The 144,179-nt window shown below is 36.7% G+C and overlaps 1 protein-coding gene and 1 pseudogene across 1 annotated transcript; both read left to right on the top strand.

Moving 5' to 3' along the window:
- The first annotated feature begins 14,323 nt into the window (after positions 1 to 14,323).
- LOC113925919 lies at positions 14,324 to 15,197 on the top strand (annotated as a pseudogene).
- A 13,414-nt stretch (positions 15,198 to 28,611) lies between these two features.
- On the top strand, positions 28,612 to 105,288 carry SLC7A11 (solute carrier family 7 member 11). The gene is made up of 12 exons (XM_027599476.2): positions 28,612 to 29,291; positions 32,838 to 32,964; positions 36,554 to 36,669; positions 44,917 to 45,042; positions 49,135 to 49,234; positions 57,282 to 57,326; positions 83,194 to 83,317; positions 85,235 to 85,338; positions 86,168 to 86,264; positions 87,804 to 87,953; positions 89,221 to 89,398; positions 100,644 to 105,288. Exons 1-12 carry the CDS (start codon positions 29,015 to 29,017, stop codon positions 100,709 to 100,711), a joined length of 1,512 nt encoding a protein of 503 aa, XP_027455277.1. The 5' UTR covers positions 28,612 to 29,014; the 3' UTR covers positions 100,712 to 105,288.
- The last annotated feature ends 38,891 nt before the right edge of the window (positions 105,289 to 144,179 follow it).

Here is a 144,179-nt window from a genome sequence, read left to right as displayed (position 1 = left end):
CCCACCCATTTTGTAGATGAGAAAATTGAGATGGAGACAAGATAAATCATTTGCCTAATATCCCATCAGGACTTGGTGTAGAATGGGCAGCAGGACTGTTGTTCATGGATCACACTTACTCTCTGCCGCCGGAATCCTTCTACGATGTAGACTGACATAGTAACATGTATCAGATGTAAATCCAGCGCCAGGAAATTTTTACCTAACTTCATATTGAAAATGCGTGTAATATTTCACAGTCACTCTGATGTAACATAAGTAAAATATTTTATGATTCTAATGAGTATTTTGATTCATAGCACAATACTTTCTAAATACTGAGGTGATTTGTTATTTGAACATGGTACACTCCTCGTGTCATTGCATGTTCTACTTCAGTTATCAGATGCACAGCATAAATGTATCTGCAGATAGAAGTTATGCTTTTGCTTTTGAACTTCACACCTGTTCATTGGAGAGAAAAAAAGTAATTACACAATTATACACTATTTAGTATATTTAGGAATTTGAATATTATAATCAAATTTTTAAAATCGTTTCATTTGATGAGAGTATCATTTTGGGAACATGTTGGCCAAATTGTAGCTTCCTGATGCAGGTGTCCTCAGAAGCTTACAGTCTATGATAAACTGAGGCTTTGTAGAGAACAACAACTGAGACTTCAGATACTGTTGCTACTTCCTAAAAATCCAATAGAGAGAATAACAGATGTGTTTCCAAGCATACTTCTCAATGCAAAAGGAAAAAAATGAAGAATATTGAGAGGTCAGGGATTATACACGTAGGTTAGAGATTGAAAAGAGGTGAAGTAAGCGTCAGAAAGCTTCGGAAAATAGGTGGATGTTGAAACACACGGTTAGACATAATTTGTGCACGGGCCCAAAGCTTCCTCGAAGCAAGGAAACATACTGTCAGAGAGGGTATGAAATGGAGGTTCGTGAGGAAAAAATATCACGGGAATCGAATTGTATGGGAAGGGAATTGGATGTTAAAGAGATAGGCGTCCTCTCTTATGCTCATGATTTCTAATTTCATACAATTCACACTAAACACAGAATTATGGACAAGAACATGGATTCTGGAAGCTTTATAACTTAAGTGTTCTAACTTTAAAATGTGGATAATAATTCCACTTACCAAATAGCACTTTTTGAAATCTTATTATGAGCCAAGATATAAACTCTTTACGTGTCAACTCATTAGACCTGAGGATAACTCCCTGAGGCAAGTTCGAATGCTCTTGTTATGAAGATTAAAGGGACAATTAAATGCCATGCACTTCAGTGAATATAGCAAAATCACCAAAAAGTTAGCAGTTAGGATCATCTTAATGAGATGGTCTTCAAATTAAAATGGACATACATTTAATCCAAATCTAGTAAGTTATTGTTGGTAGTGATATCGCCAATGTCAAGAGAATAAATGAACAGTTGCAGCTAGAATTATTTGTGAATTTGAGCTTCATTATTGTACCTGAAGATCAAAATAAATCATCCCATCAAATGTGGTGATGCTTCATATTTGTAGGTCAACTATTTTATTTGTTCGTTGTCTTTCAGGAAGTGCCTATTTTTACTGTACACAGATATGCCTTGAGGATGGGTTTTCTAATGAATACATTTTTGCTCTTGGCTAGTTGGTTCTGTTTAAAACAAGTGTAATTTGGGGCGCCTGGGTGGTTCAGTTGTTAAGCGTCTGCCCTCGGCTCGGGTCATGATCCCAGAGTCCTGGGATCCAGCCCCGCATCAGGCTCCCTGCTCAGCGGGAAGCCTGCTTCTCCCTCTCCCACTCCCCCTGCTTGGCTTCCCTCTCTCGCTGTGTCTCGTCAAATAAATAAATAAAGTCTTTTAAAAAAATAATAAAATCAATGTAATTTCTAATAAAATCTGTTAACCTTATGGTGGAATTTAGTTGATTCCTTAAGGATTTCCGCTCCTTGTCCACACCAGTTTATCTTTTCTCACTGTGGCAAGGCCTATCAGAAAATCTCAGTTTTCATAACAGAACTTTGCAGAAATAATTTGGGCCAAGGTTCTCCAACATGTTGGAACAGGTGCTGACTCTAAGCAACCGGAAGTTAATGACTTTAGCTGAAGCTGAGACTTGTTTCCACATCTCCCTGGTCTGTGACATAGAGCAATTAGGGTTAAGTAAGATAGGTATACTGATCTACTATAATATACATGAACTGGTGCCTATATCAATTGCAAATGAAGAAAAGGACAAAGGTCAATACCTCCTGAATAGTCACCCTAGATAAGAAATAGATTTGTCTTTCATACTAGATTTTGTGGTTTTTGATTGAGGTGTAATTGTTACCTTAAAATCTTTAGCTTTTTCTAGTTTTCAGATATTTGTATATTATAATTTAGTCAACTAACAGTCATTAATCAATAAATGCAGTATGAAGTACAAGATAAAGTGACTTGCCAATTAGGCACATGATTACTATCCTTGAGAAAACTATAATCAGGCAAATATTAGGGATATATTTTATTTTAGAAGAATGTACCTTTTTAAAAAAGATTTTATTTATTTATTAGAGAGAGAGAGCACTAGAGAGAGAGAAGAAGCATGAGTGGGGGGCAGAGGGAGAGGGAGAAGCAGACTCTCTGCTGAGCAAGGGGCATGATCTCAGGACCCTGAGATTATGACCCAAGCCGTAGGCAGATGCTGAGCCACCCAGGCACCGCAGGGATATATTTTTGGTTTCTTTTTTAATTAGGGGAATGATATGAATCCCTGGCTACAGAATATCCTTGGAGATTGGTGGAAGTTAATTTATGCAATATATTCAACTCAACATGATGGTCTATTTCTGTTATGATTATGTTGCAACTTTTTAGACATAACTCTAAAAGATAATATGCTAACCTGAAGAGCATATTATAAAAGTAGAGAAATTGAGCTCTGATACTTTTCAGAAAGCCAAAAAAGGAAGAAGTGGGAATAAATTTTGAAAAGTGTTTGTGAGGCTAAAATAATGATCTCAATAAAAATGCAGGAATAAAATATAGGCTGTGCTCCTATAAACGAGTAACCTCCTTGGCTGGGCTTCAAGTAATGCTCTTTCTGACTGAGCATTTTTTTCTTTAACAAGATGCAGTATACACGTTGACTTGTCGGACTAATGAACCCCTCTAGAATCCACTGATGGCGATTCAACTCTTAACTCTGAGAGCGTTATATGAGATCTGATATACTCATCCTGAAGCTTCTTTTTCACACATAGGATGTTATCTCTATTTTTATTTTAATTTCTTTCTTAGTACGGAGAATCTATGTTGACCCACGTGGGTTTTTTTTTTTTCTACCCTTCTTTTGTTTTCAGTGTTGTCTATATTCTTTTGAGAGTGGCTTTCTTCCAGTTGTTGACTCAATAACTTAGTCAACTTTATAAATCAGTTTCTACTTGGATCCAGCTTAAATTTTAAATGGATATACTGATGATTTATATGCAATCCCTTTAACAGCAGAAGTGATGACTGCCTTCTACAGTGATACAGAGAATGTTTTGCTGCAAAGCTATATTTGGAGTCTGTACATATTATCAGAGACAGAAAAACAAAACATTTGTCTTTATGGGAAATTGTACAGAGTAGCAATACTTTCACACATATTTCAAATACTAATTTTTCTCTGAGGATTTAAGAAATAATGCAGTTTTAGACTTCAAGATCCTTTGAAAATAATGTCCAGTCTTCTACAGTTGAAGAGGCAATATAGCAGAGTACCAAGAATAGATTTTGGAGAGAGACATCTCCAAGTTCAAATCACTCCTCATGGGACTTTGTAACCATCTGTCAGGTTCCTTAAACTCTCTGTGACTCTAATTCCTCATCTGTAAAATAAGGATTGTAGTATATCCCCCATAAAGTCATTGTGAACATCACATGGGATATGTGTGATTAAGCAAAGTAAAACATTATAACAGTGGGAGATGACAGTTCCAAAAGAGAAGAAAAATTTATCAAATTACAATGAGAAGTTTGCGGTTTATTTCAGTATAGAAGCTACTCCAATCATATTTGGTCTTGCTTTGTCAGAATTGAGAAGTAAAGTCTATAATCTAGGTATGCATAAACATTTTTGGTAGCCCCACAAACTACCTGTCTCCGCCCACGGAGTGTAATGGAGGGGAGCATGCTGTTCATATGGTGGTAGAAGTTTGTAATGAATGACTGGACCCTGGTCTGGCTCTCAACAGAACCAAAGTGAAAACATCAATTTAAATAGGAATATCTTTGACATTTTGCTAGGCAAAGAGATGGAGCAATGAATAAAAGAGACAAAATTTCCCGATTTCTTAGAGTTTATATATAGGGGAAGAGGACAGACAATAGATATGATAAATAGGTAATTTTGAACATATAATAGAAACAGAGTAAGTGTTTTGGAGAAAAAACAATAAACTGATTGGGAATGCTCATTGGGTAAAGAGGGAAGGCCTCTTGCTCAAGACTTAAAAGAGGGAAGGAGCCGGTAAGTCTCTGGGGCTAAGTGTTCCAGACAGAAGAGCCCTGGTAGACGCCCTGAGGCATGAAGGAGCTGGCATTCGCAGTACCAGCGGGAAAGGCAACAGAAGAAGGTACTGAGGAGATGAAGAGTAAAAGCCCTCAGAAAGGCTGCAGAAACTTCTAGGCCATTGTAAGGACTTCTGTTTTCACTTAGCATGAGGCAGAAACCAGAGGACAGACCTGATAGGACTTCACATTTTAACTTAACTACAATCACTCTGGCTTCTGTGTTTCAAACTCTATGATCTGTGAAGGTGATAGGGAAGATGATTTATTTAAAATCTTAAAATTTGTGGGGCACCTGGGTGGCTCAGTCCATTAAACACCTGACTCGTGATTTGGGCTCAGGTCATGATCTCAGAGTCGTGAGATGGAGCATGGAATTGGGCTGCAGGTTCAGCAGAGTCTGCTTGAGATCCTCTCTCACCCTCTCCCTCTGCCCCTCCCCTTGTTCACGTTCTCTCTCTCTCTCTTAAATAGATAAATAAAATAAATCTTAAAATCTTAAAATTTGAAACTGAAGAATAAATGATAAAAGCAGTAGCATATACCTCTTGAAAGATTTACCTTCTGGTTAAATCCTGCATAGGTTTCATGTTACATAATCTCATTTAATCCTCACTAATGTAAGAGGTGGTACATATATTATCCCCATTTTACAGGTGGGAAAATGAGTTTATAGTTCAAGCAACTAAGGTCACAGGACTAAAAATGAGTCACATGGAGAAGATCTGATTCTAGAGTCAGGACTTGAATATGTCTGTCTTCATAGGACATTAGGTGAGATTTTGAAACCTTATGTGTGTGTGTGTGGATTTATTTGTGTATGTATTTAAATTTTTTTCTTTAAATTCTATCTTCTTTCTACTATGAGGCCTACTTATTAGTTTTTAATAAAACACATCGTCTTTCATATTAATGACCATGAGTACATGAAAATATCTTCACATTTCCACCTACTGTATTTTGTAGCAAGGACTTAAGGTTAGCAAACAGTTTTCTGTAAATCATATGAAATACTACTTAAATTAACATATGAATGCTCTGCAAGGGGAAGATATGTAAAACATTGATTCATAAATGTACGCTCTTTATGTCTTGACAGTCGTTAGCTAGTACAGGAGAAACAGACATGCTGGTTTTTGATGTAAAGTGTATTTCTTTTTTTCATTTTGACACACAGTTTGGCATCCTAATTAAGCCTTTCCAGGAAAACAGAAGATTTTGAAATGGATTGAAACGAATAGATATTTGCCTTTAATCTTAAACTCTTTTTGTCTTTCAAATGTCTTCTGCTCAGATTCTAGTGTTATAGTTAAAAGTCCAAAGTGCAGTGACTGTTTTCAAAACACTAAATGTTTTTTTGAAAGCCTGAGGAATTAGTTTAGTTTATGTCCTGGTGAAAACATGAACATAATAACTGATCATAGCTTTGAGCAAGTGGAAGGCATATCTTACTTTGGCTTTCATACAGAAAGGTTAGTCTTCATGTGCTCCCTGTGGTAGGCTGAATAATATCCCCTACCCCCCAAAGATGTACAAATCCTAGTCTGAACTTTGTAAATATGTTACCTTACACTGCCAAAGGAACTTCGAAGGTGTGGCTAAGGATTTTAAGATGGGAAGATTATCTGGGAGTATGTAGGTGGGACCGATGCAATCACAAGGGTCCTTAGGGGAGGGAGACAGGAGATGAGAGAGGAGCAGTGGATGTGATGACCAAAGCAACAGTTAGAGTGAGACAGAGAGTAGCCATGAGCCAAGAGAAGAAGGTGGCCTCTGGAAGCTGAACAAGACAAGGGAAATGGATTGTCCCTTGCAGCCTACAGAAAGAACCAGGTCTGTGGACAGCTTGAGTTAGCCCAGTGAGGCTGTTGAATTCACTTCTGACCTCCAGAAATGTGAGAGAATAAATTTGTGTTGCTTTAAGCCAGTAAGTCTGTGGTAATTTGCTACATCAGTCTTGGGAAACTAACACACTCCTGTATTTCCCTCTAGTCTCTGTGCCAGTATTCTCTTACAGCTGAACCTTTCCTTGAACTCTCTGCATAGAACAGCCATGCTCTTCTTACCAGCCCACCACCTCTGGAGCACCTTTCCTCTTCATTTGGTACTCTGCCGTTGAGGCTCTCCTTAGTGCAGAGTTTCATCTTGGGAGGCAGCGTCATTTGGTTAGTTTCAGGAATCCATGGGGTGTAGGTAACTCAGCACAGTCACACCTTACTATGACCCCTTTGCTCTCATCCATAGATTGGAGCTTGCAGAGCCCACTTGAAGTTTTTGGTGGCTGTTTATAGCTGGCCCCACAAAGCTTTCCAATGAGTATTTCTTGGCAATCGTTGATTTCTCCAGTTCTCAGGGCCCTCAGAAATCCCCTGTGCCTTACCTCTATTTTTTCCTTAACAGTTTCTGATGCCATGTGGTTCTTTCTACTTTTGGTGGCCTTGTGGCCACTAACTCATATTTTGGGATTTATAAGGATACTCTGTCACTTGAGTTTGTTGTAGATATTGTCTGTGAGTTTTGAGTCTTTGCTTGTTGTTTATGGGGGATTCAGGGAGATTCCAAGACTATGCCTCCACTAGTATCTCTTCCCAGAATCTTCTAATATCATTTTAAATATTCACAAATCTGGGAATGGGGCTTTGTGTTTTGTTTGGCTTTTATTTTTTTAAAACAGGTTTTTGAGAAACACAGAAAAAACAATTATATATTACTTAGGGATTTTGCATCTAAAATTTTTAATTGACACTTACTAAATAGACTATTGGCCCAGTATGAACTACTACTTAACATTTTCTTACGACAGACCTCTCTTATTTAGAAGGGAAATCAAAGCTATTTCATTTACTATATGTTAGGCACTGTGAGGAGTAATGGGTGTACATTCGGTCAAGTATTCTATATAGCCTTATGAGGATATGTTAGCCACATGAGACAGTTAAAGACACTTGGGCTGAGTATGTTTGGTTTGCTTAAGGTGGTAGGTGGGATGCTTACAGAACGCTGGCTCCTGAGTGTGATGCAAAGACAAGGGTTCCCAAGAGAGATGTAGTCAGGGTAGAGCTCTAATTACAGCAGAAAAGAAGATGTGGAGAAACAGGAAGAAAATTATTCACATGGGTTGGGTTAGCATGTTATGGGTTTGGAACTTTAGTAATGGGATGGGCATGTGGATGAGCAGGAGCTACTCCTGCTGGCTTATGGGGGAAATGGGACAAGGCTTTCTCATCCTAACTCCCGAGTGAGTGAGGCTGAAAATTCATGACCTGTCTTAAGTAGCACCTGGGGTGATTAAGAGAGGGAGTGCTGTGGAGACAAGATAAGGCCAGTACGCTACAAACAGAGTGATAGATCGTTGGTTTTTAGCAAGAGTTAACAACCTATTAGAAAATCTATTGAATTAAAAAAAAATCTATTGAATTATTGTGTAATTACTCTTAAAATACATGGAATAAGATTACTCTGTCAGAGTAAGCAGGAGGTGCTTTGAAAGTTTCCAGGCCAAACAAACAAGCAAAAACAAAAGCAAAAACCAAACAAAATGAGACAAATAGACTAAAAGACCTGCCTACACATACCATACCATCAATTGATTTTAGTTAGAAAATATGTCTTTGATGTTTGGACTTGTATCTGCCCCATCTGTACTTAGTATGAATGTCTTTCAGTGAGGCTGCTTTTTTTGTTGTTATATATAAAAGAATGGGAGTTTTCATTGAAGAAAACATTATTTTCTGTTATGGGGCACTTTAGTGAAAAGTGAATTTAGTTGGGGGATTTCAACAGACCAAAAGCATAACAAAATATTCAGCTAAAAGGAGGGAGAGGGACGACCAAAGGATGCCAGCAATAATTTTTTTCCTCGTTTACCATTTTCCCTAGTATACCACTGGAAACGTTCTCTTGGGAAGACTCCACATGCCACAGATTGCCTGTACTTCCTCTTTGAAACCAGCAAAAATATTTTGATTCTGTCAAAATTATAAAAAATTGTTGATTGCAGTTTCTTTCTCTCTTATATTTAAAATATGTTGGAGAAAATTGAGTTATTATAATTAGACACTTTCCTCATATGACATTCTCAATGAAAATGACCACAAAACATGCAGTCATGTGTATACTTTTAAAGAATGAGCTTCTTCATTCTTTCTTTCCTCTTTCCCTCCCTCCCTCCCTCCGTCCCTCCCTCCCTCCCTTCCTTCCTTCCTTCCTTCCTTCCTTCCTTCCTTCCTTCCTTCTTTCCTTCCTTCTTCCCTCCTTCCCTGACTCCCTCCTTTTCTTCCTTTCTTCTTTCTTAGAATGCAAACTAGCGTTGCCCCAGTTTGTTAGAAAATGATATGTGACCCTAACAGGTACAGTTTGAATCCTTATTTCTTTGGCATGTTGAACACCAAATCTTTAAGGCTATCAGTGGTCAAATTTCCTACCATTCTTATCAAGAAATCCAAGCCACCAAAATGTGATCAAATAGTTAGCTATGACAAATGCACTGCATGTTGCTGCTGGGTACATCACTGAAATGGCTGCATTCTGACCTGACGTTAGTGGAAGGAAAAGGCGTCTTCACCAAACTGAAAACTTGCTTCCAATTTAGAGCTTTGCAAATTTAAGTTATTGTCAATCATGCTGCATTTGAGTATACAGTCCCTAAGCATAGCATAACTAGCTGCATTAATTCAAAATTTTACACATGCCCTGAGTTAGCTTTACTTCTCATCTTCCCCTCCTTTTCAACCTTCTCATGAACACCTGTCAGGTCTTGACACTTTTTTCCTTTAACATTTTTCAAAAAGTGTTGGTTCCAGATTCATTGTTACTTTCCCAGGACATGATATATGTTTTTGGTTAGCTCCAACCTGGCTCTCTTTCTTGGTTCTTTCCCAAGACATTGTGCATTTGATCACTGTAGGGTTGGATGGGACAGACTGCTAGGTTGCAGTTTGCTCATTAACTTGGTCGATTAATCAATTCAGAGTTTTCATGGAAGGCAGAACAAATGTACCACATTGATGTTTGGTATGGTTGTCATTTCAGTGGCTACTTTAACCATCCTCACCTTTTTGACCAACACCTCTCCCCACCCACACCTCCCCCACACCTACACGCCCCTCCCCCAGCCTTGCACAGTGTGCTTAACTTCCAGGAACCATAACTATGCCTGCATTTCTGAGCTTTCTGCCGCTGCGTGTCTGTTAGCCAATGTCTTAACATTTTTTTCACTTTGTCTTCATGTTGTATTTTGCCATATATTAGACTTTTTAGAAACTGTTGGGTACACACAACACACACATAGTGTTAAATATAAACTTGTATTTGTTGGAGGGAATTCCATTATAATTATTTTAATAAAGCACTGTTACTACGAGGCACTGGCCAGAACTTTTAGACATATCTATTACAGCACATTTTACCTTTCATTATTATTCCTTTGATATTGATTTGTTTGCTTTTGCTTTATTTTTATTTACAATTATGCTTTCAAAATTGTAATAAAGGGGAAAAAGGAACCTGTTAGCTTAAACGGGAGGAAAGAATTTCTCTACAGTGAAACAAAGGAATTTCTTAAGTGTTGCGAGGGACCATTTGGTTTGTGGAATGATATCTTTCAGCATAAAAATAGTCTGAGCTAGGGGCATCTGGGTGTCTCAGCCAGTTAAGTGTCCGACACTTGACTTCAGTTCAGGTCGTGATCTTGTGGTTGTGGGATCAAGACCCCTGTCAGACTCTGTGCTCAGTGCCAAGTCTGCCTCACACTCCCTCTCTGCCCCTCCCTGCTTGCACTGTCTCTCTCTCTCAAGTGAATAGATGAAATCTTAAAAAAAAAAAAAAAAAAAAAAAGAGTAGTCTGGGCTAGGAGTGAGGCAAAGGCAAACCAGTTGCTCTGAATGGCAAAGTAAGAAGTTTGAATTTCTCTAGGCAGCCTGAGAATGAGACAGATGATGAAACTGGGAGAGGGAAGACAGGACAGTTAGCAACTTCCTATATGGAAGGAGGGTGGCCAGGCAAAAGTCTTCAGCGTCAGGAGTGTTTTGAGACCACATCTCAAAAAAGAGATTTGAGAAACAGGTCTGCCTAATGTTTAATTTCAAGTTGTTCTCTATATTGCTCTGGTAGGTAATCCCCACCTCCCACTCTGATTGCACCAGAATTTCACTCCAGTCTGCTAGACACATGTAAATAGGTAACTTTGAGTGGTTGCTATTTGGGTGTGTGTGAAAGGGTTAGGGCACTGTCCAAACAGGATGGGGTGAAGAGGGGAGGAAAATCAAAATAATAAGCAAAGGCAGAACAGTGATATAAAATTCAGTAAAGTAACCCGTGCCAGAGGCAGTTGGCAGAAATATAAGCGCTGCCCTCTTCTCATTCCAAATCTGTAACGTACCTGAGATGAGAGGTTTGGTTGGCTTTACTTAAGGGACAAGGTGGCCTTACAACTGTGAGAGGCTTTTCTTGCATCCAGGGGCTGACTTTTGCATTGCTATGTGATCTGTATGGAGGAAGGATCTCTGCTTCTGGGAATGCCACGATTATGCATGTATGTGTAGTGATAGCTACAGGAGATCAAAAAGGAACACAAGGAGAAAGGTAGAAGAAAGAAGGGAAAGAACAACAGAGGGAGGAAAAGACATGTCAAAGTTCTCCTGTGCTTTTAAAATTGATCATGAACCTGCCGGTGATGCTCTTCTCTCCTCCTTTTCTTCCCTTTTTACTTTCTCTTCTTTTTTCTCTTCCTTCATTCCCTCCTTCTCCATGCCCTTCTGCTCTCATTTTCTTCTTTGCAATAAAAGAGAACAGATTGAGAGGTAAAGGTGGCATGTAAGAATTTGGGAAGAAGGTAGCTCTCCATTGGCAGTTGCTGCTTCTCTTGGGTTTTACTTAGATGGCACAAGGAAATAACTGTGTGAGTGCCCATAGGAGTCTCTGCATACGAAATGGATGAAGGATATTTGCCAAAATTTGGAGATGGAGGCCAAACATGGGCTCAGCACCAAAGAGTAGATCAGGATGTGGGGAAGAAAGGGGTAAGAGGGAGGAAAGGGCTGAGTAAAGTCCATAGGGATCTGGCATTGGCTTTCAGAGACAAGCTGTATTGGGCAACCAGAGCACGAAAAGGAAATTGCTGGAAACTGGGAGTATTCTTGTGCCTTCTCGGGGACCTCATCCCTGACTCTCAGACCATCTCCCTGTCATTTTGACTCGCAAAAGATTCCTTTTTAGTATGCATTATAATTATAATCAATTTATTAGTTGTTCCTTCCCTACTAGTTTGTAATCTTCATGAAAGTAGGGATTATAAAGTGTCTGGACATAACATCATCATCGTCATCCACTAAACATTCCCACCTAGTATAATGTGTGGCACATGATAAAAATGTATTGAATATTTGCTGGAGGAAGAAATGAATGGACAGAGGCTCAGGAGGAAAGCATAGATTGAAGAGGTCAATGAATTGGATTGGGTCTTCCAAAGCAGATGTTCTCATCTAAGGGCTTTATACAGTCAAGTACTTGACTTTGTATAGTATTTATATGCCTTCAAAGGATGTTCAAAGTGGAAAAAGGATTTGTTTAGCAAAATTAATTCAAATATTTACTAACATAAACAGATTTGAAAAGTAATCCAATTTTAGCAAAAGAATTTTATATTTTTTTGATTTTACAATTTATTTATAATTCTTTGTGACACCTGCTGTGGTGAGTCAGCCATTTTATAGAAATTGTTTTGGTGAATTCTGGCCCTGAATTTTAGATTGCGATTTTCATACAACTCATGATTGAATTAGCTAGGTTTGATTTCACAATTCATTAGTTGTTTTGTTTAATAGATAAAGTATGTAAATTTATTTATGTTAGAGACAGGATTCCACCCTTCCCTCCTTTTGGGAATGCTTTTATTTTATTTGCAATCATTCTCTGGCAAATTTCTTTAATAAGCTCTTTTTTTTTTTTTTCCCCAGTACAGAATATAAAGTTTAGCGCCTCTAACAAATTATTCCAGTGAATGCTGACATAAACCATATTGTAGAGATGCCGTCAGTAGTAATGAAAGGTGTATTCTTTTCAGCGATTATAAGATTTCCGGCTTCTTAAAAGAGGAAGGAGTGGTAATCCAAGTTGAGACTTGCACATAGCTATATTGTGATGACTCAATATCATGATTGAAATCAAAGCATACGATTTTTTTTATAGCATCAATTCTTGAAATGGAAATACCATGAGAATCATGGTTGTTCAGTTGTACATAAGACCCATATTTAAATGTATAAGTTACATTTATAATTTTCCTTCATTGCTTCTGAAATTTTCTCTGGAGCTCACATTTTCAAAAAAATTGCAGTACAAAAATTAAAGATTTTAATTACTCTAAGTGTTTTGAAATTGCTTACATATGAATGATTTTAGTTTGTTTAGGTTTAATATAACCTCAGCCATCTGTTACAAAAGAGTACTTTCTGCCATTCCCTGCTGATTGATACAAATTTGTAGTATAGGAGGCTAAGGACTCTTCCCAAAATCTCTTTCACGTCACAGTTTAGGCTAAGTTGAGTCAAATAATTATAAGCAAAACTGGACATATCTCACTATTCCAAGGATTCCAGTGATTCCTTTATGTGTGTGCTACAAATTCTCACTGGAGCTAATGGTGATCACTGGGACTTTAGGTAAAATTTGAGATGGCAAATTATTTTCTTATAGAATTCAATTAAATTTTATTGTTGAAATAATTCAAACCTACAGAAAAATTTAAAAAATAATGTAACAAACACAGAGTACACAATTTGGATTTAACAGATGTTATTTTCCTTAAGTTCATGTTTCCATAAGTTCACACCTTATTTTTATTTGAAAGCAATGATACATTAAAGATCCCCACAAAACCTCATCCTTGTAATCCTTTCCTCTTTTGCCTCCTCAAAGGTAGCCAGGTAACCTCTCTTCTGCAGTTAGTTATATCCCCACATGGGTTTTTGGCTTTTTACTACACATGGAATAGATTCATAAACAATATGCAAAATTGTATTGTGTACTTTAAAAAAATATTTGAGAGACTGCATGAGTGGGGGGAGGGGCAGAAGGAGAGGGTGCGGTGAGCACTAGCCCAATGTGGGGTTCAGTTTCACCACCCTGAGCTTATGACCTGAGGTGAAACCAAGAATTGAACACTCAACCAACTGAGCCCCCCAGGTGCCCCTGTATTGTGTACTTTTAAAACTCTACATAAATGAGATCATACTGTGTGCATCCTACTGCAACTTCATTTTTCTCATGTAAGCTTATGTTTTGGAGATATTAATGCATGCAGATTTAGTTCACACTTCTTACCAGTTGTATCACATTTTATAGGAATAAACTGCAATTTATCCATTTCCTTATGATGAATATTTGGGCATTTCCACATTTTTTCAGTTGTAAACAATATTTCAGGGAATGGTCATTGTATTTGTCTCCTTTGAGCAGTTGTATGGGAATTTCCTTAAGACAGATTTCTGGAAATGAAATTCATGACTCATAGGGCAAGTGCAACTTTAACTTTTTTGGATATTTCTACATAATTCTCTAAAGTTGTTGTATAAATTTTATGCTTTCAGATCAACATTAAGGTTTATTTTCCCCCATATCCTCACCAACATGTGGATGTTATCCATCTTAAATATTTATCAGCCTGGAAAGGGTGAAACATTAACCCCTCTTTATTTCATTTCCCTGTATAAAATATCTGGTTAAGATTTGTTACTAGGAGAGGGCGGTGTAGCTCATAACCTCGGAGGTAGCAGCTCTAACAGCAACAGCGATTTTTAGGGATGGCGGCAGCTGCAGCAGGACCTGCAACAGTCCAAAAGTTTTTCCAGAGCTTCTCAGATGCTCTGATCGAGGAGGACCCCCAGGCGGCGTTAGAGGGGCTGACTAAGGCTTTGGAACAGAAACCAGATGATGCTCAATATTATTGTCAAAGAGCTTATTGTCACATTCTTCTTGGGAATTACTGTGATGCTGTTGCTGATGCAAAGAAATCTCTTGAATGCAATCCCAATAATTCCACTGCTATGCTGAGAAAAGGGATATGTGAATACCATGAAAATAACTCTGCCGCTGCTTTAGAAACTTTTATAGGAGGACAGAAATTAGGTAGTACAGATCCTGATTTCACTGTCTGGATTAAAAGGTGTCAAGAGGCCCAGAATGGATCACAGTCTGAGGTGTGTGCATCCCAGAGGACTCATCAGTCAAAAATCAAGTATGACTGGTATCAAACAGAATTTCAAGTAATCATTACATTTACGATCAAGAATGTTCAGAAGAATAATGTAAATGTGGAATTTTCAGAAAAAGAGTTGTCTGCTTTGGTGAAACTTCCTTCTGGAGAGGATTATAATTTGCAGCTGAGACTTCTTCATCCTATAATCCCAGAACAGAGAACATTTAAAGTACTTTCAACAAAGATTGAAATTAAAATGGAGAAGACAGAGCTGTGAGATGGGAAAAGCTAGAGGGGCAAGGAGATGTGCCTAAACCCCAGATGTAAAGAACTTATATCCATCATCATCTCATTATACAAGAAATTGGGATACATTGATGGAGTCTGGTGGTACAGTTTTGAGTACCAACTGGTCTGATGTAAGTAAAAGGAAAGTTGAAATCAATCCTCCTGATGATATGGAATGGAAAAAGTACTAAATAAATTAATTTGCTATCACTGTATTGCATATAAAAAATTTGTTACTAGGAGAGCAGAAGATAAGGTTACTCCCCTTTATTTCCTTTAGGATCTCAGGTGGAAGGAATTTCATTTATTATATTCCTAGGTTCATGATACAAAATCATAATTAGTCCATGCATGATCATATTTTTATTTGCCTGTTTATTTGTAAATAATGTTATGGACATCCCTGAACTTTTAAACATCTCTCTTTGCCTCCTATGGCCCTGAATTTTAAGGTGTTATCATTTCCTTGCTTTTTAGGAATTGTGCATTCGTGTGTGTGTTTGCTTTAGCTTTTTGAACTTCTTGAAGAAAGTATCATGTTGAATGATTTTGGAGACTTTATATTACTTGACATTATGTAAGATCATCCATGATGTTGCATGCAGTTATAGTTTCTTCCTTCTCACACTCCGTTGTGTGAATAAAACATAATTTAAAAAATATTCTCCAGCAGAGGGAATTTGCATTGTTTGTAATGTTTTGCTTTCTGATTTTTCTTGTGGACATCTCATAGCGCACATATGTGAGCAATGCTCTTAGCAAAACTGCTATGAGTAGAATTGATGGGTTGTAGGGTATGCAAGTTGCCAACTGTACTAATCTTTGAAAGTTTTTGTAAGACTCACCTGTAAAACCATCCTGATCTGTGTTACTCTCTTAAGCTTTTGCAACTCTCCAATTTCCTTCATAGTTACAGTGCCATTCAGACATTTCATGTCTTCATGAAAGGTTAGTTTCATTAGGCTAATTTTCCCTAATAATTTGTCACCTAGGTTTTCATTACATTTGAATAAAGTTGTTGATAATATTCACTTACTACCTTTCTAATTTCAGTTGCATTATTGGTATCCTGTCTCCTTTATCATTCATATTATTTATGTATTCCCTGTCTCCTCTTATCCCTCAGTATTACCAGAGGTTCTCTTTTATGTTGTCACCTTTCAAAGATCTGACTTACAGTTTATGGAACGTCTCTATTTCATCTTTCTAATGATTTCCTTTACTTTCTTTGGGCTTACTGTTTGCTTCTAATTTTTTGTTAGACTTTTACTCTTCAATTTTTTGGTCTTCTTTTCTAACCTGAGCAGTTAAGGCTGTATATTCTCCTCAGTGAGGCCTTAATCAATGGCCCTAAATTTAAATATAGCATTTTGATTTTTATTAATCTCCACAAAATTTTAAATTTCTTGCCATTTATTTTGTGACCAATGAGTTCCTTAATGGGCATTTTATTTTTCCTATGCACAACTCCTTACTTAACTGTGTTGTGGTCAGAGAACATGACCTGTATGATAGATACCTTTCATCTGAAAAATTGTGAGATTTGTTTTATGGCCTGGTGTGTGGTCAACTGTGGTAATCATTGCATGTGTATTCAAGAAGAATGTGTTTTTTCTTCTGATTCTATTTTGGATGAAACTATGTTAGCCTAGGGTGGGTGAGGAAGCTGGATGAAGTTAATTCATGTCTAGGCGTTAACGTAGGGTAACTTGCAATCAAATTGTAGATTGTATACTTCTGAGATTGATGAGATAACCCTGGCCCAGATGAGGTGGTTTGGGCCCTTTCCCAGATTAGTTTACATGTAGAAGTAGTCCAGGATTATTTATGTCAGGCGAGGTCTGGAGAGTGGATGTCATGCACACAGAAAGCCAGGGGCACCTCACTCGTTCATATGTTCTGTTCTGCCACTGGTAAACTGGAACCTCCATCGCTGTTGAAGAATGTAGCTGAGATCTCTGAGGTATATCTTGAGTGCACTTGCTTCTCTGGCTTCTCTGCACTTTAGGTAGGTAAGCCTCATTTGATTTTTCCAAGTGGTGCTGGAAGTGGCAAATTTATTATTGCCGTTTGTCAGTAAAGTGGTTGTGTACCTAACATGGTACACATTTTCATGTTTCTTGCCAGGTAGATTTTCTTTTCTGTGAATAGTCTGATTAAATCCTATATTTAATTGTTTTCCTTTTCTTATAGATTTGCACATATCTTTATATATTCTAGACTTTAAATCCCTCTCTTAGGGGGAATGTAAATATCTTTCAGATATGGCCTATTTCTACGTTTATGAAGATTTCTACAGAAAAATTTCAGCTCACTGTGGTAAATTTGTTAATACTTTTTAAAGTTTTTTTGTATTTTTATAATTATACAAATGTTTTTGAGAGACTACTATGTGCTAGGTACTAGATCTTGGGGACAGAGGAGTGAACACAATAGATAAAGTCGCTACTCCCATCTCAACAGTGGTAATAATTTCTATGATGACACATAAAACAGGGTAATAATATAGAGAATATCAAGCATCAAGTATGGGGGCTACTCTCCTATATCTGGTGGTCAAATAAGATCTTTATGACAAGGTGACATTAGAGCAGAGAACTTATTAAATGAGGAAGCAAGCCATATAGATATATTTCCTGTGTAAGAAATCTTTCACTATCTGGTGATATAAAATTTACTCCTATACATTCTTGTAAAATCTTTTTTTAATTTGCTTTTCATTATTTAAGGCTTTATCTGTCTAAAATGTTTGTGCACATGCATGCGCATGTGTGCGCACACACGTGTGTGTGTGTGTGTGTGTGTGTGTTTGTGTGTGTTGTGTGAAGTAGGGGTATAATTTCAACTTTTTCTGCACAGGTGTCTTTTTTTACACTGTGCATTAAACAGACCACTCTGTCTCCACTATTCTGTATTGCTACGTGTCAAATACCAATACTTTCTATATAATTAAGTCTTTTTAATAAGCTCTCTGTTCTCTTCCAGTAGTCTGTTTTTGTACCAATATCCCATGAATTTAATTACCGTGTTTTTGTAATAAGTCATGATTTCCAGTTGGTTGAATCCTCTTATTACTAGTTTTTTTTTTTTTAATGTGTCCTGGATATTCCTGGCTTTTCATCATAACATAAATTTGAGGATCAGCTATCTAGTTTCATAAAATGTTAAGTTTTGATTTTAGTTTGATATCAGTTCACTTAGTGAGAACTGACATCTTTAAAATAAAGAGTTTTGTCATCCAAGAAGAGGGTATATATCTGTTTAACAAATCTTCTTGTAAGTCTTTCAGTAAAGACTATAATTTTTTTTCTAAAATTTGAACTTATCTTTAGGTAATCTGCATCTTTTTAAAAATCATTAATGATACTTTTTTTTAGAAGGGGTAACTTGGCATTTCACTTTTGATTGTTTGCTAGATGGAAATAATGCATATTTGCTTATTTAATTCTCTGCCACAGACCCATCACTTAGCAAATTTCAATTAATGATACTTTTTAAAGGATTATATTTTATAATTGTTTATTTTATGTTTAGAAATGTAATCTTTTTATATAATGATCTTATACCCAGCAACCTTACTGAAAATTCTTATTACTTTTAATATATTTATTGGTAGGTTCTCTTGGGCTTTCTATTTAGGCAGTAATATTGTCTGTGAATAACAAGGATTTTTAAAAAATAATTCTTATACTTTTAATTTCTTTTTCTGGCCTTTTTGTATTGGTTAGGAATTCCAAAAAAATATTGAATAGCATATGTATGTGCATATTTTACTATATTTCCATATATAAAAATAATATATATAAAAATATGAAATAATTTTTAGCATCCACTAATTACATAATTTAAAATTTGCACTGACTTTTCTATTGTTAAACTAACTTTATATTATTGAGATCACATGATTTGATTATTATGAATTGTTTAATACATTATTGATTATAGTTAATTAATATTTAATGATTTATGTTAGTACTTTAGCATGCATTTATCTGTGTTTCAAGTAAAACTGGACCCTCATTTTCCTTGTTTTTACTGTCTTTCTAATTTTTGATATCAAGATTACACTAACTTAATAAAGACAGTTGAGATTTCTTTTTCTCTTGCTGCTTTGGGTAACAGTTTGCTTAAGACAGAAAGTATGTGTTATTTGAATGTAGATTTTCCTATAAAATTACCTCTGTTTTTGGTTCATTTGTTATATATGATTTTTTAAATTCCTGATTAGTTTCTAACTATTAAAGAATGCAAAATTTCTATTCTTGAGTCATTTTGGTGATAAAGATTTTTCTAGAAAGTTGTCTGTTTAATGTGATTTTTTTCAAATGAATTGGCTTGAATTTGTACCACTTTCTTATAGTTTTTAAGCCTGTATTTTGTCGATAGTTATGACCCCTATATTTTACAAAGATTTGCTTTTACCTTGCTTGTTTATACCTTAATCCATCCTGCCGAAAGTATGCTTAACTTGTCAGTTTTTCATAGAATCATATGTTGTTTCTTTTGTTTGTTATTATCATCATTTATGCCAATTTCTATTATTGCCTTATTATGCTCTTTTTTCTACATTTTTTGAGCTTCCTCCATTGTTCTTTGTTAAAAGTATTGTTGTTAAAATAAGTATTCATTCACAGTGATTAAATATCAAATAGTACTAAAAAAAGGTATATAGTGAAAAATTCTTTCCTACTTTGATCCCATCTGCTCAATTTCCATGTGGAGATTTTATGCAGTCATATTTATACAGACACCCACACAATGAATGCTCTTCCTTTGTTACTTAATAGCATATATATTTTAGAAATCTATGTATATTGACATTAAGAAATTTGAAGGTTTGGGTTTTTTTAAAATAGCTGGCTAGTATTCTATTGTATATTTGGATAATTATTTAACCATTCCAGTTTGGATGGGCATTGATGTTTTGAAACATTTGCTACCACAAACTATGATGCAATGTTAATATTTTACTGCATTTAACTTATCTCTCTTTAAACATAGTTTTGCTGAACCACTTGGAAATAAATTGCATACATTGTGATACCTTACCCATATTTATTTTATATACATCTGTGAAGGAAAATGATATTCTCCCATGTAATCACAATTTCATTGTCATACTTAAGAAAATTAACAAAAATTCCTTATATTATCCAAAACACAATTCTTATTCAAATTTCCTCAATTGTCCCAAATATATTTTTTATATCCTTTTTTAAAAATCTAAGGTCCAATCAAGTTTCACAGACTGCCTTAGGTTTTAATATCTCTTTAATTTCTTCTAATATAGAACAGTCCCCTTTCTCCCTTGTCTTGTATCACCCTGAATTTTTTTTACAAAATCATAGGCTACTTGTTAAATAAATGTTCTCTGATTATGGATGTTTCTAATTTTTTGCCCATCACTGAATTCAAATTAAATATTTTGGGCAAGAATTCTACATAAGTAATATTGGATTATCAGTATTGGTTACATCAATAGGCACTATTGGTGGTATTTACTTTGATCACTTAATTAAGGTAGTGACAGTGATATCTCTGTGTTGTAAAAGGTCTGTTTTCTTTGAAAATTATAAATATTTTTTGGAGAGATAATTCAGACTTGTATAAATATTCTCTTTTTCAACAAGGTTTCAACCAGTGGTTTTGACACTCATAATGATTGTTATCTGAATCAATTATTGCATTGGATTACAAAATAATTGATTTTCTAATTCTTCACTCCTTTTACATATAATAGCTGTGATTCTTTAAAGAACAATTTTCCTTTTTTTCTTCTCTCCTTTCTCTCTTTCTCTCCTAGGGAAACTATACTTATTTTTTAAAATGTTTTAAAAAATATTTTTCTTTGCAATCATTATCTTTTATGATGCTCAAATTATTCCAAGTTTGGACAATAAGAGCTGCTTCAAGAAAGCTTCTCTTCTTGACCAGCTCTACTTATTATTAAGCACATCCTTGATTTATGGAATTGCATTTCTCTCAATATGAGTAAGCTTGATCATCTTTTCACATGTATGAAAGGCATTTGTATTTCGTTTTCTGTAAAGAATTGATTCATACCCTTTGCTAATTTTCTATTTGGTTGATATCTTTTTTTCTATTGATTTGTATAAAATTGTTAAATTTAAAGAGACTAGATCTTTGCCTATAATATTAAATATATCATCCCCATTTTCATTTTTGACTATGATTTTTTTGCCACATGGATTTTAAAATTTGTATTCTCTTAATATTATGATTTTTTTTAATAGCTTCTGGATTTTGTGTCACTTAGGTAAACTTTCTGCACTCTTAGATTCTACAGGAATTCTACTATATTTGTCATAGGACTTCTGTAATTTCATTTTTACATTGACACCCTGGATCTATTAGGATTTTGTTTCTCTTGTATGGTGTGTGGGACTGATTCAACTTTATGTTTTTCTAAATGGTTATCTAGCTTTCCTTACTTCATTATTGAATAGTTCATATTTTCCTCTCTAGTTTGAGATGATGCTTTTATCATTTGATAAAGTTCTGAATGTATTTAGGTCAATTCCTGGGTTTTGTATTCTATACTATTACTCTGTTTTTAAAATACTGATGCCTCAAAGTTTGAACTACTGAAGAATTATAATACATCTTGATAGTTTAGTATTCCCTCAATGCTTTTATTTTTCAGGATTAAGAAACAGCATTCTCAATGCAGAATCACTTTTTCTAGTTAAACAAATTTTTGGCATTTTCATTTGGATTGTGTTCTATTTACAAATTAATTTTAAAAATTGACAGCTTTATATTAGTCTTCGTATCCAAGAACATAACATACCTTTTCATTTGCTCAAGCTGATTTTTTAAGTATAGGCTTTGCCAATTTCTTATTAATTTAATTTTAATTTTAAATTTATTATTGTTATTATAAATAAGTACTTTCATTATTTCATTTAATTGTTTTTGTATGTAAACATACATATATCCAGTATATGAAAGCTACTGCTTTTCTATTCACTTACTTTTATTCGTTACCTTACAATACTTTGATTATGGTAAGAAATTTTCATTGTTCTTGTTAAATGTTTTGTTTTTTCCAGGTAATTATAAAATAGTGAGAATTTTTGCCTTCACTTCTTCATTTTTTTTAATGCTTAAGTTCTTTTTCTTATCTAATTGCAGTGGCTAGTACCAAATAGATAATATTAAATGATAATGGTGACAGTGAATTCCTTTTTCTTATTCCTGACATTAAGAGGAATGTTTCTAGTGTTCCCAAATACCAAAGAGCTTGTGCAAGGCAGTGCATCCCTTTTCAAGGGATGTGTTTTATCCCAGTTCACCTCGGGAAAGTCTTAGTAATTGCAATACAATAGCCTGACAGTGGCTATTAGTATTCTTCTTGCCACTAGTGTTGGGGTCTTTACTGCTGTTTGACAGGTGAGTGAGTAAACTACAAATCTCTTTCTTAGAGTTTGCATTCTAGACTACTTTCAATATCAACCATCTTCCGTCAGATTCTCCAGACAAATACTGTGAGATGAAGAATCACATCCAAGTGATCTACCAAAGAATGCTCTAATGAATACTGGTAAGAGTATACAGAAAGCAGGTTAGGGAGGATAAAGAAAATAAAGATACAATTTCAGGTAAAGTCCCAGCCTGTTCCTACAGGAAGAATTCTTAAGTCTCTTAAATAACTTCTCTAAGAAAGGAATTATTTAGTTCATGAAAATTCAGTAGGTCTCACATGTAAAACAAAGGGGGCCTCTTTTTTATTTATTTGTTGTCATTGTTTTGTTTTTTTGAGTCAAGCATATCCTTGATTACCACTTTAAATTGTTATTCAATTTTTCAATTTTTCTATTTATTCAATTTTTCTATTTCCTCTAGTGCCACTTCAAATTCTAATATTTGTTTTTCAGAAATATGTCCATTTACACTAGGTTTTCATATTATTTGCCATATAGTTATTATATTCCTTCATTATTTAAAAAAAACTGTCTAGCTCTCTAAGGTATTTTCTCTTTTTCATTCGGGATATAATTAATTTCCTAATTTTTCCTTGTTCACTTTTGTCAGACTTTTATCTATATTAGTTTTTACCAATAATTAAAATTTGCTTGTGGGGATATTTTCTATTGTCTTTTTGTTTTTACTTTCCTGACTCCTGGAATTATCTTTTGTCTTCTTTGAATATAATCTTTTTCTCCCAAATCTTGTGTTGGATATTTGACTTATTTGCCCTAAATTTTTCTCATTTTTAATTTTTAAATAAAAAAAATAATTCTAGTATAGTTACCATACAGTGTTGTGTTAGTTGCAGGTATACACTATAGTGATCCAACAATTCTATACATTACCCAGTGCTCATCCTGAGAAGTGTACTCTTGATCTCCTCACCTATTTCACCCATCCACCCTTTCACCTCCCCTCTGGTAATCATCAGTTTGTTCTCTATAGTTAGGAGTCTGTTTTTTGGTTTATCTCTTTTTTATTTTGTTCCTTTGTTTTGTTTCTTAAATTCTGCATATGAGTGAAATCATGTGGTATTTGTCTTTCTTGACTGACTTATTTCACTTAGCATTATACTCTCTAGATCCATCCATGTTGTGCAAATGGCATAATTTCATTCTTTTTTATGGCTAATATTCCATTATATATATATATTATATGTATAATATATATATAGACCACCATATATATGTATATATATTAATATATATATTAATATGCCCCCTCTTATTTATCCATAGACATTTGGGCTGCTTCCATAATTTGGCTATTGTAAATAATGCTGCAGTAAACATAGAGGTGCATATATCTTTTTGAATTAGTGTTTTCATATTCTTTGATTAAATACCCAGTAGGGGAATTACTGGATCATATGATAAGTGTAATTTTAATTTTTTGAGGCACCTCCATACTGTTTCCCACAGTGGCTGCACAAATTTGCATTCCCACCAACAGTTTTGCATGAGGGTTTCTTATTTTTTGATTAATGGACTTATAACTTTGAATTTTTTCTTTATTAATTTTTTACTAAGTCTCACAAATTTGAACATATACTTTATTTAATTTTTAGTAATTTGTGTATTTTTCCCATGTTTCTTTTTAATGTAAAGATACATTGATAATATGGTTTTAAATTTCCAGACATGCAAGGTTTATTTTTTAGTTTTACAATTGCTATTTTTAATTTTGATGCATTGTGATAAGAGTGTATAGTGTTGGTGTTAATTCTTCTCAACGTATTGGGGTTTCCTTTTATCATAGATATGGCTTCTTTTGTGAGAGCTTTATATATACTTTAAAATAATCTGTATTTTCTATTTGGTGGATAGGAAGTTCTCTATAGAGCTACTATCCTAAGTTTGTTAATCGTATTCTTCAGATTTTCTCATGTTTTGCTTATTTGTTTGCTTGATCTGTTTTTGAGAGGCTATCATAAATTTTCAACTGAAATGTTTATTTTTAAAAAATTGAATTTTAACATAAATACAGTAAAGTACAAAAATACAAGTGTACAGTCTAGTGAATTATCACAAATTTGAAAGACTAATGTAATTACTACCCAGGTTGTTAAATAGCACATTAGGACCCTAGAACTACCTTTGTGGCCCCCCTCAATCACTAGAATCCAGTTACCTCCAAAGACAACCATCAGAGTTCTTACCCCATAGAGTCATTTGCTTGTTTTTAAATATGTTAATTAAATCATATAGTATTTTATTTTACATATATCTTATAATATTATGTGAGAGTTATCCATAATGTATATAGCTATTGTTCCTTTTTTACTGTCTTGTTGTATTTCACTGAATAAGTACAAAAATACATCTGTCCATTCTACTGTTAATGGACATTTGTGTTGTTTTTATTATTGGCCATTGTGAATAAAGCTACTCTGAATATTTTTGTCTGTATCATTTGGCACGTGGTTGTCCTGCATTTTTTGGTTTATATTCCTAGGAATATATTCCTATGGAATTTATTGGTCAAAGTGTACGTGTATATTTAACTTTAGCAGATTTTACTAGTTGTGTCACACTCTTACCACTCCAGGTGTTATCTTTCTCATGTGGGTCACTATGATGGTGGGAATTAATATCACATTGTGGTTTTAGTTTTAATTCCCCTAATGATAATATGGTTTTGCATTTTTTTAAAAAAATGCATTGGCCATTTTATCAAGTGTCTATTCAGATTTCTTGTGGTTTTTCTATTAGGTTGCCTCTCTTATCCCTATTGATTTGTAGGAATTTATTATTTATTCTGGATATGAGATCTTTGCCAGTTGCAAATACTTCCTCTTATTTTATGGTTCACTTTTCCAATCTCTTAAGCATGTCTTTTGATGAGCGGAAATTCTTAATTTTAATATATTTCAATATATCTTTCTTTTGTGATTAGTACTTTGTATGTCCCTTTTAAGAAATCCCTTCTTACACCTGTTGAAGAATATATTTTATGTTTTCTTCTAGATCAGCACTGACTATTAGAGATATAATGTGAGCAAGAAATTTGTGTCACATATATAATTTTATTTGTTTGTTTGTTTATTTATTTATTTATATATTAGGGAGAGAGGGAAAGAGAGAGAAAGAGTACGGGGGTGCGAGGGGCAGACGGAGAGACAATCTTAAGCAGACTCCATGCCTAGCGCAGAGCCCAACACAGGGCTCAATTTCACAACCCTGAGATTGTGACCTGAGGTGAAATCAAGAGTTGGGACACTTAATGGACTGAGCCACCCAGGTGCCCCATGTACCACATATATAATTTTAATTTTAAGTAGCCACTTTAAAAAAATGGAGTGAAACAGGTGAAATTAATATGAATAATATAATTATTAACAAGAGTTTTTTGTTCTTTTTCTAAAAACAAGATTTCAAATTCTAGTGGCTGTTTTACATGTATAGCACATCCCAGTTGGCCTAGTGACGCTTCAGAAGCTAATAATTACATGTCTCTAATGACTATCATATATCATATATCAACCCATTTGAGAAGCTTTAATGATATGCCATTTGCATTTAGCTCTACCACCCATGTCCCTGTTTTGTGTGTGTGGCATGAGGTAGCATATCTAACAAGGAAACTATGTAACTTCTAGAATTGAAGGACGATCTTCAGGATCTAGAGCCAATCTGGGTCCCTTGGGAATGAAATCAGGCCTTGATGATTCTGGGAATTTGAAAGTGTCTCTCATCTCTGCATATTCTCTTTTATTTCATGAGGATTTACTCAACATGGCAGAGCACATGGCCACCAGTCGTTCTGGGTCACATCTTTACAACTTCCAGTCGTTGAGAAAAGATAAATCTCTTTCTATTTAGTAATGGCCTGGCTCAGGTCATGTTCCTATACCTGGCAGCCAGGAAGAGGATTATTTTTGGCCAGATCATTACATGCCCATATATTTATAATCATGGGACAGAAATTATTACCAGAAAAGGGAAGCTACCACAGTATACCACATCTGGTTTCTTCTGTCAGACACTTTTAGAGAGCTGGGGTTATCCATTGTGCACAGAGAGCACTAGATAGATATTTGTAAATAGCACTAATTTGATAGGAATGCTTAAAATGAAGCCTGAGGCAGGAGGAATATAAATGCACTGGCTTAGAACTCATTTTTATGATAGATACACACATATTTGAAGACTATAAATTCTTAGTTTACAAGTTTAGGACTGTTGATTATAAGCGTTTGTTAACATTGAAGGTAACTCAACATTTTCTTTGTAACCTGAATTTTCTGCAAATTTGTGGGTGGTTGGAAGAGGTATGCTGTGCCTTGGTGACTATGTACAGCTTTGCAGAATTTTTGAATATGACTCTTATATGATAGTACAGTCCTTTTGGTCATTAGTCGAACTTCAAGTTTTCTTCAGAATACTGCAAAGGAGGGAAAATGTTGTTTGATATTAAAAGAACATTTTTTCTTCTTTTAGAATTTATCTGACTTCCTGTCTGAGTGGGGTCACAGTCTCAATTTATCACTTCAGTCATTTAGCCCAAAGTTTAAAGTCAAAATGTGGTTCCATATGAGGTAAAGATGAAAAGTTATTCCCTGGGATTCCTAGTGTTCTACTTTTAACTCCCTATTTCTTCAGCACTCGTCAGTTCTCCTTTTGGGGAAACAGAGAACTCTCCCCTCACTTGTGTGATGGGAAGGAGAGGTAGGGAGAAGAGAAGTGAAGAAGACTCTTCCTTTAGCTTCCTTTTTTTTTAGGAGTGTCAACAAGATTGAATGAGGGAAACTACCCATTTTTACTTTATGAAAGGCATTAACAACTGGGAAAACGTATTTATTTTGGCTGTCTAAAAACCCTGACTTCGGATACCCAAAGCACATTAGATAGGATTTAGGTGGATAATATAAAAAGGAAATGATTAAAGGCTCAATTATTTGGCTGGAAGAGCATTGAGGCGGTAGAATTTTCTCAGGTGCCAAAATAACAGAAATGGTTCTAACCTTCTCCGTGCTACGTTCCTAGTGGCTGTTCCTTTCTTGCGCCCTCCTGAGCTTCCCGCTCCCCTCATCCCCACCTCTCACACACAAGTTTTTTGTTTGTTATTCTTGTTCAGACATTTAGAAGTGTCGTTAAGGGTGTTTGTAAGTGTAGCTTCAGGTAGCTTCAGATAATGTTAAATTCTCACTGACTCTGAAACCATCTATAAATACAGCCAAAAGTGATATCTAAGATTCCTTTTCTTTTGGTATTTGTGTTATGGACACTAGATTAAGAAAGTTAGTAGGGTTTGAAAATGTTTTGCCTTTCTTATTGTTTAAAGTAAACATTTTAACATTAGCTTATATTTCCAGTTCATTTTATATTCATAATCATGATATAACAATAGATCATACCCTTTAGAAAAAAAGTCATACATAATATCACACCTTCCAAAGCTGCTATTCTATGTATTCCTTTTCAAGTGTTTGCTGTATGCATAGTTTTATATCATTGTGATCATTGCTTAATTTTGAAATTAATTTTTTTGGTAATGCAATGAAACAACATGCAAATGAAGAATATGTATCTTTTACTTAGTTTAGGAGATCACCCAGAGCTGATGAGAATCAGAAAATAGTTATTTTCTGTTTATTCCAGGTAGCAAGAAATCATTTTTATCTTTTAATGTTGAGTAAGTCTCACAATTGTTATGTGCATGACAGTGGCTACACAGACTCATCCTAGCTTTGTAAATACTAGATTTGCCTATATTACTCAGAGACCCCGCCCCCCCAAAAAAACTAAGCAGGAAACATGAAATCTAAAAACTTTTTTGTCATAAACAATGCAGCTTTGGGTTGTGTTCTGTTATCAAAGCAGTTGCATGTGAAATGTTTTACGCGTAAGTTAAAAAAGAAACTCCCTAAAAAGCAGTGATCATTTCCTGTTTCATTTTTCATTCTCTTTTCGCGTGAAGAGCTTTTGTCCCTCACTAGGAGTTGCTTTTGTAAAATCTCTGGGAAGGTCTGTTCCGAATTTACTGCTTCTGGATTGGTTAAGATCCCTTTTAAGTGTGTGCTTTGTTCTCTGAAAAGCTTAGGTCAGTTGAGCAACATGCTGCTAATTTTTTTTTTTTTTTTTTTTAAAGAGCTGAGTAATGCTGGAGCCTTCTCATGTGGCTGATGCAAACCTGGAGAATTTGCATCATCATTAAGCTGGAATAAGTTGGTGTGACAGGCAGGAGCTTAAATACCAGCCCCTGAGGAAGCTGAGCTGGTCTGTAATCATAGGGCAGTAACAGCGGCCGCAGCGGCAGAGGTAGTCCGAGGAGGTGGAGGAATGAGAGCACCATGAACACACAGGTGTTTCTGAGGGGTAATTAGATAGCTGTGGAGGAGAAAATACACCTTTGAGTTCTTACCTGTGAACACAAAAGCACTGAGCGAGACAGTCTGAAAGCCAAGAGGAAGAGGTTTGGTCAGTCACACCAAGAGACACCAAAGTTGAAAGTTTGTTTTGTTTTTTTTTTTTTTTTTTCTTCTTCCTCTGTTTCATTTTTCCCGTGTGCCACTACAATGGTCAGAAAGCCTGTGGTGTCCACCATCTCCAGTGGAGGTTACCTGCAGGGGAATGTTAATGGGAAGCTGCCTTCCTTGGGTGGCAAGGAGCCACCTGGGCAGGAGAAAGTGGTGCTGAAGAAGAAAATCACTTTGCTGAGGGGCATCTCCATCATCATTGGCACCATCATTGGAGCAGGAATCTTCATCTCTCCCAAGGGCGTGCTCCAGAACACGGGCAGCGTGGGCATGTCTCTGATTATCTGGACAGTCTGTGGGGTCCTGTCACTATTTGGTGAGTGCAGCTTCTTCTCTGGGGGTATGTCTGCGGCGCTGGGCAGTTTGCTGTCTGGGAAAGCAGAGGGTAATTTTTCAGGAGTGAATGAATGGCACAGGCTACATCAGATTTTCTGATTTTTGTTTAAGTGTGCAAACTACCCAAACACAGTGTTCACTCTTGGCAGGAACCTGAATTCCACCAAGTTGCTTCCTGCAGCCCGTACTCCCTTTTCCTGACTAAGACAGACTGTTTTCTGACTTTCCCTGTGGCCATGAGAGCAAAAGCTAACTGATGACCCAGTAAAATACATGTGAACTTTCTGTACCAGGCAGTTTGCTTAGTTACGTATGTTTGAGGCATCTTGGCAGCCAGCATGCTGAATGAAACACCTGTGAAGTGAAACCCGGCGTGGCCTATTTAGGCACAGAACTGAGCATTCAGCAGAAGTGTTACGGTGTTTTTATTGCCAAAACAAACCAGGCGGGATGGGGTGCAGTCTTTTTCTTTTTAACTTTTGAACTTCGCGTGCTTGTCAGTTCCTAATGTTTTCTCAAAAGGCCTTGCCATGATACCATGTATGGTGGCACATAACTCGATTCCTGTGATAAGTGGGAATATTGCAAGGGTCTGAGCATATTTCAATTTTTTTTTCAATCTTTCATCTCTCCGTAACACCTATAAACTCTTGCAATATAAATAGGAAAACTGGAATTGGGTGTTAGCTTGCCATGCTTGCCCAGATCTGTTTCCTTCATTTATAGTTCACTTGGTCTTCAGGGACATGGATAACGCGTCCACCTGTCCACTGAGTCAGTCTGAACAGAACTACTAGTAGAAGCATGATGATACAATTTTGCTTCAAAATCTGCATCGCTTTTATTGATTTGATGTTAATAGCAAAGAGGTAATAAATGCCTTTCATGGGGTGGGCAAATTACTAGAAAGCTGCCTGAGTTAGTTATAAAGGTGACAAAAACTGGTGGAGGGTCAAAAAAATTAAATTTTGCTTACACTATGTGGTAAATGTCCAAGATATATTTGCTCTTTTGTAACAACTAGTGTGTTTTAATTCTAAAAGTCTCTACTAACACAAAGCTTTGTCCTAACTCTAGGACTAAGTCTTAACTCTTGGTCCTACGCGTACCAATCCATTCATTCTTAAGGCCTTGTGATGTTTTAATGCATTCCTTTGGGTATTCATCTAGAGAACCCAAATTTCCATTATTAGGAAGAAGGTATTTCATGGAAAACTTGTTAAAACAAAGCCTTAGTATAGAAAGATATATAGAAGAATTATTTTTGGGTTTTTAAAGAGTTTGTGGTATTCTGTATGGTTCTGGCATGTACATTTATAGACAAAAAGAAACCTAATTGTTGCTCTTAAATGACTTTGTGCACCCTCAGTCTTTAATCTCCTACAAATACTTGGTAAATTGAGAATACATCAATGTCTAGTAGGAAAAACCATAACCAATTTCCTGGACTTTTCATACTTGTATACATGCAGCTCCCACTGTGTGCTTTGATGTGTGTATGCAATAAAAGGTTATTCAGATATAGTAAAATGGATTGGGCTGAGGACTGAACTAGTTAAAATGCTATAGTGCTATGAAAATATGGTTCTGTGTAAGTATATCGACTCAAGCAGACGCAGAGGGAAAAAAAATTAAAAGGACTAGCTAAGGTTACACTTGAGTTTATATTCTTTGATTACTAATCACAGGGAGCATGCTCCTGTATTAATCTACTTATCTGTATTTACATTTTATTTGTCATTTAAGTTCCTAGGAGCTTTTTGACAGGAGTGCCTTCCTAACAGGAAGCAAAGCAAAATGTAAGGAAAACAAATCCTTTTTCTTAAAACTCTAGAACTCTGGGACTAAGGGTAAAGAATCTGTATATTTGGTTTATAATTTTTTTTTTTTTTTTTTAAAGCCAGGGTCAATACATGTTTTTTTACATCCTGTTTTGAACTTTTTTCATCTGGGTAAAATGGTTATGACGCTTGAGACTTTTAAATGAAAATCTCATTCCTCTAGAATCCAATTTAAACCTAGGGCAACCATCCTGGAGTTTCAGCAAAGCATACACAGGTCTGGATATTGATTCTCTGGCAATAAATTCTGAGGTACTTAAGACTTTCCAATAACATTTTATATTGGAAGCTTTTTTGTACAGGCTACCAGCATGGCAACTGGTTTCCAACAGAGTGAATTGCAGCTAGTTACAATTATTTACAAATAGGCAAGCTATATTAGTGATCCTCAAATATCAATCTGCAGACCAGTTACTTTAAAATCATCTGTACAAATTTTAAAATAATAGATTTCTTTGGATCCCTCTATTGGAGATCTGGACTCACTTGGTAGAGAACAGGTGTGGGGTATGGCCTTAGAGTCTGTTCTTTGTGTGTATTTAAGTAAGAAATTTACTTCCATATGATTCTGATACAGAGCTAGGTTCAGGAACAGGATAAATGATATTAAGATTTCACTGAATATCCAAATTTTACTCCTCTTGGACAGTTCTGCCTGAAGCTTTTCTGATCAGTAATAATTTCCCACACTTTTAGTCTCTGAAGTAGCTCTGCCAAAAATTGTGTTACATTTGAGTACTTTGCAGTATGAACAGCATTTTTCACATAGTATCAAGATGTATTTTTCATTTTCCTGATAGTTAATTGCTCAAATTAATAAGTATATTTCATGAGGTGTCCTCTGTGTATCAGGCCCGGTACTGTCCTTGGTGCCCATTATCACATGTGTACACACAGCTCCCTTATGAGGTAAGAACCGAGATCTCCATTTTACAAAGGAAGAAACGTAGGTTTGGGGAGGTTACATGACTTGCTCAGGTCCATGTGAATCGTATTGCTAAATGTTGAAATTGCTAACTGTTTAAAATTAATTTTACCTAATATACATAAGTTATAGCATCTCTTTTTAAACAGTATTTCAACTACCCAGAAGTGTGCATTTCAAAAGAATCCAAGAAAACCTTTTCTAGAAATAGAATATTGGAGTCAAAATTCATTTTGTTGACAGACCATGTCCTACAAATTAAATGAGGTCTTGCAAGGCCTAGAGTCTATACTTTTCTGAAGAACAAATAAATCTTGTTAATTTTGATGTGTGACAGAAATACCATTTATTAAAAGGATTCTTAATTTTATGAGGTCAGTTTGAGATAATTCCTTGTCTTGGTGTGTAGTTCCTTTAAAAATAGGTTAGCATTATTGGCATCTACTCTTTTCCTCAGGTTTGAGATTAAAAATTCTTAATAATATGATACTACTTTAGAAGTTTGTCTTTACCATTTCAAGTAAGATTACATTGTTTGAATACAATGAACTAGTTCTCAAATATGAGGAAGTTATAAGGAGAATTTGGTGGCTTCTAACAATCAGATGACTGTTTCTTCTCCTGAAATGAGGACCTCATTCAGACCAAATGATGTAGTAACGTTAATCTCATGTAACATAAACATTATTGTATCAATTCTTCTCTTGGATGACTTGGTAATATTTTAACTCTGTACCTTTTTATTATGTACTTTTCACAGGAGCCTTGTCCTATGCTGAATTGGGAACAAGTATAAAGAAATCTGGTGGTCATTATACATACATTCTGGAAGTCTTTGGCCCATTACCAGCTTTTGTACGAGTCTGGGTAGAACTGCTCATAGTACGGTAAGAGCATAGATAAGAAAAATATTAAGGAAAAATAAATCCATTCATTACACTCTCTTTGAATCATCTTAATTATTTTTAATGGATTAGAACTATGCATGTCACGTGACTATGTTGTAAACAGGCCTATTTCAGGGTTTGAAGCCTGTATGAAATACCTCTGTCAATTAATGTTTTTAACGCAGTTCTGTCACTTGTAGTACTTCTCTGTCCATGCCAGACTTTTAAAGTTACTGATTTTCTTTACTGTTCAATTATTCTCTGACATTTTTGGAAGATATGTTGACCTGAAAGGATACAAATCATGAAAATCTACCTTGATAAATCATACCTTTTGACTGGCCAGACAAAATAAGTGCTATGCTAGTAGTTGGGGTTTTTCTTCTTGTAGATTACATTGTCATTTAACTCTACTGAGTTGTCGTGACCAGGAAACTTCTGTGCCTAACAACTTAATGTGTCACTGAGTTTACTACTTTACAGAAAACAAAACAAAACAAAGCTCGAGTGACTCACTTCCTCTTGTCAGGCAAATCAGTGAACTATAGTTGTGAAAAAAAATTTTTATTGCTGTAAGATATGTGCTCCTTTCTAATTGGCTTGGCTTAAAATCAAACCAAATAGTGCTAAGTCACTCTGAATAGCAAATTTCCTTTACCTTTGTGGGAAATCTGTGATGTCATATGAGAAGGGTAGAGTATCACAGTTCCTTAAGGCTGACTGCTACCATAATGTGACTTGCACATTCTGATTGCAGACTTTAACAGAAATAACTGGAGAAACTTGCACTTACCATAAACTTATCAGACATATGCAGCGGAGAGCTCCTGTGAGCTTTTATCCTAACATTTTTCTAACAAAGAGCTTAGAGTAGTATTTACTTCTATAAGTCTGTTCTCATTTTAGACAATTCTGCATTATTTTAAACTTGTTATAATGAAATAATAAGAAAGGAGTATTTTGGTCATTTTCTAAAATCTGGGATTTGCCTGGGGTGTACCTTCTGATCTTTTTTGATTTATTTGAATATTACTCTTCAAAGGTTAACCTAAATCCTGTCTTTTCCACAGTTCATTTCCTGTTCGCCCTAGTTTATATTTCTTTTCTCTCTTAATTCTTCGGAAAAAATGCAGTCTCTTCTTATTTGACATTCAACACGATATCTTGTAGTCTTACTTAGTACTTCCAGGTATCTATGTTCTGTTTCCCCTATCAGAAATGCAGGCATTTTAAGTACATAAGACCAACTCTCACACTTTTTGAAACCATTATACTTCTTAATCAGTGTCCTGAGTATCACAGATAGTAAATTCTTTTTGAGCAGCAATATTAAATTCTTTTGAATAATTTAATTCTTTTTGACTGAAAGTTTAAAGTTATAATATTTTGAATACAACATTCCCAGCACTCAAATGAGGATACTACTTATTTAGAGTGCTGACCTATTAGGATGGTGAGAGCCTGATATAGCTGCACTTGAATCCCTCTTCAGCTGTGTATTTGTTGCATGGCTTTGGCTGATTGCTTGGCTTTATAATGAACATGATCGCTCTTTTCACAGTAGCACAGATACAGTGCTCATTCACTTATTTATTCATTCCTTAAACAGCTACTGAGTGGTGAATGGTAAGTTAAAGAGATCTAAAGTGGAAGGAGCCACAATTCCTGTCCCCAAGTAGCACAAAATTAAACATTAGTTAACTGCAAGACAGCTGCTTCGTGGTGTGTGTGTGCGTGCGTGTGTGCGTGTGCGTGTGTGTGTGTGTGTGTGTGTGTGTGTACTGACAGAGGAAATTACCCAGATATATTCTAGAAGCTTTTTTTTGAAGGGTTCATATATTCCTTTGTAATAAGGGACTCACATTGCTTGGCTGGTCTTCCAAATAAGCAGAGTAATGAATGACTTGAGGATTGATAAGATACCTAGGTACTTTAGTATTTCTCATCTGTTAACAACACCCATGGTGTCTAAATACTTAAAATGATGCTTCATACTTATCAGGAATAATCTGTAGGACACAGATTTCAAGAAAATAAATATCATACATCAGTACATAGCAGGGGTCTTTAGACTGAATTCACCTATTAACCATATATTCAAATGTTTATTGGATTTCTACTTATGATAGATACTATACTAAACACTGGGGATAAAATAGTGATTAAGATGGACAGAGTCTGGAATTCATGGAGCTCAGGGTCACACGAGGGAAATAGTTATCAATCAAGAAATCACATAGTGAAGATAAAGTTGCTACTGTGATAAGCACCGTGAAAGGGAAGCCATGAGACTGAGTGAGCAAGTGTACTTACTCATAGAGCTCTCACCCAATCAGAAGGTTAAAGGAACTTCCTTGAGCAAAAAAAAAGATTGAACAAAGATATGGGTATAAAAAATGTCAGTGAGTTGCTGGGGTTCCTGGCAAAGGGTATTCATCTCCTAGTGGGAAGAAGCAAACCAAGAGGAACGCTTAGACCAGATGGAGCATGGAAGGATTTTGCATATCCTGAGCATGTTTTGAAAGCACTAAAATGACGTGATCAGATTTTAATTTATACATTAAAAATTTGCAAATGATGTAGAATAGGAAAAATCATCTCTTGGGAGTGGAAGAGGGGAGGGTCTTTAGGAAAAGAAGAAAATCAAAAAAATATATGGTGCTGTCTATTACAAGCAGGCTAACGTTGGAACATAATGGTGGTTGGTTTTCTGACAATCTAGGGATTTAGCATGGGTGCTGAGTAACTCTGAGAAGAGAAGCTGAAAGCGAAGATTGGCATGAGAAGTTAGATAATTCCATGAACTTGCCTGTGTATTTAAAGAAGATGCATTCATATAGGAAATATATTTAAAGGCACATGCAATTTTCTCATAGAAATATTTGAAGAATTAAAGTAGAATGGTTTGTTACCTATTTTACTATAGACGTGAACTTATTTAATTTTCTTATCTCATGCACGTTTTCTCAATTGTATAAAATCACAACAACATTTTTATTTTTCAACTTATGCTTCGCATCTAAATGTTTCTATGAAGCTAAAAATAATCACTGGGCTCTTCAAGTTTTTGTCTGTACTGGAAAAATAAGAATATAATGTCAAGGACAAAAGCATATATTTGCAATGAGCAATTATTAATAATAGTTTTTGAAGTTGGGTTTTGTATTCATTTTCCTGACCATGCCCTGACTCAATAGTTCTGTACCCTTAACCTGTTTGTGCTGTGACTGGCGTTTAGTTGTTGACTTATTGAGAAGATGCTTCTTGTAAAGCTCAGCTCTGTTAGGATCTCAAATAGTAAACTAGATTTTTAAGAAAAAAAAAGTCAAATCTAGGAGAGCAGGGACAAAACTGATGTCACCCAGTCTTACTTCCATGGATAGGGGAAGTTTAAACTGGCCACCAAAGCTATAGGCCATATTTTACTTGGATTGTCTGTGACAACCTAAGCAAATAGGAAGTTTGGAAAATTATAGGCTTTTATATTTAACATGTTCTTGATGTTGAATAACATTACCTCAAGGTAGAATAAGTTTAGTGAAGATGCTATTTGTTTTTTCCTTTGTTAACCTAATTTTTTCTTTTCCAGCCCTGCAGCCACCGCTGTGATTTCTCTGGCTTTTGGACGCTACATTCTGGAACCATTATTTATTCAATGTGAAATTCCTGAACTTGCGATCAAGCTCATTACAGCTGTGGGCATAAGTGAGTATCGTAGGTATAAATATGAAAAGGAAAAAAAAAAGCAAAAGTGATTGATGACAAAGTTTCTATGGACTTTTTTGCATGATGGGACTGCTCTCCACATCCTGCTCTTTTGGCTTCAGTTCCTTGCCAAATCTGTGTTGGAAAATAAAAGAAGGATTCGGAGTAATCCCTGGTATCACATTACATGCCAGGTTTGCATTGGATCAATAGATATGATGTCTAACCTTTTGATGTAGGCAAACAAAAACCACCTTATTAGTAAAATAGTACACAAAAAGAGAATTTAACAGATGAAAACCCAATTATTTTATGGATTTTTGAATTAGAAATTATCCTTCCTCACTGATAATATGTTGAATGATAACTCACTTATCCTCATGTGTTGGGTGTGTATGTTGTGTTCATATATTTTATAGTGTTAGCAGACTGTCACTTTCAGTGTTACAGTTTTAGCTGCCAGTTGATGGTCATGATAAAAGTCTTTTAATATGTGATTATTAGTAGCACTTCTCAGATTAGGTCTCCAAATTAGGAATTTGTTCATTTTTATCAATGGGCACAAATACTAGACTTTTTTTAAAGAAATAAAAAAGAGGAAAATACACAGCATTACATAAGTGATATGAAGCCAAACCTTTGGATATTATGGGAAACAATAGCTCAATTTTAGATGCTAATTGAATCAGTTCTAAGAATTAATATGATCACATTTGATTAAGTTTGAACTATTTGGAAATAGTAAATGACACAGGAGTAGCTGAATTGCATACTCAAGAAAAAAAATTCAGTTATGCATAGCAAAAATATTTCAGTAGAACAATGAAGAGAACAATGCACATTCGCCAGTAGAGAGGTGAGTGGTTTGTTTGCAGGAAAGAGTTAGGAATTACACATAAAAGTACCTCTAGTGTAGATACATATATTTTTGAACTTAGGTCCATTCTGGATTTGCGAAAATGCCAATTCACCAAACATGCACATGCTATTATTCTATGAAATGTTTGAAGAAAGACAAAGAAAAATACTCGAAGTAGAGATTTCTGAGTTCTGGAGAGGTAATGGCAAACTTCACTCATCATGCCCTTAACACACGCTACAGATGTGAGACTCAGGGACAAATCATTGAACCTTTCCACACCTCAGTATTCTTACCTGTAAATCCTGCGGAGTCTCATCGGGTGTCTTGTGAGGATTAAATGACATTAACTGAGACAATGTATGTATAGTGTTTTGGGTAATGCCTGCAATTTATTAAGAACAAATTGCAAATGGTAGCTGTTTATACTCTTGGGGGAAAGCATCATTTGAAGTTCCCATGAGACCAAGGGTCCTTTCATTGCTATATTTCCAGGCCTTCACGTGGCTCCTTGTGTGATATTTGTGTTCACTAAATACTTGTTGACTCACTGGTTTTTTTGAGAGAGGTCTACGAATTTTTCTCTAGCAGAAAAATCTCCTTGTTGAACCTGGAGGATTACACATCTTCAGTTTTCTCAGGCAGTAGGACAATGGTGGTAAATGAAACAGAGTTTGTTCAATGTGATCTTCAGATCTAATAACATGAGCTTTGGTGGGATGAACTATCTTAGCATAGTAGTTACAGCTTAGGCTCTGAAGGCAAACAGCCTGGAACTGAAACTTATTGTGACAATTTCTTAGGTGATTTGGAGCTAAATATTAAACCTACTTAAGTATTACTTTTATTAATTGGTAAAATATCTGTGAAAAGATAATCTGTCTTGGAAGGCCGCAGAAAGATGAAATCACGTCAGGTTTTTAAGGCCTTTAGCAAAGTGCCTTGCTTGTAGAAAGTTCTTGATAAATGTGGTGTCCCACTAAGGGATTGGACTAACAGCCAGTATTATAACCGTTATATTCTTGTCCCTTGAATGACTGAGGCAGAATCATACCACAATTATTATATTAAAAAAGAAGATAGAGGTAATGTTTCTGAGGGATTTGTAAATTTACAATAGAAGTTTTAAGAGCTATCTCTTGTGTAGGCACACATATTTCTCAACTTAATTAAAAGAATTAGCAAACTTTCAGTAGATTTTATGTAAACATTTACAAGTCTGCAAATATTGCCTGCTTTGGACTTCAAATGAGATGGATAATCATGACATACTACTACATCTGAGAGTCTGGATGACTCTTTTTCTTATCCCAATGCTATTAAACTTTTTGAAGGGAAAATTTGTATTTTGTAGGAGAAAATGGAAACTGTTCAAACCAAAATTTTAACACAGTTGTAGGTAAGGCCAATTGTGGTTTACCAAACTCCTGTGGTAGAGATTGATGATGGAAGAGTTCACAAAGCCTGAGTAAATCTTGGGTGAACCTAGACATTTTCTTCATTTTTGCCATTAGTTATGACATTAGCTTACAAATTTTGATGTTCCGTTTGCAAGCTTGAGATTCTGAGGAAATGCATTCCTATAATCAGAAGCACTGAAAGAGGAAACAAGGTATTGTTATGACTCAGTGGTAGGTCGTGCTGGGGGGGAAGGTGAGACTCTTCTTTGAGAAGAATTTAGCTTTAATGCAGCAACAGGGTGGACATGGAGATGCAGTGAGGAAAGTGAGACTCTTCTTTGGGAAGAATTTAGCTTTAATGCAGCAACAGGGTGGACATGGAGATGCAGAAGGAGAAATTTGGCTAGGGACAAATCTCTCCTATTCTGCATTGTTGAAAGTGAGTATCCATGATTTTCTGCCTGTGAAGGGTGGAAGTTTAGTGAGATGTGGAAAACAGAGTTTAACTGCATGAATTGCTTCCCTGTATTCCTTGGGGGAAGGAAACAGTTTGTGATACTTTGAAATCTCTAGTTCAAGTGTAGAAGAAGCGCAAATGTGAAGGATCTTGTTAGAATCAAGTCACAGAAAAAAAGGAATGTCAAGTTTTGTGAAATGTCAACCAACCATTTGAAAAATGATAGTGGGGTGGGAGTGGGGAGTTACTAAATGCTAATTTTATCTGCCCTTTGTTGAAAGTACTCGATTTCATTTCTGTCAATTTGATAAAGATGAAAAGTTTTTGCTTATCCAAACTCCTGTCCATTTGGGTAAACACGTCAGGCACAGGGAAGTCCAGCTGGAAACTCATACACATCCACACGAGGTGCTCTCCTCTAGCCCAGTCTCAACATCATACCCATGCAACGCCAGCAGGTTTCCCTGTCCATGGAGCTTTGGCAAGGATTGAAGGGTGTTCGATCCGTAAAATGATATCCAGTCTTTTGTTCTGGTCTTCTGAAACTCTTCCTTATATAGTATATGCTTGAATGGCAGAATATTATAATAAAAATACTTTCTTCAAAATATGAAACCTCATCCCAGATCCATTCCTAACAATCTCCGAGTCTCATTTTCTTCTCTCTTAGTGTGTGTATAGGTGAGTAAAGGACCCCACCCTGCTTCTCATACCTGGTGGGAATAATTAGAAGAAGCAAAGAAAATAACACTTGTGACTGCATTATAGGAAAAAAAATAGCCAGTTCCATTCCATATCACTGTACTTTCTTTTCCCAAACTATTTTCCTGGCATCACTGAATTACATGAAAGAAAATCAAGGATCAGTTCTGGGCTAGCATTTCAAATACAGCATGTGGAGTGGTTTTGCGTAAATATTCTGAAGTCTGGCTCTGCCACACCTAAATTACCAAGACAATGTATTCTTAGGTAGATATACATGGTATTGAAATATATAAGCACTACAAATCAATAACCATATCCTTCAGGAGGATGACAAATAAAATGTAGGATCAAAGTATCCGGAAACCCTAGCCAAGATAAACATGAACCTTAGCAGAGAAGCAGAGCCACTAGGAGTTTGGAAGACCTAGGTATACTAGTGAGATCATGTGTGTCTTTTGAGCTACTTCCTCATTGTTACTTGAGAGCTAGGCATAAAAGTGTGGACCCTGAAGTCAGTTTACCTAGGTTCCAGTTTATCTTTAGGCTTACCTGTGTGAACATAAGCCTGTTAAATACTATCCCAACTTTCAGCTGCCCATCTGGAAAGTAAAGCAATGATGGTGACCCCATCATAGAGAGATGAGGGTTAGATAACATTAACCATGTAAAGTCTTTGTACAATGCCTGCCATGTGATATTAGTTTACAATTATTTAATGTTTACCAATTTCTCAATATCGAGATCCTAGATATAGACTGTCGCTCCTTTTTAAAGATGTTTATGGCTAGACGCGTTTATCTTCTCTGAAATCAATGCATCCAGGAAATGACTGCGAACAAAGAGAAAGGTAACCCAGGCAGCTGTTATAAAAAACCGGGGAATGATCGACTTTAACTCACCACATGGCATACATACAGCATCCATATATTTTATCAATTTAGCGTGAAGAAGTCAGAAGTAAGAAACCATTGAGAACCTGAACCTGGGAGAAAAACCAATATATCCAGGCTCAGTAATCTTACTCAGCAAATCTGAAGATGGACTTGAATTATAGAAGTGCAGAAAGAAACACGTGCCAGTCCTTCACATTTCCCTAAACATCCTCTTCAGAAACAGCTCCCTTCAAATATGTATTTCTTATCTCCACGATTTATACATATAGCTTTCATGGCTGTGTTTCAGTTCTTAGAAAACTGCTCTATAAATAAGTAAATAAAAATTATATGTCCCTGTTTTTTCATTTTGGTAAGGAAAAAAAGCCAAAATTGACATAAATAGTTTCTAATGTGTGACATTTGCAATTATTATTCAAAGGGAGTAAAACTAGGTGGGACCACAGAACTTACTCAGATTTCTTTTATTACAATGTGGGTAGACCATCTATAAAAATCAAAGTAGATATTATTTGTTGCAGAAACTCAGAAAGCTCTTGCATTTAGTGAACCCCAAAGCCCCTTTTCAATATTGTTGGATAAGCAACATATGTAGACTGAAATTTCTGTGTAAAGGCACACGATGAAACAGCACTTCTAGTCACTTGAGGACCTTCACGGTGCCTCTGTCCTGGCTGCCTGTTAAGCTGTATTCTTCAGGGTCATAGAGGTACATCTCAGCTGGAATCTGGTGTACCAAATAATGAGTGCAATGTGTGGCTGTTCAGATACAGTGGGATTTTGAGAAACCTTTGAGAAGAATCAGTTTTAACCAGAATTTTTACTACAGCTGCCCGAGGGGAGTGCAAGATGAGAGAGATTATCGATTCATAGTATTTGCTTGATTTTGTCTTCCATTTTTAAGAAAACTTTACAAAATAGAAAATAAAACCCCAAATGCTCACTTTTTTTATTTCAATAGGCATTAAGTCTTATATTCTTTATGAAAGTAACAAATCCTCTTTCCTCTCCTCAAATATATAGATAGAGGTTCCAAAAATAAGAATGCCTCTTTCTTTGTCTCTCCTCCTCCCTCTCTCTTCCTTGCCTCCCTCCCGTCCGCCTTTCTTTTCTTCCTCCCCCACTTCCTCCTTCCCTTTCCTTTCCTCTTTTTCTCTTTCTCTTTCTCTTTCCTTCGTTCTTTTTTTCTCTCTATACAACAGCTCTTTTCTATTGTGGAGTACTTTCAGAAATAGTGTTTTAGGTTTTAGGAGCTCTATTTAAAAGAAAACAGTGCTTTTTTGTTAGTGGTGGGAACATGAGTCCAATTTTTTTCAGGCCAATTCTGAATCTCCTTAACTAAAAAAATAATGTTTTTCACATGATGACTCATTTATCACAGAGTCATTTGCATAGAAAAAAAGAAAAGAATAACTGGATGATGAAGTGGGGAAGAGGGTTGCATTAAATTATTTTCAGCACAGAAGTGCTTTATGTTGAAGAAAGAAAAATAATTTTACTGTTTTATCCTCCGTCTGATAAAGTAATGCACTCTGCCATTAACAATGGACCTGTCTTTCTTCATGTGTTTAGCTTCAAACATAGGTAAAATATTTCCCTTAGCCTCCCATGGAGATTATTTGGGGTTCCAGCCTTTCTGATCATTCTCATCATTACTCCTTTGAAACATTTCATCATTAGTAGACCCCTATTTAACTTTGTATGGGATCTTCTGATCCCTTATTTTCCCATCTTTGAATTTTTCAAAAATGAAAATTGTTTTATTGATTTTCACTTAGAATGCTGCATGTCCATTATAAAAAATATTGAATGCAGAAAAAGAAATAAAAATAAAAAATTATTCAGTATTCTGTCATCTATAGAAACCTTCTGTTAGTGTTTTGGTGAACACTCATTCAGATATTTTCCCTTCATTTCTCTCTGTCTTTGTCTCTCTCTCTGTCCATCCATCTATCCATCCATCCATCCTTCTCTCTGCAACTTGCTATACTGGTCAGTAATATATCATGAACACCCTTTCATGAAATACATATTTAACTGCATCATGATTTTAAATGGTGCATAGTAAATCATTAAAAAGGTGTACCTTAATTAGCCTTCCTTTAGGAGTCTAGGTTATTTTAAAATTTTTGCCATTACTGTATATGTTATGTGTTGGTAACATTTGTACTGATTCTAAAGTTCTGAAATGAGCTAGTGATTATACAAGGCAATGGAAACTATGAAGATAACTGATGACTGTGTAATAGGAATACTTCCTATTGCAACTCGAATTATCAAAATCCTGTGTGTTGTTTTGTCCCCTGAGAAGTATCTTCATACATCTGTGTTATTTGTTTAGGACGGATACACCTTTTAAAAGATAAAGCTTATAGAAAATAACTGCAAACGTCAGGTATGAAGTAGCTTTGGCGGGGGTGGGGGGTTAACACTGAATATAAACTTCTGGGAAGAGCATGAAGTTGAAATCCGTGCTCTAGAAGAACCTCTAGAAGTCATTCCAGCTGAGTATAGAAGTCAGGGTCTTAGAGTATCACCATTCGTTTCATGCCTTCTTGGCTGAAGGGTAGTTTTTTTAAACTGAGGATCCAACTCATTCATTTATTCAACAAAATTGTGTTGATTATCTTCTTGGGCTAAGCATGGAGCTGGACACTAGCAATACAGAGATAGAAAATGCTTGTTCTGGGGCGCCTGGGTGGCTCAGTCATTAAGCGTCTGCCTTCGGCTCAGGTCATGATCCCAGGGTCCTGGGATCGAGCCCCGCATTGGGCTCCCTGCTCCGCGGGAAGCCTGCTTCTCCCTCTCCCTCTGCCCCTGCTTGTGTTCCCTCTCTCGCTGTGTCTCTCTCTGTCAAGTAAATAAATAAATAAATAAATAAATAAATAAATAAATAAATACAAATAAATCTTTAAAAAAAAAGAAAATGCTTGTTCTATCCTCAGGGTTCTCATGCGCTACCATGTGGGGAGAGTGGATAGTTGAGTGCTACTCAGGAAACTGTAGATGGCATCATTAAGAAAGGGAAATTCTGCTGGCTTCACACCCAAGGTGTATCCTAGGCCTGGAACTCTTTTGGACTCATTACTTAGAACTCTTTTTGTCCAAGTCCCCAGACACATCTTGGAAGCCTGTATTTTTAGGGTAGGTTGAAAGTCAGTCACTCCTTCATGTGCTAATTGGAAGGTGGAGAGGAAAAGCAGAGTGCCCACTAGGGCGAGGTCTGAGAGTGAAGAATAAAATACTAGCCAACTTCTTGACATCTTTCTTGAGTGATTCCATCCTGGCAAGTGCATATGCGTAACATCATGACAGTAGGAAATAGTTGCCTGACTTACCAAGCTGGAGAGTCATATTCAGCAATTTGATTGCATATTATGATGACTTTAGGATTTGGTTAGAAGATAGACATATTTTTTTAAAGATTTTATTTATTCATTTGAGAGTGAGAGAATGAGAGAGAGCACATGAGAGGGGTTAGGGTCAGAGGGAGAGGCAGACCCCCGCCGAGCAGGGAGCCCGATGTGGGACTCGATCCAGGGACTCCAAGATCATGACCTGAGCGGAAGGCAGTCGCTCAACCAACTGAGCCACCCAGGCGCCCAGTTAGACGATATTTTTATATGATTTTTAAGAAACTACAGTATATGCCCACTCTTATTGACATATACAAAGACCAAGAAATGAATTTTTACTGTCTGGTGGTTTTATCCAAGCTTCTCAAACTTCAAGGTATGCATAAAAATCACTGAGACATCTTGTTGAAATGTATCTATTAGGTCTAGGGCAGTTCCTGAAATTATGCATTTCCAAAATGCCTCCAGGTAATGCCAACTTTGCTGGTTAATGGGTGGCACTTTGAATAGCAAGGACCTAAGATGTCTTCATGCCAATGAGAATTCACCTTCTGTGACTTCATCTATTTGTTTGCAGCTGTAGTGATGGTCCTGAACAGCATGAGTGTCAGCTGGAGCACCCGGATCCAGATTTTCCTAACCTTTTGCAAGCTCACAGCAATTCTGATAATTATAGTCCCTGGAGTTATGCAGCTAATTAAAGGTATGGACTGGAAAGTAAATGCTTTTTAAAATACGTATCTGCTTTTGATCTTTCCTAGCACTAACTTCCACTTGTACTAGCAGAATCCCTTAATTAGTCTCTGTTTGTGGAACTTAGACTCTATACTGTCATCGAATTGATTTGAAAGACTGCTGCACTGGGTGGGGGGGTGCATTGGTATTTACAGCTGAATGGCAACAAGAGAATTAAGACTGGGCCAAGCAACAAAATAAGGCATCAATGAATTCTCTCCATATAAACTCTTTGGAGTGAAAACTCAAAGTGGAAAAACAAATCTGCCATTAGTTTCAACTACAGATAACTATAGCCTCTTATATTTACTTTAAAATAGTTCACTAATAGTAATAAAGACTAAAGGAAAAAGGATATCTGGAAAATAATGAAAGATGACCAGTAATTCTTTTACTCTATGGCTATTATTACTTTTACCTTGAGAATAGTTTTGATGGAAGGGGAGTCAGATATGGGAATAGCATTCCGAAAAACCAAATATTATCTGACAAAAAAAAGTTGTAAAAACTTAATTTTTATTGTTACTTTATTTTTAAAGTAAAATATGCTTTTCTATGGGAATGTAATATCATTCTGGGGGAGTATATGTAGAGTTGACTGTTTAATAAGAAAAGATGAGATGGTTGAGCAGGTGATGTTATTTAGAGTTTCAGCTGTTTTAGGGAAGAAGCTACATGCAATTGCTTGGATCCAGTGGAAGTTGTTGGAAGCGTAGGAGGTCCAGGTGAATTCATTGACAATGGGCTTGGTAATAGGGAATAGGAACGTGAGATGAAATTGTGAAAGAGTGACGTATAATTTGGGCATCTTAAATATTTAATGTTTACATTGATATTGTCTGTTCCAGGAAAGGGAATTTAGAGAGAAATTTTATAAAGTTGCAGGAGAAGAATTACACAAAGCAAAAGGAAATGCCAAAATTCAGCAAAATAATTGCTGATGATAGAGGCATCAAACAATAACAAACACTGAAAGATCTGTCACTCTGTAGCTAGGGCAAGGGAGCTGCTCTTGTGCATTTACTAATGGAAGATCTTAGAACTCTCCTGGCTAAATGATTGCATCAAATCAAGCAACTTTGGCCAACTCAGAGTAAACACAATAAAGATTTTAATGCTATGGCTTACACTAAAGAGAAGACGTGAGCTCGCTCTTCTAGTTCACATTGGCCGCCACGGAGCTGGCCTGCTCATTTTATCTGATCCATTAGAAGTGTGGAGAACATAATCTGTTTTGTTAGTGCTTTCTTTTTATGGGCTAACTCTTTAGTCTTCTGTAAGGAGTTTCTTCCATTTTTGGAGAGTGCAGAGACCCTGAGTCATTGACCTTACTTCAGTTCTAGTTTAGGTTCCAAAAGATGATATACTATCCTTTAAAACTCTAATATAAGACTGTAGTCATTTTTTTTTAACCACCTATTTATATATGTATGTGAGATGAGGTGAAGTTTTCCAAATGCTATTTTATTGTAAATTCCTTAAGAACATAGATCATAATATATCTTTTGCATCTTTCTCAATTTAAAATAGAATGATCCTTTAATTAATATTTATGCTGTCTTATCAGTGCTTAATGTGAACAGGCTTCCTTTTATAGCTCACCTAATAGAGAAATGCTGTAACAATATTACTACATTTAAAGAAAATTTTATTATTTTGGAGACCATTCTTAGCAAGCATATTTACTCTATTAATACAAAATGTTGATTTTTCTTTCTAACTTAATCACAAATTTTTCACATTAATTTGAAACTCCAGGAAGATAAAAGCTTTACTAATACAGAGTGTGCATTTATTTCCACTCTAATCAGATCCTGAAAATAGTTGTATGTTCTGTACTTATGAGGATTTGTTAAACTTTCCTTTGAATATTATGACTTTCATATTCCTGAGACCTCTGTTATTCATCCGAAATATTCCTGAAGTCTAAAAAAGCCTCTCTTTTGTAATACTCTCAAAATAACACTTTTTAGGATTTATACTTTAGGACCTGATCTTCAATAAAGTTTGGTTTTTCTTATTGCTTATTCAGTACTCTACCCTTAGAATATTATCTCTTTAGGCCAAGGAGACCATATGTCATGATAAAAGAATATTCAACAGATGTTTTTATCTGAGCTCCAGTATTTATATTTCCCTTCTATGAGGACACAGAGATGTTTTAGTAAAACAGGCATTTCTGAATTCACTGTGTCATTTTTTTTAAATGAACTATATTTTGGCACTGGTTACTTTGAGGGAACAATTATTTACTGTACAACTCAACCTTCTCCATTTTTGGTCTCAAAGCTCGTACATATTATATTAATATATATTGTTGTCTGGGCAACCCAGGCAACAACTGAGGTTTCAGTGAAGAGAGAGGGTCATAATCACATATATCATCTACCTCCCATCCCTCTTTTTTTTTCAGATAAACAATGGATTATATTTTACATAAGTATATCTCAAATATTCCATGACACATAGTTAAACTAAAAAATTACTATTTCTACAGAAAAATAACACAGTGATAAATATTCTGAATCTTTTATATGCCCATCCCTCTTTTATTTACTTGAGTGAAGACCAATTTTGAAACAAAATCACATTTCCCATTTTGGTGATCTCATTTGCTATTTTCTTTAAGAAAGAGACTTTTTGTGTTTAACTTTGAATATTGGCTAAATCTGAATTTTTTTTTTTTTGTAATTATCCAAAGGATAAACAAGAAAAAGGCCCAGTATGATTCACAAAGTAGGGAAAAATGTTATGAATTAAAGCATTCAATCCACATGTTGATGCAAAATTTGTTAAGAACTATCTATTTTAAAATTCAGTATAATCTCTTTTCAGTGTTTCTAGAAGGAAACCATGCCATTCTCTAAGACAGGGTCAGTGGACTTTCTCTATAAAGGGCCAGATGGTAAATATTTTCAACTTTGCTTGCCATACAGTCTCCTTCACAACTACCCAACTCTGCCATTGCAGAGTGAAATCAGCCATAGACTGATAATATCAATCCTAATACACAAATAAGTGGGCCTGGCTGTGCTCCAATGAAACTTTATTTACACAAGAAGCTTTGGAAGGCAGATTTGGTCCACAGGGTTTTCTACCACTGTGGGTACTTAATAGACTACAGGGGAAAATAGAAAACAGAATGAAAATTAAATGATGTGAGAAGGTGGTTCTTGGGTTTTTTGCTACCTCCTCATTGAGAGTAGAACTGTGGATATTTCTTTCCAAGCGTAGATGCCAAGGGCAGTCTGCCCCGAGATGGGCTGCTTTGACATGAACATTATTTTGAGTTAAAAGCAATCAAAACCCAGCAGATTCAGGAAAAGCTCTTTACCTCCCCCTGAGCTATTAACAAGATAGTTTCCTCTTTACCTAAGAGACTCATCTTACATAGTAGGGCAACTTTTGTTTTCCACACATCTCCTTTTACCTTCCTGCTAATGTTCTTTCTCCCCTTTATATCCTCAGAACCCTACTCCCCTTCCTAGCTCATGTAACTATCATATTGCCTCACTGTCTTTGGAATTTCCATGTCTGTGGAGGTTCCCCATATGTATGCTATTAAATTTGATTTTCTCCTGTTAATCTGTCTCATGTTAGTTTGATTCTTAGTCCAGCCAGAAGGATTTTAAAGGGCAGAGGAAATTCTTTCTCCCCAACACAAGCATTAAATTATCTTTATTTAAAAGAATTCTATCATACTCCTGTTAACTGTAATCTGTATGGTTTACAGATTATTCCTTAGTCTTCTTTTATGCTCAAACTCTGTAAGAGTAGAGGCACACTCAAACAAGGAACTGCTTTGCTCTTTGCTATAATTTTATTAAAAGAGAAATGTGAAATAGTGTCAGTGGTAATCAATATACCTTTGGGACTCCTCCTCTAGAATGGATACAGTATTAATAGATGAATCTGGCAATGAGCAGGAAGTGAGAAATCTGGACCTGAAACAGTATAGTTCATCCCCAACCCTCCCATTTCTTTCTCCATGTTTATGGTTAAAGAATGAATAATAACCAATTCTTTGAAAAGTCCTAAAATCTTTCTGTTCTCATTACAGGGCAAACACAACACTTTAAAGACGCCTTCTCAGGAAGAGATGCGAGTATTATGGGGTTGCCACTGGCTTTTTATTATGGAATGTATGCATATGCTGGCTGGTAAGTTGATATCTCTAGATCTGGTGGTTTGTATGGGTCATTAATTCCTTCGTGTATTTTGGTTAAGTGCCAAGCAAGCTGCTAGACGAGTGTGAATAGTCACAATCCAGCACAATCTGCATTTTTGAAGTGAGGAAGATGGTGTGGCTCCCTCCACCAGGCCACTTACTGTGCATATGACTTAATGTAAGCACAACTGAGTTTTTCAGTCAAGTTAACTATTAGACTTAGCCCGATGTTATAAAAAACAAACAAATGTGGGTCTTAATATTGCCAAAAGATCTGTTACAGCCACTAAGTCAGGAAACAAATGGGGAGGCCTGGTGTACTTTGCCAGGGACAACTGCTCCATCCTGGGGAATCCTGAGGGGGCTGAACAAATTGAAAGTACAGCTCCTGACTGGGCTTCCCAATACTGTTGCTGAACAAACTCAGATGAACTTGTTGCTAGAGAAGCCAATAACTCAAGCAACGAGGGTTTAGAAAAGGGAAAGAGAAATTTATTTCAGATGCTGGCACCTGGGGGAGGTGGCAGGCTCAAGCCTTAACAATCAACCTCTCTGCCTGTAAGATGAACACCTATGGGAGAGGTTTGGGGGTTAAGTGCAAGAGAGCAGACAGGATGCACGTAATCATGGGGTGAGTATGTGTTCAGCCCTTGATCATGGGTAGGGAAGGGGACATGTGGGGTGTGGTCTTCTAGGCATTCCATTGTTAACAGGGCTTTTCTGGTCCAGTGGTTAGAATGTTCTGGTCATTGCAAAATGTCTTTGTGCCTCAAGAAAGTATAATAAGAAACAAGCACAATGGGTTTAGTTAGAGCATGAGTTAAGTGGTTTTGTCTATTTCTGGTTCTAACTGTTGGGGTCTACAATTGAGCAAGAGAACTCGCTGACATTAACCAATGCAAATCACTTATAAGTCTGTATCAGTGAGGACATAATAGTGCCATGAGAAATTAAAGATTAATTCTTTGCTTGTCAAAAGGGCTTTCAGTTGAAGCTCCAAGGTTGTTTGCAAATAGTGGTTAATTGATTTTTCTCTACTGTCCCATGAGAATGAAATCATTCAGATATAGAAATAAGTAAGGTGTTCCCAGAAAGTTAAATGATACTCGAAAAGCAGGGTAGGAAAAACTAAGATGGTGAAAACAGGTATACTAGATAATCTGTTACATTTAAAGGCTCTTACAAATTCCTTAAAATTTCCTCAACATTTGAAAAACAAAATATTCAGCAAAGATGATTAAAACCACTATGCCATGGGTACATTTCCTTTGTGCTTGTTAAGCTGTGATAACCATTCTGGTTGAAGCATTAGAACTTCATATTTATGCCTTATTTTATTCAGGAACTTGAATAACAATAATCATGGATAAGGGTGTGCGATTTTTTACTAATTAAATTTTATTGATCTAAGACTCAGTGGAAATGACTGTTACAAGAAAGCCCACTAGGTAGAAAAGTATTGCTTAACCATCAAAATCATTGTAGTAAAATTAAATTTCACTGTTTTGGAGTTATTAATAGCAAAATCTCTTTTTAAAAATTATTTATAGAGCTAATAGTTGTACAACTTTAGCTGTGAGAATGTTCTATGAACATAAAAATAGTATCAGGAAACCACACTAACTCAGAAATTATGTAAATGCATTTAATATAAATTTTATTTTCTTCCGTTTCTTTAGTTTTTAGATTCTTACCTTCCAGTTAGTGCTGGAATATAAAGATATGTTTCAAAATAAATGGAGTATTTACCCTATTAATCTCATTGAATTGTGAAAATACAGCATTAGAGGAAAATTAGGAGGGTATAGGAATTTAAAATCTTAACCTAGCTTTTGAAGAAAAGTATGTTTGAAAGGCATTACAAGGTTGTAGCTCTATGTGGTATAGGATAAAATATTTGTATATTCAAGAAATATTCTTACAGCTATTGTGTATAAGTATCAATCTTGAATCACACAGTATATTTGAAGTCTTTTTATTTTTGTCCAAAGCACAATGTGGTGCTGGGCAGAGAGAAGAACAGAGTTGTGATCACAGGGTTAGTAGCAGAATCCACCATTCTATGGCTATTCAGCCTGCATCAAAGCTCTGGTGCCCTGGGGCAGCAGCCAAGCTACTGGGAGGGTAACCCAGAGACCAGAGTGAAGTGGGGAGGTGGTAAAAGCTTTCAGCTAGAGCCAAGTGTTGGGAGCCCAGCAATATTCAATCAGGAATGTGGAATGTGGAGATAGTCACAAAGGAGATTTGATTAATTCTATTGAATGAAGTTTCTTTTGCCTTTGAGTGCCATGCATCTGTTACCACCGAATCTTAAAATATTCTTCTATCCAACTCACTCTCCCACTACCAGTACCAGATATTCAGGTCAGCAGCTTTGTGTTGAGCAAACCTTCTCTACTTCTGTAGGCTTTGGAGGGCTGAGGGATTTTTCCATTTCTCTCACTCTTTTCATTTTAAATTATCTTATTATCATAATATTTTGTTTTATTGATGCTGAACCTAAAATGCTGCTCATGCCAAAATGATTTAAAAAATAATTTGGGTGATATAGACAGACTTTAACAATTCATGAAGTGGGCAGTCTCTACTTTCAAGAGTCTAGAGAACCACAAAGTGGGGTGGAAGACAGGAAGCTTTTATAGGATATGCTTTTATAGAAATCTTTCAAAGCATAAGGGACAAGGAAGAGAAAAATAGAAAATGAGTAAGGAACAAGGAAGTAAGTATAGATCCCAGAGTTGGCATCTGGGGACTCAGTGGCCCCATTTTGGGCCGAGAAATGTATTTCAGTGCTCTCTTTACAGGGAACGTGGGTTTACGTGAACTTTTGTTTACACTTTTACCCATATGATCCTTCTCTCCACTCCCTATTTTAAAGAAGAGGAAACTGTTGATTTTCTCCTGTTCTTAAGAGGGGTTCGAGTATAGTACTGGAAATGAAGACCGGGATTTTAAATGCAATATTACCTGATACAAGTGGCTTGTGCAGAGACAGAGGACTAACTGCATTTCTCTAACGTGGTTGTTATGCTACCTGAATGCTGCATTGTGGATAGGTAGAAATAATCTGGTTGTTAATCTATGGCCGTCAGTCTTAGAAAAAGGAAACTGTGTCTAGAAGAAATAGTCTGTTGGTTCAGAGTTCCAGAGAAAAAGTTAATATCTGGTTGTAAGTAGAACAAGATGGAGACGAAAAGAGTTCACAGAGAGGGGTATTTATTCCCTTCCCAAATGTAATCCTGCCTCTCTGACCTCTCTCTGTCTTTCACAGTATAATGACAAGACTAGGTGATGGAATTATAAATGGGACACTGTAAATGAGTCTCCACTCCCCATGCAGCTGCCGTGACAACGTTTGATGCAAACAAAAAGTGTGGGGGGCATTGCAAATAAGTCAGACGGAAGCAGCTACTGTCATCAGAACTTAACCACCTAGGGTGTAAGTAAAAGCAGCGAGACCTTTGTCGATGGGGAGGCCTTGCTCTGTTAGTAATTCAACTTCGACATGGTGAATAGGAAAAAGACCCTGCCAAACCTTGGGTCTGAATAGAGTAGGCTTTTGGCTATGAGCAGTGCAGAACCTTTTTAGAATGATGAAAACTCCTTCACAGAAACATTATTAGGGGGAAAGAAATCATTAACCCAGCCAGGGCACAGAGTTGGGTCAGAGCAACTTTAATATTATTACCAGTGTCTGCATTCAGAGAGATATGTCTGCCAGTCTTCCTTGTGGCCCAAGGGAACTCAACCAATTTCAGTCCCATATCCTGATCCAAAGCTAAATATTGCTTTGTGGGGTTTTTTAAAACTGTGTAATGGAAAGTTTTTCTGTGTCTTTTTTCTCCCTTTTAAATCCGATCCTCGGTGGATTTAGTCTTTCTAAAGTACCTGCTGGGATTATTTGGTACCATTGTGTCAAATCTAATCTAAAGAATAAGCTTCTTTTTAAAATAATTCACATAGTTGGGTACTGGAATGCATTGCCAGCTTTGTGGTACTTTTTATACACAATTATGGAAAAGCTGAAACAATAGATCTTGTGAATATTCTCGAGAGGCCTTGAGGAGATGTAAAGCAAGGAGAATGCTATGGACTCATTGCTGGAGACTAGGAAAGCATAAAGGTGTATTTCCCACAGGATGTGAATGTTTGGACCAAAATAAGAAGCTTTCTCCTTCACACCCCCACCCTGCCCCAAGCCCTTTCCTTTTCTCTATTCTCTGGAGCTATGGCAAATATTTGAAATTGTGTTCCTTTTTTCACAAATATTTCCTTTCTTGCTGTAAACATTGTTGGAAAATACCAGTTTTTAAAACAACTATTAAGAAGGAGCTGGATATTTTTGACATGAGAAGCCTGGAAACGTGTGTGTGTGTGTGTGTGTGTGTGTGTGTGTGTGTGTGTTGGTTATTTTATATTTGGGTTTCTTTCTTTCTTTCTTTCTTTCTTTCTTTCTTTCTTTCTTTCTTTCTTTCTTTCTTTCTTTCTTTCTTTCTTTCTTTCTTCTTTCTTTCCTTTCTTTCTTTCTTTTCTCTCTCTCTCTCTCTCTTTCTTTCTTTCTTTCTTTCTTTCTTTTCTTTCTTTCTTTCTTTCTTTCTTTTTTTTTTTTCTGCAGGTTCTTCCTGTACTTCGCATTGCTTTGGCCTTATAACAAACACATGAAATCCCTCAGAGTGCATATCCCAGATATAAGTATTGGTTGTTGCTTGCCTTCATGGTATAACTACAGCCTCTATTTTTAGAAGCTTACTTTCTAGTCATTAAAAAATAAACTTGACTGCTAACTTTTTAGATCACCTTTACTGCTACTGTTCTGTCAGCTATTAAAATGCTTCTACTTAAGACATAGTCCTTAAAATATTGGATGCCTTAACCTTGTTAAAAGATAAACTGAAGCATATTAAAATTTTTAAGAGTTTATTTGAGCAAAAGTTGATTTGAATCAGGCAGCATTTAATCTAGCAGATAGAAAGGAGCTCGGAGGAACTGCATAAAATGAGACTTTTATAGGCAGAAGGGAGCAGGAACAAAGAACTTAGTGTAGGCAAAAAAACAGGTTGGTTTTTGCAAGGTTACTTTCATGTAAGCAATGGCAGGGATCTGTCAGGAAGATTACCTAACTAGTACCAATCAAGTGATTCCTGATTGGTTTAAAATTCCCTTACTGGGAGAGCAGAAACTATAATTATCTTGGTTTGGTGTTGTGGGGCTTAGCATAAGCAACTCCATTTTGGACTTGTTGTCTAGTTTTTGACAACCATGAACATCAACTTCGTAGTTGTGAATTTAGATGGGTTTTTATAAAGATGAGATAAGACAGGTTTCTCTTTCTTATATTAAGTTATGAGATACTTTAAGTATATTAAAGCTGTTGGGCTAATATTTTAGCCATTTGGTTTTAAGTAATAGAAAAATTTGTACTTACAGACCCAAGCTTCTGTGTACCTATATAATGGCTGTTTTGCCTTCTGCAGAAAAATAAGAGAGCAGAAGAGTGTTTTGAAAATATGACTTTTTATTTTGTGGAAATGACCTAAGCCTATCAAATGAAGAGATAGACATGTCTTTGTCTTTATATGTTTAGCTCTCCCATTATGATCCCTTGGTTTTCCCATCTTCACAATTCGGTTATCTATGTATGCTTATTTGAGGATGGAGTTTACCTCAGTTGTACATCTTGGAACCTGGAAAAAGAACTATATGTTGCCTAACTGAACATAATAAAAAAATTATAAGGGCTTTAAAGAGTCTTGAGCAGTCCCTTTCGATTGGAAAAATAAGGGTACAAGGTGGTAGACATTTTCTGGGTGGGATAAGTAGAGTCACAGAGTAAAAGAAAGGAATCTGAATTTCTCTAGGGCCATAACTTTAGGGTAATATTTGTAATCCTATGAAACTTGAAAGTGAAATATTGTATGCCTAGAATGCTTTTTGTCATGTGAGGGACCCAGAAAAGTGTTCAGAACTTGGGAAAACTTCATAGTCTTGTGACTTGAGGTTATTTGGATGGGCATATACCAGAAAACAGTGAATGGAAAGGAAGACGTGCAAATTGAGAATCTATTATCTTTGATACCATTGTCAGTTCCTACTTGCCCTTTTGTGTTTATATATGGCCAACTCCCTAAAACTGTGAAATGCTATTGTCATACATCTCTTGCCCTATAAGTTTTGATTGACTTGCCAACACCACTAAAATCTGGATTCCTGGAAGCCAAAGCCATCTGGTACTTAAATTCTGTTCTTGGGGTGCCTGGGCGGCTCAGTCGTTAAGCGTCTGCCTTCGGCTCAGGTCATGATCCCGGGGTCCTGGGATCGAGCCCCGCATCGGGCTCCCTGCTCAGCAGGAAGCCTGCTTCTCCCCCTTTCCCACTCCCCCTGCTTATGTTCCCTCTCTCGCTGTGTTTCTCTCTGTCAAATAAATAAATAAAATCTTTAAAAATAAATAAATAAATTCTGTTCTTATTGCTCCTGTCACACTTTGCAGTGCAAAATAGTAAACTGTTGCTCACACCCCCGTGCTCGTGCAGGGTACTCAGTCTGGACTGTCCTTCACCACTTCACTAGGGCTCGATGTTGAGCATTTCTGAAGACTCCACTTGGGTGATGCCTTCTCTAGAAAACCTTCCTGACTTGCCAGTCTGGGTTAGGCTTTGTCCCTGGCTCCCACTGTCCTTGTATATGGTCCAGCACTGACGCCTGTGCTCTGTCACACTATTCTATCGGCCATTCTATAAACCATGGGCTCCTTGAGGAGAAGTACTGTGGGTTTCCCACTTTGTTTTCCCCACTCACTGAAACATGATAATCTCCTATATTGCTGGGAGTGCAAAAACGGGAAAAAATTGTTTGACAGTAAATGTACATCTACCCCATGACCCAGTGATCATATTCTGAGTATATGCTGAAGAGAAATGATTGCGTGGGCCCCCAAAAAACATGTACAGGCATATTTATGATATCTATTATAACAGCTGTAAGTTGAAAGTAATCTGAAACCATCAACAGTAGAAAGTATGGTGTAATAAAATGAACAATATCAATAAAAACAATGAATTATTGCTACATATAACAGCATGGATGAGACTCACAAAAAAAAAGTCCAGAAAAAAAGCCAGATGCACAAAAAAATAATTATTGTATAATAGTGATACAAGCAAATATTAGTCTATTGTGGGTTTTTTTTTAAGATTTTATTTATTTATTAGAAGAGAGAGACCACAAGTAGGTAGAGAGGCAGGCAGATGGAAAGAGAGAAGCAGATTCCACGCTGAGCAGGGACCCCAATGCGGGGCTCGATCCCAGGACCCTGGGATCATGACCTGAGCCCAAGGGAGACACTTAACCAAATGAGCCACCCAGGCGCCCCAGTGTTAGTCTATTTTGATCAAACAAGTAAAACTAATCAGAGGTGATAATAGAATAACAGTTGCCTTTACAAGAGAATGGTATTGACTGGAAAGGGCCATAAGGGAACTTTCTAGGGTTCTAGGACTGTTTTATCTCTTGATCTTTTCATTGGTTCCATGGGTGTATAAATATGTAAAAATTCATCAAGTTGTTGATTAAGATTTGTGCACTTTACTGTTCATATGGTATACCTCTATAAAAATGTTAAAAAATAAAAAAATAACTCTGTACATATGGTTTAATAGAAAAATGATCTATGGGAACTTGGATTGTTGGAGATTTTTATCTTACAGTAAGTATTTGTTTTTAAATTTTTTTTTAAAGATTTTATTTATTTAATTGACAGAGAGAGAGAGAGAGACAGCGTGAGAGGGAACTCAAACAGGGGCAGTAGGAGAGGGAGAAGCAGGTTTCCCGCTGAGCAGGGAGCCCAATGCAGGGCTCAATCCCAGGACCCTGGGATCATGACCTGAGCCGAAGGCAATTGCTTAACCAACTGAGCCACCCAGGCGCCCCTGTTTTTAAATTTTTTATAATTCTGAGTTTGATTATAAATGTTTAAGAATTGACATTTTGTGTTATAATCGTAAAATATATTGATAATATATAACTCATTTATATCTTTTTAGGTTCTATCTCAACTTTGTTACTGAAGAAGTGGAAAATCCTGAAAAGTAAGTGGCCATATTTACTCTGAAATATTTATGAGGAATAAAATGTAACGTTATACAATTGAAAAAGCAGACCTAAAGAAGCTCCTCAGTAGGGGCTAATTACCTTGATCCTTATACTCCTCCTCATTTTCTTAGGCAGATAAAATTTATTTGAATTTATTATAAATTAGATGTAAATAACTTTAGTATCTATTCCACATTCAACATGAAATTATCTGATAACCTGAAAGTATAAAATACTAAAGTTTTATTTTAAGTAATCCATTTCATAAAAGCCTGCATACAACTTACCATGGACTTTCAGCTGCCCACAGATGTTCCATAAGACATGAACTCTTTCTAATAATTCATGTGAGTTTTTTGGTAACTATTCAATTAAAGAGAATAATGCAATTAATGAACAGTTAGTTATGAAAGCTGAGAAGTAACTGCAGAATACTATAAAAACTTGTGAATTTTAGTAGCTGGATGATTGCTTTTACTTTTTGTTCCTAGGTAATACTTTTGATGATTAGGTAATTTGATGATGATTTACATAATGTTCCTAAATTGAATTATTTTTAACTCAGGACTTAGATAAGTGAATTTTGTGGTTTCCATAAAAACGTTTGACTTTCTACAGGAAAGCAACATAATCTATGGGCAGAAGAGGGAAATTTTAAGAAATGCCATGTAAGATATGGACTGAATTATTAAGTAATTTAACTCATCTGGCATTCATTAAACTTCTACCATGTTTTAACCAATGTGCTAGGAACTTCTTACATGATGAATAAAGCTTGTATTTACGATTTTATGGTCTAGTCAGTTAATCAAATGTGTAAACAAATGAAAGTAGCATAGTATGATGCCATAATAGATTATTTACTCAATTTGACAGAGAGTAAAGGAGGAAATACTTAACTCTGTCTAGGGAGATGTGCTTATTATGTAGGGTCTCAAATGATGAACAGGTATTTTTAGGTAAAAAAGAGTGAGAAAGAGTGAGAGTGAGAGAGAGAAGGAAAAAGGGGGAAAGACATCCAAGAAACAAAACATGTACAAAGGTGAGCAAAGGTGAGTCAGTATGAAATTGCCTAAGTATCAGAGAATAAGCTCAAATGTTCACAATTCACATTAAGGTAAACAAAGAAATTCTGGCACTGAGTATATCGGGAGGGAGATAGTAAGCCTATTAGATCTGGCCACGTAGTGGGGTTGTCAGAATTTTGAACACGCAAAACAGCAATCGGGGTTAAAATGATGTGTCATACTATCTGATTCAACTGTTATGCAAATCAATATGTAATTTAAACATGTGAAAAAGTTATTTTATTGAGAAATATGAGAAATTTATGACAGCACTTTCATATTTATAACTGGAATTGTGGTAGAGAACATACATTTACCAGGAACTCATTTCTTCTAGCATTACTTTGAAATGATAAGCCACTTTGTGACTCCAAATCTATTGATTACAGAGATAAATAGGTTGCCCTGTTTTTACTGTTTTTGAGAATAGTGTGTAAGTGGTAACACAGAGAACATATTGCTCTTACTAGATTTATATATGTAAAATATGTATTGAATTTCCATTGTATAAAAGAGATATCTATGGTTTATGTCTTTTAAGTCTAAAGACCCTTTAGAGAGCCCAGATACTAAAAATCTAGTATCAGAAATATTTCTTAGGGAAAAAAAAAGGCAAGGTGTAGGTTTGTGGATAGGACCTATAGTGTGACATTTGTTATATGGTACATCAGTGGTATAGATACAGTTCAGATTCTCTTGTAATGGTGTTTAACAGTTTAAGTGTGGTTTTATTTGCTGTATATATAATACTATTGTGTATATTAAGCATATTTTGAAATTATTTATGCCATGATTACCTTGATCTGAATTTCTGATGCATTCTATTGAAAAAGTATGCCATTCAAGATTTTCTCTCTCTCTTTCTTTCTTAATTTAAGGGTCTTAGTTTTACACATTGATAATGTCCATGATTCAGTATGTACAACTACTAAAGAACAGTTTTGTATTGATTTGGTGTTTTGTTGTTTTTGTTGCAGAGAAGTTTCCTCATCTCAAAAAAGTGAGAATAATTATAGCACTTACCTCATTGGGTGGTGGTAATGAGTTAATATGCATAAAGTGCCTATATTAGTGACCGTACTTTTTAATCTCTACATAATTGGTTGTTTTTACTGTAATTATATTCTGATTTTAAGAACAACATAAAGTATTACTCATATTAGAGTATTTCCTCGGTTACAGTATCCTAAGCCATTCTCTTTCTTCAGTATTTCTGAAAGAAATATGAAAAATTATTTCACACCATACTGAAGCCTGTTCCATAAACTTTCAGCACTGAAATTGAATATCCATTTTATGATCTCTCCTCTTCTTGTGTACAGATTTCATTTAATTTTTTATATTCAGAGAAAGTAAACTAGTATTTTAAGGGGAAAACATAGGATAGAAGAGTTTCATAATAATTTAAAAGTAACTGTCAAAACTGATTTAGACTGATTATTATCACTGGGTATGTCAGACAAAATATTTTCATTTTCTGGCAATCATGATTCTGTAAATGTCATTAAATATTTCTAAATACTTTTTTTTCAGTTTAACTCTTTTATTTATTTATTTATTTATTTATTTATTTATTTACTTATTTGTTTGTTTGTTTTAATACCCATCACCAGGCTAACCCATCCCCCCACCCCCCTCCCCTCCAGAACCCTCAGTTTGTTTTTCAGAGTCTACCGTCTCTCATGGTTCGTCTCCCCATCCGACTTACTCCCCTTCATTCTTCCCCTCCTGCTATCTTCTTCTTTTTCTTTTTTCTTAACATATGTTGCATTATTTTAATTTGATATTTTAAGGTCTTAAACTAAGGAACTCTCAGGAGAGATTAAGTAAGAATCTATGGAATTTTAGGTCAAGATAATTAGTAACTGCTAAGTCTTAAGTTGAAGAAAGAAACCTCTGGTACTTTTTTGTTCTGCTATACTAGGGTACTTAAGTATCCAATTTTTGCCTAGAAGATTCTGTGTAAAACTTAGGTTACATGTTTGTTTTCTCAAAATCAGAATATAAGAAATCCACAAAATCCCCTTAATGGAAAGCAAAGACTAAATTTGTACTGTGTACTTATCAACCAAAGAAATTCAAGGTTTTAAGCAACTTATTCAGTGTCTTAATTTTAAAAACAGCATTTCCCTATAACGTTGACAATCAGTCCAGGTCTTTTAAAACTAAATCTTATTTTTTAAACACAAGGAACAATTTGGGAAATATTTATGGTTGAACATAGAGAACAGATGGTAAAGTTATGTGAACCTCGTCCAGATGTGTAATTTGTATTATTTTGTAGGTAGATATAGCTCCAAAATATCTTTAGTTACAAGGGAGAATAATTATAATTCCGTCTCCTTTGTGATATGCCAAGATAAATGTGTTTCCCAATCAGTCATGGGTGCATGTGTCCAGGTGTGCTGCAACGGGTAACTTTCTGGCAGCTGGTGAAATGAATCATCGGCTGAACATACAACACCTTTTACTATCTCCCTCCACCTAGGCAATAAAATTTTGCTAAAATTGTGACCTAATAGAAAAAGTGATCATTAATTTAGATCACTGAAAATAACAATGTGATTTAAAATATACAGAATGTAGAATAAGGTTTCATGATCACAATTGACTATCCTTTACATATAATTTAATTTCGGTGGAAATCTTTCAAATTACCTAATGTCACTCTATGGAGTAATTTCGGAAGTGCTGTTATGAGCATGACTTATAGTACAGTTCTCTAAGTGTTAAAACAAGTGAGAGGTAAACTGGGAGATTAATGGAATCAAAATAACTAGCTCCTGACTTCTTTCTTGTATTATGTCTCACTTTCTCTTTAAAGCTTGTAAAGCACTAATCCTAAAAATTGGGGTAAAATTCCGGCTATATGATTACATTTATAATGCTAAAAATGTTCCCAGTGTCTTTTTATAATGTTTTCTTCTCTAAGAGTAGTTTTGGATCTAAGGAAGTATCAATCCTTTAAGAGGCACTTAATATATTTATGTAAAATGACAGTAATTATTGTGGAAATTTTTGTAACATTTTGTAATTATCTATAGCATGGTGGCTGACTCCGTAAGAGCAAAAATAGTATTCTGAGAAGCAAGAATGTCCGAAGTTTGGACCATGAAGGTGATAGAATCCCAAAGAATATCTGAATGTCCCCCCATCAAATGAAATGCCTAGTAGTAGTAAGGATGGCTAATGTGTACCTTCGTTTTTAAACACCGAAGTGTTTTTCTTCGCAAATATAATGAGTTTTGCCTTATGACATTACTTGTGTGGAGACTGTGCAATCTATCATTGTTCCCAAAGTTACACAGTGCAAAGAACATATCATTGAGATGTATAATGTTTGTAATCCTGCTCTTCAATTGATCAATCATGTCTTGTGTTGAGGAAAGCCAAGAAATGAATTGCTTTACTTTGACCTTGGGGGTCTGAGATTAGTCGGTTTGTCTATTAGACTTGTTCCAGTGTTCTTCTCACTTCATTTATTCCCTCTGTCTTCAAGAGTTGGAAATAGTCGACTTGGTGGAAGTCAGTAAAGCTTGATATCATCAGTCATTTTTAAAGAACAGGCTATCAACATGGTCTGAATAATCAACTTTAATAGAAGGTTTAAATAATCAGAGTGTCATGTTTAATTAATACTTTGCCTACTTCCAATTTATATTAATTGATGCCTGAAAGTCATCACACCTTGTACCAACGATAACTTGGAAGAAGAGAAACTTGGCTTGGGGAAGATGCCCAAAGACCTTTATTTAGGGCAGTGTGATCGATCAGACTGGTTCATAAATGGTCCATGATCACGTTATTTGCGTTCAGTTCAGATATTGCCATCTTAAATTCTTATGTGTTTCTATCCTTATTGATTGATATTAAGTCAGTGTAAAGGCATTTCTTAATAACATTATACTGTTTTATAAGGCCCATTGCTTACAGGACATGTAAAACTGTTAACCTGATTAAAAACACAGCAGAACAAACCAATCTAAAAATCTTGCCCGAATGTTCTATAGCTAAGTTGCATGACAGAACATTAAAGGTTGATTTGAGGTCTTTTATTTTGCATTTTGGCGTTTTAAGGATCCAGTTTTCTATGAGAGACAAATCTTCATCTTTATCTACTTTGTAGCTTTCTAGCTTAGCCGTTGCTGGAAAATAGCATATAATGTCACGAGTATATAAATGTGTAGATTACAGCACTACTATGAGTTGTGATTTTTTTATTACAAAGCAATGTTATCTGCATTCTTAGAATATTTCTGAAGTTTATTTGACAAATACTCAAGTGATATATGTTCTTAAGGAATGTAAACTAATTTCCACAGAGAATTAGCTCACTGCAAATAAATGCATATAAAAAATCTGGATTATTAAGCAGAATTAATTTGTAAAAGTATTTGCTGAATGAATTTCTTCAAAATGATGTCTCCTAATTGGGTTAACTTATAAAAAATTTTTAAAGATTTTATTTATTTGAGAGAGAGTGAGATATAGTGAGAGAGAGCACGAGCAGCAGGGGGAGAGGGAGGAGCAGGCTCCCCGCGGAGCAGGGTGCCCGATGCAGGGCTCTGTCCCAGGACCCTGGGATCATGACACGAGCCGAAGGCAGACGCTTAACCGATTGTCACCCAGGCGCCCCTAAAATTGAATTTATACCCAAGTTACAAAGATAACTTTGGCATAATGAAGTATCTCTTTATTAATGACAATAAGGAATTGTTAGAATTATCTTAATATGTGACAGTGCTTCTCTTCAATCATTGAAATAATTGATGCCTAAACTAAAATCATTCTATTTTGTGCATTTCTTCTGGAAATATAGGTAAAAAGTTTGGTATATCCTTTTTTAAATATGTTTCAAAATATGTATATAATCATACTGGTTGAGCCACTGATATCACAGAGAAGAGATGATTCTATGTTCAAAGAACAAGGTCACCAAGTTACTCTTCCTGGCTTTGCTTAGTCTAAAAATTTCTCAGTGATGGAACATGTGGTTGATGTACCCTGGGATCAAAATTCTTGCATTTCTCAGCTTCACATATGCATAAAAAATACATTTGGCTCAAACACAGTTTGTTCATGTAAAGTTGAAGTGTCAAATAAGTGGTGCAGAAATTATAGGATTATATTATAATATTTTATCAGGCAGTAATAGAAGAAGACAGATATTAATCCTTCAAGTGCTTTGTGGAAGCCATTTAGTTTAGTTTTTTTTTTTTTTTTTTTTTAAGGATTCTGACCCCATTAGGTGGCAAAAATTTGAAGGTCAATGCTTTTGACTGTTTTACATCCTTTCATATTACTTGTTGCTAAATTTTAATTTTAATTTTATTGAAGTTTATATTTTGAGTTTAGAATCATGAACTAATGTTTTAGGTGAAGTACAAGTGGCTGATTTAAATTTACCCTATGTTTCTGTTTCCTTTAGTTATTCATAAAATAAGAGACCAGAAATGGTATAATGAGTGGAATCAAAAAATTTCAGAATTAGGAGGGCTCTTGGACACTGTGTAATCAAGCTCTCCATCAGAGGCATGAATCACCTCTATAATATCTTTAAACAGATGTAACTCATATAAAATAAAATGGGAAACCGACTATACCTATTGTGAACTGGGCTACCAATATTTTTTGCTTTCACATGTTGATTAGCAGCCTGTTAATTTCTGTGACCATTTCAAGTTTTGATAAATTGTTGGTGGGTAGTATAAAGAGGGTAGGACAGACGTTTTCACTGTAACAGGTACAACCCAATGAAAAATTAAATGACACACATCAGAGGTTACAGAGTTAGAATTCTTTTATCTGAAAGGAAATACCTTTTGCAATCAGATGTAAATGTCAGTCATTAGATTGTCTCCTGCTTTTGAGTTCACAGTTTAGTGACTCCCTTATCCATATTCTCATTTATGCAAATAAGCTACTTTTCTCTGTGCCTGGATTTGAATGTTAATGATCTTACCCCAAAAAGTAGCTGGACAGATAAGTTTTACATTCTGGGGTATACTTGGTGAAAAACTTCTTAGACCACTGATATCTTGTCTGTGGTCTGCTGCTTGGCATTTATTCAGATTCAGTGTTGTTTAAAATTCACAAAAATAGAATAATATCCCATGTTGTTCTTTATGCACAGAGACAAAATGTGTCCAGGCCATTGTATTTACACTGGCCATACACTGTCATAATTTTGATAATTTTACTCTAGTCATAATCAAACATTGACTCAGCTTATCGATCTACTCAGGAAAATGAGTAACTTTTGAATTTGTATAGGCACAAGCTAAAACTGTATTACCAATGTAAACATCTAAAATGAAGCAAATGAAGTTGAGACTTCCCAGTGAAGAAAGATTTCCTTCACTTTTAAATGAACTGTGAAAATATTTACTTACTGAGTCTTTGAAAATAGCACCAGTTTAGGAAATCAAAATTCTAAGACTATCTCCTCTTTAAGTAGCTATTTGACCTTGGGCAGGCCTCTAAGTTGCTTCTGAATCTTTGTTTATCAGTCTTAAATGGAGGGTGTTAATTCCCATATTAGAGTTCTCGTGGGGTTGTGAGGATAAAATATGTGAAATTCAAAAATGTTAATGAGCTCGACAAGTAATATACAAACGGTTGCCATCTGCAACCCAAACCTATATTCTTGAAAGATTAGAATATTTCATAATTTTTGAAAAAAATTAGAGGATTAGCATAATTGTTTTATGAACAGGGGTGCCTTTTCTACACAAATGACCTATTAATCAGCTTGAAAAGTTGTTCTGCATCATCAGCAAAGTACCCAATTATTAGTAGATAAAAGGTTCAAAAGATGATGAGAACTGCTTTTTATTTAGTAGTCTCTAATCTCCCTTAGGTAGCAATATGCTCACGCATCATAATCAGGATAAATTTCTTGGCAGGTTTTTTTTTTCCTTTTAAACCAAATATTTGTATGCCCACACCCATACTGTCACCAGCACACTGTGGGCTGATGGTGCTGATATCATGGATGGACTATTTGTACTTCCAGTGCAGTCACTTATTTTTAGGTTTACTCTCTCACCAAGAAACTCCTTTATGAAATTTGACAAACAAGGGTTTGATCTGAGTGACTGGCATCATGTATTTAAATTTTTATTCTAATTTCCAGAAGAGAAGCTATTGAATTGGTATAAAACAGGAGAACACAAGTATTAGTTTACCCCCCAAATGTTTTTTTTAATGAATTTTTGCCTAACTGAAAAATGCATAGCCTTTATTAAAAATATAAATTGTATTTGTTATCTTAGTAATAGATGGATTACAAAGTAACACTTCAGATTATTTTTCAATGATATGATGTATATTATTTCCATTGTTTTTTTTTAACGTGGGGCCCAAACTCATGACCCCAAGATCAAGAGTTGGATGCTGTACCCACTGAGCCAGCCAGGTGCCCTTATTTCCATTCTTCAGTTGAGAAAGTTAAAGCTCATAGAAGTGAAGTAATTTTTCATGGCTGTGTAATTAGTGAGAAGATTAGGATTATAATCCATGTTTGACATAGTGCATGGACTGTTTGTTTTCAGAGAGCTTGTACCCTTTCCAGCATGCCAACTGGTCTCTTTTAAGAGGCAAAGCAGAAGTGACTCATGTGTGTACAAGGTGTTGTAATGGCTAAGAAAGTAACTTTGCGGTGGAAGAGGAAGTTGGAAGAAAAGTAGGATTTACAAAGGCAGAAGAGAGAAGTCAAGCCATCTCAATGGGGAATGGGCATACACAAAGTCCTAGTTTCAAGGAATAATGTATAGATTGCTCTAGCTTCAGCAAAGGATTGTAAAGAAGAGGGGAAGGCAAAATGGTAGTAAGATGTGGATGCTGATATGGGGTGAGCCTCCATTATAAGAATTTTGGACCTGAGCCAGTAGCCAATGGGATAGGGTGAGTGGGGGTGTGTAGCAAGTTTTGGGTATATATGAAATGGTGGTTAGGGAAGATGTACCTGATGGCAGGTTCAGTGGGTTTTCCTTTTGTGACATATGTACAGTTTAAAGAGAGTTATAATCCACGAAGTCACATTTCAGGCTTCTTTTATACGTTTATTATCAATAAAAGCAAATGTCTTTGAAAAGTTAATTGCCTTCTGGACCTGAACATTACTACAGTCAGACATGGTGACAAATAATGTGGCAGAAAATTCTGGCAAATAGCATCATAATGGCCACATTGTCCCAACTCAAAGATAGGAACTAAACTGCTTAGAGAAAATGGATGAGTCAACCTGGTGTTTACATACTCTCTTAAAAAATAGAGTTGTCCTTTTTTTTTTTAATGAAAAAGATGGAATAATTTATTCTCTATTCCAGAGGAAGAGCAAATGAGATCAATTTAAATGAGAAGAAAGTTCATTTTAAGATAAAATTATATTCAAAAGTATTGAAACAAGAAAAATCTCAAAATAGAGATAAAAGAAATGATCATTTAGCCATGATTCTTTAGATACTTAGGTGGAAAAATGAGGCAGACCATTGCTTAAGCTTGCTTCTAATTCTATAATATTTTGGTTCTATTTTTAAGTTAGTGAATATATGGGAACCAACGCGGGGAATCACGTACTACACCACAGGTCTGTGTTACTGGAGAGAGGTGTCACATGCTAGGAAGATAAAGGAAACCCTTGCTTAAATTGTAAGGTCAAATAGAATCCTGAGTCAAAGTTTGGAAATATTTCAAATAAGATGAGTCAATGATCTGGCTTTCAAACATTTGGTATTCTAGGAAAGGGCGAGTTAAGGAGGGGACGGAGACAGCAATGTCAGTACAGGGGAAGATTTGGGCTGGAAAGCAGCGGGTACCACCAAGCACAGTGAGACTCACATTGGTTTTGTGGAAAGAGCTCTGTGCCTGGAGTCATGTGACTAAGAACTTCCAGTTCTGGAAATATGTAATTCTGTGACCATAGCTATATCCTTTAATCCTCTCTGAGCCTCCAATTTCTCAGCTGTGGAAATGGAATGGTAGAGTATCAAATTCTGAGTTTCCTTTCAACTCTAGTATGTTCTATGATTCTTACAGATGACATGGAAGTACCTCGTTTAACATGAAGATATCATTTGGGAATATGGCCAACGGTGAGAAACATAGGCAGGAGATCTGTCTCAGGAAGAAAAACAGACCCAGAGAAAGGGATTTTGCAGCCAGTTTCTAGATATCATGATGATTGGGAAATTAGGTAGGACTAAAACTTTATGAGTTATTTCAGGAAATGATAAGAAGTCTGAATGGACAAATGGGGAAAGGGGAAACAAAACCAGAGCGATACCCTACCACATGGGAACTTAATTATTAGATCCTGACATTCTACTGTCATGGTCATTCTTTTAGGGAATAGATAGCAAAGGGTGTGATAATGTCTCTAAATTTCTAAATTCTTTCAGTTTTCATGTTACCCATGTGTACAAATAGTTCTCCACCCATTCACCTTCTTCCATTCACACATTGGCATGCTGGCCTAGTTTATTAGACTAACTACCTATTACAAATAAAAAACACAGTGGACTTGACCTTGAGAAAATATGTCACAAAAGCCTGAGATTTTTGAGTTGGGAAGGAAGTAGCCGTCAAATTTTCTATCCCTTTCATTGTAAAGATAAAGAACTGAAGCCAGAGAGATGGATTGATTTGTCTATATTTACATTTGTTTATATTTAAAATAACTGATCCCTTTCTAGTCCTCTTTTCAAACACATAGCGTTGTTGAATACAAATCTAAGAGTGATGGATATGGCAAGATTTTAGCCTCGAAATTAGCTGGGGGGAAGAATGTAATCATTAGGAGTGACTGTATGTTATTTGAGATTGGAACGAAATGGCTTTTAAAAATGTATAAAAGCATTAACATTTGCCTGCATTTGACTTTCTAAAGCTGTTTTCAAACACATAATGGAAGGGGTCCTAGGCTAGCTGAATTAAATAATCTATTTCAGGTTGTTTATTGAAGGTCATTTGGTTACATGATTAAAACAGAAACTTTATGACTAGGAAATGCTGAAATGCTAGGATATTGTAAGGAAATAGTTGCTTTTTATTTTCTCTAAGATTTTTACTGACACACTGATTCTCAAAATAGTTCTGATATCTTTTTGGGGGGACAATATTTAATTTTTCTGTATTGATATTATCAAACAATCAAGATCTCACTTGCCATATTCTGGCCTGGGGCAAGCAAAAGAGAAATTGATATAAAAGACACGGTTAATTTTGTTTTGAGCCAGAAAATGACAAAAGAAATGAGTGAGATAGATTGCAAGAGGAGGTCATGCTTATAAACTACTGATTTGTAGCTGCTCGGGGTCTGGTGGAAGAAAGGGTAAATGTGTTTTAAATGTATGTAAGTGTTTTGCTATTTGATCCTCTTCATGCCATGGCCTCTGGCCAAGGAGAGGCAATCAGTGGCAAGTGCTGGAAGAAGACAATGGCCTGTTGAACTCAGCGATGTCCGGAGCCCTTTGTCTTTTTGTCGAGCCACAACCTGAACTCTGAACTGCAGTGAGGGAGACAGCTTCAGCCTGGGTATGGAGGTGCTTTTCAACCTTCAAGTTTCTGATGCAAGTCCTCTTCTCCAAAAGACAGGGCTACTTCTGCTCCTGTTGTTGTCATTTCTTTTTTTTTTTTTTTAAGATTTTTTATTTATTTGTTTGAGAGAGGGTAAGACAAAGTGCACAAGCTGGAGGGGAGAGACAGAGGGAGAAGCAGACTCCCTGCTGAGCAGGGAGCCCGATACAGGGCTGGATCCTAGGACCCTGAGATCATGACCTGAGCTGAAGGCAGATGCTTAACCGACTGAGCCACCCAGGTGCCTGTGTTGTTGCCATTTCTAAGGCAGCTCCCTGCAGACTTCCCTCACCTCTGAGCCCGGGCTTTCCAGCTCCATAGCTCAGATCAGGGGGCACCCGGGAGCACAAGACAGCCTGACGATCTCCCGCTCCTATTTCTCCTAAAAGACACATCTTGTTTATGCCATTTTTAAGTGGCTAGGATGCAAATTTCCACCTAGCAGTTATGGTCAAATGATCCATTTAATCAAGTTCTAGAAAGGAAAACTTCTATGTTTTCTAGACCCTGCTAGAAAAAGTAATCGTAAAACTTTACGATTTTCATAGTATTTTCATTAACAGTAGGGGGTCTTCCCCCTTTTATTTTAATAAAGTAGTAGTCAAATTTTAAAATACCAAAAACTATGTAGAAGAAAATTACAATCACCTGTTGTCTCATAATCACATCACATAGAAGCCCCGTTACTCTTTTGATGTTTTGCTTTTTCCCCGCGGTGTGCAATGTGCCTGTGTTTGTGCTTTGCTCATATGTATTGCATTATATTACTTGAGCTAAATGTACGTATGCATTTTTCATCGTCACTTTGGCATTACATTATGGGTTTAATTGTTTATGTGTTGGCTGTTTCCCCTATGAGGGCCTGGGCCTCCTTCTGTGTCATTCATTGCTCTATCCCCAGCAGCTCAAGGGCAACCATGTAGTCTATCCTGCCATCCAGATTTGTTGTATCTTAAGCTCAGCTCTAGCACTTTTTATTCATCTAGATCTACACTGCTTTTCTCACTTAACATCATTTCATTAGATTTTCCTGGATCTTGTGAATCTTAGCAACACCGTTTGTAATGGTGATACAGTATTTCACTGGGTAGGTATACCAGCATTTACTCATTTTTCTGTTAGGCATTGAAAATGTTTCCAGTTTCTTTTAGTGTAATAATGCTGTGTTATACATTTGATAGATAAATCTTTGTACATATTCAATTATTTTCTTAGGAAGATTGCTGGAAGAGAATTACTATGTCAAAGGCAATAGACTTTTAAAAAGTCTCTCTTTGTATTACCAAGATGCTTTCCAAAGCATGTACATTGGTTTCCTCACTCAGTAGCAATACTTAAGAATACTTAATCAGCATTGAGTGTCATTATTTACAAAAATCTTTGTTAATTTGTTAATTGAAAAGCAAAAATTATACCTCATTGTTTTAAATTGCATTTTTAAAATCACATATGAGGCTTAATACTTTCCCCATGTTTAGTAGCTGTATGTGGTTGACATTTTGGGGCATGAATATTTGTGATTCAACACAATTCTTTGTATATTATGGGTGCTAATTCTTTATTATATTGATTGCCAAATTCTATCACAGTTTTTCATGTAACTAAATTTTCTTTATGATTTAGCTCATAGAACTTTGAATTTATATATCATAATTTAATTAAATATTTAAGTTTGTTACATTTAAATGTAAGTTTTAAAAATATTTCTGTGTATTGCTTTTCTGTCATAAATCTTTTTACATCCCTAGATCATTTAAATATCACTCATATTTTCTGTTTGTTTGTTTATTTGTTCCTGATTTCTTTTTGACATTAAGCTTTTTCACTTATGTGGAATGGATTTCTTTTAGCATGATATAACGTAGGCTTTTGATTCCCCTCCAATTTTTCAATATCCCAGCATTTGTTGAACAGTCATATTACCCCCTAGTTTATGATATTTACTTACTTAGTTTATAACATTAACTCATAAATTATGACAGTTGTTATATACTAAGTTGTATTTTGAGGTAATTTATTCTGCTTGACTTATCTTTCTATTGATACATCAGCCAATTACTATATAATTTTTATTGAAAGTTTTAATATTCTTTCTTATCTGGACAGAAAGATGGCCTTACTTATTACTTTTTCTCTCTGAATAAATAAATATTCAGTATAACATATTTGGAGGGAGGCAGTTTCTACTCTTGGCTTTTCATGAATAGGGAGAAAAACTGTATAATGCTTTGAAATTTAACACTCACAGTTTTTCAAATTATCTTGGTAGTATTATCTTGCAGTAGAATCTGCCCTATATAAAGATATATTCTATATGTATGGCTAAATCCTTTATGGTCCATACATTTCCTTTCCTGCATCCTACAGTTAATTATTAACTTGTTTTCTTCTCTTTCTTCTTTCACATTTTGAAAATACTAATTAAAGTAACCTACAAGGTACCTGTCATTGATACTAGTCTCACTCTTTTCCCCTTTATGCCTTTCTTTTTTAATCCCTGAACCTTTCTAACGGAGCACAATTTATAATGATTTTCTGTTTCCCAGAATATTTTTTTAACAAAACACCAAATGGTGTTATTAATGGAAATATCAATGGAAACATGCAAAAAATATTTCCTTATGATCCTTATAATTGTTGAAACTGCCCTTTTAGGGATCAAACATAAATGAAGTTAATTATTTTATATATATATATGTATTTATACATTATATATATTGTATTATATCATATTATATTTGAACCAGTTGAATTTATATTCCTGATAAAAAATCCTTTACCAAGTACATTATAAACATGGTAATAAACACAGTTCCTAAGCAAACATACATTAGAAAGAATAAGATATTTTTTCCTTGACACCTTTCTTATATATGAACCAAGTATCTGTTGGAAAATATTCGAGTCACATTTTTATACATCTTTTAGGTGTTTACTCCTTTTTGTTTTTTACAGAAGGAGAATGGCAATGTTGGAATATTTCATTACTAGCCTCTGTTTTCTTACGGTGGTTCCCGTTCACTTGGTATATTCTAAATTTATGCGTAAAATTCAACACAAAACCACAATTGAGTTGCTGTCTCAAATCTAACAGTCAATCGGGAAGCTCAGGGTTTTGACCAGGACTGTGAGTTGGCTGCCTTAGTGTATTTAGAAATGAGTTTTCCTCGAGCCCCTTTGCCTTCCTCACTGACGTCGGTTCAGTCTGCGGTCCATTTCCATTGGCTGCTTCATCTTGATTGCGAGGCCTGATCCCTCCCACAGTTCGAACACCCTGTTTGTTTGTTCTGCCGACACCCCACTGATGGCCGCCAGCCGGTCGTGCCGTGCTGTGTTTGTGTTTTATGGGGAAGTGTTCATGTGTGGTTGCTGTGTTTGATATTAAATCTGAGATGAACTTCAGGAGGTTTCCTGCTTTTTATTAAAAATGATTTTGGCTAGGGGCTGTGTTATCCTGTTCATAAATCAGACGTTCTGAGATTTAATAATTTAGAATTCTCATGAGGATTTGGTGGAATAAACATTTCTTTTCTCAGTTAAAGCTGCCTCTTAACTTTTTTTTCTTTTTTCCTCTTCATAGCTTCCATTTATTTATTTTTTAAAAGTCTTCTTTTGGAAGGTTTGTGCAGATCTGTCTCATGGCTGTGAAAACAATGTAAAAGAAAGTCAAAATGATAGCTTCGTTTGGTTGAAGTAATTTAAATTTGGTAACTTTTTTTTTAAAGATTTTATTTACTTATTTGAGAGAGAGAGAGAATGAGAGATAGAGAGCACGAGAGGGAAGAGGGTCAGAGGGAGAAGCAGACTCCCTGCTGAGCAGGGAGCCCGATGCGGGACTCGATCCCGGGACTCCATCCCGGGACTCCAGGATCATGACCTGAGCCGAAGGCAGTCGCTCAACCAACTGAGCCACCCAGGTGCCCCTAAATTTGGTAACTTTTATGAGTCCTCCCATCACTATTGCAAACAAGTTTCTATTTTAAAATTTTCTTAAATCCCATGTTATATCTTTCAAATTAGTCCTCTTGTCTCCCTACTTTAATGAACCACGTGTCCTAGAAATAAAAGATTGATAAAAAGAAAAAAACAACAACCAGAAGCCAAGGAGGCCGGGAACTCTTTCCATATGTGGTTATAAGCTACATGAAAAGCAGAGGTATCTTTGAGGGTAACAAAGAGTCCTGTCAACTCCTCTCAAAAATGTTTGCACTACAGATTTAAAGGAAATACTTTGAGGGCACTTTATAATGCTCAGTGAATGGCCTTAAGTTCTTTGTAAAATTTGGTGAGTATGAATAGATGTAAATGACAAATGATAATATTACTACAAATGTCCTCCTAAAATTCAGGTGATTTTTTAAAAAGATATTTGCAATAAAGTTTTGATAAAAGCTGAGGCATAAAATATAGTGACTTGCAAAGACATTGCATGAGTGTCTCTGATAAAATGGTCTTGTAGTGTGGCCTTCCAGAGGTCTGACCTGATCTACCGATACCATTTTAGAATCTGGAAGAATGGACAGCCACTTTTCCTTTAAGTGATCTTTAGTAATGATCAATTTTTTTTCAGCCAGGATGATACTTTGAAGTTGTAATGATAGAAGGTGCTTTGATGGGCTGGCATTCCTGGTCGAGGATAGAATCATAATCTCCAGAGCCCAGGAGAAGAGATTGTAAAGTCAGCATCCTATTCCTTCCTCCGAATGACAGGACAAGGCAATGGCAGGCATTTCCTAGGAATGCTCTGGTACACGAGCAAGTGCTCCACGGAGTTTTTAAAGTATTCTGTCAAACAATCTTTATGGATTAGCTCTATTTGCTAAAGTGGTTGAATAATAAACTTTCAGGTAAAATAGATTTTAGACTCTATTCATTCAATACCCTTTTTAATTTAATTATTTTTATTTATTTATTTTTTAAAGATTTTATTTATTCATTTGACAGAGAGAGACACAGCGAGAGCAGGAACACATGCAGGGGGAGTGGGAGAGGGAGAAGCAGGCTTGCCGGCGGGCAGGGAGCCCGATGCGGGGCTCGATCCCAGGACCCTGGGAACCTGACCTGAGCCGAAGGCAGACCCTTAACGACTGAGCCACCCAGGCGCCCCAATACCCTTTTTAAAAAAAGATTTATTTACTTATTTGAGAGAGAGAGAGAGAGAGCGAGTGCACACACGTGTAAGTTTGCATGTGTGTGAGTCATGGGTGGAGCAGAGGGAGAGAATCTCAAGAAGACTCCCTGCTGAGCATGGAGACGGACCTGGAGCTCAATCTCAGGACCCGTGAGATCATGACCTGAACCGAGACCAAGAGTCCGAGGCTCACCTGACTGAGCCACCCAGGTGCCCCAATTCAATACCCCTTTTAGCTGATAAGGAAGTTTAAACCTAGAGAGATCCAGTGATCTTGAGTCCCTGCAAGTGACTGGAATGTGAGCAGATCCAGCCTTCGGATTGGGGTCCAGAACATTTTTCAAAACTCTATGAACTTAAGACAAAATCAAAAGCAAAACTCTAGAGAAAAGATGTTGCGAAAAGACAATTTACAACTGGGATGGTGTATATATATATATATATGTATACACACACACACACACACATATACCAATATTTATATTGGTATTAGGATTTGGGGAATGGGGCTGAGAGAAGTATGAAGGAGAGGGGGAATTAAAAGATGGGCGAATGTGAGGACTGCTTCTGTTTTCCTAGTCCCTCAGTCACTGCACAGTGTATCTGACTTGAGAAAATTATTCTTAGAGAGAGACTTGCCTATGAATCCTTGTAGCCTAAGAAAGGGCATTAGTAATTATAAACTATAGCACAAAAGCTTATTGTTCAGAGGGTTTAACTTTTGAGCCAAAAGATAAAAGATCACAGAATTTCCGTTTCTGCTGTGAGTATGAATCTCTGAATGGACAGCCTGGAGAGCAGAGGGACGGCTTGCAGGAGGTTCTGCCATTCTCTGGGCCTTTGTGACCTTTTCGGGGAGTTGTGAACTGTTCCAATCAGGAGTCTGCATCATCACTTTCTTGACAGTGACATATCACCTCTCTCAACCGGCAAGGTGCTTGGCCCATCAACTCTATGTCTTCTCATTGTTGCCTTTCTCTACTGCTTCATCAGCCTGCTGTGTCATGTTCTCTGTGGTCCTGCCATATGGATTTACCACGTACTGAAGCCGGGCCGTAACTCTTGGCTCGTCTATCAACTTTGAACCTTTCCTACTAAGAATGACCCTATGAATAGGGAGTATAAATAGGGACTTGTTGCAGTAAAAAACATTATTTTCAACTTTATAGGGTCAAATATATACATACATACTTGTATAATCATTCATATATAGCTACTTTATGAAACGAATTCATGTATTTTCAAAACCGTACTTTAGGAAGCCAGTATTGGGTCCAAAAAATAATCTGAAGACATAATTCAACATGTAGAATGTAGAGCAGTGATTTTAAAACTATTCAAAAGCCTCACTTGTGTGGCAGAATATCAGTGCATAAAACAAATAAGAGAGGACGGATTTGGTTGAAGTGCGTGAGAAGAGGGTGGTTTGTAATCTTGCCAATTGTCCAGTTTCTGTTCCGATTCCCAGAGCACCCAACTGGGAAGTCACTTGTCTATATGACCACCAGATATCGAAGTAAAATTATTACTAATAATTAGATTTGTCGTTGTTGGTCAGAAATGTCGAAGGCAATTTTTGGTGGTAGGAGCAGTAGTTTATTCGTCATGGCTGAACGTCTCCATGTTTACCTATTCCATTTCTTATCATGTGGCTGATCAGAAATGTGCCTGGACCTGATTTATGCATGTGTAGTAGGAGAAATGTTGTCTCTTCCTTCCAAGATAGTGCTTATGGCCTGAGGGAATTTTGACTCTAATTCTCATTTACTATGCCAGAGTGGGTATATTTATTTTACGTGGCCTTGTTCTTGGCATAAAAGTATATTTATGTAACATTGCATTGTGTATTATTATATGTCCTTGGTCAAAACAAGAAGCGATTGTGCTTTGATCTTTGTTGGATTGGTGGCAATTGTTAGAAGTGCAGGAGATTTTGTATTTTAAAGTGGCAAACAAGGGGCTCTATCTTTGCTCTGTTTCTGGGAAGTCTGAATAATGACTAACTTTTACTATTCTCAGAAGTGAATGTTTTCATTTGGCTTTTGTAATTTGGGACATTGTTTTAAGAATTTTATATCATATACTGGTCTCTTATAAAACAATAAATACAGGATAAAATTTAATGAGGACCCATTTCAACTCTTATATAAACTAATTAATTGAGATCTTGATATAATGAGGCCTTTTATTCTATTAGTTAGGATAACACTGACTGCTACAGCAGACAAACTGCAAGTTTTCAATGGCTTTAAACAATCAAAAATTTAATTTTTAAATCATGTAACAGTCCAGTGTTGGTGTACCTGGCTAACTGGTGGGCCCTCCTCCACATGTTGATTCTGTGACCTAGAGTCCTTCCATAGCGTGACTTTGCTACTCTGTAGATCCTCTGCAACAGCTCTCAGTTAGGCAAAGGGGTTGACAGGCGGCCCACTTCTTATCCAGCTGGGCCTTTAACTGCCACATCAGTTGACATCAAGGATAAGTCACCTTCTCACCTAAATACAAGATAGTCTGGCAAACATGGCCCATGTGAGCAGCTCTTCTCAGGAACAATTTATACTGTGGAAAGAGGTACGCAAAGTGTGGTAGGTAGTTAATGTTTCAGCCATATATCTGAATTTTAGGGACTCTGTTACAAAGAATGGCTCACTGAGATGTTGCATTATTGTAGTGTACATCAGGCCAAGTCCTGAGGAAAATAATGAAATTTTAAAAGGCATATGGTAAAAATAGTGTAACAAAAATAAGAACTGAACATCGGTGTGAAATTCATTGTTATTAAAATATTTTATCTTTCCAGTTATTTAATTGCTAACATTTATTGGAAACCAATAATGTTTTTGTGTGTTCAAAATTGCCTACTAATATCTTTATGTTTATCCATGATAAATATGAATCATTGTAATATATCTGGAAGACATACTCTAAATCTCTAGAACATGAGAAAAAGTGAGATGTAGCCCATGGTTTGTTTTTTTTTTTTGAGTAAAATTCAAGCAAATGAAAATTTACTTTCAAGATTAATTTTATTTAGTGATGGATTTATTTTAATAGGATAAAAATAAGTATTTTGGGGGATTAAACGCTTATACTAATGCTTCTGATTGCTTCTCACCCTCTGTTTCTGAATTGTAAGTTTCCATCTCAGTTCTTTGTTCTCTTTGGTGTTGTCGTACCTACTTCCCTCCTTACGTTCTCCCACGAGACGCCTTCAGCCCGGCAGTCTTTTAATCTGTGTCTGTTCATTTCTTACATCTCTCTGCAGGTCTTTCTGTCTTCTCTTTCTGTTTACGGACTTCTTCATCTGTGGACAACGGAGAATGGTGAGATTTAGATTAGACCTGAGCGGTATTGACATTTAAAATGTTTCAGTGGAAACATCCATAGCCTTGCGGTGATCCTGAGGAGCAGAGGGCTGGTGTTTAATGCCTGAAATCAGTTGGATCACTGTGTACCTTTATGTGACACTCTGCTGGTCACATCTCTGTGTTCATCCTTGGCCCAGAAATTGTCATTAAGTCAGAAATGAATATGATTCGTCCCTCTTGCTACATTTTTTTTTCTTTTAGTGACAGCCTACACATTTCCCTCAGCTACTTGCCATGTCTCCTCAAGTACATTTCTTTTATGTTATTAACAGCCCAACTCCCACTCGCCGTGGGTAGCTAGAGATGTAGTGATAGCACTAAATGACAGTGAGGCAAAAATCACTGAAAAGGTACAAAGGAATCTGTGATTCCAGCCATCTGTAATCTAATTGTTTCAAGTCTGGAAAACTATTAAAAACACTTTTTTGTAATTCAATCCCTGCTAGAAATGTCAGAAATGACATAGCCAGATAGGATGATTCTGTGCCCAGGGCTCTCTGGAGCGTTTGGTATGAGCAAGAGTCAGGGAAAGTATGCAAAAATGTATGGAAAAAAAAAATCACGTGAATGAAAAATATAGATTGATTTTCTTTAAGATATACTATTACTTATGTTTATGTCTATAACACATGACTGAAGTTTGAGAAGTGAGATAAAATTAACAGCAGTGTATAAACAGAGTGATTCAGCAAAAATTAATTAATTCATTGACCGGTGGATACAAAAGAGAGAAATAAAAGAGGTGCTTGAGTCATTTCTCTGTCAGGGCTATAGAAAAGCTCTCAAGGTCTTTATAGGGTAATTATAAAGAAAGTGTGAAACAAGATGATACTAAAATAAAAACTTGGAATCAAGAGGTACTTAATATAATTTTAAATATGTAGTGTTGAGATGAATCACAGTTACATTTTCAATTATATATGAATAAATAGTACCTGGTTTATTAATAGCCTTGCAAAAATATTTTGCAAGTTGTTGTACATTTTTTTTTTTGCATCTCACATATTAAGTTTACCATTTTCTTGCACTTCTTAAGCCCTCCTTCCCCTGCTCCTTTCTCCTGAATGTTATATACATGTGTTAAAATATTAATGATTTTTAAATAGAAAGTGTGAAGCATCAGTTACTTCCCTTAGAAAATTCTTGAACATAAAAGAGCAGGCTTCACAGAACTGACTGTCATCATGCCCAGTCCCCTGGCTCAAAGACAACTTTAGATGCTCCACGATCAATGAGTTCTGTGGTCCCCATTGTGTGGATGCAACACTTGGGATTGTGTGTGAATTATTTTGGTTCACACAAATCTAGGAAAATTTGGATCAAGTTATAAAACAATTTTAGGAATATTCTAAATTCAAGTGATGACTAAATGCCTCGTATGGTTTGACAATCAGGAATCCCTGTAACCTTCAGGTGTCCTCAAATCTCTGGAGAATCAAGCGAGGTTGACTCTGTGTTTGCAGCAAGTGTCTTTCTAGTCAATATAAAACATTGGAAACAATGGTCATTTCTGATGTTTTATTATACAGTTGCAAAGCATATTGAAAAATGCATCCCATGCGGCATTATTTGCAAGTTTATTTGTGATGACTGTTTGGTGCATAGAGAAAATACACTTGGCATAAAATGTGTCACATTGTTACATCCAGCCTTCGGGTATTTGGATTACTTATACAAAATAAAACACATGTTTGTCAGCTCATAAGAATCCTAGGGACCTTGTCCATGGAGTTAAAGCAGGCACAAGGGAAACATGGTATCATGACAGGATATATGGTGAATGTGGAATCTGGAAGATGTAGGCTCAAGTTTCAGCCCTCCTACTTATTCTTGTAACCTTGGCCACATCACTTAACTTTCCGAGTGTTGGTTCCCTTATTTGAAAATGGTGGGAACAATTTCATCAACCTCTTGCTTCATTCGGTTGTTGTGAATTTTGTTTGTTATTTGTTTATACTCTCTCTCATTCCACAAAGGATTTGGAATGGCATGTGTATATTTGATGATAAAGTGTATTTGTCAGTGCTTTGTAGATTATACAAATATAAGCTACCAGCCATTACTTTCGGGACCATTTGTATTCCTGGGGAGGTCTGTTCCTTAGAATGAAGTGCTTTTAAGCAGATGTTGCAGAGACTTCCATTTAATAATTTCAAAGAAAGCAAATATTCATCCATGTGTGACATAGACAGGTTATAGGTACCAATTTAAAGTAAACCCACAGGAAAAGAAGACTATTCAAGACCTTTTGATTGAAAACTAAGTGCAGCTAATAAAATTATTGGGTTCTCACATACTTAATGGCCTTTAATTGAAAAGACTTTGTATAATGACGAGGTCTTAAGGATTAAGTAACTCTTTTCAGTACATTTGTATTTTGTTAATCATAGCAGACATGCACAAACATTCAAAAAAGAGTAGAACTCATAGGTGTGAGTCATTTTTATTCAGCTTAAAGACAATGCTTTTGTTGCACTTAGAATTGGAGGGTACCTCACAATAACACAGAGGCTTTGAAATATCAGTGGTCTACTCGTCCCTTTAATTCATTTTATTATCACGTGCCATTTGCCTTAATCTTGAGTTACTAACCGTGCTTATCTGCCCTCTGCATCTAAAGCCTCCAGAAAGATTGCTCTGGCATGGCCTAATAGCTTTTATCAGCTCACCCAGTGGCTCTTAAGCCTTGATGCTTGAAACCCAGGAGTTAACCACATGGTGCCAAGCCCTTCTGAACACGTCAACTGCTTTCCTCGGTAATTGATTGCTGTTTAAGCCAAGGCAGCCACAAACTCTTCTCCTCCTTCCCTTTGTCAAAGTGAAAGGGAACCTGAGGACAGAAGACAGTGGCTCTTTTGCCACACCCCCTCCAACTCTCACGGCTTAATTTACTCAGAGAGGAATTCCTGGGCATGTTATGAATTGCAACAAGGTTGGACCCTTTCTCACTTTTGTCTTGTATTTTAAGCTCCTTTGATTTTTCCCTCTAGTATCTATATAGTATATCTGGCTGATCGTAAAATTGTTAATAATCTATACATTTCAGCTTCTCTGACAAACATGCTTGCTTTTCCTCCTTTCCTGCAAAAATTGTTTAGGGAAATTTATTAAGTGAGCTTCCGTTGTCTTTTAAATCTAAAAAAAAAAAACCCATTTCCTAAAAATTGAAACTTTTGAAAACATTCACTTGACATTACGGTTCATTGTTACACAGAAAAATTATAAAAATCATGGAATAACTCTCTTCCCGGCCTTTATAATAAATAAAACTGCATTTTCAGTGACTACATGAGAAATACAGTCTTGATAAGAGCTTTGCAATAAACATAGTCAACAATTATGATTTCTCTGAAAATGAAGAGTTAAAAGATTGAGGATTCACATGCATGAGAGAGAGAATAGTACACTTTCGTGGTTAAAATGCTGTGACTTCAGCAAGGATCGATCAGCCGATTTCTGGGTTCCCATTTACCAGTTGGGAATCCTTAAACAGTTATTTAGACTCTCTAAGACTTCATTTCCTCACATATAAAATGGTGATGATGCTCCTAACTCACAGGATTTTCCGAAGATAAAATGAGGCAAATATGTAAAGTACCTAATAAAATACCCGGCACGTAACAGCCACCAAGTAAACGGCAGCAGCTATTGCTATAGTTTTTGTCATTGACAAGCAGAGAAAAAAAAGTTGGATTTTTTAGGATTCTTTCTGCTAAAATCAGTTTAGAATGCTTCCCTCAGACATACGATAATGTCAAAGCAGGAAGCGGGGAGGTTGCCTTGGAAGAGCCGAGCAGAGGAGAGATTCTATGCTGGGAGGGCCACAGCCCACGTTTCAGACTGACTTGTCCCTGCTATTTTGCACTGCCACACAATGTGACAGGGCTACCTGTCCTGGACAGGTTAGCTGCTTCACTGCATTTAACAATGTCACCTCAGTTTTTATTAACAGAAACTTTACACTTCTTAATCCAATCCTTGCAAGGAATAGAGAGTCTCTCTCTCTCCCCCTCTCCCTCCCTGCTTCTCTCCTCCAGAGAAGGAGCTTAACACACCATTTGGGATGCTGTAAAAACAGAAAAGATTCAAGTTTAAAATAATACAAGTGAGTGGTTGAAAAGCTGCACATATACCTTCAAGTTTGCCTTCTTAGCCCTTTGCATTTACATCTCGTCTTTCTTTCAGAGAAACAGAATTCATCTTTAATGTGCCTTATGCCTCTCACTCCTTTGTATTTAATTGGCCCAGTGATTTCCTCCGCTTAAATTTAGCATTTATCAATCACAGCTAGCAATGCATGTTATCGTGTTAACAGAAAATTCCACAGGACCCTGTTCACACTGGGGAAGGGGAACATCTGCTACTTTTATATTAGGATGCCAGGATTTAGAGGTCAGTGTGTTTCCCCATCAAGGCTTAAGGCTTTGGGGATCAGGGGAAGTGTCAGGCTCCAAGCAGCATAATGAATGGCAGTTGCTGACTGGCTAGGTTTGCCCGTTCTCAACAGGGGATAGTGCTGTTCAGCCTAATGAGCTGGGACTTTGTGTGCTAAACATACCCAGCTTGGGGAGTGAGGCAGGCTGTGCCTCTTTTTAAATTTTTTTCCTCTCCCAGCTCTGAACTGTATTTTCATCTTGGAAGAAATTATATTGAGGTCTTCATTAGTGGCACCCAGCAGGGTTAAGGCTCCATGAGGGCTGATAAGCTGTGTGGCTAAAAAACCCATCAGCCTTTGTGCAGGGAGCTGAAGGTTTAAGTTGCTTGAACTGGAAAGAGTCTGAAGAGGTGATTATGTTAAGCAAGTAATGTGTATCGGTAACACGGAATCAAATTATTAGGGTCAGTAACTCCTGGCTTTCCCGGTGCATTAAATGAAGACATAACATTGCGTTTGTGCCGGGTACTTGTGGATGCCGCAGAGTGTCAGCACGGTCTGGTCATATGTACTTCTCAGCATGTCACCTCTAATTTCATGGGATTATCTGCACTGTTGCTTTAATAGAAACTCACGATCTTGAGCTTCCTTTGAACTCACAGCAGGGCAGTGCAAAGTCATTATTGCGAGCACTTCTGTGCTTTTTGTGTTATATATAAAATTATCATTACTATCATTTAGAATGGTAGATATATCTTGCTCTCACTCATCCAAAAGCGTACAACTTATTTGCTGATACGGGAAGCTACTGAAGGGGAAAAGCTGAATGTGAAAGACCTTCCTGGGGCCTAGTATTAGAAAGGTGTCGAGGCAGTAAATTAGTATTCAAAAGGTATATAGGCCCATGGTTCTCAAAGTGTGGTCCCCTGGCCAGCAGCAGCACAATCACCCAGGAACTTGTTAGAAACGCAAGGCCTACTGAATCAGAAACTCTGAGATGGGATCTGCAAACCGTGTTTCAACAAGTCTTCTAGCTGATGCATGGTCACGTGTGAGAAACACTGCTGTAGCATTTATGGATTCCAAGAATGGGATGGACCCACATGTTCTGGGGGTAGAGCAGTAGACAAGACAATGAAGTCTCTGCTCCCATGGACCTTATTAAATTACAAAGGACTCTGTAGTGCTTCACCCTGATAAAATATACATGCCCAACAGAGCCTATAATTATCATACATACTATTTTATTCTTTGTTTGAATTAGCCTGTTGTCGTACGGTCTTTGCTTTCAGAGAATGACTAACAATGCTGACTAATAAGCAATTCCTTTGTGCATTTCAGAACCGTCCCCCTTGCCATTTGTATCTCCATGGCCGTCGTCACCGTTGGCTATGTGCTAACAAATGTGGCCTACTTTACGACCATTAGTGCCGAGGAGCTGTTGCTGTCAAATGCGGTGGCGGTGGTAAGTCCAAGTTGAGAAAAGGCCAATTTGAATTTAGGTTAATGAGTTGATGCAATTTCACAGTAGTTCCCTCCAGCAGAAAGTGTTTTGAAATTCAGTGATCATTTCTTGACCTGAATAATAATGAGCATTTAAAAATTTTAGAACACACCTTAGCATACTCCATTTAACTGATACAGCCAAAGTCCTATATGATTTCTCTGCATTGTTCATTTCGTGTAAAACATTTCCCCATATTCATGCTTGAAAACACATTTCCATGTGTGCATGTTGAACAGAAGATAGTATTCTCCCAACGTGACTTTCAGGATAGGTGGGCAGTTACTGAATTTAAATGAATGTATTTTTTGGTACGCAAATTGTAATTTATTCTGTACTCTTTCCTGTTTGTAAACTTTTCAGATGCTAACTGAAAATCTTTTTCCCAAAGTACCACTTGAGAATTTCCAAGGGATGACCATATATAGTTGTTTGTTCTAGTATATCCTTTTGAATACCAGTAATAGGATATTACTAATTTTTAGAAATGCTGTTATTCAAAGTTAAACAGATGTCACTGCTACAGCACTTCTCAGAATATTAAAGATGCTAATGTACATTTTAGCTCCCTAAGAAGTGGATACTCATAATTTTACAGCATTTTCCAAAATTTATTTGACTTCAGGACCATCTTTGCTCTCAAAGGTCAGGTTATGGGCCTGTTATTCTGTGACACAGACTTTTATTTTGTATAAAAACTTAGCTGGTAAGGGGGCATTTATTCATGACCTCATAACAATGAAAGGTGAAAAAGTAACTTCCCATCACTAGATGTCAGTTCCTTTTAAAATAGTCGCTATTACCTCATATAGGCAACATCCACAGGGAACAAATTATCTCATTTCATGTGAACCTATGTACGTGTTCACTGTATTAAAAAAAAAAAAAAAGACTTTGCCGCTGCTGTAAGTCCTACCAGACAACCAAGTGTCCAGAGCTTACTGAGGTTGGGTCAGCTATCTTGTCTTACTAGACAAAGGGCACCACTTACTCTTTGAGTATAATGTGGTCTATTAATTACACAGCACCAGCTGCATCAAGGACAACTAAGGAACCTCACACAGTTGTTTTGTGTGTGTGTGTGTGTGTGTGTGTGTGTGTGTGTGTGTGTTTAATACATCCTTCATGGAAATTTGCAGTGTTGCCTGTGCCATGGCATAAAAGGAAATTTCAGAAGTTTTGTCATTTATCTTTCATATTTTCTGTGGCTGGATTTTCTCATTGTATTTGCATTCTAGCCTTTTTATAGAAAACCACAGAAGGAATTGGCAGATACCTGAGAGGGAGGGAGGGACTCAATAAACAGACATTCAGCTAATGTGATTATTTGGGGCAAAAGATTTTCAGAACTGCTCGTATATGCGATATAAATGATTAAGTCATCAGTTATATCTCACTGTACTTCTGTGTCATAACAGAAGGACTGGTATATGAAACAAGTATGGGTGATACTTCTCGGTGTACCTTTGTACTTCGCTGTCAAAATATGGCTTTCCAGGCTAAAGGGAAGGCATTTTACAGAAGGCTTTCTGTTTCCAATAGGAGAACTTCTGAATTGAGCTTTTTCTACCTACCAGAATCAGAGACGATAGATATCACAGTTGATAAAGATTCCATAAATGGATCGTTGATTTTTGAAAGTAGAGAGAAGGTGCTTGTTTAGACCTTTGCCCATAGTTTTGCAACAAGCAATGCCATGGTACTTGCTTTTGATTATTGTCTAAGAAGTTAGTCTGACCCTAACCAAAAAGAAAGATTATAAAACATACACGTATCAGCAGGCTAAAAGAAAGTCATAGAGCGAGTTTGGACTAAATTGCTTCATTTTATTTCACTTTCTGGCAGAGCATTAATTTGCTTCATTCTGTCTTTCACTAGACCTTTTCTGAGCGGCTACTGGGAAATTTCTCATTAGCAGTTCCGATCTTCGTTGCCCTCTCCTGCTTTGGCTCCATGAATGGTGGTGTGTTTGCTGTCTCCAGGTGAGTGAGTTCAAGCATTTCCAGAAATGCATTTCTGTTTTTGAGATTGGATGTGATAAGGGTAGGTTTAAAAAGAAAAGAAATAGTGCCTCCAAAGCTGTTGTTTTTAAAGAGACATTAAGATTGAAATCTTTGTCCAAGTATCAACAGCATGTCTCATTCTGCCCATTAGAGGGCACTGCTTGTCTACTCATAGCCTACACTGAAGCCGGGCATGGAGCCTTTTTTTTTTTTTTTTTTTTTAATAGTATGTCTACAGAGTCTAACAACAGCATTTTATTTCTGGTGATAAAATCTTTTGTTTCTCTAAAGGTGACAAGAAAAAAAGTAAAGTAAGAGACACCAGAAATCACCACCCTACCACCCGTATCCCTTTTGTTTTGTTTGATACAAAAACCCCTTTTATTTTAACATAAGATTAAGATCCAATCAGAAAAATGTAAATGTTACGCGTGTACATGGGCATGTCTGTGTGTGCGCGTACCTGTGCATGTGTGTGTATGTTGGGCTGGATTGGAAGGACAGCACACATACAATACTAGGAATCTAGAACTATTCCTATGTAGGGAGAGCCATGCTGAACCGGATGTTGCTATTGTGTCTCCTCAAAGAATAAGAGAAATTATTGGCAGATTTTATAAAATTTGAAGTCAGATTTCTCTTGATGATTCTCTGCCTTACCTGAACAGTGAAACTGAAGTAATCCACCTAAGAAAAGCCAAACCGTTTGGTATGGAGTTAGATGCAAGTTTTCTCTTAGATTTCTGGATTTTTCTCTTTGAAATGATCAATTGTACAGTCAATGCCAGCCACGTTTTTCTCCCATCAGGTTATTCTATGTTGCGTCTCGAGAGGGTCACCTTCCAGAACTCCTCTCCATGATTCATGTCCGCAAGCACACCCCTCTGCCAGCGGTTATTGTTTTGGTAATGCATATTAAAAAGTATACCTGCATATAAGTTTGAATAACCAGTTAGCAAAGAGGATTTCGAAGCAGACTTTAGATAGGGCTTTACTTTCTCATTCATTGCTGGATTGGCTCTCTCTGTGTGTATCTTGGAGTTTGGGAGGCAGGATATTTTCCATCGCTTCCCTTTGTTCAGTATTTCCGATGCATATTTGATGCTATGGGGCAATAGGCACGTCACTTCTTTTTCACCTTTGTAGAAATTTGCGAGCTCTGAGGGAAATGACTACCTTGGCTTCTGTCACTGACACAGAGCCTCACAGAAAAGGATGTAGAGCAACAAGTCCCAATTCTGCGAACTGAAAGTGGAGCTAAAAGCCACAGTCCAGAAACACCTAGGTGTACATTATAGTATTGTAGGCCCCTTATAGTGAAATGCATACAAAACTAATAGAAAAAAATCGCGTGAAGTCCTAGACAGTGCAGTAATTCTGTGATTAAAAGTGAGCTATCTGAGACCAACTCTATAGGGAAGAAATAAAAGCACCAAAACTGAAATTTGAGTTGTAAAATTCTTAATGCAAAGTGTTTGTGAAGCGTGGGATACAAAAAACTGCATAAGGTGCAAAAGTCCTTTATAATACCCATTGGCAATGTTATATTTGTTTTTACCTACTATTTTTGTAACATTTTTGTCAAGTGGAATCTGCTGTCAGGAGCACCATAGAATACATTGGACATTTTGTTTCATGTATTTAATTTGTTTCAGAATGTTTCCTTTGAAATCTCTTTGTAAAGTATGCATACTCTGTACTCTCTGTGTGGAATCTGGAAGTTAAACCGTCACTCACTCGTGGGAACAGGATGTATTACTCGGAGGAGAGGGCTTCCATTTTAAGCCTCTGCTATCAGTCGTGCTGTCCTTGGCGTGTGCAGCTGCAGAGACTTGCTATGCTGACCTCTGTGCTTCATTCTTTTCTGTGGTCTTGAGGGTCACACATGGCAAGCGCAGGGGGAGAGTAAGTGTGGAGGAAGGAAAGGTCAATATTTTGCATTCAGGAGTCGGCGGAGTCACCTCGAAGTGGCTGTGTTTCACGTGTGTGCATAGCCAAGGGCTTGTCAGAAACCATTTACAGAGTGCTCTGCGAATTTTCTAATTGGGTACACTTTTGATTTTTAGTATTAGTTATTTGCTAACCATCTCAGTCTCTGGGTCTTTAAGTTTAAGTCATTGACGATCCTGTGTTTTACTCTTGGAAAACACGTTCTCTTCTCTCAAATGAAAAAACAACTAAGAACTACACTTCCATATAACATTCCGTCTGATTAAGTGGTAATGGTGATGATCTTCTCACGCTGTTACTGGTGCGTAATGGGGTATAAGAGCAGAATATAGATAAGAAGTTAGTTGAATATAGGTTTTAATCACTGTGGTCGTTTATCAGTATAAATAATCATATGAAAAAGGTAATCATAATGTGTAGTGATGTTATTGTTTGTTATCACCTGTGCTCTCTTTGAACTCACTGAGCGAGGTTTCTCTCCCCCTTCACCCTAGTACCCTTTGACGATGATAATGCTCTTCTCTGGGGACCTCTACAGCCTTTTGAATTTCCTCAGTTTTGCCAGGTGGCTTTTTATTGGGCTGGCGGTTGCTGGGCTGATTTATCTTCGATACAAACGCCCAGATATGCATCGTCCTTTCAAGGTAACCTCAGTAATCTTGATGGGTTTACATAAATCTTTCTTCTAATACCTAGTCCTCCCTTTATCATAACCTGATGATGAGGAGCTTGGGCGGGGGGGCAGCATCCTCTGGAATAAAATGTTTAACTCTTGCAGGTTAGTGCCTTCATGTTGAATTTATGTTAGCTTGGAAAAATAATTCATCAAGTCGTTTATGTGATGTACCCAACTTTGTATGTCACATCTCTGAAAAGGGGTAGATATATAGATATATATATATATAAGGTATTTGTTATGTTGCTATTTCTTGGATGTGTCTAATGACCTGATGTGTTCAAAGTGTGGGATACTTGTATCTTTATGCTGAGTAATTGTGGATAGCCATGCTGAGAAAGAGGGAGGCAGATATATGTGGAATTGTCACTAATTGAAACTCTACAAAGGATGCTGCTTTACAAAACAGTCATTTTAAGTATTCTTAAATCTGACGACTTGTGACATTGCTCTTTTTTTACATTATATGTTCTAGAAGGAATAAAAGTGTACACACATGGGGAAAGTGAAGGTATATGTATGAATGTATCACTTAAGAGAATACCTTTTACTATAACCAAGCATTTCCTTTTGGGAGGGCTGACGAATCTATTTCTCATCTCCTTTAGCTGTGAATGTTCATGGATTGATTTGACCTCACTATTTATTTGCTTTTAAAAAATAACACAGATAATGTTGTCAGTCATGTTGTCAGAATTTGTTTCTAATTACATCCATTGCCTAATGCTAGCAACATCTTTATTAGTGGTTGAATAGGAATTGGTCTGTTTTATTCCTGTCAGTTCTTATTGTGAATCTCCAACAGAAAATCAATATGCACTGAAAGACTTTAACGTGTAACAAGCAGCCGTTGCTCTTGACTCTACATTAAAGCAGATTCTAGTCACAATTATCAGAGCCAACCTTTTAAAATCAAAAACGCAAATCATAATGGTACTTATCTAGTCCAACCATTCAAACAAAACATCTCTAATGAAACACACTTATTTATCCTCAGGTTTTATTCTATTCAAAGATTTTTTTTTTTTTTTTAATTTAAGGGAGTGTGTTTGCTACATTCTCTGCGCCCTATCAAAGTTGCTGTTAAGGTAAAGGTAGGATGGTGCCGGTCACCTGCTCACATGACCAGCGGGGATCATCTGATCCTATGACTGATGTGCTCCTCTTGAACCCATCTTCTGTCTCTGGAACTGTTTGAAGTGATTTTTTTTTCTTTTCCCTGTGCTGTGTTCCAGGTGCCGCTGTTCATCCCAGCATTGTTTTCCTTCACGTGTTTCTTCATGGTTGCCCTTTCCCTGTATTCGGACCCATTTAGTACAGGGATTGGCTTCATCATTACTCTGACTGGGGTTCCTGCATACTATCTCTTTATCATATGGGACAAGAAACCCAAGTGGTTTAGAAGACTGTCAGGTAAGACTTTTGTAAAGTTTCAGGACCTCTTGAGGGACCATGTTGTGGAAAACCCATCTATTTGTACACCCACACCCCTTAAAGTTTAAGAATATAAGTAAGACAATTGCTAGTTTAAATACATTATTGCATTTTAATTAGAACTAGGAGAAGAAAAAGCAGGAAGGATGTTTAGGGTACAGCCACTCAATCCTTTCAGGATATTTAGCTTGAGCTGCTCTAATCACTTCTTAAGAGAATAGTTATTTTTTTTAGATAGAATTTTATCAGCAGTTCTATAAATAACCTAACTGCTTTCCTGAATCCCTTACTGACCTAATTATTTTTTATTCTGGGTTGGACTCAGTTTATTGATTCTATATCATAACATGCTACTTGCTGAGTGACATGAGATTTGGTAGGGAGTGAGATAGAGACCCACAAAGGTCCTAAATATCACGATTATGACACAACCCTATTTAATAGGCATGGCAATTCACAGAAGGGTCATAAGAACAGCAAGAACAATGAAGAGAAGAATAACAACTCATATTTACTGTGTGATTTCCGTGTGTTAGCCCATATATGACCTTATTTAAATCTGTATAACAGCCTTCTGAGGTAGGAAAAGTTCTCATCCCCGTTTTATAGATTTTGCGTTATACTGTGGAAGAATTCATGTGACTTGTTTCAAGTCATGCAGATATTAGGTAGACCAGCTAGAATTCAAACTCAAGTAGTGTTGTATTTCATAAAAATCATCCTGGGTATAGTGCGAATAGATTAGAGAGGGTCAAGGCTGAAGAGACTCAGGATTGGTAGTTACCACAGTAACCCGTACAAGGATTAAGAAGAGTCTGAACATGGACAATACTGGCAGGGTCCAAGAGAAAGTGAAAGCTGTTAAAGAGGAAAAACTCAAAGGGCTTGGTGACGAGGTAAGTTGGGGAAAGAGGCAATATAGGCTATGAGTAGGTAGGAAGGGTACTTAGGAGCAGCCTCTGTGGGGAGCCTACCCCTTTGTCAGGGGCTCAGCTGGGTGAGGCCTTTCCCCACACACATCATCTCATTCCATCTTCCACAAGCTCCCTGTGAGACATAATGTTTGTTATTCCCATACCCGGTGGGAAACCAGGATTGAGGCAGATAGAGGATTTATCTTTGAGTGTACAGATCTTAAACCATTGAGCTAGGATTTGAACCCACATCTGCTGCACTTCAAAGTCCATGCTCTTTCTCCAGTAGGTGCTTGGGGGACAAGAGCAAAGTAAAAACCTGTAGCCAGAGGAACAGCCATGTTCTTGCTGGTGAGTTTGGTGAGTTTAGTGAGTTTAGAAAACAGCTATTGTTCTTGTCCTTCATTTTAATTTACTTCTTTAACCATAATTAATTTTTAAAGGCCCAGTAAGAAGTTCAGGGAGATTTCTGATATTTCCGGTAAAATGGTTAATAAATAATGTCAGTGTTACTAAAACTAAAAAACAAAAAAGCCCGAAATATGTATACATATTGGCTCTCCAGTGTGCTACACAAACTCATTTAGAAGTCAGCCATTTCAAATAGGCTTTTGCTACTACTCTTTATTAGCTTTTAATTGGTATTTGGTATCTTTAGACCTTATGCTACGATTTGTAGCTGAATTTTTTTTCTAGCCAGCAACACTTACTCCCTGAAGAGGCATTACTCTAAAAGTTGGGTTCCTTAAGGCTAACATGGGCACACTGATTGTCTGGCAGAGTATTTAATCTCTATTTCCTGTTAGATCACACTAGTTTTCTGCAGAGTATTTTTAGTTACACTTTCTCTGTTGTAGGCAATAAAAATAGAGGCTTTCCTGAAAAGAAAAAAAAGAATATTGTTAAGCAAACTACCCTTAGGATTGCTGTCCTCATTACCAATGTTTGGGACAGATTAGCGTTCATCATTGCGAGGTCTGTGTCTGTCTCAGATCCTGGCTAGAGACAGTTCAAAGCCCCGAGAGCCATGGGAAAGCAGGGGAATTGAGGAAGAGAGAGCTAGTAGCCCTAGAGTTGGACGATTATGAGGCAGAGCATGATGAGAGAGCAGATTCCGTGCCTTCTGCGTAGTAGGCATTGTGCTCCTGCAGCTGGGAGGCAGCCAACTCTAAACATCCTTTCCCCTCGCTACCATGTACATATTTTGCAACATTTCTTTGTCAGTTTTCACACTTGATCCTTTTTTTGATGGTTTTCCATGGTTATGTGATTTTGAAGTTTGTTGTTGTTTTTCTGTTTCTAATGATGTTTCAAACATCTCCAAGGATTCCAAATTTAGTGTAGCCATTGTGAAAGCAGCCGTGATGCGGTAGTCCCATAATGGTTATCTGGATCTCAAAAATGCCATTACGTCTTACCAGGGAGCATGGCAATTCTGCCTTTAAACTGCGGGCCTTGTAACCCTTTATCTTTATAGCCGCCTTGAAAGTGAGTAGCAAAAAACAACAGTCCTCCATAATTTTGTTTGATTTTCCTCTTAGGCAGCATTCTTGTAGTAAAATAAAGACAATTCATAATATTTATTGCTGCAATACCAAGTAGTTTCCTAGCCTTTGGCCAAAACAAAACTCTTGTACATAGACACACCAACAGCAGAGTCCTGCCCACCACCTTGTCTCTTTTCCCAACTGCCTCCTTGTTAGGGAAAAAGCTCAGTGTGAACTTGGAGAGCTTCATATCAGATTTTTGTTGTTGTTGTTGTTGGGTAACATTCTCTAGACTTTCTATTATCATTTATTTTCACCCTGATATACAGGAACGGGTTAGCCTTCTGAAATGATAGTTGATCTCAATACATCTTACCTTAGGTGCTTTCACAGACTATGTGAGGTGACTGAACAGCCTTCAGGAAGTGGTGAAAAGCTGCTTGGTACAGATAGCCAGGAATGTTCACAACCTGAGGATCTGAGATTTTCAGAGATTTGATGAATTTCTCTGGCCACAGGATGCCAGTATTGAACCACAGTTTGTTTGATAGCGTTCCTAGGGTGAAAAGAAAATGTGCTCTTAAGGGAATAGTCAGATACACAGAACACATTTTTCTGCCATCTGTGACAGAGTAGTGAATTTTTCTGGGTATTTATTTATTTATTTATTTATAGAAACATGAGCTTCTCACCCAAGGAAAATGGGGCAGACACCCCACTGACATACTCACTATACACGAGGGTAGCTAGACCTGGCGAGCTCTGGCCAGGGCTTTCAGTAGCTTTTGGCTTGGCTGCTTCTATTTATCAGCCGGACTGTCACAGCTGAGATGCATGGGATGGCTGGAAGCTGGTCCCTCTTGCTAAAGCAAGATATGGAGGACAGCTGCATTTAGGCAACATCTTTGATTACAAAGAATCATACTGGGGAGCACCAGCAAAATGATCATAGTCCATCTCTGTAGACAATGACTTTGCAATTCCGGGGTCCTAAAAGCATTATGCTGCTTATGGTGTATCATTGGTAACTTAGCTTCTGATACCTCACCGAAAGCTCCTTAATGAGTTTGGCTGGCTCTTCATGAAGTCTGCAGGGCAATATTTTAAATTAGTTAAGCTTGCCTACATCTCTTAGGGGCCTAAACCATCTTCATTGTAAGGATAAAATGAGACCATACATGTGAAAAGTTTTGGCAGCCTTTTTAAAAACAACACATACTATTATTTTCATTATGACTTGTGGGGAAGATTGGTTTTGTGCTAATACTTCACAGACTTACTCAGCTTTGGCTATAGATCTCATGCTTGTATCAAGGTGGTTGGGTAAATCAGATTTTGCAAGGTCAGTTGTTGTTTCAGCTGATTTCAAAAACTACTTTACTACTGAAAAGTAAAACTAAAATTACTGCAATTGCTATTTGCTCTTGTAACTTGCAGTTACTGAAAACACCAAGTATAGACTCATTGGCTCAACTTTATTTAAAAGAATAGTATCATGGAGGGACTCCTGGGTGGCTCAGTTGATTAAGTATCTTGTCTTCAGCTCAGGTCATGATCCCAGGGGCCTGGTATCGAGTCCCATGTGTGCTCCCTGCTCATTGGGGAGTCTGCTTCTTGCTCTCCCTCTGCCCCTCCCCTGCTTGTGCTCTCTCTCTCTCTCTCACTCTCTCTCAAGTAAATAAATAAAATCTATAAAATCTATATATGTAAAAAAGAAGAGTATCATGGAGTTGATTATCCCCAAAGTCAAAAGGCTTATATGAGCACAGATGCAGCTGAATACTACATGCGCCACAGTTCTCCTGGGCGAGCAGGAAGCTTCCACAGGGGCTTATTTGGGTCTGCTGAGTACTCCTATCTGACCCCATCGCTGTAGATGACCTAGAAGGAAAAGCTGGTGTAGTTCCAACAGCTTACTCATGGCCAAGATCAGTCACTCTAGCCAAACCTCCATTATGATAATTATTCAAATCTTGGGATCCCAAGGGAGAACATAGAAAAGTCATAGGAGAGAATGTAATAGGACTGATTGAAAATGGAAGAAGAGAATGGGTGCACAGAACCAGAAAACAGATTCTTTGGCTCCATATGTACTGCTGAATAGAAGATCTAAATTGAGTTTCAGAAAGGAGAATGTCATACGAGCAAAGCATCAAGATCTCTAAGTTGCTCTCCTTTTCTCTGGAACTGATGCAGTATTGTGACATGGGTAAGTAAGATGTCTAAGAAAGCAAAGGGCTGGGGGTCCCAGAATACAGAAACAGACTTTCGGAAAAGGCTTTTGTTCAGGAGATACATGCCTGAATAGTCACACACACACACACACACACACACACACACACACACACACACACACACTCAAGTCAGTCATTGTAGGGGTTAGTTCAGGGAGGAAGAGATGGAGAGGATATAAATTTAATCCCAATGCTTTGCAATCCAGCATTGCAGATGCCTAAAATCTCTTACTGTTTCAACCTATCAGATAGCCCTGTCTCCTTCTCTGCTTACAAAAGCCATATATCCCATACTATTGATACTTACTTTTCCACAGTCTATTTTTCTCAGATAATTTTGCCACTTCCCTTTTCTGTAAACATGGACTGTTATTACTCTTGAGCACTCCCTTGTATTCCACATATATATCTCAGTGTAGAGTGGGCTGTAACAAATATGATTTATTCAAGAAAGATTTACATGGGGTTTATCATTTGCCAGAACTGTGCTGAGCTCTTGATAATTAATGTATATTATAAAAATCAGTGTGTGGAGAAAAACAACTTTGGGGAACACCATTATAAAGCAAAGGATGAAAAATATATCTTTTTTAGTGACGTGAAATACTGCTTGAAAGGGACTGTTACAGGTGACAAGACATGAAAGAGGAGAAACATTGCATGTCTGGATGAGAGACAACGTGGGTCTGAAACTATGAAGAAGATAAGCTCCAGAGGTTCCAGGATCAGTAGCAGTTTAAAGAGATTCTGTAGGGATCTATTACAAAGATAAGAGATGAACAAGAACGAACACCCTGGGAAACTAGCATCGCAGAGTTCTAGGACTGCCAAGATAAAATGACCTTAGAAATCATCCAGCCCACTGGTTTCTATATTTTAGTGTCTAGCAGAATCACAGATTTCTGGGCCCCACCTTCAGTTTCCAATTTAGTAGGTCTGGGATAGCACTTTGAAAAGTTGCATTTCTGATAACTCAGGCTATGCTAATATTCCCAGTCCAGGGATTACACTATGAGAACTACTTTCTAGTCCAAGTCCCTTCTTCTTTTTTTAGTTATCTTTTTTATTGAGATAAAATTTACGTTATGACGTTATATAAGTTTAAGGTGTATAATGTGTTGGTTTGATATATTTGTATATTGTAATACGATTACTACACTAGCATTAGTTAACACCTTTTATAATGTCATGTATTTATCATTTCTTTTTGGTTCAGATTTAGTCTCTTAGCAATTTTTGTAATTTATTGTACTGTTGACTATAATCACTATGTTGTGCACTAGATCTCCATAACTAAATTTGTACCCTTAAACAACATCTCCCCAATTTCCTAACCCTCTAGTCCCTGGTAAACATCATTCTACTCTGTATTTTAACAAGTTCATTTTTTTTTTGGATTCCATAATGTAAGTGATATTATACAGTATTTGTCTTTCTCTGTCTGACTCATCCCACTTAGCATAATGTTGTTGCAAACGGCAGGATTTCCTTCTTTCCCATGGCTGAATATATTCCATAATCACATCTTCTTTACCCATTTTTCTGTTGATGAACACTTAGGTTGTTTCCGTATCTTGGCTATTGTGAGTAATGTTGCAATTAACATAGGTGTGAAGATATTCCTTCAAGATACTGACTTCAGCTTCTTTGCACACATAACCAGGAATAGGATTGCTGGGTCACAGGTAGTTCAATTTTTACTTTTTTGAGGAATTGCCATTATGTTTTCCATAATGGTTATACCAGTTTACATTCCCACCAATAGTGTTTAAGGGTTCCCTTTCCTTCACATCCCCACCGATATTTGTTATCTCTTGTCTTTTTGATAAAAGCCATCCTAACAGGTATCAGGTAATATCACATTATGGTTTTGATTTGCATTTCCCTGGTAATTACTGATGTTGAACACCTTTTCATATACCTGTTGGCCATTTGTAGGTCCTCTTTGAAAAAATATCTATTCAGGTTTTGGCTCATTTTTAATTGGATTATTTTCTTTTTTTGCTATTAAGTTGTCTGCGTTCTTTATGTATTTTGGTTATGAGTCCCTTATCAGACATGATTTGTGAATGTTTTCTCCCATTCAGTAGGTTATTTTTTAAATTTGTTGATTGTTTCCTTTGCTCTGCAGAGCTGTCTAGTTTAATATAGTCACACCTATTTATTTTAGTTTTTACTGCCTGTGCTTTTGGTGACTTATCCAAGAAGTCATTGCCTAGACCAATGTCAAGGATCTTTACCCCTAAGTTTTCTTCTAGGAATTTTATGATCTCAGGTCTTACATTTAAATATTTGATCCATTTTGAGTTAATTTTTGTGAAAAAGGTAGGGGTCCAAGCTAAGGTTTCATTCTTATGTATGTGGATTTATGTATATAGGCTCTCTGTTCCATTCCTGTATGTGCCTCTTTTTATGCCAGTACCATACTGTTTTGATTACTGTAGCTTTGTAATATGGCTTGAAATAAAGGATTGCAATGCCTCCCACTTAGTTCTTTCTCAGGATTTCTTTGGCTATTCAGGGTCTTTTGGGGTTCCAAACTAATTTTAGGATAGTTTTTCCTATTTCTGTGAAAAATGTCATTGGAATTTTGATTGGGATTGCATTGACTCTGTAGATCACTTTGGGTCATTTTCACAATGGACATTTTCACAATATTAATTCTTCCAATTTAGGAACATAAGGTATGTTTCCATTTATTTGTGTCTTCTTCAGTCTCTTTCATCAATGTCTTATAATTGTCAGAACACAGGTCTTTCACCTCCTTGGTTAAATTTATTCCTAAGTATTTTATTGTTTTTGATGCTCTTCTAAATGGAAATGCTTTCTTAATTTCTCTTTCAGATAATTTGTTGTTACTCTATAGAAATGCAACTGATTTCTATATGTTGATTTTGTATCCTACAATTTTACTGAATTCATGTAATAGTTAAAACAATTTTTTAGTTGAGTTTTTAGGGTTTTCTGTGTATGAGATCACCCATCTGTGAACAGAGATCATTTTACTTCTTTCTTTCTGATATGAGTGCCATTTATTTCTTTTTCTTGCTTAATTGCTCTGGCTAGGACTTCCAGTATATGTTTCATGCATCCTTGCATCCCAGAGATAAATCCCACTTGACCATATGTAAATGATCCTCTTATTGTGTTGTTGAATTTTACTTGCTAATATTTTTGAGAATTTTTACATCTATATTCATCAGGAATATCAGTCTGTGATATTCTTTTTTTATAATGTCTTTGTCTGACTTTGGTGTCAGCATAATGCTGGCCTCATAAAATGAGTTTGGGAGTGTTCCTTCTTTTAGAATTTTTTGGAACAGTTTGAGAAGGATTCATGTTAATACTTCCTTGAAGGTTTGCTAGAATTTACCAGTGCAAACCATCTATTTCTAGGCTTTTCTGTGTTGGGAGGTTTTTTTATTACTAATTGAATCTCCTTACTTGATATTGGTTTATTTAGATTTTCTGCTTCGTGATTTAACTTTGGAAGAACATATGTTTCTAGGATTTATCCATTTATTCTAGGTTATTCAGTTTGTTGGCATATGAGTGTTCATAGAAGTCTCTCATAATCCTTTGTATTTCTGTGGTATCGGTTGTAATGTCTCCTCTCTCTCTCTCTCTTTTTTTTTTTTTTTGAAAGAGGGACAGAGAGAGAGAAAGGGCTGGTGGAGGGGCAGAAGGAGAGGGAGAGAGAGAATCTTAAGTAGGCTGCATGCCCAGTGCGGAGTCCGATGCAGGGCTCCATCTCACCACCCTGAGATCATAATCTGAGCTGAAATCAAGAGTTGGATGCTTAACTGACTGAACCAAACACCCCTCCTTTTTCTTTTGATTTTACTTTTTGAGTCTGCTTCTTAGTTAATCTAGATAAAGGTTTATCTATTCAAATAATCTGTTCTTAATTTCATTGCTTTTGTTCTGTTGTTTTTCTGTCTCTATTTCTTTTAATTCTGCTCTGATCAAAATGAGAGTATTTTGAATTTGACTATATATTCATCCTCACCAGTGAATTTTCTACTTTCCTATGTTTTCATGTTACTATATATATATATATATTTATCTTGAAGAACTCTCTTTAGCATTTCTTGTAGGCAGGTCTATTGGCTATAAATTCCCTCAGCTTTTGTTTGTCTGGGAAAGTCTTTACCTCTCCTTTATTTCCTAATGACAGCTTTTCTGGATAAAGGATTCTTGGTTGATGGCAGTTTTTTTGTTTTGTTTTGTTTTCTTTGAGCCCTTTGAATATATAATCCCATTCCCTGCAAGTTTTCTGCTGAGAAATCTGCTGATAGCCTTACTGGGATCTTTTTGCCCATGGGAGGAAGCTCTAGTTAAGGAGTCCCTCCTTGGCACCTGGTCAGTCATGCTGACACTCAGAGCCCTCAGAGCAGAATTAGAGCTGGCATCCTAGACTCAGGTGCATGTGGAACTATCACAGTGCCTAGATCCTGGGGCATAGATGTGCTGGCTGTGGCTCTGGCACTAATGTCTAGAGTGTGGGAATATGCAGATATCCCATGTAACTGGTACCTGGGTCTCAAAGATTCACCACTGTGACTTGTGCTGGTAGGAGGGAATGCAGCAGGGGCAAGAGTCCTGGAATAACAAGATGTGACGGTAGCACAGCCTGAGGATGTGGGTGAAAGTCTCAATTCTGGCAGCAGTACACTCACAAGATAGCAACAGCACAACTCTGGTAGTAGTCTGTTTGAGGTACATGTAGGGCTCCAGGGATCTGGGCGCAGGGCAGTGGCCGCACTGCCCTGGCAATGACATTCTAGAGCTGCAACCCAGGACCTGGGGGGTAGGGTTAAGGGCAGCAGTAGCCTTGTCCCAGCAATGATAGGTCAGACCCCCAACGTGAAACTTGAGGGATGGGGCTCCGGGTAGTGTCAGTGCCCCTAGCAATGATGGGTCAGAACTGTGACCCAGAACCCATAGGGCAGGGATCAGGGCAGCAAGAGCCCATATCAGCAATGACAGCTCAGAGTCTTGACCTGGGATGGGTGTTCTCAGAGCAGTAGCAGCACAGCCCTGATGATGGTAGCCAAAGTGTGACTCAGGACACAGGAAGTGAGTGACTCTTAGGGTAGTGGCAGTGCCCCTGGCAATGATGAGTCCGAGCCAGGACCTGGAAACCAGGCGTAGGAGTCAGGACAGTAAGAGACTGTCTCAGCAATTATAGTTCAGAGTCTTGAACTGGGAAAGTTGTTGGAGGAGGGCTCAGTGCAACAGCATAGTCCCGAAAATGACAGCCAATGAGTAACTTGGGACCCTGAGGGCAGGGCTCAAGTGGGGAGAGGTTGCCTCAGTAATTATGGGACAAAGCCCCAGTCTGGGGCTGGAGTGGGCAAAGAACTGTGGCAGCTCCAGTCTTGTGTATGGTGATGTGCTATAGCCCCCCGTCCTTAAGAGTGGGCATATCAACCATCAAGACCCCCAAGGGCAAATCTCACCTCAGCAACAGCCTCAGCCTCTGGGAGCAGATGCGGAGTGGGGTCACTGCAGGCTGCTCCATCAGCTGACACCAGTGTCATTGGGGAGGACTGTGGGAGAACTCTGTAGCAAAAGCTGCATACATCCACAACACCGAGGCTTGCTGGGGTCTTTCAGCTTCTGACTGGGGGATGGGATGATGCAGGCAAAATGCTTTCTTTACTTTTCTATGCAGACATCCTCAATTTTTTTTTAGCTCTGCCAGACTTTTGCCCCCTTTTCTTTGTTGTTTAGAAATTTCCCTGATTTGTTTCCTTCAGCCCATAGCTGTTTATTTATTGTTCTTGGGGTGTTTTTGGTTCCCTTGTTCTTTTTTTTTTTTTTTTTTTGTGGGGAAGCAAGTGTTGGGACCTCCTAGCCCTCCATCTTGCTGATGGCACTCCCAAGTCCCTCATTCTGCAGATGAGGTAATAAGGCCCTGGGACATAACATGTTTTATTCAGTAACATCCCACTTTTTTTTAAAGATTTTATTTATTTATTTGATGGAGAGAGACACAGCGAGAGTAGGAGCACAAGCAGGGGGAGTGGGAGAGGGAGAAGCAGGCTTCCCGCCGAACAGGGAGCCCGGGTGCGGGGCTCGATCCCAGGACCCTGAGATCATGACCTGAGCCAAAGGCAGGCACTTAATGACTGAGCCACCCAGGTGCCCCAATATGCTACATGTTTAAGACTGGACATTATAGTGTGAGTCTTTTGATTTTTCTGAGGAATTGGTTGTAATCTCATAGGCACTAAAACAACAAACGAACTTTAAACTGAATATGAAGTGTATTTTTGAACATTTATTTATATCTTGGTTCTATTGCCTCAAAATATTTTCAGCCTCCTGGTTTATGAATAAAAATTCCTATTTGAATACAAAATATTAATGTATTCTTGCTGAGAAGCCATCATGGGAAGTTACAGAAGTGACAAATTAATTGAGCATGATGGGATTCTAATGAAGTAAATAATTCTTGAAAGTGCTCTATGAAATATGCGGTTGTGTGTTTTCAGTATTCAACCCCAAATAATTCACATTTTGCTGTTTTTACGCATTTCTGAGTTCTGTGCACTTTTAATTTCTCTTCTTTATTTCTTTGTAGACAGAATAACCAGAACATTACAAATAATACTGGAGGTTGTACCAGAAGAAGATTGTCATAAATTATGAATTAATGCATTTGAAATCTTGGCAATCTATGCTTGGCCTTGTTTCTGCCCAAAGGGCTGAAACAAAATGTGGATCTTCACTTCATTTTATGAAAATCCAGAGGATTGCAACTTTGGTGATGGACTAAAGGAATCGGTTATTGCTATTCATATCTTTTAGTGTGTTCAAGTTGGTTTCTAAGAAATTTAGTTATAACTCCATGTAGTTATTGAAAGCAGATATGCTATGCAAGTATTCCATGAGTTCACATGATTTTGGAATTCCTGATACCTACATGAAGTTAGAGGAAATAGACTACCAAATGAACAATTACTTTAGGGGTCCATATAACATATCTAATCATGAACACCGAGATGTTTTCTGTATATATGGCTTTTATAGAAACAATTTTTATATACTGCAGATGACTATACTGTGAAAAGTGTTTTCTACTCTTCTGGGGCGGGGGAACCATACATCATCATTACGGACCGAGGAAAGAAAGAAATTTATTTTATGTTGGCATTGCATTGCTTCCCCTTAGATACCAACTTAGATATCATTCATCTTTTAGTGTGTTATACCCAGAGCATTTTGAACAAAGGACAGAGGGGATATGCCTAATTTTAATGAATACATTAAAGAAGAGTTTCCAGGGGCTATTGTTTGTGAGAAAAATCCAGGAATTATGTCTAAAAATTCTTGATGATTGATTATGTTAAGACTTTTTTTTTACTCATTATCAGGAAGCTCCATGGTTATGGGCCACTTTGTTTTCGTGGAAAGCCCACTTGATCAGGAAAGGATGTAACATCTTTCTTAGAGCAAAGCAATAGTCAGTTTGATATTAAAGGCTCTTAAGCACAATCATTTGTTTCACTAATAATTTACCCCTTGGTAATATAGCTAAATATATGCATTTTTAAATCTTCAAATTGCAATGTCCATATGGGACAGAAATCAACAAGAAAGAGAATACCCAAAATATTATGCCCAACCCTATAATCATATCTATATGCAGTGTTAGTAATTATGAAAATTTTTTTAATCTCATAGCTATTTTTACATGGTGATAAATTTTGACAGTTTGTACATTTCCTTTATATATTTTATATTCTGTTAAAATATCTCTTCAGATGAAACTGTCCAGATTAATTAGGAAAAGGCATATATTTACATAAAAATTGAGGAAGAAATGTCACTGCTAAATAAGATTTACAACTGATGTTTCTAAAATTTTCCACTTCCTTATTTCAGCTTTGTCAGTAATTTCCTCACCTTAATTATCATTCAACTTGCAAAAGAAATAACTGATAACAAATTCACTGAAAGAAGGAGAAACCGTGTGTATATTCAGACAGGTGTTTTTATGCAAGGTTTAGAAAATATTGTGGAATTTTCAAATAGTGTAATATAATGATGGAATGTGTAAACTATTATTTACATATATCCAAGATTAAATAGTCATACCAGAGTATGTTTCATCCTCTAATTTTAAAAGTAACAATTTTTGAAACAACTACACTGATTAAAATCATTAAGAGCTGATATAGGTTCATAGAAAATTGACCAAAGTAGAAATGATGATTTATAATTTGAGGCAATTCCAATTCACTAATTTCAGATTTTGCTCTTGATAACATTTAATACACATCCAAGATTTACATTATTTTCAGCCAAACCTGGTGTTTGGGTCTGTAAGTGAATTCACAAAAATTCCTTCCTTTTTCTCTTACCATCTGGTTTTCAAATTTGATCTGTAGTCTCTGCTTCTTATATCCATTTGTCTGTATCTCATGCCATTCTATTGTTGCTGAGGTAAAAAAAAAATAGATTGTCTTTATATGCCATTTTTTTTAACAGTCTAGGCCCATGTAATATAAACCAGGAAACTCTTCTTAAGAGTTTTTGTGGGGTTTGTTTGTTTTTTTGTTTGTTTGTTTTATCTAATGAAAAAAAATGGTAAAATCTCATGGAGAGGTTTACATAGTTCTTGATTATTCCTGAGAGTAATGTGCTTATAACTACAGTGGCAGATAGGTCTCATTTTATTTCTTTATTTTTTGTTTTAATTTCTCTTTAAATATAACATTATAAAAGCTAACTAGGATCCATTCTCATTATTTTTTCCATCATTTTCAAAAATGATTTTTGCATTGTTAAATTTCCGATGCTACTGTAATACCACTTTTAGCCAGACAGAGAGTCAGTCAGTAATTTTTTTTTAAAGTAATAAAGATTAACTTGTCCTTCAGCTTATTTTTAGGATACATCATGACAAGATGCAGAATTTCTATAACCAGGAAATCAATATTCATAATTTTTATTCAGATGGTATCACATAAAGCCAATTCTATTTGAAAACTTTCCTGAACACTAATATGTATATTTTTATTTATACTAAGTAAAATTTTTTCTCATGTATTTAAAATTATATATAGAGAGAATTATATGTAAACCATTACAATATACTTGCACCAGTGTGGATATTCAAATGTTTATATACATATTACGAGTTTATTATAACACAAAATGTAAAAGTGGCCAATACAGTTTAAGACAACTAATATATTATTTTCAAGTGTACTACTTTTTGGGTAACATGGAGTCTCAAGTATTGAATTGTGGATTAAACAGATTAGTAAAGACTTCCAAAGCTAAAACAATTTGATTAAAAAATGAACTGATTCTCCTTACACAATAGGAATATTTCAGAAATGTTTTTGACTCATTTTTAAAAATGTTAGGTTATTTTTCTGAGATATTTCTTTGATCAGTTGAGGAAAACTAGACTACTATGAATGTTTAGGTCAGCTGGAAGTAGACCTTGTTCTTGTCTTTCTTCAGGAGATTAAAGATTTGCCCTAGAAAAGATGGCGGACTCCAGTACCCAACATAAATGTTCACATATACATGTGTGCTTATACTGTATTCTCCCCCATCTCTACTGGCACAAAAGTAGGATAGGTTATTAGGTTACATTAGCAATGCATGGCAGTTTCTCTAACACAAAACATGTATGTTGAAACAAATTTCTGGATTATTTTACATGCCTGGTAAAATTGTTTCCCCAGTTGCTATTTGGTATATTAACAGATAGTTAACCTGAGTATAATTACTTAATTTTTTATGAACTGTAATCAGTCTTCAGGAAACTCATTATTTTATCTCTATTTGTAGATGAATGTAATGCCAACCAAGAAAGAGGGCATTTTTGACCTATAGTGGATTTCTTATAATTGAGGTGTAGGTTATGAAAAGATAGAATACTGAAGGTCAGAGTAGCAGGAAATGAAAGATAGCATGTGACTGGAAGTAATGATATTTTGATGTAACTTATTATGCAGCATAGTCAGAGAAATATTAAAAATTAATTGTCTGTTGTGCATAAGTGGATATCCCAAGTAGCTAATGGAATGTAGCTTCCGTGCCCCTCACTTAGACATGCCCCTTCCAAGGTCCTGTACCTAATGTTGCATTAGGAAATGTGTATTAATTTTCTTGAAGAAGATCAGAAAAATTGTATACATTTCTGGCCCTACAAATTCTGCATCTTTCCCTGTGAGCATGGTAAAATAAACTTCCATTACTTTTTCTAGTAGAAATAAACATGGGCCATTTATAGAATACATTTTTAAATAATAAAGTTTTGAGTTAATTGAAGTATCTATATATAATTATAAATGGCTTTCTCATAAGATATATTTTGCGATATATAAGGAGAGAGTTCACTTTTGACATATTTTATGATTCAGTGCTGAATGATAGAAAAACAACAAATAGGGTGTTAATTGTAATTCTTTTTCTTAGGAAAGAAATATAGTGATATTTGGGATTTTAATGCAAATGAGTAAAAGACTGATTTTCCTTAAATGTAATCTTTCTTCATTTTACCCAACACGATATGCTGTATGTTAGTGCTGATAATTTTTACAGAGTCACATTTTACTTTGTTAACAATTCAAAGTCAGGAATTAAAGCATAACATTGTGTAACTGGCGAGAAACTCGTGGCAGATATAGAGTAGATAATGAGACATCTTGACAGCTTCTGTTTACATAATTTATATGTAAGGTAAAAATTTATTACCCATACCTGTATTTTAGGTTACTGTTCTCATAAACAGTATACCTAAAAGTGTAACCTCTAGGTAGTCTTAGTACTGTTCTTAAAAATGTTATTTTAACAGCCAAGTTTTTTTTTTATTTTAAAGATTTTTATTTATTCATGAGAGACAGAGATAGAGAGAGAGAGAGGCAGAGGGAGAAGCAGGCTCCCCACTGAGCAGGGAGCCCGATGCGGGACTCGATTCCAGGACTCTGGGATCATGACCTGAGCCGAAGGCAGACGCTTAACCATCTGAGCCACCCAGGCGCCCTTAACAGCCAAGTTTTAAAGATAATCCTTACTTCCTTTTGTTGCATTTTCAAATTAGTTGGTGTCTAAAAATAAATGCTTGGTCTATTTTTAGATTCACTACAAATTCACAAAGGTGTAAATCCTGGTCTCACAGAAAGTTCCCCAGGTTTCCATGTTGTGAGATATTGTCCTTTATAACCTCTTAAGGATATTAGCTTAATCTTTTTGAACCATTTCTGTTTTTTGGATTTCTTTGTTTTTTTGGTCATATTTTGACTTGATAGCCTTGAGATGGGAGTGAGTCTTAATTTAAATTTATACAATGACCCTAGATATCCTTAGTGTGAAACTGCCATTTGGTTTACTTCCTTGGGAGTCCTCACCTCTCTTCTCTTTGTTACCACTGGCCTTAAAATATCACTGGGAGATGGTTATCTCAAGTAGTTATCTATTACATGCATGTATTTCAACTACTTGGATCCAGGGTACCTTTATGGTATCAGTAACAGCCTTAACAGTTTTATAGATAAAAATTCTCTCAAGAAAACTCTGGAGCGGTAGGCATCTGAGAGACGTGCAGATGGATGCACTGGTTTGAAAGTGAACATACTTGTTTTTCCTTCCACAGTAACTTACACTACTGACTTTTTTTTAAAGTATGACTTTCAAGCGAATTAATTTATTGGTTAGAAGACTTGTTTGCTGAGTCCTTCCTTATTACCTCTTGAAGTCTTTAAAGGTCATGCTGAAAGCTAGAGAAACAAACAAAAAAGACTGAATCACAGTTATATCTTTTGCAGAAGTGACTGTATTTTGAGCACCTTGGGTGACAATGTACTTTGCACAGAATCTTATGGGAAAACATATTAGGCCTTTCGATGTTACATCTAGGTAATTGGATGGGTTAGGAGGGATTTGACTTAGATGATGACTGAAGATAGACCTCTCTTACTCCTACTAGGTTAACAGTCTTCAGTACATCCTCAGAAGCTCATTTGTATCACACCTGGAGGCAATGCAATGTGGTTTCTGGTTCTAGGTTTGAACTGTCTTATTTCAAAAGATTTTGGAATTATTTTTTCTCTAGAATTTCTCCTTCGTTCCAAATTTCCATTTACTGACTAATGTATAAAGAAAATTATCTTAAAGTAAAATAATACCCTGGGGAAATAAAACAGATTGTTTCAAATGAATGTATGCTTTTAACAGAATATGAGTGATCTATATTAAACTACTGTTGTTTTAATGATTTCAAACACTACAATATAGCACTTTTTAAGTGCTCTGGAAGCAAAAATAAAAAAAAAAGACCCCAATATATATCTATGGTTATCACATAAACCACAAGAATCCTCCAAAAATTTTCAGTAGTCTTGGATTTTTTTTTTTTTTTTTTGATCCTCTCCTGGAGAAAATTTTTACTTAATAGTTTTCCCTTGTGAATAGTATTACCAATGCTATAAATCTGGAACTAAACTGTGGATACTTACATCTTGAAAACCGGATTCTTCTTCTGACATTATTCATGTACAGAGAGTGACATATGACTTTACTCTTTTAGGATATTTGGGGCCAATGTTATTTTGAACATAGGTGTGGGCCTCAAGTTTCTATTTCTTTGTAGATGTGTTGTAATGTAATAGTAATGAGTTTTCAGTGGTACCCCTCAACATTTTGAGAACTTTGCAAACATAAGCAATAGATGTGTTAAGGATGTGTTAAGAGTTCATTGCTTAGTACCATAAAATATAGAGTCTTCTCTCTGTGTCAAATTGGTGAACAGACATGTAGTTGTGTTTACTAATGCTACATGTTGGCTACCTGTGTTTTTATAATAAGCAAAAGTTAGAAAAAGGCAAGACAAATGGCCTTTTGTACTGAATGCTTGACAAACTTAATTTGTCCTACTTTTCTGACAAATATTTCACTCCAGATTTCATAGACTCTTGTTTTTTTTGGTTTTGTTTTGTTTTGTTTTTTAATTATTGTAGAGTGGATTAGATGGTAGTGATGCACTGGTAGAGATGGTGTTTAGTTATTGACTCAGAATTCATTTCATGATGAATTTTTTGTGTTTTTATTGTATGTATATCTGTATTTACTTTATATAAAAATGGATTTAGTGAGCTTTGTGTTAGATCTACCTAGTAACAGTGACTTTTTTTTTCAATTATCAAGGGATAGCAAATATGTGTGTTGGTATGTTCATATTAATATATTATTAGGTTCTGTACATTATTGTGTTTAAATGCTTCTGACATTCTATATGGCAAGCATCAATAATTTGCACCACGGAATCAGGTTAGACCAGTGGAACAAATGGTAGTCAGAATCCTCTGGAGGGTTGTGCTGGCAATCACCTCTTTGATCTATGTTTCAGTTGTAATTTATAGACCAGCTCTAACCCCTACCGTGAATCTGGAATGCATTTGTCATGACCTTGTACCATTCCCCTAACTGAGGGGCACGGGGAACAGGGTTTGGCCCGGTTGTCTAAAATACAGGAACAGAGAAGTCCATCTGAGGAAGAATGAGCCTCAGTATCCTCAATGGTCTTCATTGTGGTGGGGTTTCTTCACTCTGACAGTATGATGATAAAACTTGGTAAAGGGGTCTCTGTGTATTTTGTACAAATTCTACACAATGTCTTACATTGCTAAATTCTTAAGTAGCAAAATTCCTTTTCTGTGTCTACATTCCAACCATATTAGGAGTACTGATTTATTTAGATATTTAACTATGAAAATATAAATGGTGCAAAGGGACTTTCGTGTGTGGATTGTGTTATGTTTCTTAAGGTTCTCTGGCACTGATGCCTATACCATCATGTGATATGTGAAATAAAATGGATTTTTCTACAGTTTAATGGCTTCCCTCTGGGGAGAGTTCTGGTACAGCAATCACACTGCCAGATGGTGTTTATGGGCTCTTTGTGTGAATGGTAAGATACTATGAAATAAGAGTGCTTTCATCTGATCGAAAGTCTTGACATGTGTGTTTTTGTATAGAATAAATTTTCGTGCAATATGATGTCACTCAATTTTGCAATGAATTTAATTTCATTTGTATTTATGTATCTGCATACCCGTCATGCTTCTAGTTGCTTCAAGCTTTGTATATGTATTTTTGTCCATATTTTTTACTTGAAAATATTTTAAATGGAAATAAAATAAACATTTGATAGTTTACATAAGAAAAGTCATGTTTTGCTTTTTTTTTTTTTTTTTTAAGCAATATACATCCCAACAAATTGAAGGCTTTGGTTTTGATGATTGGATTTATCTATCATTGATTCTGTGAATTTGTTGGTGTATTCCCCTTGGCATCAATTCCCTATATTAAAAACTCAGAGTGGTAGCAAACACTACAGTAAAGACTGTAGACACTCTTCTCCCTCATGGCTTATGTCCGTCTGTGCTCTGGTCTGAAATATCTACCAACTTCTCTCTTCTACTGTCTGCTGTCTTAGTTCAGTCTTCTTTTTTCTTGCCTCAATGGATGTCTCATGTCTTGTCTATCTCTATTTCAGCCTTCACATGTTTCCCCAGAATGTTCTTTCTGAAACACAAATATAGTAAAAGTCTTCGGTGGCTTTACATTTACTTATTTATTTTTTTGGATGGATAAATCCAAACTCCTCTGCATAACACAGTGCTCTGAATAATCTGCTGTCCTTCTTTCTCCAGGTACCTCTACATTCTCTGCAGCCATATAAAATGTTTTTTTTTTCCAGTAGTTTAACAATAACAACAAAGAAGATGCTATTATTTCATTTGACACACTGTGGATTCCAGGAATTACATTTTCCTCGCCCATTCCTATCATCTACTTTCTGCATAGCAAATTTCTACCCAGCATTCAAGACTGAGTTCAAAAGTCACCTCTTCCAGAAACCTTCCCCAAGATTGATCCCTAAATACCCACCATCTTGGGTGCACCTTTTCTGTAGAACTCATCACACCTTTGAAATTGCTGTACTTGACTCCCTTCTCTGCCTAGATTTGAAATTGTGTGTGTGTGTGTGTGTCTCTTACTGACTAAAGCATAGTAGGTACTCAATGTTTATTAAATTAATGAATAAATGAATGGCTTGTATTCATTGGGTTTCATGATAAGTTTTTCTTAGATGCAGTTTTTATTACCTCTAAATTTAAGCAATCCATTAGATTCTATGGAAAGAATATTTCCGTGGAATATCTTAACTTCAGAATGTAAGAAAACTGGGGAGTTTCAGTCTCTGCCCTCCCCCCCTCTCCCCTCCCATTCTCTCTTTTTCTTTCACTTCCATTGCCCCCCATCCCCAGTTCATGTCAGTAAGTGGGTCCTGATTGAGGAAATGAACAGTCAAATGACCTACTATGAACTTTTCCTGTGAAAAGACATTTAGGTTTTTATATTTTCAATAAGGTATCATTTTCATAATAATTTGAAAAAAATGCTCAGAAATGTAGAGTAGAAGGAACCTAACGTTTTGATGACCAAAACTCTCTTTGAAGTAGACATAGGAGATTGAGTAGCAGTTTCCCTGGTGAAATGCTTTGGGAGAACAACAAAGTAAACTAATAATGTTGGCACCTGTTAAATTTAAACTATTTTCAAAAGAAATATAAACCATGTCATATGTAGATATACTTATTTTAAAGTTAATGAATGTGACTGGAAATGTGTTTAATAAAAATATACAGAAAAACTTAGATAATACATAATGGCTGATAATTTGCTTTTAAACTATCATTACGCTCTTAAACATGCTAGTTTAGGTTTACAAAAACTTTTGCTGCCAAACTACCTCTAATAATTTTCTACTTGAATCTTTAAGCTATGTCTATGAAGATTTGAGATCATTATATATGCTGGGATTGGGTGGGTGAACCATGGATAACTACTGTTGCTTTTGACTCCACATGCCCTAAAAATTGTATTTGCAGACTTCCTGGAGATCTGACTTTGAAGGTCAGGTCTTTATAGCCATCTCATTGTTTTTATAGTCTTAAGCTTAAGAACACCTGGTCACCAGCAGGCATGGGCTAATTCTTTCAAAAAACGTTTGATGTTTGAAAGAATTTGGAAATAAAAATGTAATTAGGATTCAATACCTTTTAAAACTTTAGCTTTGAAGATTTATTAATCTCTGAAAGATGGGAAACAGGGTTTCAAAGTCGTTAATTCAGGTTAAATACTACAAAAATTGAAATACCCTCCAGCTATAATAAAATAACGAAGTATAAATGAGGCTAACCCTAAGAAAAATGTGAGCAAGCTAGTTATTTTCCTCTCATTTTATTTTTTCTTAAAAATATGAGAAACTAATTTTACTTTTGTCATAATAATTAACATTGTGATTATATACCTGAATGTTCTTTTATCATCACGCATTCCATTTCCTAAAATCTAAAGACACCATAAAAATTTCTTTCATGTTCTGAATTCTGCCTTAAACTTATGTTTACTTCTTATTCTCCCATTGTTATGTTCCTTTCAGAATTTGTTACTTAAAAGAAGTAAAGTCAAAGTTTTAAGTACCTCCCCAGTGCTAAGCCATATGATAGGTGCTAGAGATACAAAATGGTTAACAGTTTGTATTGCCTCTGCTTCATGAAGCTGGGGGGTACAAATATTTTTTCTCCTAGTCATTCAAATGTATCATTAAAATTAGGGTCTCGGGTGCTATAAAACAGTATACCCAGACGTGATCTAGTCCTAAGATGTTGGGGAAGGCTTTCCTAGAGATGTAGTATGAATTGATATTGAAGGATGGGTAGGCATTAATCTGGTAAAGTGGAGCCGGGTTGAGGAGTGTTATAGGCAAAACAGTGTGATAAAGGCCGTGAGCCAGAAAAAGTAGGGCTTAAGGAAATAAATGCAGGACCAGTGGAACCAGAGCATGGGGACACCATACGTAATGTACCTCTAGAGAGGAGCAATTGTAGAGGACTTATTAATGTTCAAGACATTGGTTTTTACCCAGTGTTATGGAGATGGCATAGACAAATGAAATTCAGACATAATATGCACATTGAACTTTATCAAAATTTCAAATCTTACCCTCTGCTAAAATCTCTGAATAGAATAATTTCAAATAGTAAAAAACAATTTCCATTTTACTTCTTTTTTAAAATTATTGTCATATTTTATCTAATCAGTTTACATTGCCAAAAGTGTTAGTAAACGGCAATAAGCTCAAGGCGTATATTTTGAAAAGAAAAGTAACTGCAAGAATTCTATAATCAACAAATGGAAATCTTTTTTTCCAGAAATTTTACTGTTGTCTCTCCTTAGCATGTTTTCCCTCCTCTTTTTCAAATTAAATTACATCTGACCTACACTGTTGAGTGCTCACCAACATTCATCTCAAGGCCAATTTGCAATTTCTTTTTTTTTTTTTTAAGAAATATTTTTCTGGTGCTATAATTTTTTAACCTAATTGTAACTTCCAAAATATTTTTCCCCAAGTGAAAACATTAAGCAAAAACTACTTTGCATGACATATTATTAAACAGAGACATTATCTTAGAAGAAAAGAAAATCTTCATTTGACTATAATGTTTTAATATGAAAAATGTGAGTACAGTAAAATTATTTGAAATTTTTTCTGGTTTTGCAGAAATAGAATGAATTTTTAGTTATTTCTACTCTTCATAATTCACAATGGATGAAAAGTGACTCTTCTAGCAAGATAACATTTGTTTAAGGAACTAGAGAAATAAAGAAAAATTATTTGAGATTATTTAAAGAACACTTTCTTGGAAAACAGGGAATTATCTGGTACAGTTCCCCCCCACCCAGCTTTATTAAGATATAATTGACAAATAATATTGTGTAAGTTTAATATATATAATGTGATGATTTGATATATGTAGATACTGTGAAAATGATTACCACATTAAGATTAGTTATCACATCCATCACCTCACATAGTTACCACCTTTTTTGTGGCAATAATATCTAAGATTTACTCTCTTAGCAAATTTCAAGTACACATTTTCATCATCCATTCATCTGCCATTGGACACTTAGGTTGTTTTTATATCTTAGCAATATAAATAATGGTGTAATGAACAAGGCTGTATAGATATGTCTTTGAGATTCTGATTTCATCTCCTTTGGATATATATCCAGAAGTGGGATTGCTGGGTTATATTGTAATTCTATTTTCTTTTTTTTTTTTTTGAGGAATCCCCAAACTGTTTTCTATAGAGACTGTACCAATGTACATCCCTACCAACAGTGTGTAAGGACACCCTTTCTCCACATTCTCATCAACACTTGTTATTTCTTGTCTTTTTGATACTAGTCATTCTAACAGGTATGGGGTGGTATTTCTTTGTGGTTTTGATTTGAATTTCCCTGATGATTAGTGATATTGAACACATTTGCATGTACCTGTTGGCTATTTATATATCTTTTTGGAAAATGTTTATTCAGGTCCTCTGCCTATTTTATTTTATTTTATTATTTTATTTTATTTTGAGAGACAGAGAGAGAGAGAACATTAGTGGAGAGAGGAGCAGAGGGAGAGGAGCAGAGGGAGAGAGAGAATCTCAAGCAGACTTTCTAATATAAAAATCCTAACATGGAGGAGTAGGAGACCTAGATTTCGTCTGGTCTCAGGAATTCAGCTGAATAGGGATCAAACCATTCTGAACACCTACGAACTCAACAGGAGATCGAAGAGGAGAGTAGCAACAACTCTCTGAACAGACAAGCGACCACTTACTGGACGCTGGGACCCAACAAGCGGCAGAGCCGGGGAGACTCCCCTTTCTCCCCCGGGAGGAGCAGCGCGGGAATGCACTGCAGGGATCTGCTGGGTTTGGAGACTCCACACGGGGTCGGGTGCCAGAGATACAAACGCTCCGTCACAGGCCGGGTGAGCATGGAGTGCAGCAGGAGACTGGGGACACGGGAGTGACTGCTTTTCTCTGGGGGCGCACTGAGGAGCGGGGCCCTGAGTTCTCAGCCCCTCCGGGTGGAGATTGGGAGGCCACCATTTTCGCCCTGGTCCTCCAAAGCTGTACCGAGAGCTTGCAGGGAACAAAGGCTCCTGAGAGCAAACCCGAGCAGCTTGCTTAGACCAGACCGACAAGGGCGGGGCAATTCAGCCTCCGGCAAAGACATTTGGAAACCACAGCAACAGGCCCCTCCCCCAGAAGATCAGCACGAACAGCCAGCAAGCCAAGACCAAGTTTACCGATGAAGGAGAACGGGAGAACTCCAGGACTAGGGGAATACTGCACATAGAATTCATGGCTTTTTCTTACCATGATTCATTAGTTCATCAAAGTTAATTTTTTTAACTGTTTTTTTTCTTAATTTTTCTGTTTCCCTTTTTCAACCAACATCTTATCAATCCCTTTTTTAAAAAAAATTTTTTTTATTTTTCATTTTTAGAGTTTACAGTTTCTTCTAACAGATCAAAATATACACTAAATCAATAGTATATGGCTTTGTTCTAGTCTCCTGCCTGACCACATTCTCTCCCTTTTTTCTTTTTTTTTCTTTTTTTTAAATCTTCTTCTTTCTTTTTTCAAACAACTTATCTTATCAATTCCTTTTATAAAATCTTTTATAATTTTCATCTTTACAGTCATCTTCCAAACCTTCATTGTATCGACCCTTATTTTATACATATATGTCCTTCTTCCTTTAAAATTTTAGGAGGCACTTTTTTCTAACAGACCAAAATACGCCCAAAATCTAGTGTGTGACACTGATCTATGCACTAGCCTGATCATATTTGATCATATTCTGCTTTTTTTGTATTGTTCTGTTTTTGTTTTTATCTTTTTTTTTCTTTCTCTTTCTTTTTTCTTTCTTTCCCTTTCTTTTCCCCTGGTTTCAGGTCTTTTCTGATTTGTATACAGTATATTTGCTGAGGACGTTGTTAACCTGTTAGCATTTTGTTCTCTCATTCATCTATTCTCCTCTGGACAAAATGACAAGACGAAGAAAATCACCTCAGCAAAAAGAACAAGAGGTAGTACCGTCTGCCGGGGACCTACTCAATACGGACATTAGTACGATGTTGGACCTAGAGTTCAGAATCATGACTTTAAAGATACTAGCTGGGCTTGAAAAAAGCGTGGAAGTTATTAGAGAAACCCTTTCTGGAGAAATAAAAGAACTAAAATCTAACCAAGTCAAAATCAAAAAGGCTATTGATGAGGTGCAATCAAAAATGGGGGCACTAACTGCTAGGATAAATGAGGCAGAAGAGAGAATCAGTGATATAGAAGACCAAATAATGGAAAATAAAGAGGCTGAGAAAAAGAGAGATAAACAACTACAGGATCACGAGGGCAGAATTCGAGAGATAAGTGATACGATAAGACAAAACAACATTAGAATAATTGGGATCCCAGGAGAAGAAGAAAGAGAGAGAGGGGCAGAAGGTATATTGGAGCAAATAATAGCAGAGAACTTCCCTAATGTGAGGAAGGAAACAGGCATCAAAATCCAGGAGTCACAGAGAACCCCTCTCAAAATCAATAATAATAGGTGAACACCCAACATCTAATAGTAAAACTTACGAGTCTCAGAGACAAAGAGAAAATCCTGAAAGCAGCTCAGGAGAAGAGATATGTAACCTACAATGGTAGAAACCTTAGACTGGCAACAGATCTATCCACAGAGACCTGGCAGGCCAGAAAGGACTGGCAAGATATCTTCAGAGCACTAAACGAGAAAAATATGCAGCCAAGAATACTATATCCAGCTAGGCTGTCATTGAAAATAGAAGGAGAGATCAAAAGCTTCCAGGACAAACAAAAACTAAAGGAATTTGCAAACACAAAACCAGCCCTCCAAGAAATATTGAAAGGGGTCCTCTAAGCAAAGAGAGAGCCTAAAAGCAGCATAGATCAGAAAGGAACACAGACAATATACAGTCACAGTCACCTTACAGGCAATACAATGGCCCTAAATTCATACCTTTCAATTGTTACCCTGAATGTAAATGGGCTAAATGCACCAATCAAAAGACACAGGCTATCAGATTGGATTCAAAAACAAGACCCATCAATATGCTGTCTGCAAGAGATTCATTTTAGACCCAAAGACACCCCCGGATTGAAAGTTAGGGGGTGGAAAACCATTTACCATGCTAATGGACACCAAAAGAAAGCTGGGGTGGCAATCCTTATATCAGACAAATTAGATTTTAAAACAAAGACTGTAATAAGAGATGAAGAAGGACACTATATCCTACTTAAAGGGTCTATCCAACAAGAAGATCTAACAATTGTAAATATCTAAGCCCCTAACATGGGAGCAGCCAATTATATAAGGCAATTAATAACAAAAGCAAAGAAACACATTGACAACAATACAATAATAGTGGGGGACTTTAACACCCCCTGACTGAAATGGACAGATCATCTAAGCAAAAGATCAACAAGGAAATAGACTTTAAATGACACACTGGACCAAATGGACTTCACAGACATATTCAGAATATTCCATCCCAAAGCAACGGAATACACATTCTTCTCTAGTGCCCATGGAACATTCTCCAGAATTGATCACATTCTAGGTCACAAATCAGGTCTCAACCAGTACCAAAATATTGGGATCATTCCCTGCATATTTTCAGACCACAATGCTTTGAAACTAGAACTCAATCACAAGAGGAAAGTCAGAAAGAACTCAAATACATGGAGACTAAAGAGCATCCTACTAAAGAATGAATGGGTCAACCAGGAAATTAAAGAAGAATTAAAAAAATTCATGGAAACCAATGAAAATGAAAACACAACTGTCCAAAATCTTTGGGATACAGCAAAGGCAGTCGTGAGAGGAAAGTAAATAGCAATACAAGCTTTTCTCAAGAAACAAGAAAGGTCTCAAATACACAACCTAACCCTACACCTAAAGAAGCTGGAGAAAAAACAGCAAATAAAGCCTAAACCCAGCAGGAGAAGAGAAATAATAAAGATCAGAGCAGAAATCAATGAACTAGAAACCAAAAGAACAGTAGAACAGATCAACGAAACTAGGAGCTGGTTCTTTGAAAGAATTAACAAGATTGATAAACCCCTGGCCAGACTTGTCAAAAAGAAAAGAGAAATGACCCAAATCAACAAAATCATGAATGAAAGAGGAGAGATCACAACCAACACCAAAGAAATACAAACAATTATAAGAACATATTATGAGCAACTCTATGCCAGCAAATTAGATAACCGGGAGGAAATGTGTGCATTCCTAGAGATGTATCAACTACTAAAAGTGAACCAGGAAGAAATAGAAAACCTGAACAGACCCATAGCCACTAAGGAAATTGAAGCAGTCATCCAAAATCTCCCAAGAAACAAAAGCTCAGGGCCAGATGGCTTCCCAGGGGAATTCTGTCAGACATTTAAAGAAGAATTAATACCTATTCTCCTGAAACTGTTCCAAAAAATAGAAATGGAAGGAAAACTTCCAAACTCATTTTATGAGGCCACCATTACCTTGATCCCAAAACCAGACAAAGACCCCATCAAAAAGGAGAAGTAGAGACCAATATCCGTGATGAACATGGAGGCAAAAATTCTCACCAAAATACTAGCTAATAGAATCCAACAGTACATTAAAAGGATTATTCACCACGACCAAGTGGGATTTATCCCTGGGCTGCAAGGATGGTTCAACATCCGCAAATCAATCAACGTGATACAATACATTAACAAAAGAAAGAACAAGAATCCTATGATCCTTTCAATAGATGCAGAAAAAGCATTTGACAAAGTCCAGCATCCTTTCTTGATCAAAACTCTTCAGAGTATAGGGATAGAGGGTACATACCTCAATATAATAAAAGCCATCTATGAAAAACCTACAGCGAATATCATTTTCAATGGGGAAGGCTGAGAGCTTTTCCCCTAAGGTCAGGAATGTGGCAGGGATGTCCACTATCACCACTGCTATTCAACATAGTATTAGAAGTCCTAGCCACAGCAATCAGAGAACAAAAAGAAATCAAAGGCATCCAAATCAGCAAAGAGGAAGTCAAACTCTCACTCTTTGCAGATGATATGATACTGTATGTGGAAAACCCAAAAGACTCCACCCCAAAACTGCTAGAACTCATACAGGAATTCAGTAAAGTAGCAGGATATAAAATCAATGCACAGAAATCAGTGGCATTCCTATACACCACCACCAAGACAGAAGAGAGACAAATCAAGGAGTCGATCCCATTTACAATTGCACCCAAAACCGTAAGATACCTAGGAATAAATTTAACCAAAGAGGCAAAGGATCTGTGCTCAGAAAACTATAAAATACTCATGAAAGAAATTGAAGAAGACACAAAGAAATGGAAAAATGTTCCATGCTCATGGATTGGGAGAACCAACATTGTGAAGATGTCAATGCTACCTAGAGCAATCTACACATTCAATGCAATCCCCATCAAAATACCATCCACTTTTTTCAAAGAAATGGAACAAAGAATCCTAAAATTTGTATGGAACCAGAAGAGACCCCGAATAGCCAGAGGAATATTGAAAAAGAAAAGCAAAGCTGGCGGCATCACAATTCCGGACTTCCAGCTCTATTACAAAGCTGTCATCATCAAGACAGTATGGTACTGCCACAAAAACAGACACATAGATCAATGGAACAGAATAGAGAGCCCAGAAATGGACCCTCAACTCTATGGTCAACTTATCTTTGACAAAGCAGGAAAGAATGTCCAATGTCAAAAAGACAGTCTCTTCAACAAATGGTGTTGGGAAAAATTGGACAGCCACATGCAGAAGAATGCAACTGGACTATTTCCTTACACCACACGCAAAAATAGACTCCAAATGGTTGAAAGACCTAAACGTGAGACAGGAGTCCTTTGAAATCCTAAAGGAGAACACAGGTAGCAAACTCTTCAACCTCAGCCGCAGCAACTTCTTCGTAGAAACATCGCCAAAGGCAAGGGAAGCAAGGGCAAAAATGAACTATTGGGATTTCCTCAAGATAAAAAACTTTTGCACAGCAAAAGAACCAGTCCACAAAACCAAAAGACAACCGACAGAATGGGAGAAAATATTTGCAAATGACATATCAGATAAAGGGCTAGTATCTAAAATCGATAAAGAACTTATCAAACTCAACACCCAAAGAACAAAAGATCCAATCAAGAAATGGGCAGAAGACATGAACAGACTTTTTTCCAAAGAAGACATCCAAATGGCCAACAGACGCATGAAAAAGTGCTCAACATCGCTCGGCATCAGGGAAATCCAAATCAAAACCTCCACGTGATACCACCTCACACCAGTCAGAATGGCTAAAATGAACAAGTCAGGAAACGACAGATGTTGGCGGGGATGTGGAGAAAGGGGAACCCTCCTACACTGTTGGTGGGAATGCAAGCTGGTGCAACCCCTCTGGAAAACAGTATGGAGGTTCCTCAAACAGTTGAAAATAGAGCTACCATACGATCCAGTAATTGCACTACTGGGTATTTACCACAAAGATACAAATGTAGGGATCTGAAGGGGTACGTGCACCCCAATGTTTATAGCAGCAATGCCCACAATAGCCAAACTGTGGAAAGAGCCAAGATGTCCATCGACAGATGAATGGATAAAGAAGAAGTGGTATATATACACAATGGAATATTATGTAGCCATCAAAAGGAATGAAATGTTGCCATTTGCAACGACGTGGATGGAACTGGAGGGTGTTATGCTGAGTGAAATAAGTCCATCAGAGAAAGACATGTATCATATGACCTCACTGATATGAGGAATTCTTAATCTCAGGAAATAAACTGATTGTTGCTGGAGTGGTGGGGTGTGGGAGGGATGGGGTGGCTGGGTGATAAACATTGGGGAGGGTATGTGCTATGGTGAGTGCTGTGAATTGTGCAAGACTGTTGAGTCGCAGATCTGTACTTCTGTGACAAAATATGCAACATATGTTAAGAAAAAAAAAAGAAGAAAATAGCAGGAGGGGAAGAATGAGGGGGAGTAAGTCAGAGGGGGAGATGAACCATGAGAGACGATGGACCCTGAAAAACAAAGTGAGGGTTCTAGAGGGGAGGAGGGTGGGGGATGGGTTAGCCTGGTGATGGGTATTCAAGGGGCCACGTTCTGCATGGAGCACTGGGTGTTATGCACAAACAATGAATCATGGAACACTACATCAAAAACTAATGATGTAATATATGGTGATTAACATAACAATAAAAAAATCCTAACATGGAACAGATCTTCTAAGGAACATGTACCTGAATTATCAGATTAGTGAATCTCCACATCTTCCAGAACTGTATCTTTCACTCTTATGTAAAAAACCAAATCTTTTTTGCAGCTCAGACTATCAATCAGCTTAGCCACCCAGGCGCCCCTCCTCTGCTCATTTTAAAAATGGATTTTAAAATATTTTGTTTTGTTTTGTTTTGCTATTGAGTTATAGGCGTTCCTTAACATTAACCCCTTATCAAATATATGATTTACAAACATTTTCTCCTATTTCACAGGTTGCCTTTATATTTTGTTAATTATTGCTTTTGCTGTGCAGAAGCTTCTTATTTTATTGTAGCCCCACTTGTTTAATATACTTTTGTTACTCCTGCTTTTGGTGTCATCTTCATAAAATTATCACCAAGAACAATATCAAGAAAATTTTTCTTATTGTTTTCTTCAGGAGTTTTTATTTCTAGTTTTTAAGTCCTCAATCTATCTCAAGTTAATTTTTAAAAAAGATTTTGTTTATTTATTAGAGAGATTGAGAGAGAGCGTGAGTGGGGCGGGGAGGAGGGACAGAGGGAGAGGGAGAAGCAGGGTCCCCGCTGAGCAGGGAGCCCGGTGTGGGGCTCGATCTCAGGACGCTGGGATCACGACCCGAGCCGAAGGCAGACACTTAACTGAGCCATACAGGTGCTCCTTGCATGAGTTAATTTTTGTGAGTGGTTTCCGATAGGGGTTAAATTTCATTATTCTGCGTAGGATTATCCAGATTTCTTAGCACGATTTATTGAAGATTACCTTTCCCTATTGAACATTCTGGGTTTCCTTGTCAAATACTGGTTGGCTGTCTATGCATGGACATATTTCTGGGCTCTTGATTCTATTCCATTGGCCTATGTGTCTACTTTTATGCCAGTGCCATACTATTTGATTACTACCGCTACATAATAAAGTGTGAAATCAAGAAGGGTGGTGCCTCCAGCTTTGTTCTTCTTTCTCAAGTTTGCTTTGGATATTTGGAATCTATTGTGGGTTCCATACAAATTTTAGAATTTTTTTTCTATTTCTATGAAAAATGCCATTGGAATTTTGGTATGGATTGCATTGAATCTATAGATTGCTTTGGGTTATAGGGACATTTGACAATGTTAATTTTTCTGATCCAGTAACATGGGATATCTTTCCATTTATTTGGGTCTTCTTCAGTTTCTTTAATCATTGTTTTATAATTTGCAGTGTACAAATTTTTCATCTCCTTGATTAAACTTATTTTTAAGTATTTTAGTGTTTCTGATAATATTGTGAATAGGATTCTTTTATTTCCTTTTCCAGATAATTTCTTGTTAGTATACAAAAATGCAACAGGTTTTTATGTGTTGATTTTGTATCCTGCTTCTTCACTGAATTTGTTTATTAGGTCTATAGTTTTTTTGATAGAGTATTTAGTTTGGTGAATATATGATCTTGTCATCTTCAAACAAAGACAATTTTAGTTCTTCCTTTATGATTTGAATTCCCTTTGTTTCTTTACCTTGCCTGATTATTCTGGCTAGGACTCCCTGTCCCATGTTGAATAGGAATGGTGAGAGTTGTTGCTGGTCTTAGAAAAGCTTTCAACCTTTCACCGTTAATGTGACAACTGTGGTTTGTCATATAATAGCCTTTCTTATGTCAAGATGTTTCTTCTATACTCAATTTGTTGAGAGTTTTTATCATCAAAGGATGTCCTATTGTCAAACACTTTTTCTGCATTTATTGAGATCATGTGATTTTTGCCTTTCATTTTATTAATGTGGTATATGATATTTATTGATTTGCATATGTTATACCATCTTTGCAACCCAAGAATAAATCCCACTTGGTCATTGTGTGTGGCCCTTTTAATGTGCTGCCGAATTTGGTTTACTAGTATTTTGTTGAGAATTTTTTAATCTATGTTCATCTGACTTGGCTCCCCAGCCAGATATAGGGTGCCACTGGGTAGACTCTGTGTTCAGGCTGGGCTGCAGGCTGGGCTTCATGATTGTGCGGTCTGCTGGCTATGCTCCACTCTTTGGTAAGGCTTCTGGCTGGGATCCCTAGTGGAGCAGGGCTATCAGCTGCGCCTTATAGTTGGATGGGGCTGTTGGCTATGCTCCACGATTGGGTGGGGTTGCTGGCTGGGCTCTGTGCCTGGAAGAGACCACAGGCTGTGGGTAGTATGGTTGGCTCAGGTCTAAGTATGCCTGGGGTCACTGTTCGGGCTCCCTTGAAGACAGTGTCAGAGGTTATGCTCTGCAGTTGGGCAAGCCTGCTGACTTGACTCAGCCTGAGGAAGGCTACAGTATGGACTCTACAGCCGCCCAGAGTCTTTGGCCAGGCTTGCCGGTGAGGCAGTACTAGAGACTATACTCAGCAATTGGATGGAGCACTGACTTTCTTCCCTGCCCAGGAGGGCTCTAGGATGTGCTTGGTGGTTTTCTATGGTACCTGGATAAAAGATTTGAGTCTTTGAGTTTTTCTCTTAATTGGAAGAGATGTATAAACTCAGGTGTTGTATAGCAGAGGCCAGTACCTGGAAGAATAGAAGTATTAAGAGTCACATAAAGCACAGAGATTAAGAAATGGAGAAAGAATGTTGCCTGGTTTCCTGTACCTTTTCAGTTCAAGATTTGGGGGCCCTTTCTGAGGCCAAACTGATAGTGGTTCTTTAAGACATGGCTAGTTCCTTATCCTATTCCCTCTTTTGCTTTAATTACTTGAATTGGTTTCTGCTCTTTACATCCCAAAGAGTTTTAGATTATGATATAATACATCACAATGAACTTGCTAAGGCCGAAATTATGTTTTTGACTACTTCTTGTAGCAGAAGACAATACAATACAGTAATCATTGTTGGACATATTTTCACTCACCACATACCTGAAACCACAAAGTCCAGGATAGCTGCCAACTTGAACAAAATATGAGAAATAGAGGATGACATCAATGAAATGCAATATATTGTGTCATCATCCCAAACAGACATTTATCTTACATCCAAAGTCTTAGTAGGTTCCCACTGCTCTTTTCCCTTTTAGTTCCTCTGGTTCCTTCCATTCCTCCCCAGATCATGCAAGCTTACTCAATGGGGGCCATGCTCTTCTCTTTTACACTCTCCTCAATGGAAAGCCATCAAGTCATGTCATCTTCAACTGCCAATTTTATTTGCTCATGTCATCAGAAAGTATTTGTTGAGTAACTGACATCTTCTAGGCACCATGCTTGAGTTGGATTATGGGTACAAAGTGAAAAAGACATGCTTTCTGAACTCAAGGTGCATTTCTATACAGAGTACTCCTAAATGTGATGAGTAGGGGTTGGGGGGAGAGGAGATGGTTCTTTCTTATACCTGATATGTACTTCCATGTGGAAGGAGCCATGTTAGGGAAACATTCATCCTCATTCTTGAAGAGATGTTTCCTAATTTTATTGGTGAGTTTGGAAAGGAAAAAAAGAAGCTAATTATGTGTCTTTTCTCTCTTGGAGCCATCCTGACTTCAGAGGGCATTAATTCTGCCATGCTGCTCCATACCTTTCCAGAGTCAGAAATCCTTGGGAAGAGGCCTGAAATGGTACAATGCTTGCAATGGGATGACCAGATCTTTCTAATCCTAGAGTTCACTCTTAGAAAGCCCACTTGCCCTTAGCTATGAATCACATTCTTCTACATTAGCTGTATCAGCAGTAAAGGTGATGTTTTTTGTGCTCCTCTTTGCCTTACCATTTTGACTTATGTCTTCTTGGTTTGTAACTCAAGTGGGGAAGAGAAGTGATATTTATCAGCCTCCCCAAGAATATTAACAATGTACATCTTGAATCCTCTCCTCTCTCCTGAGCTCTTGCCTGTAACCTAATAATTAGGAGCTGTATCCAGAGGAATTTTCGCTACCTCCAATTCAGCACTTCAGAAATGGAAATGTGCTCAAATTTCCAGTCCCTTCATTAAAAAGAAATGAGCTGTTTACCACTAAACATGCGTAATTCAGTCGCATGCTCCTTTATTCATCGGCTCACTCAGGCTTGAAACCTAGGAGTCTCCTTGGACTCCTCTTCCTCCTTATCCTCCATAATAAACCAAGCACAAACACTTGTTGGTTTTTCTCCAGAATTTCTAATTCATCTGCCCTTTTATCACTAATCGCAATCTAGACTTTATGCCTATATATTGTAAAACTCATCAGCTAGATTTTGCTGATCCCAGATTTCTCCTCATAAACTCTCTAGCAGAGCTGACAATATAACCTTGCTCAGTAGCCGCTTTGACCAAATCATTCCCTTTAGAAATGCTTTCAGTAGATTCCATCTTCAGGTCAAACTCACTTTCCTGGTCTAAAAGCTTTGCCATAAGCAGACATGATACAATCAACTCCTCTGTATTGACTATTCTTGAATTGACTCCGACTTAACTCTTTTAGAAACCAAAAGTATGGTACAGTTGGCATATATGTCTTTCCTCAAATTGAAAACCACATATACACATCACTGAAAATGAACTTCTACCCTCCTGACCATCTCCTCCAAATGTTTAAGGGCCAATGCAAAGCCCACTACTCTTATGCTTTAGTGCATTTAGAGTTGTAACCCACAGTTTTATAGTTAATCACATGCTCTTGTGTGTTTCTGTGGCTTATTACAGATTCTTCTTTATCCAAGCTGAATTACTCTGAGTTCCTAGGGCTGAAGAATTATGGTATACTTTCTATATCATAAAATGTATTATTAATTATATAGCAGATACAAAATAAATATTTAATGACTACTTAACTTATAAATAAGACAAAGTAATTGTCTTCACTTAAGAAATATTTTGATTTAATGGTCTGAAATTTAAGAGTGACTTGATAATCAGAATTTCTATTCTGACCTCTTTGACTTTCTCTGTTGCTCTAAGCAAGTCATTTTAGCTATTCTGGATACATTTTCTTAATCCAAAAATGGAAGTAAGACTTGTCATCTGTCTTACTCATAAAGAGTGGTGAGGAGTATCATAGTCAATGCAAAGCACATGGCTAATACAAAGTTTAATAAAAATGATAAATAACATCTATTACAACATTGAACCATTGTTCAATTTCTTCTGCCCTTTCAGTTCTTTGATTCAATATTCTCTCACTGAAATCTGAGAGCTTTAATTTGAGAAAGTATTTTACTAATAGTCATAGACTTTCTACATTACCCTTTTCTTATCATTAGGCACACCTGGATGATACCAAATTATTCTTTTAAGGAAATCAATATATCACTATAAGTGCATAGAGAAACATCTGGTAATGGAACTTCAGGTAAAGCAAACCTGGGTATGACAAAGCTGTGTTAGAGCAGGATGGTAAAAAAGATGGTTCCCAACTTAAGCTTTCTTTGCAGAAGGAGCAACTAGCACCTACCCATAGATAAGATGCCTTTGTGAAGACCCCAGAACTTGAGGGTGAGGCTGAAGCACCCCCTTGGATGACAAAAACCAAGAAAAATCACATTAGAAATGTAAGAGGACTGATTTCATTTTGACCACATCTTCCTTCCCCCAGGCCAGTGCAACACCACACGTAGGGTGGTCCCCTGGCCTATTTCTCTAGTGGGCAAAGGAAAGCCCAAGGTGGACACCCATAATTCTTCCCCATAATTCTGGGAAGTTTCCTATGAGCCCCACTTAGGTATTACCTCCTAAGGATCACTGGGGAAAATCTGCTAGAGACAGAGAAGGGGAGAGGGCTCACAGTAATTAGCATGTGGATCTTGGCAAACAGCATTCCTGTTGGCAGTGGTGCCCATACGCAGACCCAATCCAGTGGCTCTGTCTGTCCATGGAGCTTGGTTGGCAGTTCTGCCCAGTTTGGAGCAAAATCCATCAGGCTGTCCCAGCGCAGAGCCCATTCTATGACCGCACCCAGACAGTAAGCGAGTCAGAAGTTCCATTTAACTGCTTCTGCCCAACTACAAAGACTCAAATCTTTTGTCTGGCCAGGTACTTTAAGAAGCCACAGGTCTTTTAGTCACAATTACAGGTAACAAATTTTAACACCAATCAATAACGGCCCTCAGGTCCCTGCACAAGTGAATGGGTGAATGGTTTTGAGGAAGCAGAATTCCCAGTCCCTGTACTAACTGTAAAAGGTTTTCTCTGGACACATGTATACTGTCCCCCCATACACAGATGTACATTCATATAAAGCATGAATAAATCAAGAAATTGGAAAGAATAAGAAGCACGAGATACAGCCAGAGACAAGATAAAAATAATTAATGTTAAACAAATGTGTACTATGTGCCTTTAACACTGTTCTGAGCACCAAGTAAAAACTAACTCATTTAATTCTCATGACAACTTTATGAAGTCCACACTATTTTTTAAAAAAATTGTATCTATTTATTGGGGGGGGAGCAGGGGGAGAGGGAGAAACAGACTCCCTGCTGAGCAGGGAGCCCAGCATGGGGCTTGATCCCAGGACCCTGAGAGGATGACCTGAGCCGAAGGCAGACGCTTAACCGACTGAGCCACCTCAGTGCCCCAAAGATTTATTTATTTATTTATTTTTTGAGAGAGAGAGAGAGAAAGAGCGCAAGTTGGAGGGATAGAAGGAGAGAGAATCTCAAGCAGACTCCATGCTGAGCTCAGATCCTGATGCGGGGCTCCATCTTATGATCCTGAGAACAAGACCTGAGCTGGAACCAAGAGTCAGTTGCTTAACTCACTTTGCCACCCAGGCGCCCCATGAGGTCCACCCTATTAGGAAGAAATTGAGGTAAGTTGGAGTCAAATAATTTGTTCAACATCACATATGAAGTGTTTGGCACATTTTAGGTGTCTTTAAATAAAAACATTTAAAATTATTCCTATTCTCCAACCACCAAATGTTTTATTTTCCATCTGTTTGTAAGTATTGAAATTTCTTTGCCTACTGGGCAAAGGGAAAAGAAAATTCCATCAACAAGACTATTGTTGATGAATATTACTGATTCTTTAGGATATCCATAGGTAACGTGACATACTAGTGTTTATCTAGACAATACCTTACTTAACTGTGGGGAGATGTTAGGAGTAGAAATGTAATTTGGGGCATTCTCTCACCACTGAAAAATCCTGCAAATAGTAAGGGAATTCAAGACAAATTACAGGCATCATTTCCACATCCTGCCATGAAGCCATAGCTAGTAAAAATGATTTCACTTCTAATTAACAATTCCACATTCCTCTTAGTTTCTTGCTTCCAGAGTGTTTTTGTTTTCGGTAGGATGCAGGTGACCTGTGGACAGAACAACAGGGATATTTGGATGAATTACTTATTTTAGTTGGAGATTTTAACACTTCCTCAGAAATTGGTTCAAACCCACAAGACATGAAGATATAGAATGTTTGAAAGTCACAATGAATTATGTATGTAATCATATATTTACATATAATTACATATAGTTATATGTAGGTTATATGTTTATATATAAAATTATGTGTGTATATGTATATGTAATACCCAGTAGGCAAATATTACTTATAATTTTTATTTATATTATTATTCATTATTTATAATAATATTATCGTTCATGGACTATTCTCACAAAAACAGTTTCTATAGAGACTTGATGAAAACCAACTAAATCACGAAGAATCAATATCTTGGAGACTATGACAATATATAGCAAAATTGGAAATGAATAATAAAAGGACAGTTTTAAAAAGTTTGTATATCTTAAAAATAGACTGCGAAGAAAATCCCAGGGAAAAGAAATTTACAAAATACTTGGAACAAGATAACAATGAAGAAAACAAGCCAACCTTCTTGGGCTGCAGCTAAAGCACCCTAAGGGGGAAATTTGGAAGGCAAGAGGAATGTAGAGGTAGATACCATGGAAAATCACAAGAATAACACAGCATAACAACAGTGATAAAAGCAGGAGACCAACTGTGCCCACTGATCAAGATGAAGGATTATGAACCTAAGAACTAATTAATAGTATTTTTAAAAGATAACAGTTTTGGGGCGCCTGGGTGGCTCAGTTGGTTAGGCGACTGCCTTTGGCGCAGGTCATGATCCTGGAGTCCTGGGATTGAGTCCCGCATCGGGCTCCCTGAGCGGCAGGGAGTCTGCTTCTCCCTCTGACCCTCCCCCTTCTTATGCTCTCTCTCTCTCAAACAAATAAATAAAATCTTAAAAAAAAAAGATAACAGTTTTGAGTGAATTAGCTGTAATAATGTAATAATAATGTGTTCCATTAAAATCAGTTTTTAGAAAAGAAGGGAAGTTATTTAAGAAGAAATTAAGCGGTGCCTGGGTGGTTCAGTTGGTTAAGTGACTGACTCTTGGTTTCAGCTCAGGTCATGATCTCAGGGTGGTGAGATGGAGTCTCACTTTGGGTCCAGTGCTCAGCGTGGAGTCTGCTTGAGATTCTCTCTCTCCCTCTTCCTCTGCCCCTCCCCACCACTTGCACTCTTTCTCATAAATAAATAAATAAATAAATAAATAAATAAATAAATAAATAAATAAAATCTTTAAAAAAAAGAAAGAAATTTAAATGATGCTGAGTTGCAATGATGGAAATGCATGTCCCGATGAGATCATTGTCAAGATATGTAGTGAAACACCCCAATTCTTTTAGTTATTCATGCACCTGAGATCCATAAATGAGAAAGGAAAAAATAAAGAAGAATAAGGATGGTTAATCTATCTTACCTGTAGATCAGTGCCATTAGGTGTTTCACTGTCCAGGGAATTCACTACCACTTTCAGATTTCTGAGAAAAAACAAGTGTAGAACAGACTTTCATACTTCTCAGTTTCCCCAGCAGAATCTCTGACCTAATAATCAGAAGTTTCTCTGTAGTATAATTTTTAAGTACTAATATCATATGAATCATAAGATATTCTCCACAATTTACCTTTAATTCTATAGTAAAGGAAGAAACAAAAAGAAGCCTTGAGATGGGTTTATAACCTTTTAGCTATATAATAAGACAAATGTGGCAATGGAAAATCATTTCAGAGACTTTCATTTGAGTTCCAGTATGAATATGTATTTTAAATTACTACTTTCTCCTATAAAATCTTTTTCCTTCATTTACTAGACTTGAGTCTTATCTCCATCATACAAGTGCAAAGGTAATTTATACTTTTAAACTGGAAATGCACCACTGTAACCCTGCTTTGCTTTATACAACATTTCTTGTCATAGATGAATTTTCCAGGTTGTAAATAACTGAATGAGTTGTGGTGTTTTGTAACATGCATTTAATTTCTTTTGCCGGTGACATATGTTTCTATCACAGTTCCTCAATGTTATTCCAATTTGCTGTTAAATAAGCCCCTCCCTTTGCTAGAAAATGAGAAATGTGCAATATGATGTAGTTTAATTCAAAAATTTAATTCATTCAACAAATAATAAGCCACTCCAATGTGCCGGGTTGAGTGTTGTGCATTCAAAGGTAAAGCCCAGTTTTTCTCAGGTAATTGGGAGTCTGACGATGAAAGAGACCCATAAACAGATATAAGATAGTATTTTAAGGGCCTGGTAGAGGCATGCATAGGCATTATGGAAGCATGTAATACTAATACCTAATCCCACCTACAGAGAGTAAAGATGAAATCCTGGATGGATGACTCATAAACTGAGCATTAATGGCTAAGAAGGCAAAGGGTTACAGGAGGGTTGGGATTGTGGAAAGCATTTCAGCATGTGTACTGCCAAGGAAGGGGGGAGGGAATTGTGCAGAGTGCACAGAGACCTCAAGCTGAGTGTGAGGCAGAAAGAAAGGCTTAAGACTGGAGAGAAGTAGGCAAGGGCCAGGTCATATAGGACCACATAGGCCAGGGTGAGCATTGTTTATGTGATTCCTTTGGGTAGTAAACAAGGGGACTTGCAGAAAACCCTATACTGATCAGAGGCTAGATTCTAGAGAATCAACACATAAGAAGGGTTACAAGGAAGAGGTTATGACAGTGTTCAGACGTAAGGAGACCAAAACTAGGGCTGTGAACATAGAGATTGTGGTAAGGGGGTGTATTGGTTTCCTATTGCTACTATAATAAATTACTGCATACTTAGTGGCTCCAAAACAATACAAACCTGTTATCTGAACAGTTGTGGTGCTCAGAAGTCTGAAATGGGTCTTACAGAGCTAAAATAAAGGTGACAGCAGAGCTGTGTTCTTTCTGGTTGCTTTAGGGGAGGATCTTTTTCTTTGCCTTTTCCAGCTCTCTTGGCATTCCTTGGCTCATCGCCTCTTCTTTGCATCACTCTGACCACTGTTTCTGTTGTCGCATCTCCTCCAACTGTGACCCTCCTGCTTCCCTCTTGTAATAACTGTGATCACACTGGATTTGGCTCACCCACATAATACTGGATAATCTCCTCATCTCAAAATCCTTAATCTCATCTGCAAAGTCCCTTTTGCTAGGTATGGTAATGTATTCACAGGCCTGAGGGATTGGGATGTAAGCATCTTTGGCAGGCCCTTATTCTGTCTACTGAAGGGAACACATTAAAAAAGTATTTGGGAGGACCGGTCAGTTATGAAGATGGTCCAGGATGAGTGAAAGACAAAGTAAAAACTCCCAGGTATTTAACTTATCTGACTTTAAGAAATGTTACTAACTGAAATGAAGAATACTGGAGGAAAACTCATTCAGGTGTGAGGTGTGGAGCATGTGAAGATGGGGGTGCCTGTGGAACCTCAAGCCAACAGGAGATGTCTAGCAGGTATGTTGCTATCTGAACCCGAAGCCTGGAGGAAAGTTGCATTGGAGATTTAGATTTGCATGTTCTCAGTCTCTAGAGAGTAGAATTGAATCCATGTTGGATGAAAATACACAAGAAGAGATTGAGAATAGGAAGCACAAGAGGAAGCTAGCATTTAGGGGTGTTTGGAAAATGGTCAGTTCTCAACGTTGGCTGGGGAGGACTGGTCAGAAATGGAAAATCGGGAGAAGAGAGTCTCTCATGGGCCAAGGGAGCAGAGCACTGGTGTTTACCCTGTGCTGCCCAAAGTCCCAGTAGGTGTCACTGCACTTCACAATAGAGAAGGCAGGGAATAGATGGTACTCCACAGCTCTCCCCACAATTAGAGTAGCTGCTTTTACTTGGGTAACTGGTTTACGTTTTTTCATGGGGTTTAATTTAAGTAAGGTGTTTTGTGATAAAACTGCACTTACATTTGAAAAACCTCCAGAGAGTTTGAGGTAGAGTAAATGATGAATGTCACATGGTTGTTTGGCTAGAGCGTTGTGTGAATGTAGCCAAAACAGTGCAGCCACTGATTACTTGTATATATCTACATAATTGATGGTGAGTGCTGTTCGTTCCCTGTGTTCTCAGAGCATCTTGGCTACAGTTCCATCATGGCCCTTTTCACACTCTTCTTTTCATTTTTGGTTTAACTTCTCTGCTCCCCCTGTAGACTGTAAACACAAAATCTCTCCAGTGACTTTCATCTTTGTATTACAAGTGTAAAAAGATGAAGAAATATGTATTCACTAGACCTCATCTTAAGGAAAAAACTGCCTGTCTTCAGATAGAGAGAGACAGACCTCATAAGCATGCTCAAACATAATATGATGCTTCCTAAACTGCTGTGCAGGAGAAAGAGAGAAAAACGTTTTGTTCCTGAGGCAAAAGGAGAAGGAAAGGAAGAATGAAGAAAGAATAAAGGGAAAAAGCAAGATCATAAAGAGAAGGCAGATCTGATGATGCAACTCTGGCCCATAAATTGTCAATAATGTTTCTATGCTTATAAATTCTTCTCTTTAAATTAATAACTGATAGAAGCTATGAATTTTTGGCTGAGCTAATATAGAACAAAACAGAAACAGTGTGTGCAGAGGAGGTATTTGACAAAAGTGCCATTAAAATGTAATATACTGAGAATTTGAAGAGATCGTGAAGAGGCTTTGTACTATAATAGGCGAAGGGTATTTGAAATAGGATATTTTAGGCCAGTGCTGCCCAATAAAAATATTATGTGAGTTATAAAAAGCCAGCTACATATGTAATTTTAAATGTACTTACAGTCACATTGAAAAAGTAACAATAAATAGTGGAACTCGTTTCAATAATATGTTTTTATTTAACAAAATATATCCAAAATATTTTCACATAAGCATTCAATCACTATAAAAATTTTCAATGAAATATTTTACTCCTTTTTTGGAACTAAGTCTTCAAAGTCTGGTGTGCATTTTATACTTGCTGTACATTTCAGTTTGAACTAGCCACATTTCAAGGGCTCAATAGCCACACATGTTTAGTGGCTTCCACATTGGACATCAAAACTGTAGATCTCCACACTATAGATAATTTGCAGCCAATATTAAGATTTCATTTTGAGTGTTCCTCTGGGATTGTTGAACTGAGACCAATTATGGAGCTGCATCTTGGATGGTTCTTTTATCATCTTTGCATCTGTCAATGATTGCTTATGGCAGTCTGTGGAGTTTTGGAGAGTGGAATCTATGGATGTGTGGGCATGGCTTTCTAGGAAATGTCATAAAAGCTATTTGGCATAAAATGTATCTATTTCATAATTAAAAGAGGTTCTTTCTGTGTAAGGAGTGTAGTTACATACATTATTAGTGACCTCATATATAATCAGGGCCAGAGGTATTTTAATATGATGAGAAAGCACGAAGAGCCACACTATGGATCTTAGACTTCTCTTTGCTTTGCCTATGCCATGGATTATTTTAAAACTCAAAATTATTACTGAAGCTTGAAATTCTGATTCATGTGAGTGTGGTTGGATAGTTCAGTCCTTTGTTTTTTTTTAATTAGGAGGGTGGAATATTTAATATGAAGAAAATGAAATCTACGAAAATAAGCAAGCCTAATAACTTGGTTGTTAATATAGCCTCGATTATTAAGAAAGTACTTAACTGCTTAGCAGAGCTTATTTGAGCTATAGTGGTGCTGCTCTACATTTTAGTCACTAGCCACATATGGCTATTTAAATTTTAATTCATTAAAATTCAATAAAAATTCAGGTCTTTACTTATACTAGCCGTATCTAAAGTGTTCAATAGGCACATATGGCTAGTGGCTATTCTGTGGACAAGATGAATATCCAGCATTTCCATCATTGCAGAAAGTTCTGTTGAACAACACTGCTCTATAAATTAGAGAAACAATTGGGAAATAGAGTGTCATAAGCTAGAGAGAGATTTTGTTTTGAGTTAGGACATTCCAATAAAATAAGGCAGAGATGTCAAGCATGCAACAAGGAAAATAATTTGTTTTGGTTTTGAGAGATGGAAGTGCAGGAAAGGTGAGTGTTCAAATGGGGAGAGAGGCAGGGAACGAGAGAGCTGGGAGAGGCCATATGTTCTGCCATGTCATTCTATTCTTGTGGGTACTAAATGTTTAATAGCATTACTGAACTTGAGAATAGGCAAAATGTGTGTGTGTGTGTGTGTGTGTGTGTGTGTGTGTGTGTCTGCGTGCATGTGTGTGTGAATGTGTGGATTTCCTGTTAAAGCAACTAAGTTTCAGGTATGGATCGGTCTGGAAGTAGATGGTACCAGGAAAAAGTAGGGCTCTCGAATCCCAGAAACTGTGAGAATGACTTGATTTTCCTAGTATTTTGGAATTTGTTATTCAAGCCATGTATCTAGGTTTCTAAGAGAGACAAGGAAGATATATCTAATATTTTAATTATATTAGTATATGATGATGTCTGGCATTAAATAAATCCTCAACAAAATGGTAGAATAAATGGATTAATCCAGTACCAATTGACTTTCTTGAAGCAACTTTTGTTCATAGAAAACTATTAGTGTATGGAAGGTTAACACAGCCTAATCTTTGACTTGCTTTGATTTTGCAATGACAACATAAATTTAGATAAATGGTAATTCAGGTAGAATTACCTTTAGAAGCTGAAAGGTAGACTGGCTTGTACCGGAGGCCCCTTAACTTTTGGAAAACCATAGTGTTTCTTTATGTTAGATTTACTGCTACCTTCAAAAGTCTGAAGTAACTAAGTATACACTAATCTGCCGCACATCTTCTTAAACTACAGAATAAACCTTATAAATGGAAAAGGACTTTGCAGACACAATCAAGTTGAAAAATGCAAAAAAGTAGATGATATGAAGACACTGACACTTTTGACTTGTTCTAAGAAAGACAATTCTAGAAATGCATGTCGGTTTTGATCCCAGCAAACCAGTCCTGAGGTCTGATTTCAGTGCCAAATTGTCTTGTCTGGAAGCTGGTTTAGATTCAGTGTTACTAAACTGTATAAAAAAGACTTCATTAAGTCGGCTTTCATTCTATTTATGCCTTTGTCATTTCCTTCACTGTTTAAGTGAAAATAACACACAGGAAATCCTTGCTGACAGGCCTAGAATTTATCTTCTATTATTTATTGTGATAGCTCCCCTCTCCACCCACCATTACGTTCTAACAAGTCAAATATCAGTTAAAGGGGTTTAAGACCCTGTAATTCACAGCATGGTATCTGTTTTGACTATATTTAATGGCCAGCACGTACTCCAACTGAGTTAAAGCATATTATTGTGTAGGCATTTATTTTCACTATTTTACTGCCTTGGTAAGACATTTTCCTATTTCTCCACTCTCTTTTTGTGTTCACTTGTAAAATTAAATCACAGGATGTAACTAGCTAATGAACAGAATTAGATCCTATACCAACTAGGTTGATAAGTATACAAAATTACCACCACACTGTTGTGTATGTATATGTTTATCCATTTGTCAAACACCCCATTCTCACATTTTTATGTCCATAACTACATGAGACCTTTCCCCCTTCACCAAATCCCCTTGCCTTGGGTTTCCCTCTTTTAGAGAATGATATCACCATTTATCTTGTTGCTCACATCAGAAATTTGGCAATCATTCTCAACTCTGTCTCCTACATTACTTTCGGTGACTGTAGCATTTAATTGTATAGCACACAAGATAATTTAGGTGAAGTTTAATTCTCTCCCTTCACCCCCTTTTAGAATGATCTAGATTGCATAAATGTGTACCATTTATAGACAATTAATTCTAGGGACCTCAGTTTTTCTTTTATTTACATTACTTTTCTGTTTCACAACTGAATTGATCATGATCTTGACTTTGTAAAGTCACATTGTGTTTAGTTATTGAATAAGGAGGGAAATAGGAATTTGAATATATTAAAATATCGGCTTTTACTGTTTTCCTTAAATTGTCTTCCAAAGAATTCTGATGAGACCCCGGTGGCCATCGATGCCAAATGTAGAATAAAACTCAGTTTACATGCTAGAATTAGCCTTCCTATAAATACATGTAAATGTTTATGCAGTTTGGTCACCCATCTAACAGCTACTGGTAAGAAAATGTTCCACCATCCTTTTGGTTGTCCCTGTGAGTCAGAGAAAAGCATGTTTATAGTACTATTTGGTTAGTTGGCTAGTTATAATTATTATATGAATTAGCTTTGTGTAATTTACTGGAATAAGTATCAAGGGAAATTAAGAGAAAATAATGAACATAATATGTGCATATAAAGAGCTACATTCTAATGTAAAGGACAACACAAAAAGATATTTTAAATAAGTAAAATCCCTACTCAGCTAAGGCTCTAAAATTACATTTCAAGTTTGAGTATCAAAATGAAGATATTTAGTATCATTGGTGATGATAAACAATAGAAGACAACCTAAATGTCAATAGGACAATGAGTAAATCAATGAGATAGAACATAACCATTAAAAATGTTACTTTCCAAAAGTGTTTAAACATGAAAACTCACAATATTATGTTAAATAAAAATAATGTATGAATCAAAATCAAATACATAGTGCAAAAACTGAATCTACACAGCTTCCAGAACTGTATCTTTCACTCTTATGTAAAAAACCAAATCTTTTTTGCAGCTCAGTTCTTACAGATGTTTTGCTCTACCCCTTATTGTTGGGTACTATCTATTATATCCCCCATTAGCTCCTGAGAGCTTTGGCACCTGGCCTATATCCATCAGAATAGGTTATTCGGGACTGCAGTAATCAACAACATGAAAATCTTGTTAACTAATATTGATAAATGTTTATTTCTCTTATGCTAATGCCCCTCACTGTTCTAGGTCTAGTGCTCTTGTATTTCCTCTAGAACTCAAGGTGATGGTGCCATCTCTCTCTGGAAAGTTGTCACTACTTTGTCACTAAAGAGAAGAGAGACAAGGCAAATCACACCCAGGAGTTCTTAGAAGCTCTACATCTCATCAACTCGCACCACTTCATGCACACTTAATTGGCCAAAACAAGACCAAGTTTAGCAGAGTGAGAATGTGAAAGCATTCTCTGAGAATGTGAAAGAATGTGAAGAGAATTAATAACATTTGATCTCATGGTAAACAGTGACCCTCGTCTCTCATTTCTTCTAGTATCTCACATTAGATCATTTTGGTCACTACTGCAATTTTAATTATCCATACTCAAGTCACATCCTGTGCTATGGTTTCAGCCTCTCAAAGGAACTCAGATCCTCTTTGCCCACACAACCTCCTGACTTCTTATTCAAGAAGAGATGGAAATACTTCATTTAATGAGCCCCTAGAGGATGTGTTGCTCAAAGTCAAAGATGCATTATCATCCACTTGAAAATGGTTGGGGGATTTCTTCATGCTGCTCTAGAGTGGTTTGGTAATGTGGGTGACCTGAAGCATCCTCTTTCTCATAGATGGTTGGACCATTTATGTTTACCTTCCCTCCCCCTTTTGGATTTTTTTCCCACATGACCAGATAGGATGGGTGAGTGGAATGGGATAGGACCAATTAGCCTTAATAAAAACTGAGGGAACTCTTCTTTGTCTCTTGAATATCTTGAATATTCTTCTTTCTGCTTGTTTTTGAAATGGCGGCCTTTCCTTGCATTGAATATGCAGAACATGTGACCATTATTTGGGCTTTGGTCTAGAAGTAGAAAGAAATTTCCTATTTAACACTTTAGTTTAGATACAGAACTTTTAGACTTCAACACAGAGTAGGTTCTCTCTAAAATGTTGTGATTGTCTCTAGCCTGTGGGACTATATGAGCCTTTATTTCTTTTATTTTTGTAGTTTTCCAAATTTTCCAAATTTTTGTTTTACAATAAATACATCATTACTTTCACATTTAGAAAAAAATGCAATAAAATGTGCAATAAATACAATAAAATTTTAAAGAAAACAACATAAGAGAGAATAAAAAGTACTACTAGGAGAAATCAGAAATAATTCCAGGTTATTTATGAGTATATGTAATACCTCGTTCATTTTTATATCTCTCATAATTCCCACTGTCGAAAGATAATAGTGTGAGCTTATGGTGGCATTAGTCCTAGGGACACACAAATACTCCAAATCGACACTAGACAAATCAGCCATTTTTTTTTTTTTTTTTTTTTTTTTTGCGCTTCTGGGGCAAGATAAACAGGAAGCCACCATAAGGGAAAAGATACTACTGGAGATTCTGGGGCTTCAGACGCATACCCCAACATAAAATTTGTGTGAGTTACCCTGAACCAAACAGAGAACATTTTAGGTATAGTTTGTCCATCTAAACCATGTAGGTTCTAGAACCTAGAAGTTAAGTAGACCACATGTCTTGTTATTTGCTTCCTGAAGCACAAATATGCTTAAAAATTTTTAATTTAAAGCACACCCACCAGTAAGCAGAAGAGAGTGCAGGAAACAAGATACCAAGCCTTGACTGCTTGTTTGAATGTTTTCTTAGGCATAGAGAAGCTTTCCATTTTTGTATCTATTTACCCAACAGAGGTAAGAAGGAGAGATAGAGTCAGTAGAGTCAAAGACCCAAAGAGAGATACACAGAACAGGGGGTGGGGGCAGGAGCGAGAAGGAGAGAGAGACAGGAGAGTGAAAGAGAAAGAAAGATTGATTTTCTTAAGGGGCTTAGGTCACGGGACATTGTTTCATGGTCCCAGAATCAAAAGGTCTAGAGAAGATATACCCACAGGCGTTCACTAACAAGAGTGTCCAGTAAAATATCCTAGGGTCTGAGCATTTCATAGCAACACTCTTTCTTGAAGTAAGGTGAAACTTGTTGAGAGCATTCTGGAGCCAACACCTAACACAAGTGCAGAAGCTAGTCGCTGAATGTTGAAATGAAGAGACAGATATTCAGATGGATGAATCTTCCACTATTTTAAATGGGTTGGAGGTAGATTAGGGTATTTTTTCTTAGAGATATAATCTTTGGCTTTTATTCATCACAACGTTAAGTCTTTTTTTTTTTTTTTTTAAAGATTTATTTATTTATTTTGAGAGAGTGAGAATGAGAGAGAGAGATAGTACATGAGAACGGGGAGGGTTAGAGGGAGAAGCAGGCCCCTCGCCGAGCAGGGAGCCCGATGTGGGACTCGATCCCGGGACTCCAGGGTCATGACCTGAGCCGAAGGCAGTCGCTTAACCAACTGAGCCACCCAGGCGCCCACAACGTTAAGTCTTTACCCCAACCAAATGGAAGATTTGTCATCAAATTTTCATGCATACCTTTTATGAATAATATTAAAATCCTAACATGGAACAGATCTTCTAAGGAACATGTACCGGAATTATCAGATTAGTGATCATAAAATGGACAAAGTTAACCCTTCAAGCATATAATCCTCTGTCATAGTGACAGCTTTACTATTACTTGCATTATTTTACAAATTACTTTTAGGGATGTTATGGTTTTACCAGAGCAATGCATTTGCATCATCATGGCTTCTCTGGCTGTTACAAAATTTCCTTTTGAAAACACTTCAGAAGATATTGCTGACCAAAAAAGTCAGGTGAAATTAATTAAAATTAAAACAATTCTAAGGTCAAACCTGACCATGTCAGAAATGAGTAAAATGTGGTGTAAGAGGAAAACTTAAAACAATCTCCAATAGTTTAAAAAACTAGCATTTTCCTATAAAAAAAGAAAATTCTTTACCACCTTAATCCATTATTAAAGGTGACCATTCATCCTTAGTAATCAGATCAATTTGTGCTGAAAATTTAGTTCTATATGTGTGAATTGGAAGTGATCTTTTTATTGTTCTACTACATCAAGTTTGATAAAATCCCTAATCCATTTCAGTTAAGTTTCTATTGATCCACTTAAGAGATCAATTTGGACTTGTTCGATTCGTTTGTCAAGGGATTTCATCTGGCTTGAGTTTAGCATTATGAAATAAATGTGATTTAGAAATGTAAGGTGAAATAAAAAAGAGTCCAGATGAGTGTTGACAATTATTTGAATTCAAGTTTTTGCATTTGAGCATTTGATAGGGGATTGCCATTTAGAAATGGACTAGAAAAATGAGAGGACAAAGGAGACAAAGAGCGCCTTGCCAAGTGGTTAGTCATAACTTCCCTCGCTTCCACTGGTGATTGCTTCCTGTGTCATTGAACAATTTGACATCTATTTGCCAATCAAAATACAAGTTAGTTTTACTCTTAAATATGTTCTATATTTTCTTATATTGACTTTCATTGACTACATATTTCCTTCACACCTGTTTTTCAGTTTCCTGGCATTTTCTGCATTGCATTCTATTTTTTTTTTTAGAAGAGAAAAAATGGATTTTAAAATGTCTGGAGATCTTGGGGACATTTACAGGAGCTCCACCTGATGACCATTTTTCTTCCTTCCTTCCTTCCTTCCTTCCTTCCTTCCTTCCTTCCTTCCTTCCTTCCTTCCTTCCTTCCAGAATAGTTTTAGGAGTGATCCTAGAAGGGAACTGCCCAGAAACATTCCTATTTCATACCTAATTCTATTCTCTTATTCATACAATGGGTGAGGAACTCCTTTAAGCAGGAAGCAGTCTTCTACCTAGTATAAAGAACAGATGTGTAGGCTTGCAGTGATTCTGCACATATTACATCATCAGGGAATTTCAAAGTAAACTCAGAATACAGAGATTTAAAGGTAGGGACTAAACATGATGCAGAAAGGTCAGAGATTATAATTGGAGGCAAACATGCTATGTAATGCCATTGTACCCATCAGTTTCCAGTTAGGAAGAGAGGATTTAGTAGAATTTGTAGAAGAAATTAGAGTATAGAAAACTATAGGGGCTTGCTGAGGGACTGATGTTCTGGTAGGGGGATGTTGGAGAGTTAGAGAAATAGTTACTAAAAAGCATGAAAGTCCTGGTATAAGGAGACAAACCGAATCTTGTGGGAAGTCCAAGAAAGTGATGGCCAAAATGGGACCAAACGTGTGCATACACACGCTTCCGCAGTTTCTAACAGTGAAAAAAATAAAAAGGAAGACAAAATGTTGAAGAAAGATAAGGCCATGGGCAAAGAGTCAAATTAAGAGAGCCATTTGCACTATATTTTTATTTCAATTATTCGCAGTCTTAAATAATTATTAGAGGTCAATGTTAAAGACCTCTGTTAAAGATTTCTTATGTTTGTTGGCTTACCAGATGAAAGGTAATAGGCTAGTTGGAAAATTTCACCCTGGCATAAACAGATTTCTGGGTTCACCTTTTGCTTCATTTTACAGATGAGTAAATTAAGACCTGGAATGTTAAAGAGATTCACTCAATATGACAGTCAGGGCAGAGTTCCGTCAGTCAATGCCTACATCAGTGCTTTTTCTCCTCTGCCTTATTTCTCCTCGAAGAGACTTTTTTTTTTTAAGACTTTATTTATTTATTTGACAGAGAGAGAGACAGCGAGAGAGGGAACACAAGCAGGGGGAGTGGGAGAGGGAGAGGCAGGCTTCCGGCCCAGCAGGGAGCCTGTGCGGGCCTCCGTCCCGGGACCCTGGGATCATGACCTGAGCTGGAGGCAGGCACTTAATGACTGAGCCACCCAGGCGCCCCTCATAGAGACATTTTGACTGAACTGCTGGTAAGGTCTCATACTTTAAAACCCTTTGATCCTGTAACTGGCCTTATTGACATTTACCTTAGCAAATCTACTTTTCAAGGCTTAGTCTTGAGGGGCAGGATGATCTCTTGCTTCCTCACAGACCACATCAAAAGGGTGGGTGACAAATTGTAATTTACTGTATCTTTATGACATAAGAATATTTATCTTTAACCAATTTCACTCAGAAATTCTGGGAACCTGTTATTTGCCTTATACTGTAGTAGGCAATATGAAGAGGTACAAAGAGGATCAGAGATGCCCCCTTTGCTTTCGGATGACAGAGGTTTCAGGTATTTCTACAATTCCATTCTGTTTTCTTGTGTCACATTCAGCTACCTTCACCTTAGCTTTGTAATGGTTGAAAATACTTGCTGAAGTGGATGGATTAAAAGCTCAGCCCAAATTTATTCCAGTAGAGCAAAAAATAAAGGATGTAGAAAGGGGTTAAATAAAGTATTTTTTGTTGTTGTTGTTGTTGAAGATACTTAAGATGGGGTGGGGGGGAAGTGCCAGTAATTGCAGACTGTATTTTGGCATAAGAAAACTTGACCTCTTTGAAAACTGGAACACGTTATGAACCAAAGCCTACCCTAAAATTTTACAATTTAAAATCAAACTCTGCCAGTGCAGTAGTCATGAAAATTGGAGTGCCTAGATTTCTGTGCCATTTAATATCCATTTTGTCTTCCATTTTCATGAGAATTCTGATTACCTGAGCAAATTATAACTGAATTTAGTTGTTTGTCAGTTTCTTACTATTGCTCAGTTGATGTCATGTAAAGTAGTAAGTTGCTAACGCCATCGATTAATAATAGTCATAAGGACACTTGAAAGTTTAATCAATCTTCAAAATAATGTATTGTTTGTGCAGTTTGCAGTCAATGCTACAATAGAGATTTTTCTTTTCATACCCTTAAAAATCACAAATTACCTCTCTTTCTCCTTGAGGGTGTGGGCTATTCCTTCTCTGACTCTCTGGAAGTGGTTGGTAGGAATGAATTATAGTCAGTCTTTCAATAAACTACTGCAGATGGAATCAATTTTTCAGGAGAATAGTGGCCATTTTACTATCCTGTTTCTCATGCTAAGAGAGGGTTGAAAGCAAAAGTGTATTTGGGTAGATGAAAATATAACTAATGGAAGTGATACAGCATCAATTCCTAGGGTGAACTTATTGAAGAATAAATGAGCCAGAAGGGAAGGGTGGTGATGTATGCTGAACATGCAGAGACATTTCTGCTCCAGATTGTGATGTGTATGCTCTGCTTGATTTCTTCTGCTCCCTGTTGCTGGAAGCTCTCCACACACCCATGTGCTCTTGTCTATCCTGCAACTCCACTGCTATTCCACTGGCTTTCTTATCTGCTGTGCCAACTAAATTAGTCCCCTCTGTTCCATCTGAATGGAGAGCTTTGACAGACACATGGGTGCAACCTGAATTTAGGCTTGAGGTGGGCGCCAAGGGTCGGCTGCTTTATATAACATGAAAAAGCCCAAGGCACAAAGGTGGGAGAGACTCCCAGTGGCGGAGTCCCCGCTCTTTCCACTCTGACCGCAGTGTTCATTCAACAAGCTGAAGAAACAGGGCTTCCTCTCTGCTTCATTTCAGTTGGCTTTGTGAGATCTCCGCTCTGTTTTATTTCCTCATAGATTTTCGTGATGTTTATTTTAACCATACTTTATAGGGGAGAAGAAAAAACAATTTTGATTTGCCCCGGGGTCTGATACCTTTGCCCTTTGGACAGCATCATTACACTGAATTTAAAGAGCTTACAAATGGTCAGGGAAGAGCCTAAAGATGATAAAATTAGAGGGAAATAGAGCCCTATGAGAAAATATGTTTACAGAGATTGAATCCTTTATCATAAAGAAATAAAAGAAGAGCAGGGATGATGAATGCATGGCAGCAAAGATTCCAGCCAATGAGCTAATGGTGTGTAAATAGAAACACGGAGCCGCTAAAAGTGCATCACATGGAAACCTAAACCCCGAATTGTGTGATTGTACCTTCAGTTGGTGAGGCCTTGGAAGTGACCCGGTTCCCATTATGTCAGAATCACATCATTATGTATATATCATTATTATATTATTAAATTATATTTCACAATCACATTTTTAAGACTCCCCTCCGATGCTACCTTTTTTATGATCCCTTTTGTCTCTCCTGCTAGTTGACCCTTCCCATCTACACCCCCTGAGTCTCTTCTACTGCACTCATAACCTGCCATCGTTCTTCTAGTAGTTTGTATTCAAGTGCATTGCTTTCATGGTGACTTTCACAGGGACCTTGAGCTCCCTGAAGATAACAATCATATTCTTTTAATATTTTTATAATTGAAAAACTATCATGGTGCTTCCTGTATAATTGGTGCTCAGTCAGTTTTTTTTTTTTTTTTAATCATCTGAAAGAAGTTGTTAGAGGAGTAGTTTGACTCTGAAGCAAAGACTTTTGCAAAAGAAGTTTCATGCACTTAGATCTCTGTAGGGTTCTAGGAAGCGAGCAACCCAGCTGCTCACATCCCTGCACCAGCCTTGTTTTTCCCAGCTTTTTGGGTTTCTCCCCCCCTACTATCTTCTCAGCTCCTTCTGAAAAATTCCAACGAACTATAGAAACCTAATAATTAGCAATCAAAATGGACTCAACACAAAGTTTTTAAAACCCCAACAAATGGGAATGAAAATGAGGACATAGAAGTGGTCCACTGCCATTTATGCACGTGATTCATTGACTTTTCAATAGAATCTGGGGCACCATATGGATGTGCTGAATGAGCTGATTCCCTGGGCAAGAAGTCTGAAGCAACAACCCTTTGTACTTCTATGGGAACAAAATAGTACGAAGAATATGTTCATTGTTGGAAACTGGCCCACAGGGCCAGGAAGCATCTATTTGTTCAATATTCAGTCATTTTTATGACCAGTTGTAATTACGTACTATAAGTAGCAGTTACCAGTCTAAATAGTCAACAAAAAAATTCTCTGGTCTTCATCCTAGGTTCCTTGTTACCTCCAGCAAAAAGCAACCAGGAACAAAACACTGACCACTTGAAGTTCATTTTTGACATTTCATGATTTCTTTTCCTCTGCTATTTGCCACTTCTCATCCTCTCACTGTCTGCTTTCTGTAAGCTGGGCCCCAATGCTTAATACTGCACTTTTTCTGCATAAAAGGAGTCTGCTTCTTAAGTCTAAAGCAAACCAAGGAATTTCATATCCCTTAATAAAGGATTTTAGGGAAAAGTGAAGAAAAAATCAGGCACTTCAGTGAACATGAAGAAGGAAACAATTTATTGCATTGGGGGAGGAACATATTCAAGGGCACTGAAGTCTGAGCCTGTAGGTGACCACCTCCTCTGTACAGGTAGGTGAGTTGTGGCATTAGTACCAAGAGGGATTTTGAAATATTTATTCAAAGTTTAATGGCTAATTCATTGTTCTGAATAATTGGTTTCTTAAAAAAGTTTTTAATCTGAGTCTTATTGTATCCTGACTATATCAAGGAATATGAGTCCCATAGTAAATAAATAGGCTCTGTATGTTCTAAGTGCATGGAGTATTGACCTCTACTCTTCCCAGCAGTGTGGTAGAGCAGAATGGCAGAGATGACTTATGAGGCGAGTCTACTACATTAATTTAGGTGACATACTCTTCCCTTCACAAATGGCTTCAACATTCTCTGCCCCCACAGCAAGTGCCTTCCTCAGAGTCAGCAGTAATAGAACATTTGCTCACTTCCACACATTTAAATAACCAGTTCATAAACAGACTCATAGAGAGTTTGTTTACACACATTAAAAAAGGATAGACTCTGGGTTTGGGAAACTTCATAGTTAGCACTGGCCTTTTAATGACTGTTTTTAGTCAAAATATTAATTTTTTGAACATATTAATTGGAAATGAATTAGCCATTAAACTTGAGCAAATAAAAGTAAAACATATGTCATAACATTACTAGGAACGTGAAAGTTGTAGAAACAAAAAGAAAAGTTATGACAAAATTTCATTGCACTTGCAATAATTGTGCTGTCAATCAGCTTCAAATCCTAAGTTTTCATCTTATTTTAGTGGAAGAACTACGTATTTTAAAGGGTCTTTTAAGGGCAGCATAGCCAAA

Source organism: Zalophus californianus, chromosome 2, assembly GCF_009762305.2.
Source record: "Zalophus californianus isolate mZalCal1 chromosome 2, mZalCal1.pri.v2, whole genome shotgun sequence".
Lineage (NCBI taxonomy): Eukaryota > Metazoa > Chordata > Mammalia > Carnivora > Otariidae > Zalophus > Zalophus californianus.
Note: the sequence above shows the minus strand (reverse complement) of the source record. Positions and strands in the feature narration are given on the sequence as shown.

What these genes read in the sequence shown, in the direction of transcription:
- SLC7A11 (XM_027599476.2), top strand. Translation starts at nt 29,015, where the DNA reads ATGGTCAGAAAGCCTGTGGTGTCCACCATCTCCAGTGGAGGTTACCTG. An exon ending in AGTTATGCAGCTAATTAAAG is followed by an intron (nt 45,043 to 49,134) that starts GTATGGACTGGA and finishes TTCTCATTACAG; the next exon opens with GGCAAACACAACACTTTAAA. An exon ending in GGTGTGTTTGCTGTCTCCAG is followed by an intron (nt 85,339 to 86,167) that starts GTGAGTGAGTTC and finishes TTCTCCCATCAG; the next exon opens with GTTATTCTATGTTGCGTCTC.